The 142627-nt window shown below is 40.6% G+C and overlaps 3 protein-coding genes and 1 long non-coding RNA gene across 10 annotated transcripts; 3 read left to right on the forward strand and 1 right to left on the reverse strand.

The window, feature by feature from the left end:
• Window positions 1-357: 357 nt before the first annotated feature.
• On the forward strand, window positions 358-26772 carry sema3ab (sema domain, immunoglobulin domain (Ig), short basic domain, secreted, (semaphorin) 3Ab). 3 transcript variants are annotated; one of them, XM_038705659.1, is made up of 19 exons: window positions 358-719; window positions 830-901; window positions 1073-1194; window positions 8907-9067; window positions 9511-9573; window positions 14976-15095; window positions 16062-16152; window positions 16935-17054; window positions 17779-17921; window positions 19461-19575; window positions 19696-19765; window positions 19877-20021; window positions 20137-20356; window positions 20444-20535; window positions 20645-20686; window positions 21229-21386; window positions 22468-22535; window positions 23814-23959; window positions 24148-26772. In XM_038705659.1, the coding sequence occupies exons 3-19, from the start codon at window positions 1077-1079 to the stop codon at window positions 24676-24678; spliced, it is 2403 nt and encodes an 800-aa protein (XP_038561587.1). In that variant the 5' UTR covers window positions 358-719; window positions 830-901; window positions 1073-1076; the 3' UTR covers window positions 24679-26772. The 3 variants fall into 3 exon arrangements, with proteins under 3 accessions (XP_038561587.1, XP_038561586.1, XP_038561585.1); XM_038705658.1 differs by having other exon boundaries at window positions 358-901; XM_038705657.1 differs by having other exon boundaries at window positions 830-1194.
• Window positions 26773-36000: 9228 nt separating this feature from the next.
• On the forward strand, window positions 36001-66227 carry sema3e (sema domain, immunoglobulin domain (Ig), short basic domain, secreted, (semaphorin) 3E). Of its 4 annotated transcripts, none has more exons than XM_038705663.1 (19): window positions 36003-36453; window positions 44151-44636; window positions 44773-44994; window positions 53316-53476; window positions 53800-53859; window positions 54217-54336; window positions 55916-56009; window positions 56309-56425; window positions 57082-57224; window positions 57313-57427; window positions 58855-58924; window positions 59009-59153; window positions 59485-59710; window positions 59971-60062; window positions 60560-60601; window positions 62177-62343; window positions 62679-62749; window positions 63050-63183; window positions 63877-66227. In XM_038705663.1, exons 3-19 carry the CDS (start codon window positions 44880-44882, stop codon window positions 64375-64377), a joined length of 2373 nt encoding a protein of 790 aa, XP_038561591.1. In that variant the 5' UTR covers window positions 36003-36453; window positions 44151-44636; window positions 44773-44879; the 3' UTR covers window positions 64378-66227. The 4 variants fall into 4 exon arrangements, with proteins under 4 accessions (XP_038561592.1, XP_038561591.1, XP_038561590.1 ...); XM_038705662.1 differs by having other exon boundaries at window positions 44151-44344; window positions 44428-44994; XM_038705664.1 differs by having other exon boundaries at window positions 36001-36453; window positions 44151-44994; window positions 62682-62749.
• An 11283-nt stretch (window positions 66228-77510) lies between these two features.
• Window positions 77511-137658, forward strand: pclob (piccolo presynaptic cytomatrix protein b). The gene is made up of 37 exons (XM_038706141.1): window positions 77511-77644; window positions 79122-80280; window positions 80672-81463; window positions 83007-83798; window positions 83958-84863; window positions 85074-86036; window positions 86272-87168; window positions 87457-88311; window positions 88565-89818; window positions 90050-91471; window positions 91973-92409; window positions 92559-92955; window positions 94949-95010; window positions 103456-103861; window positions 104280-111153; window positions 112465-114032; window positions 114177-114442; window positions 114820-115648; window positions 116157-117207; window positions 121000-121088; window positions 121228-121303; window positions 121399-121524; window positions 123069-123177; window positions 123398-123465; window positions 123565-123806; window positions 124986-125033; window positions 125121-125251; window positions 126229-126255; window positions 126714-126807; window positions 127743-127814; window positions 128241-128541; window positions 128895-129089; window positions 131061-131202; window positions 131332-131390; window positions 133205-133342; window positions 133460-133605; window positions 134368-137658. Exons 2-37 carry the CDS (start codon window positions 79363-79365, stop codon window positions 134509-134511), a joined length of 22896 nt encoding a protein of 7631 aa, XP_038562069.1. The 5' UTR covers window positions 77511-77644; window positions 79122-79362; the 3' UTR covers window positions 134512-137658.
• A 1515-nt stretch (window positions 137659-139173) lies between these two features.
• LOC119893873 lies at window positions 139174-140854 on the reverse strand. Of its 2 annotated transcripts, none has more exons than XR_005442846.1 (3): window positions 140694-140854; window positions 140279-140438; window positions 139174-139949 (listed from the first exon to the last, which is right to left on the reverse strand). It is a non-coding gene; the product is annotated as an uncharacterized LOC119893873 (long non-coding RNA). The 2 variants fall into 2 exon arrangements; XR_005442847.1 differs by having other exon boundaries at window positions 140156-140438.
• Window positions 140855-142627: the final 1773 nt, after the last annotated feature.

Below are 142627 nucleotides of genomic sequence, written 5' to 3' on the forward strand. Positions count from 1 at the left end.
CTCTGTTTTGTTAATTGTTTGTAAAAGTTGCAAAATAATAAGTAGTATTTTAGGGTATCATGTATATGGTAAAACAAAATCTAACAAATTTTTGTAATAACAATGAGTTTCCCAACAATGTTCCACTTTCATGTTCCGCTGTGTTTTCCTGTTTTCATACTCTTACTAACCTTTTGCCTTACCCTAACCTTTCCTCTCCTTCTACTTTTGCTTTCACTCTTTTTCTCATGCATTCTATGCTCTCTCTCACCCTTTCTCCCTCCTACACTGCACTTTCTTTTCTCAAGCCTTCTCTCTCCTCTCTCTCTCTCTCTCTCTCCCTCTTTCTCCCTCTCTCTCTCTCACTCTGAGTATGCTGTCTGCCTCAGCTGTTCTCAGTTGCACTGTGTGCCTTGTGCTGTGGGGATAGGGCAGAGCTGTGCTGAGTGGGGCTGAACTAGTCCAGAGCAGTGTTAAGCAGAGAGCGAGTTGATAGAAAACCAGAGTGAAAGAGGGAAGAGAGAGAGAGAGAGAGGTAGTCAGTGCAGACTGTGCTTACCAAGCAGACTGGATTAACAGCTGAAACAAACTGGACCTGTTTTTCTCTCTTTAGCTGAAGGTAGAGACTCAGCGATTACGTGGATGGCTATTCAGACAGAGCTGCATGCTGGTTAGGTACCATGACAGGAAACTATGGCAGTCGTTACCAGACCCTTTCATTCTTCCTAGCATTTAGTAAGGTGAAGATCTCTTTTTTGTGCTTAGTTTGGTTATGTTTGCATTGGAATTAGCGGTGTGGCAGGCTCACTTGCAGTACCATTGACCCATAACCCACAACTCTGCTTTGCAGGTCCTGTCTCCCCTGGAGTTGGACTCTAATTTTGGCTTTTAACCTTTGGAACAGGAAAGGGCTTTTGATTTGGTAGGTGACGAGACCTGCTGAGAACCAGTCTGGACTGAATCACCAGCATTTATTCATAATCTTTGGACAGGAAAAAAAATTCCTCCGGTGTTTCTTCTACTACACCAGATCTGACACTGACCGCACTGGAGGCGTGTATTTAAAATACCTCTCTGGCCTCTATTGCCCTAGGACCATGGACTCTCTCTGGGGCAGCATTATGCTGCTGTGTGGGGTGGTTCTGCTCAGGACAGAGGGCAGCGAACCCCAACAGACCAAGAACAACGTCCCCCGGCTAAAACTCTCCTATAAAGGTGAGTTCCTCGCATTGGTATTGTCATAAATGGTAAATCTCTAAATGATTCAAGCCTGCACAATGAGGTAGACCCCATGTCCTAGAGCATTGCCTCTTGATCGTGTAGATTGAAGTGATCACTAGAAAAACAGCTTGTTGTAGTAACTGTGAGATCCTAGATGTCTCTGTAAGGCAGATAGACACTTTCACTGTGATGACTTGTAAAAATACCAGCAAAGTAAACTGCATTCAAACAAATAGATTCTTTACAAGACTTGTCAAGCATTATGGCTTTTCAGTTTTTGCCTGTGTGACAGAAAATAATACAAATCTGTTATATATGATTTTTTTTCTCTTCCATATATGGTATCTATGTTACATTATGTTCTGTTTAGCTGGAAAAAATAAATGCCATCCTCATGGAAACCTAAATAGAACTAAATTCAGTAAAACAATTAGTTTGGACTAATAAATATGAATTAATACTTGTTATATATACTATTATGCCAAGATGAGAGCAGTTTAGTGGTATTTAGAAAAGTAACTTCACTTGCCAAATCAGAAGTGCTCCTGTCTAACAGTTTATTACAGAAGTCTTTGATGCACTTTCTCATCCTGTCTCTGTCTCTGTTTTGATCAACTGCTGTTGTCAGTTTTGCAATGAAAAGTGGTGCCAGACATAGAATAGACTCACTGGCAATTGAGCGTCATTTATCCCTCTATCCCTTTTTCTTTTTATTCCCCTGGATGTCATTTTTCTGCTCCGTTCTTTCCTGCATGGTAATTATACTCAGGATGAATGGCGCAGGTCTGTTTCAGCAGATGGCTTTCCCAAAGAGAAATGTTTCTCGCTCAGCACTGGGGGATCCATAATTATACACACAAGCAGGTACATACACACACGCGTGTGCGCGCGCACACACACACACATAAGCACATGGCCATCTGTAGATAGCTAATGATACCTGTGAGCATATCAGTCATTTAAAACAACATGCTGTCAGTTTGGTGAAACACGCCCATGCAGTGATATCTCTATTAGAAGTCAGGCCTTCAGGTAGCAGCCCAGCTCGGTTATTTGGCTGCCATCTCCACATTCAATATTTCCATTAGACCTCATTCGCATTTTGGCTGGTTGGGACAATATTTGGCAGCATTAGCCAGAGGATAGTGGGCAGGTATAATTTTCATGCCTGCAACATAGTGGAAATATTATTCACATAATACTGTAGAATTTCATCAAACATTATCCACAGTAGGTCCCATTAGGCAAGTGACATGGGATTATTGCATTATGAATCATTTATATCATCATATAAATTATTTATTACCCCTGTGATAAGTGAAGCAGACTCAGATTTACTCATGGAGAGGAGGAAATCAGATTATTCTCTGTGAACAGTACCTGACTAGACAGCCTGAGACGTTGTCAAAGGAACGCTGAGCAAGAAACGTCTGATCAGTCACACGTGGGACTGTGAGGTGAAGGAACTCTGACCCCTACAGGTCACCATCATCATCGTTGTCTCCAACCTCCCCGCTGAACCCCAGGAGATTCCAACAGATCTTTGAAAGCGTGGGTCGAGGGGCAGAAGGGTAGTGGAGTAGGGGGAAAGATAACAATGGTACCCCATGGCTACCTAAACATGAGCTAAGGTCCAACTGTATCAACAACTAAGTGACTGGGTGATGATGAGGTAGTTGGAGGCCATGTATTTACAGTGCACCACAGCACCAGGAATCGAGTCATTTCACAGATGTTATACTTTGACATTTACTGATATGAGATCAATTCACACCCCCAGGGTAAATAGATCCTCTGGGGAGTAAATAGATCCATATGGTTTGCAAGTTTAAGGGCCACACTAAGTAGAGCGCATGTTGTTTAGTGTCCAGGGAAGGGAGAAGGTACTTAGTTTTATAGGATGTGGGTGTACTGCCAAAAGTACTCCTTCTCTTTGACCTGTCCACCCCTTCCCCAAGCAGAGCCAAGGGCCTGCACACAAGCACATATACACACACACACACACACACACACACACACATACAGGCAAATACATTCACAGCAGCGCAGCAAAATTCTTACTCCTGACTACCAAGCAGGAAAAGAGCAGAGAAAACTGAGGCTTCAGTAGAAACTATTTGGTTTCACTGATCATGAAATTTTTTGTCTAGTATACATTCTGCTGTTTTTCTTTCTGTGTTGTTCTTGTTTTTTATTGTGGTGTGAAATTACTTTTAACTAGAGGTGGAGAATGGAGAATTGCTCTTAAAGACTTTTAATCCAGAAGTACGTTAAGAATCTTCGGAGCGGAGTTGGGTTTCTTTTGGTGTGTACAGTATAAACCCTGATTGCCCCTGAATGGCCATGGGAAGGTGTCTAATACACTCTGGATGTTTGGAGGCTTCTCAAAAGCCGGTTCCCATCCAACTTCAGGCATGTTCACTTTTTGTTTGTTTCTCCAGGAGCTCTAAAGGGAAATATATGTAGTCATTTGACTTAGTCACCAGATACTCTGAAGAATGAATTCACTTTGTTTCAGCAGGCCTATGTCTACTTATGTAATCTCCAGTTCCCATGACTAGTGGCAAATAAACAAATAGGCATGTATGTCGGGGCAATATGGTTGAAATCATTAAGAACACTTTCTAATATTGATACAAATTGCAATAAGGGAAATGTATGAAAAATCACATTTAAAATAAAACTAAAATGCAGCTTTCTTCCACTATGATACAGTAGATCAAACAAAAATGTATTAAACAAAAAACAGAAATTTATTTAGACTACAGGATTTTGTAAAACAATGACACAGTAGGACCATGTCATCCCAGTGTGATGACACATGGCAACACTGAATGATTGTCAAACTGCTAACTAACAATAACTTTACTGTCTGAAAAATGCAACAATATGAGTATACCCTTTTATTTATAAGTGAAACAATCACCTTAAACCTCAAACCAGGCAAATATACAGGCAAGTCTGCAATATGTAAGAGCAGTTGAGGAGGTGTTTTTCTGCATTTCTACTCGACACTGAACAAATTGCTTGACTGATGAAGCTTTGTGTTATTTTCCCGCAGGCATGGATGAGTCAGTGACTGTATATAAACATAAAGTGACCCAGTCATACATTGTGTTTTGTCAATGTGCAATCATAGAACGATGAACGTCACTACTGAACTGACTACTGAACCAGGGCCAAACGTCAGTGTTCCTATATACAGGGCTGGCCACACGTGGGTTATTGTTAAGGTGTGTTTCTGCTTTTTCTTAGGAAGCACTTAGATAACACTCCCTGTGCCCTCCAGTCGAGAAAGAGAAAGACGGAGAAAATGTAGGGTAAAAGAGTTTATTTTTATCAGTCTCACATGGGACTGTTGATTCTTTGCATCCATTCCATCTGCCCCCTTATTTCTCTCTCACTCTCACTCACTTTCTCTCTCACTTTCCATTTTTCCCTCCCACTTTTCTGCTCTCTCTGTCCTTCACTCACAAACTCATTGTAAAAGAATATAGTAGTGGTGAGAGAGAGAGAGAGAGTGGGAAGAGATATTTTTTACTTAAAATAAATGGGGGGAGGAAAAGGATGTGAAAAAGAAAGAAGGCCAAAAAACAGCTGGTAAAAAGTGACATTTGCAGGATATTTGACAGGCATACTTCAACAGTCACAGGGTAAAAGGCAAAATTTGTGAAATATAGCAGGGCGACAGCTGACACCTGTTACAGGCCACACATTTGCCTATCCACCTGTCTTTCTGTCTGCCTGTCTTCTTCTGTTTGTTTGTCTGCGTGAAAGAGTCTGTATCTCTTTTAACACAGCCCAGTATGCCCAACACAATGTAGCACAGACAGGCTTAAAACATTATTACTGTAAAACCTTTGTTAAGGAGCTTGCAGTGTTTCAAAACCACTTTGCAGAAACATTGGGTTTTCGGTTTTAAGTTGCAGGAGATGGATAAACTGTTGCCATTGTCAACCCGTTGTATATTAAACCAGAAGGGACACCAGTTCAGACTTGTGTAGGCTACTACCTTGTGGCGTGGCTTGGAAACATCCTGTTTCTTTCCAAGAACACACATCACAGCATGCTCTATAAACACATATCTAAACACACAGATCCACACACAATACCCATAGAGTATCTGTCTCTGGATGAATTGCTTTTAATAACTTAGCAGTAGCCTCTGTTGAATGGTCTGTTGCCATGGACACTACTCCCATAGACAATTTCCACAAACCAGAGACTATGTGTATGTGTATGGCAGGTGGATGTGGTGATGCTGCTCTCCATTCTCTCACACAGGGATGTGGTTTGAGGAGATGTGAAGTGCAGTCATCGTGTCTGTGCAGTTTACCCACAACTGCCTGACACCTTGCTGTTTAGAAAACAAGTGTATAATTTTGTGGGCAATTACTTATTTCCTATAGAGAAACAGATTATGTACCTATTACACAGACACTCTGTATTTTTGGTGGTTTAAGGGATCGTTTCTTTTTGCTTTTAGGTGACTCATATATCTGTATTTTTGTGTATAATTTCTTTGCTGGATTTGAGGTAGTAGGCAGGGATTTGCTACAATATGCTGAGCCACATGTAATTCCTAGTTCTGTGGAGCAAAAATAAAAATATTATATGTGGAGGATGGCTTCTCTCTGTCTTCATCTTTCTCTCCCACACACAAATGTAGCCTTGGTGCAGGTGAAAAAGGGTCAGGGGCAGCAGGCGGGTGTTATTGTGCTGTCAGTGAAGGGCTTACAGTGGATCCACTAATGATTGATCACCAAGGCTACAGAGGAACATAAATCTGGGACACAGCTTTGGATTTGGTTAAGCAATACTTTTACAGCAACTTTTAATGACCTTGAGCTTCTATCCTTAAGACAGTGGCTGTATTAGCCCAAACTTGTAAATGACTAATATTCAAGTTTAATTTAGTCAATAAGATTAATATGTAATATGTAACATCGCAAATGCCCCAAATCAAGCAAAATACATGAATATCTCTCATACAAGTTTATACTGTAAATATCCATCCATCCATCCATCGTCAACTGCTTATCCTGCGTACAGGGTCGCGGGGATACTGTAAATATCTGAATCATAATTTAAATTGTGTAATGTATTCATGACTGAATTGATATAACTTTCACTGTCTTAACCAGCTTTTGGGTTTGGAACAAGTCCCATTGTATGTGGCTACAGACAAGATTTGCTGTTTACATCTTCAAAGATACTTTAAAATTCTTTAAAATGTCAACTTCTCAGTGCTGATGTACTGGTATGGGAATGAAATTAGACTCAAATGTGTTTTACATGATCTACAAATGAAAAATAAGAAATAATTTCAAATTTCTGCATGATTTGGGGTATTCACATATGCATATTCCAATTCACACCAATACCAGGTAATTTGAACACATGTAAAACACATCGCAATAAATATTCATATTTTACATTAAACAGTTTTACATGTGTTTTGGTGTATGGATTGGTATACGCATTTGTGAGTAACCAAAATTACGCACAAATCGTTGAACACATTTGTAAATTGTATTTTTCATCTTTAGCTCATCTGTGACCATTTTGAGTCTAATTTCCTTCCATACCCAGGAAACAAACTAAATCACTGAGACAGTGACAAAAAGACAGGGTGTCAACCAATTGTGTGTTACTATCCTGTGTATACAGTGGTGGGCATGTGAGTTTATGCATTCACATGTTTGTACATGTGAAAAAAAAGGTTTGTGCTTGACAGAATGCCAGAGCCAAAATGTTACATGAAGACCAGGATGTTTTTTGTAACTAGAGCCAAGAGGTTCTCTATTGTTTCCTTTCTCTCCCACAGCTGTGTTTTCGTCAGCTTTTAACATTCTTTCTTTATCAAATCCAGCTTAGTTTTTTTTTCCATTTATCTCGTCACCCATTTTTTTTTACTTCCTATTAATGGCTATTGTTTCAAGCATACTGACCCCATAAAGAGTGTACCTGTGAACTCAAATCTCCAAAGCCCCTTCATTTAACACTGAATCATATTATTATATACGTACAAAATAATAATTTTTTTTATCAGGCAATAATAATTATTTTCTTTGTGTATGTAATAAGTATTTCCGTAATAAGTATTCTTTTACTATTTTCACCCATGACGTTTTTATGATATTGGTTTTAAAATTATAAATTGTAAACAGTGAAAAGTAAAAAATGTTGAATGCCACCATAGGTGCTACAAACTACATTAGTCTTGTAATTTCTATTAGTTATTCCTATCATTTCTGTTCATTTAGCTTTTTGTCTGCTCACTCATGCAATTTTTGCACAAGAAACAAAATGCTATAATGTAGTCTATAGCTGGAAATCACATTTATAAAAACACACTTCATTTTTTTTTATATTTCTCAGATTACAGTTGCAGCTACCTTTTTGTTGGAGTACTCTGATGACCCATGTTTCAACCTGGAAATTCTTATTGAAATGAATCTATTATTGAGTTTATGAACGAGTAAAAGCAGTCAGTGTGATGCCCATTTTTCCCCCCTTATACCAGCCTTGCTCCAGCATGTGTCCTCTTGTTCTCTTGGGTTCTGACACACTTCAGAGAGGGGCCATTCTCCTTGCTAAAACATTCATAAACGTTTTTGTTATTTACTCCCCAAGAAAGCGTAAGAGAGAGAGAGAGAGAGTCAAGAGAGGGAGGGAGAAAGAGAGAAAGAGACCAAAGAAACAACTTTTCTCTGTTCCATAACTCTCCACCCTTTTGTGTGGGTGGTCAATGGGAGGGGGTCAAAGTGTGGTTAGACTTTGCGGGTGAGAATAAAATGTGAGAAGGACAGAGCATGAATGTGTGTGTGTATGCACGTTACACAGACGTGTTATAATGCCATAGCCATAATGCCACCTTTAGAGGTCGTTACGGTAATGAGATCCTCAATGTCTGTTTGTGACAAGTTCTGCTTTCCGCTGTGAAAGCAAATGTCGCTTCTTTGCCAGGCTTGGCAGACCATTGCATAACACTGCAAAACGTGAGCTGTAGCCCATAGTAATGTGTCCCAATAGCTGATGTGGTTCAGAGTAATCTCGCAGTTTGGACTATGAAATATTAGCAGAGTCATATGACATTTCATATTCCTCCTAGTTTTCCATTGTGAGCACACCAAGTTCTGCTTGGCTGCTCTGGTCAAGGTCATTTCCCCATGTTGACAGTTTGATCATTGGCTTCCAGTGCCAGCATTACCTGCCCAGTCCAATTTGGCTTGGCAGTGGTTATTCACTATCTGTCAGTTGCCTTGCTTGGCCAAGCTGTACAATGTCTAGTCCTGAGATCATCGTGTAAAGGAAGTAAAAGTTATAACATTTACACAAAAATAAAAACTCCAAAAAAAGCTATGAAGGAGGCTTTTACAAAAAAGAAAAAGACTAGACTACAGCCAAACATCCAAACCATAACATTTTTTAATGTATTCAGTATACGCATAGCAGTGATGCAATAACTGTCAGTGTATGTGGCACATTACAACTGAGCAGGCAGAATGTAGGTGATTGGAAATGCTGAAAGCTTTGTAAAACTAAGGCTGTGTCTCTCAAACAGTCCCCCGGAAATTTAAAAATAAATTGAAATAAATGTTGACCTTTTTCTTGGACTTGCATGCTGCCCGCGGTTTGTGATTTTCCCAAAGTGATTATCATATTATGCTTATCATCACTTTTCTTTCCATTTTTCTCTGCAGACATGCTGGAGTCTAACAACCTTGTGACGTTTGAAGGCCTGGCCAACAGTTCGGCTTACCACACCTTCCTGTTGGACGAGGAGAAAGGAAGACTCGTGGTGGGAGCCAAGGACCACATCTTCTCTTTTAACCTCCTCAATGTCAGCAGAGACTATACACAGGTAAAACTACTGTTTGATTTTCAGTCTGTCTGGTGGTTTCATCCATCTATCCATTCATCATGACCGTAAGTCTGTTTGCTTTACTGACCGAATTGATATCTGCCTTGAGTGTGCATCCCCACCCAGAGTGCCCATCAGGGCCTCAGGTGTCTCAGGACATTCTTTTCTGTTTCTACAGAAAAGTACCTCATGAATATTTCAGACTAGGGCTGTCGCACACGATCACACGCTGTGCCAGGCATGTTAGCTGCTCTCTGCACACCTGGATGAATAATGGAATAAACTGTAACAAAGTGGATAACAAATCGCATTGTGACCCTTCAACCCTCATATATACACATGCGTGCACACAAGCTGTAGCTGGATTGACTCACTTTGTAAAATTGATTCTGGGAGAGAGTGATTCTTTTTTAACATATACAGGAACTGTTTTTGTGTTGCAGATCCCTTGGCCAGCTTCTCCCACCAGAAGAGATGAATGCAAGTGGGCAGGAAAAGATCTCTCGGTAAGAGCCAAAACCATCCATCTTGCAAGTGGGTGTCAGCAGTTGGAGCCCCTCCACTCCCACATATGTTTTGAAAATGTCTTTCTTCTCTTGTACAATGAAATGAAAACTCTGCTACTGCTTTTAAAGTAAACCTCACACTCTCTCTCTCTCTCTCTCTCTCTCTCTCTCTCTCTCTCTCTCTCTCTCTATATATATATATATATGTGTGTGTGTGTGTGTGTGTGTGTGTGTTGACATTTCCAATCTGTCATATGAACAACACACCGCCTTGCTCACCATAGGCCTGATCATAATCTCAGAGCCAAGACTGAGTCCATCATTTGACCTTAATCACTTATCAAGCCTCTGGGCACTCCATTTAATAAAGTGATGCCTGGGAATCACTGTGCTTTCCACCAGACTTATTGGTATAATAGTATGAGTAATAACTGCTGTCATATATTCAGGGATCAAAAGCATTAGTGTTCCCATGTTATTAGACTGTCATCTTCCCATGTTTATCCCTTTGTGCTCTTAAAATTATGTGTGTTCATACATCCCCGTCTTTTATTATTTTGGTATTTTCAGACAAACCTCAGGGAGCACATCAAAACTGGCCTTTATTGGTTTGCTGTAAAACTGATCCTTTCAGATAGAATCATTTGCTGTATTTGAAATGGAAACATTAATGTATGCCATTTAAATTAGACATTGGTGTCACCCAACCAGAGCACATTATTGTGGGTGACATACCTGTAAGGACTATAGTCTTCAAACTCAGTCAGTTTAACTAATAATATTAAAGGGACAATATGTATATGGATGTCCAGTCATGTTGATGGTAAATATAATCAACTGAAGCAATAAATTGACAGAGAGAGCAGAGTTCCCATGCTGGCAGTGCCTACATGTTCCAGGATGCATTGCGCCCAAGCTTCTGATGCACAGCTCTGAGCTTCTGTATAACAACAAAGTTAACATAGCTGACATAGCACTGCAGTATTAAGTTCCACAAAAAGCAACATGAAAAAAAACAATTATCTGCATCCAACCTATTGCTCTTATTTAATTGGCTTCTCTTGACAGTCCCACAGTGTTACGACCAGTGTTGGGCAGTAATAATATTACTTTTCCCAGTAACTAAGTAGTGTAACTAACTACTAGTGTAATTACTTTTCTAAAACAGTAATATTATTACTAGTTACTAATGCAAGTAACGCTGCGTTAGTCGTTACTGAACGCACCATCCTTGACGTGAATCCACCACTGTGCGGCAGCTCAGCGGGACCGGACTTTGTTGTTAATGTCGCTGATAGCCAAAAACTAAAGGAAGAATGGAGAACAAGGGAGAGAGGCGTTCTTTCCACAGCTGTAAGTAGGTACTGCCATTATTGTGAAACAGTCTAAGATGCAAAGAACATTGTCGTCTAGTGTAAACCAGCAAAAAGTTTTCAACCGTGAACATTTCTACATCTGATTTATTGAAGCATCTGCTGAAGCAGCAAAGCAACGTGAAACTTACAGAAAGAAACTCCGGCAGCTTCTGTCACTGATGCTTGGACTCGTCGGGAGAGAGTGGCGTTAACGTAACGTTTTGTAACTGCTGAAGACTGCTCTTATACGGCATTCAGACCAACCGCGAATTTCCGTCTAGCAACGCTTTCCTCGCGTGAGTACATTCGCTGCAAGTGTTCACACACAACGCGAGAAGGCGATTTTAATACGATAACGTGAATAAACACAACTCGCCATTACTACAACTGTACATTTTGCTGTGATTATAGCAATAAACGGATTAAACTGATGCCGAAATAACTACAACATGATGCAGATTTGTTAAACATATGAATTCATGCTTTGTCAGGTCTGTCAGCAAGACAGCAGGACAACAACTTCTAAAAAGTTTTTTTTCTGAATGAAGTTTGGATCGATCAGGGCTATGCTATGCTAACTTGGTCACAGTAAAGTACAATGATAGCTGGAATAAAGTTACAGACACATGTTTTCTGAACTCACCAGGTAGTTCAACCTCCTCACTTTCTTTTCTCCAAGTCCAAGTCCAAGTCTTTCTAGTCCAATAGAGCTAACAACGCTAAGAACAACACTGGAACCGGATGTACACGGAAACTAGCGGCTGAGAAGCTCCGGTGAAGATAAATCAACGTTTGAATCCCAAAAACTAAAGTAAAAAGCTAATTTAATAAAAGCAGTTGACTCCGAGCTCCTCCCGCGAGTAAACGGCGTAGTTGTGGCCTTGGTGACGTACGGACATTCTCAACACTGATAGGCTTTCGCGACTCAGCGTCATGCGACTTCATCGCTTGAGTTGATAATATTCAACTCACGTGAATTCCTTCACGTCGTTGGCCCCGCCCCTTCGCGTCGCTTTGTGCCGCCCGACAGGAAATTGCGGCTCTATGGGCCTTTGCATTGACTTTGTATGTAAACTCACCGCCCCGAACCCTCGCTTCGCTTTTGGTCTGAAAGCACCATTATCAACAGGCTAAATCAGCTATTTAAAAGTCAGGATTTACTTGCTTTATTTTTTTTTTCAGCCGGTGGCGTTAAGAAACGTAAGGCCTATATGCTTTGTAAAAACCATACTCCTTTCTGCTGTTATGAGTATGATGTTAGTTAAAAAATCTGGAGAGACTGCTTGGGGGTGAAGGGGGTGTTAGTGAAAGCAATGTTTCCCATAATTAGCCTATAATTTGAATGATTATCAACACTGATCGCCACGTAGCCTATTTCTTTACTAGGCAAATTTAAAATCATATTTGATTGAGGAGCTGTATTGAGGAGCATATATTTGTGCAGCACCTCCTCACTCACTCCCTCTTTCTCTCTCTCTCTCTTGTGAACACGCTGCACAAACATGTCCAAGGTTAGAATACCCCCCCTGTCATTCTGTGGGAAAGTAATATAGTAACGTAAGGAGTAAAGTAACTAGTTACTTTTATCACCCAGTAATAAGTAAAGTATTATATTACTTTTTTAAGGAGTAATAAGTAACTAGAAATATATTACAATTTCTGAGTAACTTGCCCAACACTGGTTACAAACAACATGGTCTTTCCAATATATCTTTGGAATCCTGAAGAAGGCATCCAACAAAAACTGTCCATGTTGAAATTCATTGTAGCAGAATCATTCAGTTTGTGTTGGCTATGGAGGGCAATTTCAGCAAAGGCACCACCAGTCTGTTTGCTGTTGGCGGCTCAGGTTCTGGAGGTTCCCTGCCGTGGCCATATCCTCTTGCACAGCTGCAGATGCAGTGGCAGCCTCTCTCTGCTGCATTTTTTCATGGCTCAAATAAATAAGGCTGAATATCCGAATCAGCCAAAACATGTATCCTCACTCACTCAACCCTTGCATGACAAGCTAAGCATCACATCTTCCTGTATCTGTCTGAGTGCAGTTTAAGAGCAGTTTATGTGGTGTAGTGAAACTCTATGTAAACATGCTGAGAGGTTGCCTCTTCTCCCTGCAAGCTGTGTTTTAAATTCTAACTTCAATAGGGCCTAAGGCAAATGTCAATTCATGGCAATGCTGTTTGTGCCTCAGTTCACTGCATGGGCATTGGCAAGAACAGGGCAAGCTCTCCTTCCCATCCCAGGCTTCAGTATGGCTGATTTGAAGCGCCATGAAGTCCTTTGTGTGTTTTCTGTAAACATTGTGTTATGGATGAATAAGATGCCCTTGGGGGTGGTCTCTGTGTTATAGAGTTTGAGAAGAGTGAGAATTAAAGTGAGGTGGAAAGAGATGGCGTGAGTGAGTCAGCTGATGTCCCCTGATGTAATGTAAGCAAACACTTCTGGAGATGAAAAAGAGAGGAAAGAAATAGATGGGTGAGAAAAGTGTGACAGTAAACCCACAAGAGAAAAAGGAAAGCTGCAGCTATGGCATGGCCCAGCAAATGTGCCAAACCATAAAAATGATAAAATGTTGACTAAGCAGGTCGAGAGAAAAATTAATAGGTGTTTAAGTATAGTATTTTTATTTTGTGCTTCTTGCTGCACATGTAGTTCCATATGTCCGATTATACTGCTCATTTTTCTCATCAAAAGGCAAAATCTAAAATCTGATCAAATTCTAGACATGTTGATTCAATTGTAAGTGCAACCTTAACCCACCAATGTAAGGTATGACATGGCGGACCTTTGTGGTATGGCAGATCATGCTTATACTTACAGCAGTGTGTTAATGCTTGTGACCATGATGTTTATCACCCACCCAGGCCATTTAAACACAGCTGCTTAAATGACAACAAAAGCTTACGCAAACAGAGGCTGCTGATGACCTAGTAAATCCAGATTAATTTGGTCAGGCATAATTTGTGGTGTTATTCAGATTTTTTTTCCTGCTGTTTTTTTCTCTTTTTGAATATGTGATGACACATTCAGTTTTATTTGAGGTCAGATCTGCTTAGGCACGAGGAAATATGCAATATGCAGAGCAATGCATACAACACATACTGTACGGATGCTTTTTTGCCACACACACACGCAAGGAAATTATAAGATAAACTACATCTGCTACATTACAAAAATTTTAAAACTTCAATTAAAAGCCTAGTCTCATTTAGACGCCTGTCTGGTTTTTAAAGAAGTTCTTTGGATGTGTAAAACCTCTTAAAGCCCACCGGGTCACCTGCTTCAGCTAGTTCTAAGCTGTTTGGATCCGTGGTTCTCAAAGTATTATTTATTCATATTTACATATTTATTATGGTAAATATGGAATTAAAAGACTATCCCATGTTGCTACCTGTCCCAAATATAGGGAGATTGATAGGGAGATTGAGTTCAGTGATTTCAGCAAATAAAAAATTATCATAAAACAAAGTCATAAGAGCCCAATAGATTGTAGAATCAAAAACTGACAGAATGATTGTAATCCAAAGTTGGCCTGCATTACTCTGATTGGTATAGGATTATTATGGCAGACTTTTGTTAACTGCCTCTTTTGTTATCAGCCAGCAGTGAAATATGTCATTGATTTCAGAGAGAAGGTGGAAATGGGTGGGGAGCACTGTATGTAGAGGAAGAGAAAAGAGTCAAGAATGATAATGCTTAGTCTGGTCATATTATTTTATCAGATTTATTACTCAGCACAGTGCTGTGGTTGGTAGGCCATTATCTGGGGGATTACAGTAGATAACAGGTTTTGCTCTCTGTTCATCACATCATCACATATCTCTCTATTTAAATAATAGATTTTCTTCTGTGACCTGTGCTCTTAATGAGGTCTGACCTGTTTGTTTATCCAGCAGTTTTGCCACTTTTTTACTGACCCAAATGCCCTAGGTCCTATCACAACAAGCTTCTGGACAACCATGACACTAAAGACTGTTAAAATTGTGGCTTTGAAATGGTTTTGTTGATTATTCATCCTGCTCTTTTTTTCTGTCTCTGGTCCAACAGAGGGAGTGCTCAAATTTCATCAAGGTGCTGCAGCCGTTCAACCAGACCCATCTCTATGTGTGTGGCACAGGAGCCTTCCACCCTGTGTGTTCCTACCTGGAGGTGGGCAAGAAACCAGAGGTACAGGCAGATGTCACATTTCCTTTACTGCCTCCAACTGTCATACACAATAATGCAGGTTTGCGTTAAAATCTAAGAACTATTCTGAGTTTCATATCAAAGTAAAGTTTAAGTATTTACAGTTGTGAAAGACCATGTCTAGCTGGGTGTGCATTATTTTCTTTACAAATGATTTGATAAGTACATAAAAATTATTTCGTTCAGCAAAATGAGGTGGAAAATTAAACACAGGGTTTCATAGCCAGGAGGATAGGCAGGATTTCCAATTCATCACTCTAATATGGAACTGCTTCATGTGTATGTGTGGGTTCATTTGAGTTTGAGTGAAGGAAATTGCTCTCTTCTCCTCCAAATGTCACTGAGTCAGACTTATAAATGTGCGTTTCCTACTCATTAGACAGCTATTTACAGACAATTAAAGGCAGGAAATATCTCTGAGAAAAGCCATTGACTGTATATAGATCATAATCTAGAAATGTAATTCATCTGATGGGTGTCCTACATGAGAGTCACAGAAAGATTTATCGTTTTCATTCTTAAGCCTTTGCTGTTAGAGGTTTTAAGCTGCACCATTCAGACAAATTTAGTTTTTAATACATGTTTTCCACATTATATGGCAGTGTCACATATAGTATTGTTTATCTTCTTGAAATGTTGAAGCAAAATAGTATATATTTAAAATGCTGCACCTTTTTTTTTGATTCACTATGAAACTTCTGGCAACCTCATGCTTTGGACTAAAATTTAAATATAAATATGTGGGTTGTAACAATGCTCATTTTGATGAAATACTAAAGATTAATACCAATGTGGATGCTATGTTGTGCTGACAGAAAATTGGTTCCCCAGAGAAAATTCCACTTATTTTCCCCTGTGTAATTTGCATCCTCAACTCCAGAATAAAAATGTGTTCCTCTGCATGTGATAGTTCACTACAACTCATGTGACTTTCTGTCTGTTGTCCAGGACAGCGTGTTCAGACTGGAGCCTCATGTAGAAAATGGCAGAGGGAAGAGTCCCTATGATCCCAAGTTGCTCACTGCCTCCATGCTAATTGGTGAGTTTAACTTCGGATACACTGTGCTGTTCTTTGGTGTGTTAGAGCAAGGTCATATAAAAACACAAGGGTCCTGAAAACACCCTCTGCTTTGCTCTTTCATTTCAGCTGATATATAGGGTGTAAAGTAAATGTGAATAACAGAACAGACCATTCCTGCCATTCATTACAAGTGGATCTGCTCTGTAGTTTGCATTTACACCCTGGGAACCCCTCATTGGCAGGACTATAAACTCTATTTCAATCTCAATTTACCTCATTTAAGTGCTGGGCGTGAATTGCAGATGACACTTTATTGAGTTTTCTTTGCACTGAATCCCCGTTTTTGGCAAGTAAGTCAGGTCTATGTGAGCATGTCTTCCCTCTTTACCCCCAATTATTGCCAGTCACATTGTGTTATGTCACACAATTTAACCTAGCAGATGGCCATTTTCCAGTCCATCACCCCTCATCTCCTCTCCCCCCTTTCTCTCCCCTCTCACCAGCATTATTATGTACTCCCCCTGTCTCACACCTCTGTCATGTCCCTCCTCATCTGTCCCTCATCCGTTGATCCTTCCCTTGCTTCGCTTCTCAGCCCTGCCTACTGTGTTAATGTCAATTTCACACTCCTGATGTTCATCACGTCCATCACTGTCTCTGTTCTCTCAGGACTCCAAGACTACATGTACTGCTAAGCCCCTGAACAATTCCTCAGACTTATACACCTGCATCCCTGGGGGGAAATCATCTTAGACTGTTAGTGTTACTACACTAACACACTTTATTCCTCTAATTCTTAGATGGGGAACTATATGCTGGGACATCAGCTGACTTCATGGGGCGAGACTTTGCCATCTTTCGCACTCTTGGCAAGCATCACCCAATCAGGACGGAGCAACATGACTCCCGGTGGCTAAATGGTGAGAGAGAAGAGGAAAATCACTGGCCAACTCTTTGGTTATATTTATGATTAGTTGAAAAAATGCAATAAACTACTAATAAATACTTTGCTTTATTTTATTTTGCAAACAACTGTTTGTTGGTTTATGTATCTATCAAATAGAAAATTTGCTTATCAAACAGAAATATTTCAGTGGTGGCTGGTGATGTCCTGACTGCTGTTCTGACTTATGGACTGCCTCAAGGATCTGTTCTTGCCCATGTATATCTATTTGCTACCATCAGGCCTTTAGATTAGTTGTTTTAATATTGCTTTAAAGTTTCATGCGGATGACACTAAGCTGTATTGTCTGTCAACCACAATGGTCTATGCAATCTAACTAACCTAAAGAACTTACTGGCCCACAGAGTCCTCAAATGACCATACAGCAGGCTCTGGGACTAATACCAAGCTGTTTATATAGTAAGAATTTAGGTGTCACATTTTACTTCTCTCCATTTTTCTGTTAAGAAAGTGTTTGACCCCCTGACCTATTGTTTTTACCTCTTTAATCTACTAAGTCTTAATTGGGCGGCCAGTCCCTCCCGTATTTTGAATCCTATCTACTGAATGCTTTTATTCTAAAGCAAGTTGTAACTTTAAAAAAAGTGCTAAAGGAATAAACATTTTGAGATAAAACATAGTCACTTAAAAATTTGATTTATTTTATCTCAAATGTGTGTGTTTCTCTCTGTGTGTTGCAGACCCCAGGTTTGTGGGTGTTCATCCAATTCCAGAGAGTGACAACCCAGAAGATGACAAAATCTATCTGTTCTTCAAAGAGAACGCTATGGATGGGGAGCATGCTGGGAAAGCCACACATGCTCGTATTGGACAGCTCTGCAAAGTACGCATACAGACATTAACACATATCCATGCAAATACACACTCACGCAAGCTGGCTCTCACAAAGGAAAATTCAGACACACACAAAAGGCGAGAGACAAAGACACACACACAGACATTATACATGAAATAGCTTCTGCAACTGAAAAAAAAACACTTGACGGGTGTCTGAGTGGCTTTTATAATGGCAGGTTTCAGGGGCTGTTATCTGTGATTATTTTCAGCCTGGAGAAGAGTGAGCTTTGTTGTGTGTGGTACAATTGCCCCCAAAGACAGAAACCTGAGAGAAATGTTAAATGTCACCAGAACCTGAGAGGCAAAGACGCTGTCAATGGCAGCACTGTTATCCTAATGCCAGGCTTTGGCACTGATTGGGTCTGCTACACCCTCCAGCGACAGGGGGTGGTTATGTTAAATCACTGGCCTCGTATCAGATTTCCCGTTCCAAATCCTATTCTTATTCATTTAGCAGGAATCCACCAAGCTGACTGCAGAGCAGTGACTGGTGTCCAGCCTCAGCCTTCCATTTAGCGGCATAGCGTGCGTCTGTCATAACAGCCTGACTACCCATAATGTCAGGAATCTGCTATGCTCAACACAAGACAAGCCATCCATTATGCAAGATGTGGTATTAATTTTCGCCTATACATATTTGGACACACTCTAATTTATTGTCATAAATCAACACCAAGTGGGAAAAGTTTTTATGAGCCAGCACTTTGTGCATCTGTGTTTGTGCGCTATGTTCTGGAAAACAAACACTATACTGTGAGGCTCACATTCAAATATTATTAGGGTGTGTACTGGAACACACAGTACTTTTGAGGCAGACTTCATTCTTCACAACATCTAAAAATCTATTATTCATTATGGGAAATGCATTTTAAAGAGGCAAAAAATGTTTAGTTGATTGACAGGCTTGTTTAGTAATTAAGAGAAAAGACATCGCATACTGGAATTTTTATGTCACCATCAATGAAACGATTCTGTTTTATATAATCTGCCTAATGTTTTTTTTAAATAAGCTTTCTGCAGGATATTTTCTACACTGAGCTGTCAGTGTAAGTATGTGTCATGTGTAAGTTTCAAATCTAGTTAGTGGAAAGAGTCTGTCAATGTAAACACAGTTAAAGGTACTTCATAGGTTTCTACTGTAAATCTATCTCAATATGGCCAAAAAGAAAATGTATATTATCATATAGATATCACCTCACGATCTGACCTTGTAAACAGTATTAAAAATGATCAACTTTATATGAAGATGTATCTGGAGGTCTCTAAAGGTTCCTTGATCCATTTCTCTACAGAAGCTACAACTTCAGCGTTTTATAAAATACCAGTTCTCCCCAATAAATAAAGGGATAATGTCCAGACTTAGAAAGGGTTTTCACATTCATTTCCATAAATGTTTTGTAATATGAATGGCAACACTGTGTCTTTCATGATAAAAGACATACAAAAACTTAAAATTAAAGGAACTGTGGAAAATAAAACAGTATCAGTCTCAATATTCCTGCTGAACATGTGATCTGTCCAACAGAACGACCTGGGAGGTCACAGGAGTCTGGTAAATAAGTGGACCACCTTCTTAAAGGCTCGACTTATTTGCTCCGTGCCTGGCAGTAATGGCATAGACACACATTTTGATGAACTACGTGAGTGATTCCACCCACTGCTTAAAACGAGTTTCGCACATTATTTCCTGAAGATGCAATGTTATCTTTTCAGCAGAGAATACGTCTGTAACATATAGTGCCTTCTATTTGGCTTTTTAGAGGATGTTTTTCTCATGAGCACAAAGGATCCTAAGAGCCCGATCATCTATGCAGTGTTTACCACTTCCAGGTACAGTGGCTGACATTGAAATAGTTTCTTCTTTAATCACTGATTACATGACCTGTGTTTTCAACAAGAACCTGCCCTTTCCTTATCAGACCCATTCTTTCTTCCTACTAGCAACATCTTCAAAGGTTCAGCTGTGTGTATGTACAGCATGACAGACATCAGGAGAGTATTCCTGGGTCCTTATGCTCATAGAGATGGACCCAACTATCAGTGGGTGCCCTTCCAAGGACGTGTTCCCTACCCGCGGCCTGGCACAGTGAGTACAGTCTGCTCTTAACTGGGATGTCAGTATGTTATGAACTGAGCATTAAAGTTTATTCTCCTTTATGTCCTACATTGTAATTGTTATGACAATGTTTTTTTCTCTACAGTGCCCAAGCAAGACGTTTGGAGGATTTGATACAACTAAGGACCTTCCTGATGAAGTTGTAACTTTTGCCAGAAGCCACCCAGCTATGTTCAACCCTGTCTACCCCATTAACAATCGACCAATCATAGTCAAAACAGATGTGGACTACCAGTTCACCCAGATAGTGGTGGATAAAGTAGAAGCAGAAGATGGCCAGTATGACGTCATGTTCATAGGGACAGGTATACACATTGTCACAGTAAATAATTGATAGGCATATACTACAGAATAGATTTTATCTCAAGACGTGTTCTTCCACTCTGTGCTAGACATGGGGACAATACTGAAAGTGGTATCCATCCCTAGAGGCTCCTGGCATGACCTGGAGGAAGTCCTTTTGGAAGAAATGACTGTCTTCAGAGTAGGTTATTCTCTTATCAGCTTTACTTCTTCTTTTAAAAGATGCATGCAGAATCAACAAATGTTGTCTCATCAATCTGTTTTATTGTCATTTTTGTTATTTCTTACAGGAGCCAACATCCATTACAGCGATGGAACTTTCAACAAAACAGGTATTGATTGTAGTTCTTATTTTATGTAAAATGAAACTGTAGCAGCATGTGTAGCAGAACAAAGCACTGTAGCCAAAGAGGAGACCTCAAGCTTATATCAAGAAAGATACATTTTACTGTCCCCACAGGGGAAATTTGCTTCCACAGAATGCATGTTTGTAGGTGACACACCTTGCTGCAGAGCTGAAATACAGAACAAAGATATGCTTGTCTGCACATTTTAAACACTCTGAGATGAAACACTTTATCACACACAGATCTCAATTGTTGGCTTTCAACAACAGTTAACTTGTCAGCCTAAATGGCAGTGAGAGACAAAATGAGTCAGTTAATTGACAGGTAGGAGGGTGCTGAGCACCTGTAGTAAGATGGTTTGGCCACATTCCTGACTTCCTGACAAAAACTGAGCCAAACACAGGTGTATTCCTCAAAGCACACCTCCCATCTGGACATAAAAACTAAATTGTAGCTCCTAACATACACACATAAAATAACATAAAATATCTGATATTTAAAATTGTCTTTCTCTCTTATCTGCACAGCAACAACTGTACCTGGGCTCAGACATTGGTGTGTCCCAAATGCCTTTGCATCGTTGTGAGGTTTATGGGAAGGCCTGTGCTGAATGTTGCCTGGCCAGGGACCCTTACTGTGCATGGGATGGCACCGAGTGCTCCAGATACTTTCCCATGGCTAAGAGGTACTGAATACATGCTCAACATTCATACTTGTACTTGTACTTCATACTCACCATCCTGCCATTGTGTTTTACAAGCTGCTCAACACCTTGTACACAGTCAACATCAACATAAAGGCTTATTTGTGTTGTGCATAAGAGCAAACTGCTTTAGATATATACGTACATAAATATTCAATATAATACAACTCAAGTTTGAGTCGTGCTTGTTTAATTACTTTTGTTTAACACATTTTGCAGAGGTAAACCAAAATTATGTTGAAGGGTTTTCAAAAACAGATTGAGCACATATGCAGTCAGGCTGGAGTTAAGGCACACTTATAGTACAGGCTTTGTATATTTGCCAAAAACCCCTAAAGGTACAGGGTCATGTTTCTACCAGATGCCAGAAATATAACCTGCCTCATGTGTTTACTGTAAATGAGAACCAATGTCAGTGATGTCTGGAGGCAGGCTGGGTGAACCAGGGGTGAGGTAGGTGCTAGAGGTTCTGTGGTAGTGTGGTTGTAGTAGTGTACTTTGTGGGCTGCCTCCTACTCATAGGTCCATGGGGCTTATTGATTTGAATGCTAGCTGCACATTATCTTGTTCTTGCTGTTCATTGGACTCCAGAGTTCTACATTCAAAAATACAACAGCCAGAGCAAACTCTTACCTCCAATTACCAGCCCACCAATGCTGGGTTAGAACAATGGAAATGGAAGAAGTTACATGTTTGCTTTGGTGTCTCCATAGTTTCTTCAATTGCTTTTACAGAAAATATCCTTAGGGTAATGCACTGTATTTGAAACTCCATATATTTTGCATCTGCAACACAGGGAGATGACAGGCTAAAATGATTGATTAGGTATGAATTCCTCTGTTACACACACCCTATAATTAAAGCTTTGCTATGATACTATGTGCTGCCTGTTGTTAGTTTATCTATTTGTGTTGGCCTCCACTATTGCTGCACATCCAAACCACCAAATGAATACCTACACACAAGCTCCCAGTACACACAAACCTTTTCTCTCTCACACACACACATACAAAGAAGCTGATGTGTCTGATGACTCACAAAGGTGTTTATATTTGTGTTGCAGGAGGACAAGGAGACAAGATATCAGGAATGGAGACCCACTCACACAATGCTCAGATCTGCAACACCATGGTACATAAATGTAACAATGTATTTTACAAATTGTGGTATTATCAAGGCAATGTGTAATAAAACATTTGTATGATGCTTTTAGTTGATAGATAGATGGATAGATGGATGGATAGATAGATAGATAGATAGATAGATAGAAAGATAGAAAGATAAATAGATAGATAGATAGATAGATAGATAGATAGATAGATAGATACATAGATAGATAGATAGATAGATAGATAGATAGATAGATAGATAGATAGATAGATAGATAGATAAGCAGCAAATAGCTGTCCATTTTCCAACTGCACAACACAAAGAGCTTTTGTTTTCACTATTTATTTCTTCCTTAAACATAAAACTAGTCCCAAAATTGCTGCTGGTCTTTCCTTAAGTGATCAAAAAGAGTAGAGAAGCCAGTTGGATGTGTTTGGTGTGCCTTTGTGTTTTATGTGTTTCTGGTGGTGTGAAGATTAGAGTCGGCCCATGAGAAGCTTATAATTAACGTGGTCAGGATTCCTCCAAGCCTCCTCTCTGTCGCCAAGCCCTCCACTCTACTGCCCTGCTAGTAATCTTAGTCCAAAAACAGGACTCATACAGGACTCAGCTGTGTGACACACTGTCTCATTCTCTTAATTATACATTTCTTTCATCATATGAAAAAGAACGAAGGGAAAAAATTGCTTTATCAACATATCATTATCGAAAGCTGTTGATTTGAGGTGGAGAAACTCATACACACAAAACTCATTGTTACCTGTTGCTACCCACTCAGTAGGCAGCAACACTTTTGATTGCACATTTTAGGCAAACCCCCAGATGCGAGACACAGCACTCTATAATAAAGAATAGAGTAAAAAAAAAAAGAGTGTTTCGTGTTTCATAATTTAGAAGAACAATCAGAAGGACACTAGCTTTACAGTGCACACAACTCTCTGACTGAATAGATTTGCATGTACTTTACTATTTGAAACCCAGATTTTAGTAACAGCTCATTTCCTCTGTGATGGGAGCTGCCTATTCTGCACATGATTGAGTGTGATAAGAAAAGAGACAGGATAATGTGACAAAATAATGTAAAATGCAGTCAAGAAACTAAAACCAGGTCCCTAACTCGTCATCAAAATCATTCAGATCACAAAATCTGCCTTTAGGACTGTCTCCAATTTTTGGCCTGTTAAAGAAATCACAAAACTTTCAGCCATTGCCACAACTAATGATACCAGCAACAAATGAAAAAAACTTATTTACTTCAACAAACACGTGTGACTTATATATTCTGATTTTTCTATCTAGATGAATTAAGTGGGCAGACGACTCTCCTGGATAAAAATGTGTATGGTGTGGAGAACAGCAGCACTTTCCTTGAATGCAGTCCCAAGTCCCAGAGGGCCCTGACATATTGGCAGTATCAGCGCTCTACTGATGACCGCAAACAAGAGGTTGGCAGTACCTCAGCTATTTTGTTGAAATAGAATCATCATTTAGAAATGTTCAATTGCAAATTGAAATACATTTTGTGTAATCAAAAGAGCCATGAGGCATAGCTGATTCAATTTGTGGCAAGTGTTCTCAGATCTTTCCCATCTTCATCACTGTCTCTACCGCTTTCAATTTTTTCATTCTGTAGATCAAATCAGAAGAACGTTTCATCCGCACAGACCAGGGCCTACTTATTCGCACTCTTTCCAAGAAGGATTCTGGGATCTATCTGTGCCAGGCGGTGGAGCACGGCTTCATGCAGACGCTTCTGAAGGTCACCTTAGAGGTCATTGACACCGAACGCCTGGAGGATCTGCTACATCGCGATGGAGAGGTCGCAGCCAGCGTCCCCGCCCAGGACCGTTCTTCACCTCAAGAATCTCCCAATCAAAAGCTGTGGTACAGAGACTTCCTGTCTTTGGTCAATCACCCAAATTTGAACAGTGTGGACGAGTTCTGTGAGCAGGTATGGAAACGAGAGAGGAAGCACAGGAGGCAGAAAGCTCACCTGGTGCAGCAAGTACAAATACAGCAGCAGCAACAGCAGAAGGTTGTGGTGAACCCTCACACCCACATGCATGCTCAGGGGCTGGCTGTCAAGTGGAAACACCTGCAAGAGAGGCAGAAGGGACGCAACCGCAGGACCCATGAACTGGAGAGGGCCCCCCGCAGTGTCTGACCTATAAATCTTGACGTTTAACACCCTAACCTGAAACCACACCCAATTCTCATTCTGTAACCGCGATTAACTTACCCACTTATCTCCATCATACTGAGATACAGACTTCTTCCACAAAGACTGGACAGAGAAGCTAAACTGGAAAAAGGTCATACTATCCTGATCTGCCGGCTGGTGTGTTCTGTGCGTGGGCATCCATGTTTACAGTACGCCAGGACAGAGGACTGCAGGAAACAGGATATTGTATCGCGCCAGACCATTGGAGCATACTATCTCAGCTGGCCTCTGTGGCCCAAACACATTCAAAGGGATAGTGTCAACCAGCACAAGAAGTGGATACATTTACCCACCCTATAGACATGACTGACACCATGTTGAGATGGCTATGTCAATGGCATTCTCTCATTTCATGCTAGTTAGGTGTCTGTATTAGTGTGAATCTAAGTAGATACCCAAAATACCTGTTATCTTTTCTACTCCACACATATGAAAGAAGAGGAGGTGGGACTGTATTAAAAAAAGTGTGGATAGTAAATGGACTTGGAGTGGAATTACAAGAACAAAATAAGTGAAGCTCGCAGGAAGCACAGGATGGGATATTTGGTCATTTTTTGGTATTGTAGATGGTTAGATCAGTCAACATGAGAAATTAAAATGCCCATGCACTGCAAGATACAGTCACCACTTGTCGACAAATATAATTATGTAGCTGAGATGTGTAAATACTGTATACTATAACGTATCCTCATACTAAAGGGAATGGCTTGCAGTTGTCGTGTTTATTTAAGAAAGTCTTTCAAAAGCAGTTTGTACTAGTCTGCGTGTCTACACTCTAGATAAGCTTCTCAAACAAAGTCAGGTTTTAGTATTCTGTTTTGTTTACTTTTTTCTGAATCATCAGATTCCTTCCAGTGTCAACAGTCATAACAATGACTGTCACTTTTTAGGGATGTCTGCCAGCTCTATCAGCTAAATGCACAAAATGTCATGCTGAGTTCTTCCATGTTCATTTAATTTGTATACCCTTTGTTTCCACTACATGTGTATTTATTGATATACAATTATGTACATTGTGAAAATATTTTTCGATACGCTTTTTTTTAATTATTTGGTTTGATTAATTTGATCATTAATTTACATCACCAATCTCTTAAAATAACTGTATTATCACAAATACTATAGTAAGACTGGAAGTTATTTATCAGTAGTGGTCATTATTACATGCATCACATATCAAATGCACTAAGCAATAACACAGTATCCATACTGTATATTTCTTCCACATTTATTGTCTCATTTCCATATTCTTCACAGGCAGCGCAGTGTAAAAACTTCATTTCACTGCATGTACCATAAAAAACTTGATTGTTATACAATGCACACACAAACACAAACCTGGAATGTAGCTGTGAACCTTATGTAAATATAAATACTATGGTCTGTATGTTTGACGAGTATGACACTGTGTATTAGTGCGCGTGAATACTATGATAGTGTTCCTGTTTTGCTATAGCAATGATATACTAGTCTGTTGTTGTCAAAGTTATTCTGTTGTTTGCTTATACAGTACACAATATTAAGTAGTTCAAAGATGTACATAATATTTCTGTTAGGACTCTAAACTACATAATTGATCATTCCTGGTAGGTACTCAAAACATAAACAAGACCTAAACAGGAACTCCCTGTGGATTTAAATGTCCACAGACCAGTTAGCAACAATGAACAATGTGAGTTGAGTATTGCAACACATCAGTATGTCAGATGACCATGTCGAGTGAGTGTTTGCAAACCTCATCTGCTTTTGGAAGCCATGATGGACAGAGATGAGAAACAGTTGGAGACATCCTTCAGAAGATGATTTTATTCTGACAAGTTAAGTTGAACAACAGAGTTGTGGTACTTTCAGTAGAGATGGGCACATGATAAGATCATCATTATAAAGAGAGAATATAGGGTGCCCCACTGCATCTGTCTTGGACACACAATTAAAGTAAGGAAATGAAGTGCTGCTGCTGCTGCTGCTGCTACTTTTTGGCATGATGATGATAGTGGTGATGTATTGTACTGATCTAATAAATGTCTCTTCATAAAGTCCTGGTTTTATTAAATCTGTTTTTAATGTTATATGTCCTGCTGCTATCATGGCGTGTGGTTAGTGAAAAGAAAAGTTTCCTGTAGCTCTGATGATCAGATTAGATTTTGGAGTACCTTGCTGCGTACATTACCATATTAATGAGAAAACATTTATAAACTTTCATAACTTATCTTTAATATTGGGATTTATTTAATGCTTTAATGTCCTAGGACATAACAGACAAGTACCTCATAAAACACGGAAAAATGGGCCAATTAATTTTATTAATTTGATTAGCTGAAGTAATTAACATAACTGAAAATATATTAAAAATAAAGTGGATAAGGCAGAATATCAGCCAGCTCAAGTGTGTCTTATAATGTTTATTGAAAAGCGAAGCTGTGTACTACGGTGTGCCTCAGGCAGGAGAGGAATTACTGTAAGTTGTTATTAAGACCTTGATGTGTGATGTGATATGAATAATACATGAGGTTTCCTACAGTCTCCAACTGAAACCCAGTAGTTGTATTTGCATTCCGACAGGAGTTGGTGGTAAAAAATACAGTATAACTTTGGCTTTCAGTGTCTGCAACTGAAGCAGAACCTTTTAAAAAAACGAAAACCAACATCATGAAATGTATGTTCACTTGCCAGAGCAGATCCTGCAACAAAACATGAACTGTGTTTTACTACTGCCCTCTGGCGGTTATGATAGAAAAGCACATATTCATCCCCACAGCACATTTCACATTTCCCTCTGTTTATATAGCATTATAGTCATTGCTATAGGAGCTTGGTATAGATATAGTGGTCCAGAAGCTGCAGTTCAAAACTCAACAGACAGTTTTTATCTTGATAGAGCTTCTGTTAACACTGCTGATTCACTGATCCAAGGTCAAAGGTCAGTCAGCATCTGTCTTTCAACTTGACCTCTATACTCAATTCAACTGCTGCTGTGGGAGCTCATGAGTATCAGTCCGAACTGCCTCAGAGGGAACAATATTCAGAGGTGTCCGTTGGGAGAACACACACACACACACACACACACAAAATCAGTAGTGATAGAGATAGATACAGCATATAAGCATCAAGCGATAAATCATGATAATCCTAATATTGAGGCACTCTCATGAGAATATTAGAAATGAGCCACTGTTGTTGTTGCAGTAAGACACAGTGCTATATGTGAGCTGGCTGTATTTGTGGGTATGTGGGCGTGGCTTGAAAAAAAGATAAGTCTACCTGTCATACTGATGGAAAGATGCAAAATAAACCCAACTTGGTTGCTGTTAGTCATGACCTTGCTTTGTGACCATGGTTCGACATTTCTAAACATCTATATGACAAGTAGGACACAAGTGTATGTATTGTACCATATTGTACTATGACAATATTTAAATGTCACACTAACATTATATAAAATTTTGGCAGTAACATTTAGCTATTATATAAACTTGAAATGCTGAGAGTGATTGAGTAGAAACTCAGAGACAAAGAGAAATTGCAGTAAAATGTAGTAAAATTGTAAAATTGCAATATACAGTACTTACTTCATCATAGTTTCTAAGCAAAGTAGAGCATTTCAGAGTTTGCTGCCACCACCCACAAAGGTCTTTAGTGGGTTGCTCTTTGGCATCGCAGTCATAACTGCAACACAGAGCATGACTGCCCTCCAGTGGCTGAAGGGGCCTCTTTTAATACGGTTCAACTCCAACATACCACTGTGTGATGGAAAACAGCAGCTCCACTTTTGACTCCCAGCCAAGGCCATGGATGAGTGAGAAGGACCGCCCTGACACTCACACAAAGGACCACTACACCCAATGGAAAAACTGACACATAAGTGACAGAGTGGGAGAATGAGAATACAGAGATTAGGGAGGAGTTAATAACCTACTTGCTGCTGTTTTTATTGCACTGAAACTGTGCAGATACTGTGAGAGTTTTTGTTTGTAAGTCAGTAATTCAGTTTTGTATCAGGATTAGTTACATGTATCACACATCTTCACACTCAGTTCAGTTCAATTCAAAGAACTATGGTTTTCTTTTGGGAGCTCCATTTGCGGAGTTCAACATGTAACACCTAAAAATGCACATTTGCAGCATTTAAAAATATACTACAGTCAGTGGGTATGGGTAACACCATAATACATGATCTGATAAATGGAACTCTGACAAGATTGCATGCAATGTAGAAATGGATTTGGTTTCATCATAAGAAACTCATCTTGACAAGAAAGCTGTAGATTAGGAGTCATGTAGCAGGCAGCTGAGTGCATACGTAACAGCATGTGTTGCATTGCATACATACAGTGTTTTAGACTCTCCCTCAGACATTCATCATCTTTGCATCTCTACAGCTGCATCATTTACTGCAGCTGTGCGGAAGAGACATGAGTGTATCTCCTATCAGTAGGCTTGGTAAAAGTGAAATGGAGCAGAGCTTAAGTCATTTATTTTACACTAGTGACAATAAACTGGGTTGATTCTTCACTAGGCCCAGTGGGGTTCTGCATGCACACACATGCCCATATCACTGGTGCATTCCAGCTGGTCTGTTCTGGGTCACCTCGAGAGACAACACATTGGTCTATCTGCAAGATTGATGGTAAATTCCTAAAGCATAACATTCAGCCCCAAGTTTTAGCATATACAACCACACATACATTTGGTTCATAATGCAATCCACAGACACGGATAGTGCGCTTTCAATAGAGTATGGCTAAACAGTTTAGCTTCTTAAGCGAGGACATGCCACACAGTTGGGAGGCGTGGAAAGATTTGCATCACCCTCAGAGCTCCAGTGCAGCCAAACACAGCCCAGTCAGCCACAACATGTTTGACATTCACCCACTAAAGAACGAACCCTGACAGCATCCAGCCCATTAGTCAGGCGAGAAATAACATTCATGTGTCATAAGTGGATTCTGCCACCTTATAGCAGAGTATGGTATATCACAGCACTCTCTGGGTGATGTAATGATCTATTCTTTTCCTTCCAGCTGTCATTTATAAAAAGCTTGTAGATTTCTGGCACTGACCCTGTCTGAGTCATAGAGTCAATACTGGTGATGGAAGTGTGTATGTGACTATATGTGACTATGAGTGTAAGTGGGGAATATAGAGTTATTTTATGAGAGTTATTCTGGAAAACTTAATTTTGCAGGCTTGGTGGGGGTGGGGGGTTGCTAGATCATCGATGGATAATGGCTTGGAGTGCGGTCAAGTTCGTGTGTGTCTGTGTGTGCTGATCTCCATCATACTTTGTAGCGTTGTGTTAGCATGCAGGGGCAGATCCCTTGCCTGGGGTAAAACAGAGGACAGAGTGTTTAGCTGTGGCTGCTTGGCATTGGTAGTGCTGGTGGTATGCTGAACAGTTGGCAGGATCCTTGAGTTCCTCTCTGCTATGAGTGACAGAATGGCACAAGAGGTTTAGACTAGAGACTTATGAGAAGACCTGTAGCCTGTTTCCTGTGTGGAAAAAACCTGTACTAGTGTTATTTTTATGACTGTCACATACTTAGAGTTTAGTCTGCTTAGTCTTATGGAACGCAAATGTACTGGTATTATGGACTTCACATTTATTTTACAATACATGCCAATATATCATAACTTATACTACAAAACATAATCACCTATTTCTTTTATTCACATTAATGGGAAATGTACTGGGCTGCTTCTTTACAAAATATGAAAAGAGCACGCAAGCTGAGCATACACACAAATGTTTAACATTTAGACTAGATTAGATTAGATAGACATTTAGATACATATATATTTAAACCTTATATAAATTGCAGCGCTGAACAGTATTTTCCCTGAAGTACAACAAAATACACTGTAATTTGGAGGTTATCATCACAAGCATTAGTATAAGAGTTTTGACAATTCACTGTAAACAATATTTTAAACAGATGATCTATCAATTTTTTCCCACCATACATTTGATGACTTAAGACATTTTCACAACATTTGACAGATCAAGTAAACAAAAGAAAAGTCTTTTTCTTCCTTCACCTTTACTAGCTCACACTCACACGCAGTAAAGGTGCGAGCTTAGTGCACTTGTAAACATACAATTATTGTACATTGAAATGAACTTCACCATGAAAGGTCAATCTAGTCTGTTTGTAAGCTCCTTGATATATTTTATTTTATATATATACATATATACACTGTATATATGTAAGCCCAGTTAATCATTGTATGTGTACAGTACTGAGTAATGAAATTGTCTAGACAGTCCAATATTAGCATTTGCAAGAATGTGAGTCTGGGTGGATTTAAATGACAAAGTGAAGTTTGTGAGTGTTTATCATCATGGTTAACCTCATGGTTAGATTGATGGAGGAAATTGTTAGTCCGGTGTGAGTTTACAATGAAGAAACATTTTCACAGTTTCCATTTCTCGTTTACACATTGTGTTGTGTTATCGGTAAAATGGGTTATTGGACATAAAATAATGCAGAAAAAGGCAGAATCAAAGAAATGATGGCTGATTATCCTCTGAGCCTTTAAAGGAAAGGCTGTTGGCTAAAGCAGCTTTCTGACTAAAAGCGTGAGAGGGGGACAACAAAAGCATGAAAGCTGCTGAAAGGAGCGGATGAGATAGGATCAGACAACAGATGAATGAGGCCAGAGGCTTGACCTCAGATGACCCAGAGACAGGTCAAAGGTCTGTACACCAGAACTGAGGTCAATTTATCCAGAGAAATGGGTCTAGGTAGTTTGTCGTGTGTCTGACTGTTGCGTGGCCGCTCACTTCCACACTTTTAATCTATAACTGATTGAGATCTGCTTAAGCGAGGTTTGGCTGGGGCTCCTGGAACACATCAACCAGTGGACGGCTTAGCTCTCTGTCATTCTGTGTTGGCCCTGCTCCCTGAATATCAGAAGGATAAAGATCACTAACTCCTCATTTGAAAACAAGAGAGCCTAACTAAAATTTATAAAGGTCTAATTCTTATTTTTGTATGGTCATATAACCATGAGCAAAGACTTTCACCAAATTTAAAAAAAAAAAATTGTTTTTTTAAATTTCTAAAACTTTGCGAGAATTTGGAAGTATATACAAATAAATCCCCATCTCCATCTCTGCTCCCTCCCTTGTGTAACCCTTCGCTCCACCTGAAAAATGTGTTGATGTAATTTATAATACTGGACATGGAAACTTAAACATTCACCACCGAAATTCATCTCTGTCAGCATAGATTAGCCATTGCAGCCATATACTGGAGAGAAGGTGCACTGAACAGAGTCTTCACCATTCATACAAAACACTGTTTTGCTATCCCAGCACAGATGTAATTAAAACCTTCGGCAGCAAAATAAATATTTTTATATTATATACTAGTCATTGGCATCCATTTATGACTCCACTGCAGTAGAGCAGAATGCACATTCATAATTAATTTTCTTTAATGTCTGTTGCGTCTTCAATTTTGGTTCAAGCCAGTAAAAGAAAAACAACATATGGGAAGACAGTGATCAAGTCTTATTCCTTCAGTGTTGAAAAAACAAATTCCATACATTGCTAACACCCTTGTGCTCGCTCAGTTGTTACTGATACAGTACATATGCCCGTAAAATAATTGTTTTTTCTGTACAGTTACAAAGCTTTAGCATTTCTATCTTGATTCACAGGAAAAATGTGTGATATGTTTAAATGTTTTCTGCCACCTCTTTGGACATTGTTGTTGTGTCTCTGCAGTTAGCATCACAGGACCAGAACGACTTACTTTGCCAACCTAATCTCCTCCAGCGAATGCAATCCTCAAGTTCTGTTTGACACCGTCAACAGCGGGATTGCAGTAACCTTTTGTATTTCTTTGTGGATAAGATTACAAATGTCAGAGCTAGCACCACCCCCTCTTCTACTCCCTTTTATGCTTATTCAACTCGGCCATGCAAGACCTCATTGATCTGGTGGGCAGTATGAAACCTTCCTCAAGCACTGTAGACATTCAACCAACTTCCATGCTCAAAACTTTACTGAAATAAAACCTATTAGATATCTCATATCACTGTTATGCGGATGATTTACAGCTGTATGTTTCTTAAATATGCATTCTGTACTATTCCCCCAAACCACCACAAAGAAAAAAAAAAGCAATAAAAATTCTGCCTGTCAGCCATACCTTGTTTTGCACTTTTGAGTTTAGTTTATTATCTGTCTTATAGTATGTTGAGTTTTGGGTTCTGTCCTGTCTAGTGCCCGGTGTCCAGTATCTGTTACATAGTCCGTGTTTTGAGTTTCAGTTATTCCTTGTGTCCAGTTACTCTGTGTGCTTGTGCTGGTTGGTCTGTTACTGTCTGTGTGTCTGATTGTGGGGTTATTATCTGTCCGTGGGTGTTTAGTAGTGGTTTGGTTTTTTCCTGATTTCAGTTCTGTTCCAGTCTCATGTATTAGTTCTGTACCTTCATGCTTGAGTTCTGTCTGCTTGTCTATTTATGTTCTCTGCCAGCTTCATTAATTAATCTGATTTTGTTCATTCTGCTCCAGTCTCTGTGTAGCCTTTATTATTCATCCACATCTTACTTAATATCTGTCTTGTCTCGTATCTTTAGTCCTGTACCTTAGTTCATGTCTTAGTGTTCACTCCTGGTCTGTGTACTCCTGTGTTTTGCCCATGTCTATCTGAGTTCTGTTTTACTTTAGCTTCTGTCTGTTTTCCCTGTTGGTGTTAGTTTTGTGGTGATCTGTCTGCTTGTGTCTTTATTAGTTTATATTTCTTCCTCTGGTCTGTTATGTGTTCAGTAACCTGTGTTCCGTCTGTTCCCCCAGTTGTCACTTTGTCTGCCTGTCTCTCTCTGTTTTCCCTGCTGTCTCTCTGTCTGCCTCGTTAGCCTCATGCTCCTCACTTGTGTTGCTCCCGCCCTGCTCGTTAGTCCCTGTGTATATATACCTGGTGTTTCTGTCTCGTCTTTGTTGGGTCATTGTATGTGGTATACCCTGTGAACCTTGTGTTGCAGTATGTTGTGGTGTTGCCTGCTCTGTCTTGTGCTTGGATTTTGGTCTTTAGACTTTTGCCTGTTTCAGGATTTCACCTTGGATTACTTTGTTTTTGGACTTAGTTTTTCAGCCACTGAACCTCTAAGTGTGCTCGCCTTGTGTTTTGTAAATAAACCCTCTGAGCTATACCTGCTAGCCTGCGTGTCCTGCATTTGGGTCCTCCAACCTGCTTACCTGCCTGACACCACTAATCGTGACACTGTGTAGTAAGTGCCGTGGAGAAGTGGACCAGTGCAGTGGACCAGTATACTTGGTCGCTCTTGACTGACTCCCTGGTGAACAGAGGAAGCTATGGAGTACACAATATCCACACTCAACTAGTCTACAGGTTCTTGTTCCCCTCTGCCTCTCACCTCCTCTGCTACCTCAACAATCTGATGTGACTAGACAATTACATACTAAGAGAGGGAGAAATTATTACAATTAATTGGGTGGGGTATTAACACGATTATAAATTCAAATCCAGAATTTTTTCCTGACAAAGATGCAAAGTAAGGTGCCAAATTAAACCTTATTGCTGTTTATTCAATTAATACATGAAACTGTTCCACCATATTTCATTGGATCCTAACTATTCAGTTTTTACAGATTTCAAGTATCCAAATGTTGATGATGATTATTACATAAAGTGTCTAATAATACATAGGTCATCTTTTTGTTATATTCTAGGGAAGTACTAGACCTGTGTATGTGATAGGGCAATGGAATCATAGGTGAGCTTGTTTGTTTGGGGAGTGTGAACTACAGTTGACCTCTCTGCACATGAACTGGTGCTCACGTGCCTCCACGTGAACGCGCATGCTTAATGGACAGCAGCACCAAACAGTTTTAAATCTGCAGCTCTGCTGAGCTAAATGTATGCCTGCTTATTTATTAGCCTAGTACAGGGGAAATGTTTGTTTTCATTTCCAGCAACATGCAACAAAGTTGACCTGTCTATTTTAAACTACAGTATGTGGTAACTGTTATGATATACATGGTATGGATTACTGTTATTACTATCTGTGGGTACACCTACATGTGGCCAACGCCACTGAGATGTGTTAATTATACACTGCGTGCACAATTATTAGGAAAACTGCATTCCTCAGGATTCATTTAATCATTGAACAAACACAATGATCCCAGTCATGGAGAATGTATCAGTTTACAGAATTATCAGGCAACTAAATTACCAAAATAATGTATATCAAAGGACTTGTTTATTCTCACTTTAAGTGAGTAAGTGAGTTAAGTAAGCGTTTCTTTTAAATAACTGCCATGAGCCTTACATCCATGGAGTTTCTTGATCTGTTCACTATGAACTTTTTCCGAAGCAGCAACCACAGCCTCCCAAATGCGGTTCAAAGAGGTGTATTGTCTACCCTGACACGTTTGAGGAAAAACCAACAAGTTCTCAATAGCAGCCAAGTCAGGAGAGGAAAGGGGCCAGGTCCTTGTCATCACTGTCCTGCATAAAGATCATGGCCTTCAAAACGGAGGGCTTCTGCCTGTACCACTGCTTGAATAACGTATCATCCAGAAACTGGCAGTAGGTTTGGAGTTCAGTCCATCTTCAACCTGAAAACGTCCAACTATCTCATCCTTAATGACACAAGCCCTTAACAGTACCCCTCCTCCACCTTGCTGGCACCTGAGTTGAAGTGGTGCTGTGTCCATCAGTGATCCAGCCACTGGCCCATCCTTCTGGTCCATCAAGAGCCACTCTGATTTAATTTCTCCATAAATGTTTGGCACCTTGTACTTCTGGACACTCCAGGAACGTTTGCAGTTCTGGAATATAGTGGCACTGGAGGATAATGGGCTCCAGGTAGCTACATGTTTAATTCTACTCAAGTCTTTTGCTGTTACATTTTGTTCTCCATGGGCTTTTTGCACCCCAGTTGACTATTCACATCAAAATGTTTGATTGTCCAGTGGTCACGCCTCAAAGGTTTAGCTATTTCAAGAGTGTTGCATCTGCCTGAATAGCATTTACCATTTTACCTGACTTAATGAAGCTGCCTAATAATCATGCAGACCTTGACATTTGTGTTGCCCCTTCCTCCTTACATAAATACATATCACCTGAAAATGATTGATTACATTAACGTTAAGTGACCACAATTAGATGGTCAGAATGTGAAAGCTGGCTGAAAATGAAATGTGAACACCCCTGCATTATCGAAATTAAAACACAGTAGGGCGTATCAATTTAGCACTCACAAGTTTATTTGAATGAGGATATTATAACGTTGTATTGTTTCCACTTTATGCTTCAATTAGTGATTTTGAGAGAGTTTACTGGTTCAGTGAATCGGTAGAAGAGAGTGATTAAGATGCTCTCCATTAAACGGGTAAGCCTCCTGCAAATTACTTGCACAAAATCTTAGCCTTTTTGGCAGGTACGCCATCCCCCTCACCTTCATCCATCACTGAATCCTCGCGCTGCTGTTCTTCTTCAAAGGCTCTTCTCATTCTTCTTCTTCATGTTTTATAGGCGGTGACCGTCACTAGATGTTACAGATAATATTCTACATACTGCCACCTGCTTTACCGGAGGTGAATGTAGCAAACATAGCAAATACGCCCAGCTGGGTTTTTTAAAGGAAGGCTGGAAGATTTACGGGAAAATTTTTAAACGGGACAACCGCGGGAGAGAATGGTAAAATACGGGAGAGTCCCGGGAAAAACGGGAGTATTGACAGGTATGTATTCGTCGTCATTAATTTAAATAATCATCATATATGACTGTCATGATGGTATGGCACACAAACCGCCTCCCTGGGAGTCTTTTTTCCCTGCATGCTGCTCCCTGCTTACGGCTTCAACTACACTCTCCTCCTGCTCCCCTCCTCCTCTGTTCCCTGTACCTTCCTGTCACACGCCTGCTCCAGCCACCTCTCCTCTTTCCACCTGTTACTGCATAACAATTACTGCCGTCCACATAGAGGTTCTGCTCTGACCATCTGACCCAGATCCAAAGCATCTGAAAAAGAGACGCAGAGAGGGGAAGAGGGGGAGGGGTGGGCCCGGCCCAGTAAGATATGTGATTGGGCCAGCCTATTGTCATTATAGAAAAGGAACCAATGGACTGCTGCCCCTGCTTTATAATAGGGTGATCGTTAGAAATTAAAATATATCTATTGCTATGCAACCGGCCACCAAGGTGCGCAGGCCTACCAGGGTATTCCAGATTACCAGTTCTTTTAAGCCTGATGAGACTGACATAATGGATGTCCTGCACAATTGTGTCACTGTACCCTAAGGACTGGATAACAACTTTTTACAGCTCAATGCAGATAAGACTGAGGTTCTTAGTATTGCTTCAGATATCATAGCTTCCATCGTTGCCTGAGTAGTCTGAAATCTCTGTTTTATATATTTGCTCAGGCCATGCACTTAGACCATCATATCAAATCACTGACTCGTACATGTTTCTTCCACTTAAGAAAAAATGCAAAACTCAGATCTGTTGTTTCATAACCTGACCTCGAGATGATAATTCAGGCTTTTCATTATCCCATTTGGACTAGATTAAACTTTTAATTCTCTTTTCACCTGCCTCAGCAGGTCTCCTTGGACCGTCTACAAATGGTCCAAAATGCTGCTGCAAGGCAGGTCCAGCAGGTCGACTCACATCACACCCATCTTTATCTTTAAGTTGGCTTCCCATCAGGTCACCTGCATGGCCAGGCACCTGTGTGACCTGCTCCATCCTATATCACCAGTACGTCACTTAATTCTTCTGATTAAGGCTTACTCGTCATTCCTCACGTTTGACTAAAATGCAAAAGGTAATCTTGACTTTGAAGTGATCGCTCCGAAACTGTGAAACGCTCTTCCTATAGACTTGCGATTTTTAGTCTCTGGATTTCTTGTCTCATTCTTTCCAGTGTTTGTAATCTTGTGTGTTTTAAAGGTTTTTGCTTATGTTTCATTGTTTGATTTCTAATCATTTTACTAATTTGTGACCTTGCTCTGTGAAAGGTGCTATACTAATTTAACTTTACTTACTTACTTTACTTGTTCATATGTTATTGACAGGTTAATAGATAGCAGTAACCGTTACTGTACACATTGTATTTTTGGGATACCTAAGTTTATCATACTAATTTACAGTACTTTTTAAACTGTACAGTATATGTGGTGAGATATATATTGGGGAAGGAATAACTCCACAACATTAATTGGACTTGCAGAATTAAGTATACATCCAGTAACTTTAACTCTTATATTATTCATAAATTGATATGTGTAACATTTAAGTTGCTATTTCATGTACCCTTTGGGACAAAAATAAATAAATAAATAAATAAAGTAGACATGCCATCTCACACCGATTTGATTAGTTGTAAATGCAGGTGCTGTGAAGTTATCAAACATCTTACTAAACTATATGGCTTTGGTCTTGGCCATTCAGAAGCTAGGTTGTTTTGTCAGAACAGTTAGGTTTATTGATAGCTGTCAGAATACAAAGTTAATTATGCAGCAATAGTGCACTTGCAACCGCTGGCTTCAAGGTGTTTTTTCTGTCTAAATTTAACCATTAGCTAACATTTTCATGTGGTGAACACATCAAAATAGCACATCTGTTTTATGCTGTTGCAACATTATCCAATTAGTGGTCGAGGAAAGGAATTTTCTAAGCCACCGCATAATCTACTTTTCACAGTTCATGCTGGTTGTGCGAAACTATGTTGATGAGTATACACTGGTGGTTCAAAATATGTGACCCCAAACAAGTGTGTTTTATTCCAGGAAATGTGTTTGTCAGTTCACACAAAGTGTTGATTTTATTGACTTAAAAAACCCCAGTGTTTACCTTCAGTTCTCCTCAAAGCACATCTTGCCATGATTTTTGCGGAACTGTCAGTGCAGTAATTATGGACACATGAAGTGACAAACAAAGGCAGTGGAGGTTACAGAGACATGAACCAGTCAGACAGTGCAAACACCAGTCTTACTGGCATTGCTTAGCGCCTCACTGGCGTCAGTTTGAAACTATAACTTATTAATTGTTTTTTGGCTCTTTTATTTGTAAGCATTAAATGAATTGGGACTTTGGGGAACCACAAAAAACTACTGGTTTTAGGTGGAGTGTGGCACATTTTAAAGTATTTTGAAGGAATAATATGACGGTCTACACATACAGTATAGCAGATTGCTTGTGTTTGTCTGGTATAAGTCTCATGGTGATCTAAAACATAGCTTAAGGTCATTAATCAGAGTTAGGGAGAAATGTAAACATACTGACATCTTCAGATGGATTAATAGGAGACACTGACACTGTTCACTGTATCACTGCCATTTTAAGAGTGATACAGCGTAGGTTATCAGGTTAACTGATTCTGAGGAGCAACAAATCTGTAACAAGCCTTAGCACAGATACCTTACACTCAGTTATCATTTTCCCATTCGTATTATAACGTAACGTATTATATTGAATGGTCACCTCACACCTCTGTCCACTTGATAAGTAAGATGTGAGTTCAGACAAGGACAAGCTGTTGATGTGAAGCGTGTCTGGCATCTGTAGGAGGAAAAAAAATGCAGGAAAAGACACACACTAGCCTATAATTTACCAAGAGAGACATCCCAGCTTACAGATACACCCAAAGTATGACTCACACTCTTAATTCATGGATGTGGATACTGTATGAACTACTTTTTCAAGCATTTGTTTTCAATTGAACACATTTTGTTAAGTTTATGTGTACATCACACAGGGGTTTCTTTTTTATATGGTTTATTTGTCAGATTGGTTGAGCAATTAATTACAGGCTTTAAACAAGAGAGCTGGCCTTAATTGGTCACAGACAGTCGTACTATATAAGAGGACTGCTTCTGCGCCACTTTAAAGCAGACTGTGGGGAAAAAGTGCCACAACATAGCCTATCCCTTGTTGCAGTGTCGCATGGTGGTCATGCCCTGTAGCAGGATGAGAGTTAATTAAATTTACATGTCACTATTCATATTTTATGAACACAAACATACGCACGGTGTCTCATGCACAGACGTCATGCACTCACACAGCGACAGACACCACATACACACCCACAGTCACACTGAGAAAAGTTGTTTTTCCAGTTTAGTGAATTATAAGTGGAGAGGTTTTTCTTCAGCCAAACCTAAAATGTTGTCAGAATTGATGCAATGTGCAACACTGTAGTTTCCCCATGTGATTCAAACTCAGTATCTTTTCCACGTATCCACCCTTGTTTTTTGGCTTTGGTGCTAAATGAAATGTGACATTTCCGTGTGGGCATAAATCACAAACTAGTGAGCTAGAAAAAAGTTGAAGTTGAAGGCAGATGTTTAGTCAATGCTTGTCACCATTATTATTATATCTATCTCTATTTTGTCTGCTAACAGTGATCACAGCTAAGTGTGTTTAAGACAAACTGTCCAGACAGATGACAAGACTACATTAAAAGAGCTTTTCAAACGGCCTGGTTTTTCAATCTTAAACCTTTCCCCATAAATACTCTCATGTCACTGTGCCAAACATGACGGATGACAATGCACAGGAAGTGAGCTTTTTCGTCCTGTGCACACATGAAAGCACATACACACAGGAACACAATATACATAAATTCACAAGGAATCCCCCCCCCCCCACACACACACACACACCTGTAGATTATCTGAACGCTACCACGATGATGGATAACAATACACCTGAGGCCAGGTCACTTCCACATATCACTCCAGAGGCGAAACCCATTCCTCCTCTTCACCATCTGTGACTGCAGAGCACTGGCCAGGACTGGGTTTCCCATTACTAACCCTTTAACTGAGAAATATGTCCTGAGAGATGAATCACAGGAAGTATAGAAAGCCAAAATTGTGGCCACATAGCTTCATTGATAGCGGTTTTGTAACCACCTGAGCATGGATGATACATCGTGGTTTCTGGCATTATATTTGGCAAAGAGAGAATGTGTTTCCCCTATGCTTCGGTGCCATGGAAACTCATGCGAAACGTGCACTTACTTATGGCCTCACCTGAGGGTTAGCAGTTCTCAGTAGGAGAGATATTAGGAAATAATGGAGTGTAACAGCATATATGCAGACTTCTTTCCATCTTAAACTTAAGTTTGAAGTGGTTACAAGTAGGATTTCATATGCGTGAAGGTGTGCAGTGGGTTTTATACCATAATGTTCACACTCAGCAGACACAGCTAGCCAACCATAACACACCTGACTTCTCAGTCAGAGTAGTCCTGCGTCTCTTCCTTCACTGCCTGCATCTCTCCCAGTTCATTCATCTGTGGCTTAACATTGACTTGACAAATAGGATAAACATGTGTGTCTTGGTGAGGTTATGTTACCTAGCCTCTCCATGATTTAACTTTCATCTACTGTAATCACTGATGTATGGCAAGGAAACAAGTACTGCTACCTGCCTTCAAATTCTGACTGATGTCTCTGTAGTCAGTGTGTGCCACAGGGATAAACTCCACTGGCCATATGACAGCCACCTGTGTAAACGGCTGGAGTATCTAGTGGCTCTGAAACACTGGATCCTCAGAGTGCTGCTGCTGTTGCTGTGGGAGACCAGGGACCTGACCTCTCTTTCGGTGAGGGGAGCCCTGCAGGCGGTCAATGGTAGACATGCACTAACATACACACAGTTTCATGCATAAATGCATGTACATACTCACCCAATTAGGTCTATCTTGCTTTAAATCTCTTTAATTCCTTTTCCTTCTTACTCTCCTTACACTGTAACACTGCAGTTCAACGCACAAAAGTATTAGACACTTGCATGTGCATAAACAGTGTGCCTGTTGGTGGGGGGGCAGAAGGAGTGTACATGTCTGTCTCTGCGGGTCAAACAGGAGGTGAGGGAGGCTTCTGTTGAAACAGGGCGGATATTTACACAGCATTAACATGAATGAAAATATTATCTGTGTTCAGAGAGCATGAAAGGAACTCCGTCAGACGTTTGGACACGGCCTGTTCAAACAAACCTTAGACATCAGCACTCAATCAAAAAGTATTTTCACACACTCCGGCTTCCTTAAACAGCAGCTAAAGGTACGAGGCATTTAGTGATGTGACACATCAAATTTTGTGACCGTGAATGATACGATCTCTGAAATTTGACACATTCCTAGAACTTGGACATTGCAGAGCAAATATCTCTGCAGTGCAGTACTACATGCTGAATTAATATTCCAGGTATTGGTGGAATCCCAGGGACGCATGTAAGAGGACAGAATTTCAATGGAGGTGGGAAGAAAGTGGGTGTATGGCTGCTGTGTAGGCGTGCTGCATGCAAGCCACTAGCACAGTCAGAGTCAGACTAATGGAAACATCAAGGGCTGAAAGTACAACGCACAAATCAAGGAAAGGGAAGGGAAGCAGGGGACAGAGTGAGGAAGTCATAGTTAAAGTTGAGCAGTTGCTGTTTCTGGTCTGAGGCAGATTTCTGACTGATTACTGCTATTAGACTGGGTGAAGGAAGGAGAGACCCATTCAGTCACAGAGGAGCCGATGCGTATAAGTGGTTGCTTTGCCCACTGGCCTGCTACTACTGCATTAGGCTCTTTAAATGGCTATTAATCTGAGGCAGTGGCTTAAGACATCGGAAATGAAAATCTTCCGGGCACCTTTCACCAGGATGCAAGGCTAAAATATGCTTTTACATTAATGCTTTGGTTCAAAGTGATGAAATTGTGTGTCACGGTCAGTCAGATAGTGTCAGCGCCATGGGAAGCTGACATTGAACAGTTGTCTCGCTCTCAACAACAGATGAGAGTCTATAATTGCACAAGGCAATGGAATAACAGAGATAGTGTATGTTACAAGACCTCCACGCACACAAAGTCCTTCTGTTCTGGCAGGGAACAGGTGCAACGTGGGAGTTGGAGTTCCCAGATCCCAGGGTGGTACAAGAGGGTGGGGGTGCAGCTGCTAGAGCCTAATGCAATCATTTCCAAGTCCATATTACTGTATGTGTCTTAATTTATAGGCTGGCCATTTGTTGTTGGGCATACATTCACACTTGTTCATATATTTCTCTATTCTGTCTCCCGTTTTAGCTATTCATCCTATGTATGTTTTCTTTGTCTGTGTATGAGTTGCTGCAGTTTTATTTTTGCTGTTAATCAATATAGAGATTTCAATTATGAACGAGGATAAATACAGGGAAATGTTCTGTTTAAATCCCTGTTTTGCAAACTAAAACATTTATACCACAAGGTGCTCCAGACACAGACTTGAACACTTTTTTGTCAGACTGATGGAATGCTTCCATTATAGGGATCAGCATGCCTTAATGTTGGTGTCACCACACAGCCATGACACAGAGACAGAGAGAAACAGATGTATTTCAGTGAGCTTTATGAGAGACAGACAACACTCTGCTCCGGTAACTGGACGCCTGCAGGGACTTTCCCGTAGGACATGTGCAAATTCAATAATGACTCCAGTCACATCTTGTACATTTTTTCTTTTGAGAGTGTGTGCTTGCTAATCAGATTCAGAAAGCTCTGGATCTTGAGACAAAACAAAAAACAACAAAGTCACGAACAAAAAAAGACTGCATGTCAATGAGTTCAACATTTTTTGTTGTTGTTGTTGTACACAATGCAGGCAATAATGAAAACCCATACTCACACATAGGTACACATACACAAACAGTACTGGAAACAGAGACAGATACTAACTCATTTAGACAGGATGCAGTAGCAGAGAAAGAAAGACGAAACAGTGAAAAAGCCAGGCGTGGTATGAAACATTAAGGAAGGAAGACACAAGGACAAACTAATAACTAGGTTTTACAGAACGGAGGAGTGCGAGAGATGAGTAGAGAGATAAACAGAAGGAGAGATTAGATGGGAAGGGATAAAAAAAATTGCCATGAAAGAAACCTTGTTCTTAAAAATCCATGGTAACAGTGATAATGACTATCCACATGGAAACAAACACAAAGAGGGCAATAATTGGAAATGAAAGAAATGTCAGAGTTAAGAGACTGAAAACCTTGGCTCAGGTCCATGTTAATGCAGCGGAGGTAGGAACAAAAAGAAGGTGGTGAGGGGAAGCAAGGGGTGGTCTTTAGAGTGACATGAGAGGCAGTATTTCTTAGGGGAGAGTCTTACAGAGCCTGCCTGGGAGACACACACACTTAATCCAGCTGCCTGGGAGGGAGGGAGAAAGAGATCTCTAGAAGAAGGAGCAGGCGATTTTCAGCCCATCAAGCTGATACACACTCCCCACGTTACCAACCACACAAACAGGCTTTTCCTCAGACACACCACGGCAGGTGGCCTCTGCCTAGATCAGAAACCATCTTAATTAACTCACTGAGGTTTGAGCTGAGGTTTGGATCCTCCCCCCCACCCCGCTCAAGCGTGAGCAGAGTTAAGAGTTGGAGCTTCACTTTCTTCCCCAGTGCAGAGAGACCGCACGCCAGGCACGAGGCTCTCCACTCCTCCCTTCTCCCACTTTGCCTTTTCCTGGGCTCCTGTCCAGAGAATGACTGGCTCCAGTGGACCCAAGAGGAGGGACGCAGCCTGAGGATACAGTACAGCAGCTCCAGCCTTGCCTGCCTGCCTGCCTGCCTGCCTGCTGGGACAGACACTTGCAGTGAGATTTTACAAATCAGCAGCTCCAACACCTTCTGTGGGATTCCATGGACTTGATTTAATATTATTTTTTTCTGTCAACAGATCAGAAAGACTAGATTAAAGCTGGGCATAAAGACAGACAAACAGACGGACTGACATATGGACAGAGAGCAGTGGGCACTGCGGCGTGAATGTGGCAACTGGACTTCTCTTCTCTGTGGTTACTAAGACCAAACAAGGATAATAGCCAGAGCACTATCCTGTCCACCGAGGTAGTGGGTGGATGCAGCTTTCAGCAGACTGCTATAGGGGTAAGCAGAGACTGTATAGAAGCTACATACATCTAGTTGATCCATTCTGGCAATCATCAGAAAATGGACTTTTACTTCCAAGCAGATCTTTGTTGGATCGTTATGTCCGATATTATATATTGAACATTGTTTACAGAAACTTGCAGGACAAAGAACTGTGGAATTTCTTTCTTTTCATGGACTTGCTGCCCATGTTGAGTGGACTTCTGTGTAGATGAACGTGGAGTGTGTATCTCACTGAGGATGGCAGAGTGCATAAGGGCTGTGTATCTGACAGTGATGCTGCTGTATCTTGCTCTGCTGGCTACGGCTCACACAGCCCACAGCATCTACCCAAGGATACGGCTGTCCAACAAAGGTAAGAAAAACAGAGTTTTTCTGTTATAAGCTTTTAACCAACTTTGGAAACAAATAATGGTGTTGAACAAATGCAAATGCACCAATATAAAGGCAATGGCAGCCTTCAGGTGATGCAGCATGGTGTGTGTGCAACTGTCCAGAATAGTCAAGGCAGGATTCTGTGTTCACTGCATATTGACAATAAGATGGGTGTAACAGAACAGCATTTTCCACACTTTGATAGACCCCAACTCTCAGTTTATAGCAGTGGTCATTGCAGCATTTTGTTGGTACCACTAAAATTAACTAAGTCAAAGAAAGAAAAAAATGTACTGTCACCAAAGTGAAGTCAGAGACGTTTGAGTCAGGGTGAGTGAAAGAAGAAGGGTTGTCATTAACATGTTTTGAGGTGGTCACTGAAGATTTACGTTTTAGCCTTAGAGCCTGAGAGAACACCATGCATGGTTTGGATCTAAGAGAGGTGACTTCTGCTCTGCCTTTGTAATTGTGAGTGCATACTTTTTTTTTTTAGCTCACTGTTGATGTTCGAGGAGCCTCCTTGTAGTTTGTTTTGATCCTTTGGATATGGTGGCTGAGTATCCACAATGTGTCTTTCTCTCATTCCATAGCAGCAGAGCGATGGAGGAGGTTTTTGTGGACATGGGAAAGGAGGAAGCTGAGTATGAGGGAGAGAAAACTGTTTATGTGTATGCCTGTTTACGTGTGTGTGGGAGTGTGTGGTATGGATGTGCATCCGCTGGTATGCGGACTGATTGTTGTGTATCTCTTGAACAATAATGGGGGTTTTATCTTTGCAGATAAAAGTCTAAGTAAACATTGCCTTTTTTTTGCACAGTTTCTTTGAGCTCTATAGCAACAGAAGGTGATGATTCCACATAAGCCTGTTAGTCATGGTTGAATATAGGTGAGGAATTTGAATGGTCAATAACTCATAAATACGGTGCTGTGAGTCTCTTATGAGAGTTGACATGTCTGGTTCATCAGCTACATCTGTAAGGAGGGTTTGCTGTATTTTGATATATACTGCATACATTATTTCTCCCCTTTTTGCATGGTGGAATTTCTCAGCCACAAGAGAATACATATATAAATACAGTAATGAATTGAATGAATTTGAAAGATAAAGTGAGAGAAAAAGATGAGAAAAAGAGATTGGCACTTTTGACTACAGTAATGCAAAGTTATCAACAGAAGTGAGAATATTATTGCTGATATGCTTAGTCATAAATGCCACATCAATATCTGTTATGATCCTGACTTTTATATATCAGCCAATTCATTCAACCGCCTGAGGGGAAAGCTACTGCAGTGATTGACATCCCACCTCTCTCTCTCTCTCTCTCTCTGATGCATGTTCTGGCTAGCACAGAGCGCCATGAAAAGGCTGCAGTTGGATCCTATCATTATGGAATGAAAAACATATAAGCCTTAATGTATGCCTCAGGGGCTCTGCCAGTGAATTTTGCACACAAGTTCATACAAACTCACACCCACACAGAGAGAGACAGACACATGCACACATCCACAGGCGGAATAGTGCGAATTCTTCACACGCCGATGACTTGGATGCAGTTCAGGGAGATGGTGAGGGATGTGGTTTTAACTATTCACCCTTAGACTAAGAAAATATTAACATAACATCTGGTATCAAAACAGGGTGAAAAAACTAGATTCTCCTCTTTGAGTGAAAGATTGATAATGGGCAAGAAAAGTTAATAACATCAGTGCTGAAATATTTTTAATCCACTTCTGGTTAGGTGGGCAGTGGATACCAAGTGGATCAATAGAAATCCCGATGATATATCAGATCAACTTTCTCCTGGCTTCTGGGAATGAATTCCTTTGGGCACATTATCATGTGTTTCAAGGACGACCTTACTACCATGTGGTATGGATCGCTGCTTGCTTTGATGTTAGCCACACCTCACACATGGTGTAGAATTATTATTTGCTCTCTCTTTCATCTTTATAACATCTTCTTGTCTAGACTTCTGGACCAGTGAAGATTTTTCTAGATTTCCGCATTTGTTTCACTTTCATCCCAGTCATCCTTCCATAACACCCCCGATTAACTCCAGTTCCAAAAGGTTGTTACCTGAATCACATGGTGTATTCAGTTACAATCACGGACACTCTGCTGTCTTTAGAGAGAATTGACCCTAATCTTTGACAGCACAGCTTCCAAAGACCTTAAACACAGGCTAAAGATTGTGATAAACCTCAATTGCTTGGACCATTGGCCAATCAAACTCTCTAAACCCTGGTTAATTATACACAAAAATAGACACAAGGGAAATATAGAATAGAGAATAAAATGTACTATTTGTTTTGTACTCTTATATTATTGTTTTGTACCTTTGGACATCCATGAGATTTGGATCTGTATCGCCCAAGGCTATTGGCAGTAGCTTCAGATCTCCGGGCCTGTGGAGTGAAATGAGCTCTTCTTTTAGGACAACCATCAATTCTGCTGCTAATTAAGCTGTTGCACAGCTAGCATGTGTCAGAGTCCCAGCAGGCTGTAGGTAAAGGCTAAGATTTATTTAGGTGCCGCTATATAGCGCGGGCATCATGCTTGGTTTGAGCTGCTGAGCTTGATACAGCAGTTTTCATTATAGTGATGACCTTATCAGATGAATGACATTTCCAAAAACTCCTGCCTTCTGCGTAGTTTCATATGCTGGCTAATTTAGTGAGCTTTGCACTTGAAAGTGAGGTTGTGTTGGACATTCAGTCCCTGTTGAGTTCAGTCCTGTCAGTTCATTTCAATTCAGCAGTGATTTTGGACAAATCAGAATAATGCATTCCTGGTTTAGTGAAGCTTAAAATTTCTCCCGACTCACATAATAAATACTTGTCCAGAACAGCTCTGGCAATGGGCATTTAAAGAAACCAATGATCTGGGAAAGAAAATGGAAAAATCTCCAGAAGAATCTGAGAGAGTCTGTGCTATGTGATTTGAGCCAAACACACACACACAAAAAAAATCATCTTGTAAAATTCCTAAAATTGTCTTTCACATTCCTGAAAAACAACATCTGTTGTCAGGTTATTATTGTAGAGAAGCTTGTCTCTCCTAAAACATGTCTGAGCTTAGTAAAAGTGTTCATGAGGGCTGCTATGGCAAACACACAGAATAAAATGTGACCATTCCACAGTAATTAAATTGACCAGGGATTCACTCAGCATGCCTGCCAAAAATGCGTGTACTAAAAAGTTGGAATTGTTCTGTAAGATATTTAAAATATTTTCAGCAGATCTGTGAAGGTGAATAAAGTTATCTGGTGATGCTAAGCTGTTCTGACAGGTTTAACATTATACTGTATATGTTTGCTTATATAAATAAACATTGAAAAATGTTTCAACCCAACATTTATCTCATTGAAATTCTAAACAAAAGATCACTTGAAAGCTGAATTTACTCAAGTACAATGTATACATATGTGTGCACAAGACATATACTATTCTAAAACTGAATGACGTGAAGCAAATACACTGGTCAACAAATGCTTGAACTTCTTTAGACATTTCTTTTCTTCAGGACTTACTGTAAACTTGCGCGATTTAAGCAGGAGCTGAGGAACATGCATGTGTTAGCACAGGGACTCGGGTAGCAATTACTGATGTTTGAAACCCCCCTTTGAGCTGTAATTTTAAACCTTCCTCTCCAGACAAGAAAAAGCTCCCTCTATATATTTTACAACCTTGAAATGACGTGGCTGTAGGTGACTTTATTCAGAGAGTGAGATGGGGAATACCAATGGCCTGAAGTTGTGTCTGCCTGAAATGAACTGAAGAGGGGGAAAAAAATTTTCTATATAAAGCTAATGTGCAAATTGAGGAGTCCCATTAACTTTTTTCCACCTACATGTGGAGGGACCTATAATTAACATTTACCATGTTGGATCATTGCCATAGGGCAGTCATAGACTGTATATCAAACTGCTGGGAAATGGAGGGTATGGTGATGATTAGATAAATCACACCTTTTAGGTCAGCAAAAGAAAAATTATATTTTTTCAACCCCTTCCCCTCCCCTCCACGCTGACCTCTCCCTCTCTCTCTCTCTCCCTCCCTCTCTCTCTCTCTAGCGTTCTCATTCTGTCTGTGTACACCTCAGCGTCCTTTTCTCTCCCATTGTGTTATGTGTGTGCTCTCCAGTTCATTAATGAGATGTCCAGAGGGGAAGGCAGCTGGTGAAACTCTAATATCCTTTCTGACCTTTTCCCAGTGAAGGGACAGGGGAGAGGAGATGAGTTTGTGAAATGGGAAAAGGAGAGAAGGCACAAAGATTGTTTGAGTCTTCAGAGAGTATGTTGCAGTGAGATAACAGAGGGGGGCGAGAAAAAGATGAAGGATGACAAGTGAGGTGAAATTTGTGAATGAAAAGACACAGAAATGACAAGTGGATATTGCTTATTGTAGGCTGGCAGTTAAGAGCAAAGCAAAGCTTGTTTTCCTTTATTTTGCTATGACAACTTGTTGGGGCACAATGAAGGAATAACTTTAAAAGCAAAATAAACTGAATAACTAATACACTAACAAATGCAGTAAATACATCTATATGCAAGTTTAAGTTTGTTCAAAGTGTTCTGCTATACTTAAACATTTGAGCAGAGTTTTTTCAGTTGTTTTCTTTAGATATTCTGGGGAAATTACAGTTCATAAAAAAAGGTTTACACTTGATGGGGCTTTTGACATATAGCCGTACATTGACACACAGCAAGCCACATCAGTAATTTGGCCATGGTCATATACAGGTATGGTTGAAGCAACATAGTTTGGAACAGGTGGGTATACTTTGATTAAATATCAGTCTAAAACATCTGTTTGATTAAGAGGTGTGTTCGGATAATTTACAAGATTATGTCAGTTGTTAACAACACCAATCAGGAGATAGACTTACACTCTTTATTACAGAGAAACACACATTGCTCTCTTTCTCTCTCATCCGGCTCAGACACTCCATGTGGCTTTCATTTTGCTCTGTGACATCATCGCCCCCCTCACACACACACACACACACACACATACACACAAGAGGATATGGGAACACAGTCTCACTCAGGCCTTCGACGGCACGAGGAGAACAAACTCCCTCCTTATTCTTGTCCCCTTTAACTCTAGCCTTCTCCTCTTTGTTTCTGTTCCAGCACAAGTCCCATTACTCAATAAGTAAACCTCCATAGGCTTATTTCTCTGGAATTATGATACTGTCTTCCCCAAGTTTCATTTCTTACTTGAAATGTGTGCTGAGTATTATTTAATTTGTGTTTTTAAGTTTTCTGAGGAATGTTTTTTATGAACTCCTGTGTGCAGTTATCTTGGTGTCTTTGACAAAACATGCATATTTCCCCCTGCTACTAAGAGACATATAATCTAAAGTAGATTTCTTCTGCACAGACACACTTATTTTTCTCCCCTGTGTAGGAAAACAGTGTTTCCATACATGAATAAAGAGGAGATCACAAAGTTTATTTTGATTTCACTTCACCAAATCTTCTCAGGCATCTTCTTAGCGGTTTTCAGACAGCCGATGAAAGTGTCTGTCTTGAGGGAGTCCTTTTTCTCTGTGTTTTCCATTTGAAGTGGGATCACAGTAGGGCCATGTGTCTTCATGGCTCAGTTGCTGATGGAGACACCCTCCTCCTCCTCTCAGCTCTTTAGCTGATGGCTAAGGAGCCCTGACTTGTTGAAGATTGCAAGAAAATCTTGGAGAGGAGAGAGAGAGCAAGGGGAAATGTGGAAATCCCCCCTTTGCCTCCTTCAGTATGCACAGTGGCTACAACTGTTTGTAACTGGCGCACATAATGACAGAGGAGAAACCTTTTAAACAGCATTGTGCACTCTGAAGCATCTCTCAGTGTGTCAGCATAATCACATCTTCCAGTTGTGTTTTATAGTAACTCTGTAATCATGTGCAATTAAGCCGATTACTCAACACCTTTTATTATAAATGTGATTATAGTTTCTTATCACTTAGATTGGTACACTCGTGGGAAATGGATCTTTCTTGCTTGATTGTTTTCTTTCACTCATTCTTTTCAGTTTCAAGTTTCAAGCTGGTTATTTTAGAGTTTTATCCTTTAATCACATGAGCGTGGCACGGAAACATTCCTGATCATCAGTGAGCACTGTACATCTAAAATATCATTTGCACAATTCTACATATATAAACAAAATTATAGAATGAAATGTATCTGCGTTTGTGTTTATGTGTGTGTGAGAGAGAGAGAGCGAGAGAATGTGTTCAAGTCCATATCGCTGTGTGCATGTGTCTATATAAATCAGCTGCCAATCATCATTATTAACAAGGACATGTGAAAAGTAGATGGAAAAAAGGGGTTGGCTAGGCACTGTTTACCCCATCACTTTAAATAGCCATCTAAGTCTGTCATCTAAATAATTGGTAGCAGATTTGACTTCACACAAAGACTGCTGCTGATTGTTTGAGAGCCAGCCCAACACTTATAGAAAAGTTAGAGTGGAATGTCAGAGGACTATCCCTGATCCAAGTTCGGCTTAATACAGGGAGAAACTGTGAGTATATAGAGGGGAGAGACAGTGTATGTGTGTGTGTTTATGTGACCGAGACAGAGAGAGAAAGAAAAAAAGCTTCAAGTGTGTGTGGATTAGATAATTACAGGAAGCATGTCTGAGCCCTGGCAGAACACCACTGCCACATCCTTTTAGTCTCTGCCACCTAACTACCCGAGATCCTATGCTATGCTTGTTTTCTCCAACCTAAAAATCTTAATAGCAACAACCACCCCTCTGTGGATACTTAATCCCATGTTAAACAAACAAAACCTTCCACGCTTTTGCTATGAGTAATCTAAAAATTGGGGAAAACAGTCTCTCCTTCTGTCTTGGAGATCAAGTGTCACTAAAAATATACAGATGTTATAAAAACAAATCACACAATTACCCCCTGCAACCCCAGCATGTGGAGACATCTCAGCATTATTTGAGGAAGTTGAAAGGTTGCTATAATATTACAGCCATACATTCATAGCTGATGGTAGCCATGTTTTGTGTGTTCTTTTCATTTAGTTTTCTGAAGAGTAGTCTGTGGACAGCTTAAGTGTGCATTAAAGTACAGCATATGCATACAATACAGCCCGGGAAATACTAGTGCTACACATTTGATCAAAAACCCCGGGTTGTCTGCTTCAATCTGTCTGATGTTTCAAAAGTTCTGCTAACACAAACCAGATCCGCCTTTCTTCCTTTTCAAGGACACCTGGTCATGTGTTAATGAAAGGTTTTTCAGGGCAGTGCAACCCAGAGGAAATGCACACCTCTGGGGCTTCAGCACTTAGTTTAAACCCTAAACCTCTCCAGAAGCTCTCAGACAGCAGGTATAGAGAAGCAGCCTGTCAGGCTCAATCAGGTAGATATAACTGGGTGTGTTGCATGTTTAGGTGTATGTTATCACGCAAACTATCTGTGTCTTCTTGTTCTGTGGTTATTCTGATGAGTGTGTGTTTATATTTGATGACATATTTGTCATGGTCCACTCCCTCTTTTTTAAAGAAGAATTTCAAATCACCTAACGCAAGACTGACAGGGAGTGGCGGCTCAAACTAATGACTGATAAAGAGACTGGTTCAGTTTCCTGTCTGATAAAACTCCTTCCTCCTGGTAAAAGAGACCATAGGCCACACTGTGTACATCAAATGTCCATCCCATTAATCACAACATCTTTCCCAGGACTGATATCCCACTTCTTTCATCCCTGCTTCCTTTATGGTTTCCAAAGTGTCCTTGCAGTCGAGCTTTGTCAGGGTCAGCAGCATTCCTTAAAGCAGTAATTGGTATGTAGCCTGGGAACTCGGCTTTTAGCGGCATGTACTGTTTTATACTGTGTGAATTTTTACTGATGATAAAACACAAGATGCGATGTAATTTTACGACCAAGGCAATGTCACATAGATAGCATACATAACATAGCTGAATTGAGTGAGAGGAGGCATAGGTGCCACAAGAGAGTGAGCGATGAAATGGAAAGATAACCCTGTTGTTGCTCTCTGCTATTCTCTTGGGGAACCTTGAATCAGAAACACATGTTGCAAGTGCCCTTGGCCATGGGAGCAGTTGGTTACTGGAGCAGTTAGAAATCTCTTGAGGAAAGGGTTTGGTCAAATTTGATCTTGCTGGTTAGTGCAGGCAAGAAGCAAGATGAGTATCCACTTTTGAAATGAAAACTTTGTCCATCTATCTAGCTAGCTAGTCAGCTACCCCTTTCCCTACCCAGACTTCTATTGTGTTGCTGTAATTACTTTTTCTTTTCCTCTGTGTGCGTGTTGTTGTCTACAGAGCTTTGGCAGCTGAACAGAACCTGGGTGTTCCAGGGACATGGAGCGTCCCTTCAGCCCCAGACCATGCTGCTGGATGAAGGCCACGAGAGGCTTTATGTTGGGGCTAGAAATACTCTGTTCTCCCTTAGCCTGGACCAAGTTAACACACACCACAGAGAGGTATATTTCCTTTCCTCCATGCCTGTTTGGAAGTGAGACATGGTGAACTCACACACCCGTAGGTCAACAGGTTAGCTAACCCATGTGTGCATGGGGGTGTCTTCATAGTTGTGTAATTTTTAATAAGAAACTGAAAAAGCAGCACAATAACCCTGTGAGATTATTATGCTGTGGAAAATAATGCAGTGTATTTAAAATTATTTGGTAAAAATGTTTAACTATACACCTAACTATATAAATTATGTTCAAAATATTTAATAATTGTTTTTTTAATTTAGATAATTTGATGTTGTAAATATGAGTGCAACTGTGTTTTCTTTCAGATCAAGTGGGCCAGTACAGAATCTCAGATAGAGGAGTGTTTGATGAAGGGGAGGGAAAAGGTAAGGGACACCCTCCAAATGACTGCATCAAATCATTGATTAGCAAGGGCGAAGGACAAATGCCCACTTGATAATGTGCATTAACCTTTATAAATAGAGTATAATTGATTTATTAAATATGTAGATGGAGACAGTTGATGTCAACATGGATTTATATACATATATCTCTATGCTTATTAACCTTTGTTTAACATGAAATATAGATGTTATTGATGATGCAGTAAAAGCCTGCCATTTTTAAATTATACCCTTTTCTCTGCTTGGCCTTAATCCACAGTCATGACCCCTCACCCAACCACTCTCTCCCACACCCCAATTTTCCCACCCCCTGCTTCATCTCTGTATCTCCTCCAACAGCTGGAGTGTGCAAACTACATCAAGGTCTTGCAACAGTACAACCAGACCCATTTGCTGGTCTGTGGAACAGGAGCCTTTAACCCCATCTGTGCCCTGGTCAGAGTGGGACACACAGGGCAGGTGAGTCCCAGAGACAAAATTAGAGTTGAGTTTAACAACCAAATAATTAAGTGGCTTTCAAAGGGTTTAATCCTGTCAGAGATCTTTTCAAAGTCAAACAGCACTTTGACATTACTTGGCTGTTAGGGTTTGGGGGTTTTCACTGTAAATGGTGGCGGCAAAACAGATTATGTCAATGAAAATGTTGCAGATTTTGTCTTTATACAGTCAACCAGATTTCACATTGCGCTCTTTTACTATACTATACACTCTTCCCTCTTTATATGGCCATAGCTGAAACCTTCCTTACACTGTTTTAAAACCATTTTTGGTAGGATCTTCTATAACTGTTAGTACAGCTTGGACTGCTGAGCAGTTAAACTCTTAAACTCTATTAAATTAATGAGTTTATCCTCCTAGTAACAAGGAGTGATGTGAGGTGAAGATGGGAAAGACAGTGAGTAAGAGCTGGTGGAGTCTTTTGTGTGCATACTGATGTGCGTGCAAAATTGCCTGCATACATCTGTGCAACCATATTTGTCTACTAGTGTGTGTGTGTTTGTGTGTGTGTGTGTTTAGAGAGGGAGGAGCAGAGAAGGTTTCCACCCTGCATTCCAACACTGGTCCAGTTACATTGACCAGGCCAGTTACACGTTCCAAACAGGAATCACCCTCACTCATATCATTGAAATGCTCATAGAATGAGCAAAACTGGTTCAGTATAAGCAACATAATCTATGAGACTGCCTCACATAAATGTCATACTTGGTGTCTTAGATTATATTTTGTTGGTGATTACCATCAAACTTGAACTGAATAATATTTACAGAATGATTAACTATGATAATAAAAATATACTATTACCATTTATTAACACCCACTGACTATAAATAAGAAATATTTAAGAAATAAGGTATTAATGCACCACTGGCTCAGACACACAAAAAACAGCCCACATTTCAGGGTACTGCATGTAGAGTATTGATTCTCAATTAGGTTTTAATAGACCACATTATATGATGGATGAGTTTAACCCAAAAACTGACTTCTGTTATGGTTATACGTGGTAGTCCCAGCATAGTAGGGTTCCCTGGGTACTCATAAATCAATATATGACATCCCCTCTGATCTGCCAGTGACAGTCATAAACACTGTGGTGAGCCACAACATATGAGCTGGGGTTCTAGAAGAACTTCAGGGCATGGATATGTGTGTGTGAGAAGGGGTATGTGCGTGTGTGTGTGTTTCTGCCACCTGCTGTGTATGGCAACAAGATCAGAAGAGTAGAAGTGAACTGATATCCATGATAAAAGAGCATAGTCAGTTATTAACATTCACACACAACAATCTATCATTTGGTCATCCATGACTTCTTATCTTTCTTTCTTCATCCTTCTCCTTCATTACCTTCTGATCCCTCTTTTATCTAATTCACCTTTATCTCTCTCTCCACCCATCACCTCCTGGGGTTTGTCTGGATGTTGTTAAAGACTTTGCAGGGTGCAGCTTTTGACTGTGTGATTGTGGTATTTATAGTCGTGCATATTTGTGCATGAATAACAATACCTGTATCTGTCTGTATTTTGTGTGTTGCCCTTAGGACAGGCTGTTTGCTCTTGAAGAAGAAAGTATTATGAGTGGCAGAGGACGCTGTCCATACGAGCCCAGCAGTCCCTGCACGTCCACACTCTCCAGTAAGACACTGCTCACTCATCACCTCACCATCACCTGAGCTAAAAGCACAGTTACCAGACTAAAATGTATGTTTTCATTTCAGCTGGATGAATACATAGCATGCAAATTCTCAGGATTGCTCACTTTGTTGACCTTCAGTAAGACAATACTGCCATCTTGTGGTCTTTTTTCATGTCAATATTTTAAAGCAAGGTGGGGTTGCAGTTTTAATAACTAATGCATTGTTATCAATTGAGGATTTGTGTGTGTGTGTGTGTGTGTGTGTGTGTGTGTGTGTGTGTGTGTGTGTTTACATTAGGAGGAGAGCTGTATATTGGCCTGTACACTGACTACTGGGAGAATGATGGTGCTTTGTGTCGACTTAACAACCAGACCTACACACGCACTGAAAGAGACGACAGGCAGCAGCTCAATGGTTAGTGCACATTACAGGGAAACAATCACATCTCCCTTTAAATGCGGGGGAAGAACAAACATATGTAGTATGTGGTAATAAATCTGAAGTATGTTTTCAAAAATATATCAAAATAGTGTGACAGTCCAGAGATGTAATGATTCATAGTGTAAATATTTTGTATGTATATCACTTCCAAAACCTAGTAGTTTCATGATTAATAATCAAATTAATTGAGCTGCTCATTAAATGTTAAAGAAATGTGACACTGGCCAAGATGTACTGTATATACAGTAAGTATGCAGTCCACATGATGGCAAATAACTGTTCTCATATGACTGGTTCTACAGTATATGAGGATTCATGAGCTTGTGATTTTTAAATAATTCACATAACTATTTCTCTCAGACCTGGCTTGGCAAATATTAACTTATTTTTAAGAGATGAACAGCATATAAATTCAATTCAATGTAATTACATTTTATTTATTTAGCGCCGTTTCATAACAGATCTTATCTCATTGCACTTTTTATAGAAAGCAGGCCTAGACCATACTCTTTGTAATATAAGTATACAGGGCATACTGTTTTCTCCAGTACCAAATCAATACCACTCTTTCACTACATTTTAACTCTGATTCATTACAAGACTTTTGTTACAAATTCTTCTTCCTACAGAACCTAAGTTTGTGGGTTCAGCAGTTATTCCTGACAACGATGACAGGGATGATGATAAAGTTTACTTCTTCTTCACTGAGCGAGAGAAGGATGCTGGGGGAGTGAACAAGGCAGTATATACTCGTGTTGGGCGAGTTTGTGCGGTGAGAATGCTAATGCTGTAGAAAGATTTCTGGGCACCAGCCATCCAAAGTACTGCACTCACATTCTATATTTGCCTTCATCCCTCAGAATGACCAAGGAGGCCAGAGGATGCTGGTGAATAGATGGAGTTCCTTTTTGAAAACTCGTCTTATCTGCTCCGTGGTTGGACCAAATGGCATTGATACACACTTTGATGATCTTGGTAGGGTTACAAGGAGTCTGTGTGCATGGCATCATACTTATTCATTGTTAAATTGAGCTTTTAAGCTTGACAGAACACACACATCTGCATGTACATCCCTCAACATTTGGAGAGTCACCGTGGTGTTTCGTTAAGTTGTATGTATGACTTGGAGTAGAAGTAACCAATATGTCTTAGTAAAGCAACACAACTCATCACTTGGAATTGTTTCCATAAGATGCACATCCAGTAAGTGTAGCGTGACTAAAAGCCTAGTGTGTGCCTCTCATGTATTGCCATTACATTCAAGTCACAGAGCTAAGCTGTCAGTTTACAGAAAAATAGATAAAGGGAGATCTTTGAAAAACCCAGAAAGTCATTTACCAATGCTTACTGCTGTTCTGAAGGTATTTCCAAAATCCACAAAGGCTCTATCCATCTGGATGGAAGACATATTTATAGTCTGCTGCAGGATGAAAAAGATTTTAACTACCCAACCTGTAAGGAGTAATAAGTTGTGGATTTACTCAAGTGCCATTTTGTTATACTTTACTTAAGTATTTTCATTTTCTTCTACTTTAGAACTGCTACAATATAAGTACAAATTGGAGGAAAATATTGTACTTTACTCTCATACTGATACAAAAAATTTATATAATATAAATGATATATTATGATGATTTATAAGATAAGATGTTATCCAGTTAATCATTCAAATTAGACCCACCTTTACCAGCTCCAACATTGTTATGCATCAATAATTATAATCCAATAATGTAATACATATAATTCTGAAATAGGCATATTTTGCATAGTAAGTACTTTTACTTTGGCACTTATTTTTATTATTATCACTATTTGGTATTATTTTTATGCCAATAAGTTAGTACTTTTACTAAAAGTTTAAATGCAGAGCTTTTACTTAAACAGAGTATTTCTATGCTGTGGTATTGCAGCTTTTATTTAAAGCCAGAGTATGGGACATTTAAATATAAATGAGCATCTGTTGCCTAATGAGTTCACACAATGCTGATTAAGCCTATCACTGCCAAGTAAATCTCTCTGTATTTCGCAGTATAGAGAAGCAACTGTAGTGACAGCAGCAACTCAGTATGGCAGGGCACTTGTCAGCAGTGTTGTGTAATTACTATCACTGTCAGAAGGGGGAGACAAAACGTCCGCACTGACGGTTTAAGTAAAAGAACTCAGTCCTTCTTTCACCAATGCAATGATTTTCAAGACACTGATTTACAAATCTCCCAAAGCACTGTCTGTATTTAACAAACTATTTCAACCAGGGGCGTAGCACAAAATTCTGGACCCTGTAGGCTACATAGGCTTTCTCTATGGGCACCTCCTTGCGTCCACGGCTGTTCATTCTTTTATCTTTGTGTTCCATCCTCACATGAGGGCCATGTATACTCTAAATTCTACATTTGCTGTTTCAGAGGATGTCTTTGTGCTCAAAAGCAAGGATGGGAAAAACCCTGAAATCTTTGGCCTCTTTAGCACAACAAGGTGAGTGGAGGATGACATCAGCATTCCATTATACAGTCACAATTTGAGTATCCATCAAATCACACATAAAAACTTCTTTTGCAGTGCGGTCTTTAAAGGCTATGCAGTGTGTGTCTACCATATGGATGATATCAGAGCTGCCTTTAATGGTCCATTTGCCTACCGAGAGCGACCTGAGCATCACTGGACACCGTACGAGGACAGAGTCCCTTACCCTCGACCTGGATCTGTGAGTTTTAATGTGTGAATAAAATGATGTTTATGGGATTTCATTCCCTGATGCACCAACATTATGCATTCACAGCACTCTCCATTAGTCTGTGTCGGCAACAGATGTCCTCTAAGAGGGGACAGTGTTGAGAGCATGTAGGACAGCTCTTGTGAATGTCAGCACTGTTGTAGCTACCTCAGTAGGTCATACAGGGACAGCCTGATCTAGACTAAAGCTTGTCAGCTTTTTTTTCTACACTGCCTGCCGACACAATTACTGGCCCTCTTCTGTCTCTGTCCCTGCTCCTTCTATTATACTCTCTATTTCTGTCACACCATCTCTTTAACAGTGTGCAAGTAAAGTGAACGGCGGTGGCTTCTCCAGCTCTAAGGAGTTTCCTGATGAAGTTTTACGGTTTGTGCGTTCTCACCCTGTGATGTATCGTCCAGTCCTGCCCCAGCACCGTAGACCTGTCCTGCTGCAGACAGATTCAAGCAGGAGAAAGCTGACTCAGATTGCTGTGGACAGAGTCCAAGCCCAGGATGGACACTACCACGTTCTCTACATTGGAACTGGTACACACACTGTGCTGAATAAATACTTATTGTGCTTGATCTATAATGGCATGCAAGACTCTTTGCAAAATGAAACACAAACAGGAGATACTCTGAATATTTGGGGCTCATACATACTTGATGTGACGTGTTTATGGCATAAAGTCATATATTAAAAAATATTAGTGGATCACTAATATTGCATTGCATTTACTGAAGCAGTTTTGAACCTGCATCTCTTGTGTAAGCAACAGTGTAACATTTATGTCTTCTTTCACTAGATGACTCAGTTGTGTTGAAAGTTATCACCATCTACAACAAAGACACAGACACTATGGAGGAGGTGTTGCTGGAGGAGCTGCAAGTATTCAAGGTACTCTATTTTTAACTACAAAATGTGAAAGCAAAGTAGACTTTGTAAAACAAAAAATTCTGTATTTCACTGCATACTTATCGTAGTCCATTATTACTGCGGCTACACTATAAGAGGGATTTTTTGAAAACACTTGATTGCTGATTTGCATCCTTTCCATCATCAGTGGGGCACAAGTCTGATTGTGCAGCCAGCCCGCTGAGAGATCTTCAGAATTATTTGAATATATTTCTACTTAGATCTTTTACATTTTAAAATACTCTACACATACACACACACACACACACACACACACACACACACACACACACACATACATATAAAAATATTCTGCTATTTTAATTAAGACCTGATTTGGGATGGATAGAAGCATGACGGGAGGCCTCCAGTGACAAAGAACTTTATATCAGCTTTTGCTACCTTATTCTTTTAACATATAATGAACCACGGATTCAACTTAATTTTTGAATAACCGTAAAAATGTTTCCTATTCGCAGGAGCCAGCACCAATAAGAGAGATCATAATATCACCTAAAAGGGTAAGGATCCTGATGTTGTTCATTAATGCAATTCTGCTGTTTAGCCACAAGATGTTAACATTGCAACACTTCTCATCACTTTGTATAGACATACAGGTGCTGGTCATATAATTAGAATATCATCAAGTTGATTTATTTAAGTAATTCCATTCAAAAAGTGAAACCTATATAATGTATACATTCATTCCACACAGACTGATATATTCAAGTGTTCATTCCTGTTAATTTTGATGATTATAACTGACAACTAATGAAAACCCCAAAATCAGGATCTCAGAAAATTAGAATATTGTGAAAAGGTTCATTATTGAAGACACCTGGTGCCACACTCTAATCAGCTAATTAACTCAAAACACCTGCAAAGGCCTTTAAATGGTCTCTCAGTCTAGTTTTGTAGGCTACACAATCATGGGGAAGACTGCTGACTTGACAGCTGTCCAAAAGACGACCATTGACACCTTTGCACAAGGAGAGCAAGACACAAAATGTCATTGCTAAAGAGGCTGGCTGTTTACAGAGCTCTGTGTCCAAGCACGTTAATAGAGAGGCAAAGGGAAGGAAAAGATTTGGTAGAAAAAAGTGTACAAGCAATAGGGATAACCGCACCTTGGAGAGGATTGTGAAACAAAACCCATTCAAAAATGTGGGGGAGATTCACAAAGAGTGGACTGCAGCTGGAGTCAGTGCTTCAAGAACCACCACGCACAGACGTATGCAAGACATGGGTTTCAGCTGTCGCATTCCTTGTGTCAAGCCACTTTTGAACAAGACACAGCGTCAGAAGCGTCTCGCCTGGGCTAAAGACAAAAAGTGGACTGGACTGCTGCTGAGTTGTCCAAAATTATGTTCTCTGAAGAAAGTAAATTTTGCATTTCCTTTGGAAATCAAGGTCCCAGAGTCTGGAGGAAGAGAGGAGAGGCACAGAATCCACGTTGCTTGAAGTCCAGTGTAAAGTTTCCACAGTCAGTGATGGTTTGGGGTGCCATGTCATCTGCTGGTGTTGGTCCACAGTGTTTTCTGAGGTCCAAGGTCAACACAGCAGTCTACTAGCCAGCAAACTCACCTGACCTTAACCCTATAGAAAATCTATGGGGTATTGTGAAGAGAAAGATGCGATACACCAGACCCAACAATGCAGAAGAGCTGAAGGCCACTATCAGAGCAATCAGGGCTCTCATAACACCTGAGCAGTGCCACAGACTGATTGACTCCATACCACGCAGCATTGCTGCAGTAATTCAGACAAAAGGAGCCCCATACTTTTCATGTTCATACTTTTCAGTTGGCCAACATTTCTAAAAATCCTTTTTTTGTATTGGTCTTAAGTAATCGAATTTGAGATTTTCATTAGTTGTCAGTTTTAATCATCACGATTAAATGACATAAACATTTGAAATATATCAGTCTGTGTGTAATGAATGAATATAATATCCAAGTTTCACTTTTTGAATGGAATTACTGAAATAAATCAACTTTTTGATGATATTCTAATTATATGACCAGCACCTGTACATAAACTTTGATTCCATTCAAACTGTGTCTTGATATTAATGGTCTGTGCTGTTGGCTCCACAGCAACAGCTGTATGTGGGGTCAGAAGTGGGTGTGGCCCAGCTCAGGCTGCATCAGTGTGACCTCTATGGCTCAGAATGTGCTGATTGTTGTCTGGCCAGAGACCCCTACTGTGCCTGGGATGGTCTCACCTGCTCCAGATACTACCCTGCTGGAGTCTACACCAAGAGGTAACAGCACACACACTTCGAGACAGGTGTGTGTATTTGTGTGGTGTCAGCTGTTTACACCTTTACCAGCACTCTTCTGTTCCATCACGGCATCTTGCCCTGAATGTCACAATGCTCTGAGGATGGTTTACCAAGTCATTATCACAGGCTCCGAGAGACATGACAGCCAGGTTATGTTATGTAATGCTTATCAGCATGCACTTAACCTCCTCCAGTCTTTTCTCCCTCTCTTTCCCCCTCTTTGCTTTGTTTCTCTCTCCCCTTTCATCTGTCTCTTGCACTTTCATCCCATGTTAAGAATGACTCTATCTTTAATTCCCTCTCTCCCATCTCAGTAGACGATTCAGGCGGCAGGATGTTCGCCATGGCAACGCAGTCCAGCTGTGCAATGGGCTGCAAATTGATGGTTAGTGTATAAAATGACTGTGTGTGTGCACGGGCATGCTTGTGTGAACTTATATTGCAACATTTTGTCAGACAAATACTGTGTACAAGCAAGGGAATGATGATTCTTCAGAAGCACTAGACTGAATATGAAAAAATATGAACTCTTCATGTGTCATTGCAGTTGGAGGTGAGAGAGGTACGATGTGCTTCTACTGTGGCAGTAGATTGGGGTAGAACAATCCACTTCAGCTAATAAAAGGTCACGGCAATTCTTTGCCATCTCTCTTGCCTCACTATCGTTTCTGGTGTTTGTGTGTAGATGAACAATGGCACAGAGCTCAGGAGAGGCTGGTGTATGGTGTGGAGAGCAACAGCACTTTACTCGAGTGTGTCCCTCGATCACTTCAAGCCAAGGTACTCTGGTTCTTGCAGAAAGGAGGAGAGAAACATGAGGTGAGTTTCAGGGACCTGTATCTTCACTGAACACAGAAATGAAATGATGCAATACACTGGAAAAATAAAGGTAGAGTGGTGGTCAAGTATTGAAACTTTAATCATGCGTTGCCCCTTCCTCCAGTTGTGTAATACACTTTCAAAAACACATTTTTCTTCTTACCCCTTTTTGATCTGTCTAGTTGTGCAGATAGTTTGACTTGACATGACTACTTCAGTGCACTTAGGGTGAAAAGGATGTAATAAACGGTGCTCAAAGTAACAAGTACTTACAGTTACACAGTGAGGTTTGTGGACGGCCCCGAGTAACTAGGATCTTGTTCCTGGAAAGGGACATTGTTGTTGGGTATCTATATTTAATTTTTCAATGCCTAGAGCACCACAAACAAAATTACATTCTCCTTTATTGTACTGGGCTAGAGACTAAATAGTATATTACAGCAAACAGAAACTTGTAATGGTTATATACCTCACAGAACCTTAAACACAGAAGTCACTGTATTGATTGCACTATTGAAAACCTTCCATTCCTTAATCTATCCTTTACTTAGTTTAGTTCTGCTGGTTTTTTAATTCCTCTTGGGAGAAGAACAAATGCAGCAGCAGTGCTGCAAATGTCTGAATGCTAGACTTAAATAATGGCTACATCAGTGGCTGGGAAATAAATCATTTCACTTTTTTCCGTCCGTGTAGGTTCGAGGTGATGAACGGGTTATCATGACCTCTCATGGGCTGCTGTTTTTACAAGTGAGAAGCTCCGATGCTGGTGTGTACATGTGCCAGACTGTGGAACATGGATATGTGCACACATTATTACGTATCTCTTTACACGTGCTCAGAGGAGAGAGGGTGGAGTCAGCGATCCACAAGGCTAACGACGGGGAGGGAGAGAAAGCTGCAGCTCCATGCCACTCCTCCGTGGGCCCCCCACCAGGCCCCAGCATCAGTCCCAGGGCTCTGGTGCCATCCTCAGTCCCTGGCCCCCACTCCAGGCTGTGGTACAAGGAGTTTCTACAGCTGATTGGCTACGGGGATGCCCAAAGAGTAGAAGAGTACTGTGAGAGAGTATGGTGCTCTGATAAAAAGCGTAAAAAGACCAAAAGGAAGTATGTTTCTCCAGGTGGCGAGAAGAGAGGGAAAGGGAGGGGAGAGGAGAACTCCCACCGAGCGCCGAGGCACACCTTGGGAACCTGAGGAGAACAGACTGACTACACACACACATGCACAGACAGACAGACAGACAGACACACACACGCACGCACGCACGCACACACACACACACACACACACATACACATACACATACACATACACACAGACTGGCTAAAGGTCAGACTCACTCAGTGTTTGCACCATGTAAAAGGTTTTCACTTAGCTTTCAACAAGAGCAGTAACAGAAAAACAACAGTAGCAGGCTGTCCGGCTATTGTAGCTACATTTATCACAGTTAGACTGTGATGTTTCTACTTATTTTAAAAAAGAAACATTTTATGTTTTTGTGTGCTATAAACTGATTATCTGGTGCAGACCCTGAGACATTATAAGTGTCAGAGTCAGTACAGAGCAGAGGCCCTGGGAGGAGATGGAAGACTGATTAAGCGACGTTGCCTCTGATCTGAAGAGACAGAATATAATATGTCAGCTCCTGCAGACTGACCCGGCCCAACCCAGCTGTCAATCCAAACGCACACAGAGACTTCTACACTAAATCTGTGCTCCACCTCTCATTCAATGGCTCAAATGACAAACTCTTACAGTATCTATTACGAGAGAAAACAACTATGTTAAAGGTGATGGCCTTCTAGTCTTTTTTGGTACTATAATAACTTATTTTCTTGTTCTCTACTTTAAATTTTGTAGTTGTTTAGATGTCATAAACTGGAATATAGAGTGTCTTGTGTTTTTGTACAGTGAAAAATGCTTTGAGCTTTATGATACTGCTTATTTGATTATAATGTGGTCGTGGTGTGTGTGGTTAAAATGACCACAGTGCATACAGTAAGATGTTGCAATGCCACTATAATGAATATTTGAGGCATGTTTTAATTATAGTTATGCCCTCATTGGAAATAATTACTATTTAAGCACTTGTAAAAACTGTTACAGTAGATGAAAAGTTGTCCTTTAAGTGGATATTATTGTTATTGTAAGTGTCTGTATTTACATCTACAATTGTGATCAAATGTACCAACAGTATTGTATTGTATATTGTATTTATCTAAAATTCAGGGTGGTATTCGTGTGCATCTGGCCACTATAACTGTGTATTTAAAAAGTCATCCTTCTGTGCTGTCTGTTCCCTCCCTCTCTCTCTGTCTCTCTACCTCGCTCTCTCTTACTAGTTCTCCCTCTATCACACACACACCATTGTTTGTCTGTAACAATGTTACAGATGGGACTAAACAATTACCACCACAAACAGCAATGTAGAACACCACATTTCCCTCGGAAGAAAAAAGACAAATAAATGTTAGGGTAACCATCCAAGCATGTCTTTTTGCAAAACTGATGAGTCAGTCTCATGAATATTCAGTTAATTCTGAGGTGACAAACATCTTATGTTAACAGTGACATGCATTGTAGTGGTTGTTCTACTAATAGAGTCTGGAGGATAGCTTTTTTTTCCATGTCGTCCCGTATTTATCTCTAAATTTGGTCACTTTATAGTTTTGACCTTGTTGCCTTTACCGTGTTACCATAATGTGGTAAAAACAATCACTTGGTCTCTGTCTAGGCCTTATATCGTCACTCATCATTCTCCTTGAATATTGTTAAGAGAGTTTTGACTTAGGTTGAAAATGTTGTGTCTGCTATACCCCTTATAAACACTTGCCATCAAAAAAAGATGGACCATCAATCCCTAGTGTCACCTCTGTGGTTTAGCCATTAATAATGAGTTAGTATACACACACACACACACACACACACATTGAGAGACTGAGCCAATGAAGCAGAAAGTAAGAGGTAGAGAGAGGGAGCCTTGTGCAGCAGTCACTGATTCCAACTGAAATAAAATAAAATAAACTGAGATTTCTGTATCATAATTATGCAATGCTGTATTTCATCAGGTGAGTCTACATAACATTTAAAAAGTTACTTTGTTTCCTAATGTCTTGTAATGTGCCATATGCTGGTGAAATACCAGTAAGGACTGGTTCTCATAATTTTTTTCCTCACAGTAAGATGTGCACTGGGACACCATACTCATTCAAATTCTGTCAAGGTCTACCTGAGCTGGTGGGGTGCTGAAGGCATTTGAGAATGGAATTCACGCTGCTGATTTATTCCACATGGCTACCATAGCAACAGGCTCTGAACCAGTTCAACTGCCCTCATCAAAGCTCCCTCTTCTCTCTCTACCAAGTTTTAACACCCACTTCGTCCATCTAGCCAATGGACCCTCTCGCCCAGTGGGAAATAAAAATAACAGAGCTTGCTAATGCTATCACGCTGACCAATCATTTATTTTATTTCAATCAAATTCAACTTTTATTTGTTGCTCCTCAATATTGTTAAAGATTGATAAGAATTCAGTCTGTTTATGTGTGTCGGTGGTGGGGCATGAGCTTCTTTTTGGTTTCTGATGGGGGGCTGCTCTACCCACTCATGCGTCTCACTCTAATGTATGAGACTAATCCTCCTAGTTAAGCTTAAAAGTGGCATTTTTTCTTCTGGGAGTGAATCTGGAATTTGTCTGCTGGATGGAGCTTCTGAACCCACAGACAGATGCCATCTGAGCAGCTCTGGGAACAGATGCAAAAATAGAGCTTGAATGTGGAGCTGCATACATATTTTTTCTTACTGAAATACATTTCAAGGTTCAGGGGCCAATTTAATGTAGCGAAATGCTAGAAATCCATTAATAGATCTACAAAGGGATCAAAAGGTCAAAGGCCATAAAACATGGTTCTGTCACTGTGTGAAAATGACACTCCTCTCCCCTTTTTCCTGCCGCCTTTGTTTCCCCCACACAGCGCTTTTTCTATCAGACGCCAATGTACCAGAACACTTTATTACAAGTGAAAATGTCAGACAGGGAAGGAGAGATTATAAGGCAGCAGAAAATGAACATTGGAAGACAAACGGTAAATGAACCTCTACAGCTAGTAACAAATCACATGTCACTGTGGACAGAATACTCTGTGTATGTGTGCTTTATGTTTTTGCAACTCCTGTCTGTGTTTGCATGCAAGTCTTCATGGGCATGTTGGTGTAAATAAGGATGAAAGCCCAGCAGATATGATGTGTCTCTCTCTCTCTCTCTCTCCTTCCTTTGATTTAGCGTTATCAGTGACATGCAAAGCTAACCTGATACACACATCTGAAGCACATCCCCATGGCAAAATGTCTCTCGCTTCCATACCAGTCACTTCATGCACTTCATAAACTCTGTCATCATCCTGACCTGTGAGCTACAGATGAAAGCCTCTGAGAAATAAATAGTTGTTCATAATCAGGATTTAGCTTCTCGGCATTAATTAAGATCCATATTACAGCACCCTGTTGCACTGCAGTGCAATATTTCCATAAAATTCTCCTTGTTGGATTTGCTCAACTCTATGACCAATTTTGTAACATGTTGACAACATGCACACAGATACATACAGATAAGCACACAAAAAAACATAAAGGGAATCTGAAATAATAAAGACATCAACACACTGTACACACAAGCAGTGTGTCAACATGTACTATGTGTTATCTCACTGACACAGCTGTCACTGACCTACAGTTTTTCCCCTCAGTAGTCTGTACACTAAATAACCAGTGTGAAGAGGAGGTTGGACTGACCCCTGGAAAAATTAAATTTTATGCACATGCATATTTATTCTGTTATCTGTTTGGGTCCATGATCATCCTGTGATGTGTCCCACAGCTCACATACCTCACAACACACAAGAGGCTTAGAGAGGACAGCAGAGGGAGTGGGAAAGATGGGAGGCATAGATCATCTGGCTTTTTCCTACTTCCGATAGCCTAGGGGAAGCAGAGCAGTCAGAGTGAGTCAGTGAGAGAGAAAGTGTGATGTGAGTAAAGCAGCGAAAAGGAAAAGGAGTGAATGGGAAATAGAGAACAGAGGAACTTGTATCCAGGAAGGTATGTGATGTCAAGCTCTGTGCTCTCCTCAACTTGGGGACTTGCCTCTCATGGGACCAACCAGTCTTTGAATTATATTGCTGCCTTATCTGCCAACATGAACTCTGTCTGCCAAGAGAAGTGGGACAGGTACCTGATGCAAGTGAGCAACACAGATGACCCAAAATACGGTGACAGCAAACATGTCAGACAGGTCTAAATTAGTCAGCACAGAAAAAAAACCCTGTGCAACTTTGTTTGGGTCCATGTCTCTGTGTCTGCATGCAATAAAGTACATCATGTTCAGCAGAAGTAATGGCCATGCCATGAATGTGTCTGCATGTGTGTGATGCAGTGAGTGCTGTCATTAATCTGGGTGTAATCACTATATTCGTGTCCCTGTAGGGGTTGCTCTCTCCTCTAATCCATCTCTTTATCCCTGCATCTTTCTCATTACATCACACTGACCCTTGCACTGTGGCAGCCCCCAACAGCTGCCCTAGGCTGTTGCAAACAACAAACAGCACATGCAGTCAAGCAACGCACCATATTGACACCACATGAAAACAGAAAGCTACAACACAATACATGTGTTGATTCATGTGTCCGATACTGTGGTTTCACTCAAGAATCACTTACAAAAGCTCGACTATAAATACAGGGATATGAAATATGAATGCATGGAGCTCTACACTAATGCAGAGTATGAATTCCTCTATACTCATTGCTTAAGATCCCAAGAGTTTTTTTAGCTGCAGAAATGCATGTATTGAAAATGCAATAAGAAGGCATAAGCACCAGTATGTTGGCTGTTCCACTGGAGTGATTTGGATGCTGACTGAGCTGCTCTACACATCTAATCAATATGTCTACCCTGATAATCTCTCTCTCACTCTCTTTGTCTCTCTCTTGTGTATGTGTTGACCTAATGTTATTATTTGAACATGGAAAGTTGCATTTTATATTGATCATTTTCTTCGAAGTCAATAAAAAGAGAATCTCAAAAATGCTTTGGGGATGTTTATATGCTGTATCTACTGTCTGTCCTCAAAAAGGTCATTCTTTTTAAAATAATCTAGAAAATCCAAATCAATTATATAGAAAGAATTGCATGAAATTAGTTACTGTGCTACAAAAACTCCTTCATCTGCTTTTCTCTGATATAATGCCTCAGTCCTTCTTTTAAATGACAAACAGCTTAGTCATAGGAATCAAAAATAAACCCGATGACAACTGTGATATTTTGATGAAGATGAAACATATTGCTGCCCCCTCTGTAAGGAGATAAGAGATGAGCACAACGTTGAGTCAGCCAGGCCCCCCTGGACTCAACATTTAGAATCAGCTTTATTTGCTGAACATATACAGGGAATTCCGGATGTTGTAACAGCCAAGACAGAATTTCTTCCAAAGAAAAGGTTAGGATTTATATGACTGATCTAATTAAGAGTGTTAAGCAGATTTTTCAGCATTCATGACATTTTCAGAAACATTCTTCAAATCCTCTTACAGCACACTTTTACTTTGTATGTGATTAAATTAGATTTATCTCAAATGTCATAATCACTGATTATCTCCCCGCTTTACCTTTGCCCCCCAGTTCTTGCTACATGGATGACTACAGTGGACAAGACAAATCTCAAACACAATCTAATTTAGCAAATTTGCCTCGACAGTGCATAGAACGACATCATCGAGAATCCACATATGCAAATTATATCCTTGCAAATTGGTTATACTTCTATTTGCAGTACCACTCTGAGCTGACAGCATTTCATGATAACATGAAATGCTGTCAGCTAAGAAATTAATTCTCCCAATGGAATATTGCTATTACAAGGGTACTAGATAGCGTATACTTTGTCTCTTCGTCTGTGGTCTATTACAAAGTTATTTGACATTGAAAATAAAGATACTTTCAGTGGTGCTGCCTGTTTTTCCATATCTGAGGTGACTTATAAATTATGTCTCAGTATATGTAGGAAGAACATGTTTTCTAAAATAATTTTGTATGGTTGTTCATGTACAAGATTATGCAACATACAATAAGCAACATCATTGCTTTACTTACTGTTTGTTACCATGCAAAGAGAGTGTGTGATTTACCTTTCTGCTTTTCAGTGTAATATCCATTTTAGGCTACCTGTGAATCTGTCTGTCATCGCACTTTAGCACAAGTTTACATTTTTGTTATGGAGTCCTAGACTTTTATAATTTATGGGGTTCACATTTGAGTCATATCAGTTTCAAGTCATATACATTTTGTTCTCCTTTCATAGGCACTGTCATTTAATCCATGTAATAGATGGAAATGGGTCATATCACACTGGAGACTAGATACCAGCACTGTCAATAAATAAGATAGTATAGGCAATAGCAGAGTAAAAGCATACATGTGCATTGATTCTTTCTCCCCCACTTATAGGTGAATCAAACTCAAACTTATACATCTTACATCAACTGTGGTTTTATTGGATAGTGTTGTTCAAAACAGCTACATGCATATTATTATGTTGTTATACAAACTGCTGCAAGACACTGTTGTTGATGCAACCCATCCAGTTTATATTCAAGTGGGGGATTTGCCATATCCCAGTGTAGGAGTATGGCAGTTACACTTGAAGCTGAGCTGCATAAACTTGAAAAATGTTCTCAAAATGGACTGTTCAAACATTTTATGGGGCACTTTGTTTTTCCCAGTGACTACACCAGGCACCAATAACACAGCAATGTGTGTGCATTATGCTTGCAGGCAGCTGGGAGCCTGTGGTTGCTGGTGAATATTTGATGAGAGAATGGATCCTCTCCCTGGGCAGGTTGAGTACAGTGTGCATACTCAAATGCACATACAAGCACACACAGACAAGTACACACACACATATGTACACACACACACCAGGTGGCACAGTTTCTCTGCCGTTCCACAGTTACGCCAAGCAGGTGCCAGTGAAGGTGATATAAGAGCATACTGCATAACTCCTGATGAAAAGCACACCAGAATGTGATGCCTCTTAGTCTCCATGGTCTCCATCTTAGAAATCATTGGTACACACACACAAGGTCATATTCGCCTTTTCGCTAGTAGCTTCCAAGTGGCATGAAAGGAATATTAGGTGTGTCAAAGACATATTCAACTATGCATTTCACACTCAAAAGACCATACCAGTATTTTTTTTACGTTTTAGCCCTATTTATTAAAAACCTTTTAAGAGGCTTGATTGATATTTTTATGTGCGGCGCTTCAGTACAGACTTTTCAAATAAATGTGCAGTTATAACTGCATTAGCATAGTTTAGCATACAGGGCATAATGCATCTCTGACAACAAAACAATCAGGCATGTTTCTCATTTTGATGGACTAAAGCAAGTTTCAAGCACTTGCAAGTTGTTTTTCACACTAATGTACATCAACACAATAGTTAAACACATTAAAACAAAACATTTACAGTAATATAAAGTATGTTATTTTTAAAATTCTAAATTTCAAACATTCTTGTGAACAGATATGATGGAAAGCCTAACTGAATTGATTCATAAATCATACCTGCCACCGAAAGAGAAATGTGAATTTGAATATTTGAAAAGATCCTCCTGTAAACTGTTTGGGTTTCTTCAAAAGTATAATATGCAATATGGGTACAGTATCTGCCTGTTAACTGAACCACGTTTGCTTCTGACACTGTACACTGGTGAGGCAGGAGCCCTCCAGTAGTCTAAACCCCATCTTCTTTTACACCTCTTCAATTATATACAGCCTGCTGTCTAGACCTTAACACAGCACCCCCACAAAAATTCTGATGTCCATCCCCCTGCCTGATCAGCAAACAACACTGTTCACCAAACAGCAACATACCTCAGGCTGCATACCGAAAACCACTTCATCTTTTCTTTTGTAGGGTGAATAATTTTGGTCTGTTTCAAGGATTTTCTGGCACATGGTTAACATTTTCACTGTGTATGCTTCACCACTATGCCATAAAAAGGAAGAGCATTGCTGAGATCACAACGCGGATGTGTGCATTTCCCATTGCCTTTGAATATTAGAAACTACTACTGGCTACAATTATTAGATGTGTCGGAAGCTTCTAATAGTGAGAACTTCAGGCAATTGCCAGGTCCAAGAAAGGCTTAAACTAGCATTAAAGCAGCTACAGCTCTGCTACTTTCCTTTTCTATTTAGAGCATTATTGAGACTCCTTTTCCACTCCATTCCTGTTTCCACATCTGACTTATTTCTCTCATTATGGTATTTATCAGTTTAGTGTCCTCATTTCCATTATCAGACTAGAAGTATTTTTATCCTACCCACTATTTTTCCCCCTTTCTTGTCCTTCTCTCTTTACCAGTCTGACACTGATTAGCAGTGATCTGTTGCTCAATGATTTGTAGGATTTGGGGGCGTGAACTGTGTTGTCCTTAGAATTCTCCCATGACACGATGGCAGAGGGAGGGGCTAGTGGGATAAGCAAGATAAGAGCAAGGGAAGTAGTGAAAAGGGTGTACTGATGTGTTGTGGATGCTGTTTCTTTAAGGATATTTTTAGTTTGGCAGATAGCAGTGGTCACTCATCAGGAAAAAGGACTGACTGGCTTTAGCATGATGCTGAGTGAGGAAGGGAGAAGGAAAAGCACAAACCATCCTCCCTAGTGACACACAGCAGACTGCCAAGGCTTGGTAACTCTACCTGTCACTTATCATCCGTATTCTAACACAATCAAGTTATCAGTCAGTCAATTACACTGTTGAAATGTTTATTATGTGTGACAAAGTACTGGCTTAAATCTGTCCGTGAAAAACCAAGTGTTCAAGAGGAAAGAGGACCCATGATGAACCAATTTGATTTTTCCTGTCCACTTCAATTTAATTAAAGAGCAAATCACTCTGCCAGCAGAATATTACATATTGGCTAGTTAATATGATACAAACAATATGACAGATCGTGACATAAATTACACCTAGTCCTAAAGGCCATACTTCAAAACCAATTTATCAACTGTTGACTGAACTGAATTTTTCAGTTCATCTTTTTGGTGCATTCCAGCAATCTTTTGGTTCCATCTAGAATTTAGCACCGTGAGTCCATATTTTCCCCTCCTCAGGGCAGATATGTAAATTTAATGACACTGGCAAAGTGTGTGTGATCAGGTTACTGGATAAATTACATGGTGACCCTGCCAAACACACAGGCACAGAGACCTAGAGACCTAGAGAGGACAGCTATACACCTCCATGCAGGTTACTGCTCCACACTGCTTCGGCTCTGCCCCAGAGAAAACCATGCCGGGGAAAAACTGCTTTGCCTTCCTCAAGGGTCAACGTCAGAGGTGTGTGTTTTTGCAAAATACTTTCGGAAAAGTCATTTGTAAGTGACTGTCCGGCTGTTGTTGTTGTCGAAGTTGCAGTCTCATCCATGAGAATTACAGCCAAGGGACTCAGAAAACTGCGAGGCTGCATTATGCTCCAGTGTGCCGGCTTAATTAAAATGAGAGCGAGATAAGTACTGCTTCTGAGCTCTGTTTGCTTGAGTGTCTGTGTATGAGAGAGTCAGACAGAGGAAGAGAGAAGGAGAGAGAGAGAGAGAGAGAGAGACAGGGAGGCAGAGATGTGTGTGTCTGGGTGCTGGGATTGGACTCGACTGTGCAGAGAAGAATACAAATGCTGTACAAATGTGTTGTCTTTCTAATGGTGTATGCCTGAGTGAGCAGAGTGAGAGGCAATGCTGCAGAAAGGAGAACCACAGAGGCACCTGGTCAACTGTCAGATGGAATATGACCTCATGTTTATATTAATGTTTGGAAAATGGAAAGAAAGGGATAAGTACATCAATAGCTAGCATTGATGGACTCTGGGTTTGTCCCTTCGCAGCAAAGTGGCGTGATGGCATGCTCTTAGCAAGCAGGTAGTGTGTATTTCTTTCCACAGTCAAAAGACTTGCAGGTTAGGTTCTCTGGAAACTACTAAACGGCCTGTAGTGTGAATTCTTTTGTCTGTATGTGCCCTGTGATGGACTGGTGACCTGTCCAGGGATGTACCCTTCATTTCTTCCTATAGACACCCGAACCTTGAACTGGATAGGTTTCTTCTCATGGAGATCGGCTTTCAATTTCAGCTGAACAGTATGTCCATCCATTATCTATAACCGTTTAGCCTTTGCAGGGTCGCAGTGGGCTGGAGCCGATCCCAGCTAACATTGGGCAAGAGGGTACACCCTGGACAGGTCACCAGTTCATCACAGGGCTGATACATACAGCCAAACAATGAACAGTATCTACTGGAGTTAATTTGTGCATCATTTAAGTGTAAACTGGACTAACACAAGATTGTAGACCAGACTTAAATTCATCATTTCTGTATGCTTAAACCTGGGCCCTACAGGTACAAAAAGTTTTGCAATCCATGCAGTTGATGGCTTCATCCGGCAGCCACAAACCTGCTGCAACGACTGCAGAAAGAAATATTACTGCAAGCACCTGTTATATTACACCACAGAGAAAGAAGCAGAGTGACAGATGCTGTTCATCTCTTGAAATTCCTGCAGGGAATCCCTCTTTTTATCTGGGAATCTGCTCAAATGGAAAAGAAAATTAAACAAACTGATAAAAAGGCCTTTCAAAGGAATTTTATCTCTGTCCCTCATGTAAATTTATTCAATACACATGTGGGAAAGTCAGACAAATGAACCCGCATGTGAAACATGTTTTAATATTCAACTGTTCCCCATGAGCAGGTTAAATTATTTTCTCTCCTCAATACACATGAGAGAATACAATTAAATTTGGGGTCCTTGCCTAGAAATGAGTGATGTTGTTAAAGTCTGCCATGCTTCAGCTGTGTGAGTGCGGGATTTAAGGCTGGTCTGGCATTATCAGAGAATGCGTGGGGGAAAAAAGGATGGTGACAGTGACAGTGGAGATTGTAGTTATTGCATTTAAACTGACAAGCGGAGGGGGAGATCAAAAGAAAAGAACATGATGGTACAGCATCTGGTGATTGCCTGCTGTCTTACAGTCTTACATAACATTGTTGACTGACAAACACAACTCACTTGTGGAGCAGGATGGAAACAGTTTAACAACATCAAAAACATTAATGAAAAAAAGTAGGATTTTAGACAGTTTTTTTGTTTCCTCTAAAGTGCTTTAAAATAACAGGCCAAAGAACCACAGTTCTGCATTCTTAGGATAGATAGTAGTCAGTGGGTCAGACAATACATACAGTTACATATCCCACCTGATAATTAAGAGTGGTATGTTAGGACAGAAGGCCTACATTGACTCAAGATCTATTCTTATACTCCAGAAAAACAGGAAGAGGATCACCGCTTGTCCACCAAAAATATTTTCAAGTACCAGATTGTGAGGATGAGGTAGATAACAGTCTAAGATTACTTTAAGGATTTCCGGCCCATGCACGAGCCCACAGCAAAGCTACAGCCTATATCCCCAGATGGAGATTGTGCTGATAAATGTTTCCTGTGTCTGTGTTGTGTGTGTGTGTGTGTGTGTGTGTGTGTGTGTGTGTGTGTGGTGTGTGTGTGTGTGTGTGTGTGTGTGTGAAGCCAAATCTGGCGCTTCCCAAAGAGAGACCATAGCGATTCTGCCGCTCACACATCACGTGTGACGTAACTCTTCCACACACCCACACACCACTTGCTCTCCATCCTTCCCACACATCTCATTCACGCTTACCACATACTGAATAGGAATTTATCTACTGAATGTCATGTGTGAATATGCATGTGAATGTGGGGGGCATGTGTGTGTTTTAGACAAATCATTTTCTTTGATGATAAGTAACCATTGCTGGTGGATTATCTTCCTTATGGCAGAAGGGTATAGAGGTGAGATTTTTGATTCCCTGTTTTGTGAAGCATTCTTCTCTTGCTCTTAAATCTAGTCTTCTAACCCTCCAGATTGTATTCTTTTTACTGTGAATTATGGACATTGTATGAGGGTTTTTTAACAGAATCTATATTCTTCAGAGATGTGTAAATACTAATACTATACTGATACTTTTCAAGGATCATGGTCAGTTCTTAGTTGGACAGAAGTCTCAGTATGTCTATTCATCTGGCCTGAGCTGGAAGGAGAAGAGCCAGCAAGTTTATTCTTTTTATCACTCTGACAGCAGCACAGGATAAGATTCCCCAGATTGTCTCTTCACATCACATCTGCTCTGTAGAAAAACTCTTGTGGGAGAAATGCCCGAATAAGAAGGCCAGCAAAGGAAGACGAGAGGTTACACAGACTGAAGGGGTGCTTTGTGCCTGTGGGAGTTCACCTCCCATTGCATGATATTAAGTATTCTATAAACTATAATGCAACCAACAGCAACAACCTTTAATGCAGGCCCTGAAGGAAATGTCTAGATGGTGTCTGCACAGGGAAAGAATTGCTCCACACTGAAGAAAGGCATCTAGTCCAAAATGCATTTGTTTATGCAAAAATAAAATAACATCATATCCCCAGACTTTTTACTTAAATGCACTGACTGATGTCCACAACTGGAAGCTCTGTGGATTACATCCTGCATATTGTGCATGATGTAGCAAAACTGGAGGCAGTTCATTTTGAAGCAATAAGGTTTGCTAAACTGACAAAGAGAAAGTAATATGAAAAGGCAACTGTAACAGTACTTCTGAGATCAGCTGAAATGAGTTACTCTCTGTGCTTAGACAGGTTTGAAGGATTGGTGATATTTAAGATATGTACGATGTAGATAGTTGATCAATCAGTGTTTGGATGACAATAGGCTATTTCTTGTTTCATCATTTTCTTTGAGTGATGACTTGGCATGCAGCTGTACACACAAGCATCTGAATCCACAGATGAAATATACAATGCCTCACATACTTGTGTCCAAGGCCTACCTTATAAAACAGAAAAAAAGTGAATGTCATAAAACATTGTGTTGTTTTGGAACGATTATTTGCATAGAAGATCCAAATAACCATATAGAATGGAATTCAAAGTGAACTGGATGTGATATCGCTCTGAGATGGCTCAGCACACTTGGAGCTAAAATCACATTATCCCTCCACACTACTCTATGATCACCACAGTGACATTTCAGATATGTCAACGATGGCTGAGAAAATGTGTACCTTATCACGCAGGAGGGTAGATCTTCGCCGCTGATCACACGTGACTCCGGGGGAAATAAATCGCCTTGTCCCCTTTAATTTCAATTTCCGTGCGAGATATATATTGTGATCACCTGTCAGATGCGGCGCCTGCGCACTGGAGTGGGAGGCGGAGTGGATGCTGATCGCTCTCTATCTGCTGCCCTGTGCCCTCCATCCCTCTGCGATCAGACAGACACGGACAGGGGATATCCGAGGAGGTTTTTTGGCGAGGATAGAGACACAGACCTGCTGCTGATGAAGGTACAATTTCCATCGGTTTCACTGCAATACCGCGCTTCAGTGTTTGACATTGTGACCGTGGAGGGTGACGGATGCTGGGCTGCAGGATGGGAGGAGATGAGTGGGGGGGGGGGGGGGGGGGGGGGGACACGGAGCGGATAACAGATGGTATTAGGGGAAATGCCACCGATGACAGGGCTTTTGCTGGGTTTCCACGTTGATTTAGACTGCTTTCAAATCATTTAGGTGTATACAACATTTAGACTTTCCCGAAATCTGAACAGGCTCCCGGTCAAGGGCACACAAATAGGTGAGAATGCGTTTTGTTTTGTTTTTAAATCACCTCCTGCCCTCTGCGGACTAACATGTTATCGGGTTTAGTGTAAAGTGGTGGAGCGAAATGCATACTGCTTTTTCATTACGATAAAAACGCAATGGATAGGCTACCTACATCAGACCCACTTAACCGCCTCTGGGTGAACCATTTCTGCCAATAGGCTGAGCATAGTAGACGTAAAATTCTTATTATGATAGGCCTACTACTCACAATTGCTCACCAGAGACCTGTACTACATTTGATGTTGTTTTATAAAGGTAATTATTAGTATTAACTTCCCATGCATTATTTGATGGGGCAGATTTCCAAAGAGAGAGGGCTAGATTTCCCGTGTTTAGCCTACTCGTCTTGCTGCTGTAAAACATGTCTTGCTTGAGATTACTTATTTGGGTGATGGGTGAGGGAAACCCCGAGGACGGTGGTAGAAAAATCATCATTTGAATTGGGTTTGTAGGCTAGTAGCCGGGTCTCTTCAGAGCGGTACTCGCCTCCTGTGTTGCACATTGGTCTGTTATGTATTTCTGCCTGAGAGGGATCTCTGAGGTTTGAGCACGATGTGATCAACAGAGCGGCTCTGACTCTGTCCGTGGTCCTGAAAGCAACAGTCAGAGGGGAGTAAATCAAAGTGAGGCTGAATCCTTAATGGTTTCTCTGTACAGAGGCGACGGTTGCTAAGCAAATGATAATCGTTTCAGCCGGGATGAGAGAAGGCTACATTTTATTTGTCAAGCACTGTGGTGTTTCACAGACGCAATTTGCAATGTATTCGATTGTAAAATAAGTAGTTAATGGATTTTGATAAAGATGCACCTTTTTAAACCGAATCATATTATTGTGTAACACACTGACACACTGTCCTACATAAAGGAGTAGGCTAATTAGAGGTAACTTAGCTACAATTCTTTCTCAATATGTATAAAGAGGATCAAAAACCCACCTTAGACAGTAATGAATCAGTGGATGAATGATGTGTTTCCTCTGTATTCATTGTACTTTAGTGTGCTGTCGCAGAAGGGTCTTATTTTGTTTACCAGACAGCATATTGGCTCAGGCAGTAATGTAAATGTGGTTCACAAATTCTCACGCTCTCTTTAGTAATCCCTCCTTGTCTCATTCCCTGTCATCTTACACGTCCTCTCTGTCGGTTTTTCGTGCATTTAGGAAGTCTGATGTAGATGCTGAGCCAGAGGAGAGCCCAGCGAGTAGCAGCAGCAGTAGCAGCAGCAGTGGGGCTGTAGATGCTCTCTCCACAGCTCCGGCCCCAGCCCCCCCTAAGGCCTCTGCAGGAGAGCCAGGACAGACAGGAGACAGCTCCTGCTCTGGCTCTGACAGTCCTGTAGATTCCAGCAGCTGCGGGGAGGAGGAGGAGGAAGAGGAGGAGGAGGAGGAGGAAGACCCCAATATGTTCTCTTCCAAATTTCTTAGCGGGGCCAACCCCCTCAATGCTGTGTCTTCTGCTGTGAATAAGTTTGGTTTATTTGGAGATGATGGGGAGGGGAATAAAAATCAAAAAAACCCTTCCCAGCAGGGGGTGAAGCAATCTGGAGAACAGCAGCCAGGAGCAGGCCCTGGCAAAGGCCCTCAACAGCAACAGGGCCCGCCTATGCAAAAGAGCCAGCCTCTCCCTAAACAAGGATCACCACAGCTGCATGGGAATGGACAGGCTGGAGCCCCAAACAAGCCTGGTGGGCAACAAGCTGCTTCAAAGGCAGGGTCACTGCCTGGAGGACACCAAGGTACACCTAAGCCTGGAGCTCAACCAGAATCTCCAAAGCCATCAGCACAGCAACAGGTCCCAGCTAAGACAGGGATGCAACAACAAGGGCCTACTAAGACTGGTGCACAGCAACAACAACCTACAAAGACTGGGGTGCAAGAGTCCACAAAGGTTGGGTCACCTAAAGTAGGACAGCAGCACCAGGGATCCCCAAGAACTGGACAGCAAGGACAGGGCTCACCTAAACTTTCACAGCAACAAGGTTCCCCTAAAGTTGTACAGCAACAACAGGGCTCACCTAATTTGGGACAACAACAGCAAGTCTTCAGGACTACACCCCAGCAGCAATACACTGAAAAGCCTGGGACTCAGCAACAAGACCCTAAGGGACCTGGTACACCTGGCCTATCCCGAGCAGTGTCTTCATCACCGGGAGCGACCAAAGCTGGATCTCAGTCAAAAGCAGTAGCTAAGTCCCTTTGCCCAGTGTGTAAAACCACAGAACTTAATATGCACACCAAGGAACCACCTAACCATAAAACTTGTACACAGTGTAAAACTGAAGTGTGCAGCTTGTGTGGCTTCAGCCCTCCAGACTCTGATGTAAGTAGTGGTTTTGTGGCTAGTTTGCCTTTGTATCATGTCTTTTATATTTTATTTGACATACCTTTTGCTATTGATTTTATATGGTTCTCTTTGATTGCTGAAAGATCATCCAACACAAAGCTTTACTGCATATATGATACAGATTTACTATTACACACTGCACCATATCGCTACTATAATACTAATCATAATGCAACATTTTGAACACCGTTCTCAGAATGACTTGAATCCAGATAAAATAAACAATGAATTAATCTTCACTGGCATAGCTTAACTGGTGTTGAATAACTGTTAGTTATTCACTGTTAAACGTTATAAAAGTAATTTGTGGTGCCTTAATGATTCATCACTGTCAAAATGTATGTATCTTTTTTATTTTTCTGTATAGGGGCGTGAGTGGCTTTGTCTTACCTGCCAGGTACAGCGAGCTCAAGGAACTTCTGAAAGACCAGGACCTTCCATGAAAAAGCCCACAACCAACAAAGAGATGTCAGCTCCAGGTTCACCTCAGAAAATGCAGTCTACATTGGCAAAAGTACCAACCAAGGATGAAGGTGCTAAAGGGCCAGAAACTCAAGGACAGTCCAGCCCAGCTTCTGTTCAGAAAATGACACCTGAGACCCACAGAACATCATGGTCTCAAAAACCTGATCAGACTAGTCAAACAGGACGCAAGCAAAGCGTTGCCACCCCAGCTCCCCAGCAGGAGTCAGGAGGCTTATTTGGCTTTGGTGGGGCCAAAACTGAAGCTGCAAAGGTTGAAGAGTCAGTGACTGGGAAGATGTTTGGCTTTGGTTCCTCCATTTTTAGTTCTGCGTCTACTTTGATAGCCTCAGCTGTTCAGGATGAGCCCAAAACGACACCACCAGTTTCTCCCAAAATGCAGTCTACAAAGGAGACCAAACCACCTACTGTCCAAAAGTCAGCGCAAGACAAGAAACAAGAGCAACCCCAGCAGGCAAAAGCTCATCCTGCAGGGCAAGCCAAAGTTCCATCAGAGATTCCAAAGGCAACAACAGCCTCCCACAATGATCCTAAAGAAGGCAAATCCACTTGTCCTCTCTGTAAGATGTTGCTCAACATGGACCCAAAGGATCCTCCCAATTACAACACCTGCACTGAATGCAAAAGCACTGTGTGCAACCAATGTGGATTTAACCCCATGCCAAATGTTAAAGAGGTAAGACAGGTGTCATATTGATTAAATGAAGAAATTAATGAAGAATTGAAGAAAGGGAGGAAGAACATTTTTAAATAGTGATGTTACAAACTTTACTCTATAATTTTATATTTTTGGAGGCAAATTGTTTTTGTTTCCTGAGTGATCAGAATCTGCCAGCAGGGTTAGTCTGGGTAGTTGCATTATAGCCTAAATGTGTACAAGTGTTCATTACTTAGATGCCGTACTGTTGCATAATCAGATACTTTTGAATTAAGCTCTTTGAAGCTGTTAAGTTCCTTTTTAATGTGTAGAGTAGTTGCTGAACTAGATTTCATTTCATTGTTTGGAGTACTATTCCCAAATTGTATTACACATTTACATGAATAGATGACATGCCAGCAATAATTTTGAAGTTACAGAGTTAAAGTTAAAGATTATGACAGAGGCTTTTTTTTAGAAATTACTTTTTTGCATGAACAGATAAGTTTCACCAAACAGATATAAACTGAACCAAATTCAGAGTGGTATTGTCTTAGTTTTTTCTGTGCAGCCCTGTTACGATGTCCAGTCCTTCAACTAAAGCTACAGTGTTGTGAGGCAATATCCTACTTACAGTGCCCAAACAGTGTGGCTATGAATCAGTACCTTTAGCAAAGCAACTCCACACACATCTGGCATCACTGTATTTCCCTTCAGTCTTAGTTCTATGAATAACAGTTTTACTTACTGCATGGCTACATATAGAATTGAAAAAGAAAAGATCCACAATTGTTGGGAAAATGCTTTGTTCACACCTATTAAATACTGCTGCTGGAGTTCAGTCAAGTAGACTTTATTTAAAAGCTGTAGGCAAAAAACACATATACCACACACAGACACACACACACATACACACCCCAGGTGGATTGTCTTGTAGGGAATACCAGGGTAAATGGACCTTCCATCTGGAGCACAAAGGACTTGACACTTGACTCTGTAATTCAATGCACAGTTAGTAGGCTACCCTGCCAAGGACAATCCAAGGCTACTCGGTCTTGTGATACTGCTTTAACAAATGCCTAAAACAGTGTTGTACCAAGATCCAGATGGAGAGATCATTCTGTGCATTTGCATGCACTCTGAGAAAGTGGATGTTTTTACATGTCTAAACTTAAGAAAATATTGTCAGCACTGTCACTTGGCTTACTTTTTCAGAAGCTTTGCATTTTTGTGATGATAACTGATATTTGTGAATTAGTTGATTTAGTAAAACTTACATTTAATTAAATACAATAATCTGGTTTACAATTTTCTCAAATGCTGTGGTAAATAGTGGATGTTACCTAACGCCCAAGGACTAAGCTGGGTGGTGTGTTTCTCACATCATACATCTCATCAAGATTACATAAACCTCATCTAGCCTAATATTTGACAACCCAGTCCATCTTCATCTAAACTGCTGTAGCCACTACAGACTCTACTCCTCAACTCCTAGCTTCTCTCTTTTGTCCTTTTTAGTTTAAAATCTCCATTGTAATTTGTCATCATTGAAACGTGTTGTTTATTTCTTGTGTTTTTTAAGGTAAAGGAGTGGCTTTGTCTAAACTGCCAGGTGAAACGAGCTGCTGGCGGAATTGAACCTCAGAAAGACACATCTTTCGCTAATTCATCATTTAAAAAAAGTACTCCAGCACAGCCTACACTACAAAAGACATCTGCACCAGGCTCTCCTCAGAGGAAAGTATCTACACCCACAGCTCAACCATCCAAAGCTGAAGTTGCTAAAGGACCAGACAGTCATAAACAGGCCAGTCTACCTCCTGGTCAGAAAACACCTCAGGAGAGCCGGAAGATAGGTCCTCAGAAGCAACCAGACCAGACAAGCCAAACTGCACAAACTACACAGCAAGAGTCAGGAGGGTTCTTTGGTTTTGGTGGTCAGCCTGTTGCTGCAAAGGCTGCAGAGTCAGTGAGTGGGAAGATGTTTGGTTTTGGTTCCTCCATCTTCAGTTCTGCATCCACTTTGATGACCTCAGCTGTTCAGGATGAGATCAAAACTACTCCACCAGTTTCTCCCAAAATGACAATGGCTACAAAGGACTCCAAATCCCCCACTGCCAAGAAACCAGAACAACCCCAGCAGAACAAGGGTTCTCCATCAGTACCATCGAAAGTGGACAACCCTCCATTAGAGCAGCCAAAGAGAGCACCAGCTTCCCCAGTTGTTTCCAAAGCAGGCCAGTCTAGCTGTCCTCTCTGTAAACTGGAACTCAATGTAGGCTCTAAAGATCCTCCCAACTACAATACTTGTACAGAGTGCAAAAACACTGTCTGTATCCAGTGCGGATTTAATCCCATGCCAAATGTGAATGAGGTAAGATAATAAGAGTACTGTAGATTATAGAAATGTTACTGGAAAAGTAATTGTTGCATTTTGTTTTTATTAATGTAATTAATATGTTTTTAGAAGTAAAATACACTGTACAACAACAGTAATCTAAATTGTACTCATTTATTGTTTGCTCTAATACAGGTGAAGGAGTGGTTATGTCTCAACTGCCAGATGCAGAGAGCTCTAGGAGCATCGGAGCCTCCAGGAACTCCAACGATGAAACTACAGGCCTCACCAACTAAAGTCACTACACCTGCCAAATCCTTAAATAAGGAAACATCCCCACTAGATAAACCACAAAAGAAAGAAATTCCAAAACCTGTTGAATCTAAAATAAAGGAGGCCTCTGCACCAGGCTCCCCTCAGACGAAACCACTAACACCAGTAGAGCAGCCAGCAAAGGATGAAGCCATGAAAGGACAAGAAAGACAGAGACAGGTCAGCCCAGCACCTGGTCAGAAAACTCCACAGGACGGTTGGAAAATAGGTCCTCAGAAACCACCAGACCAGACAAGACAAACTGGACGTAAGCAGAGTAATACTACCTTAACACAAGAGGAATCCGGAGGATTATTTGGATTTGGTGGTCCTAAACCTCAACCTGAGGCTGCAAAGTCTGCTGCATCACTGGGTGGAAAAATGTTTGGCTTTGGTTCCTCCATCTTCAGTTCTGCATCCACTTTAATAAACTCAGCTGTCCAAGATGATTCGAAAATGACACCGCCAGTTTCTCCCAAGATGCCTGTCGCAAAGGCACCCAAATCACCTCTTCCTCAGAAAAAAGAGCAGGAGAAGAAACTAGAGCAAGACCAACAGCCCGGTACCTCTCAATTGATACAAGCCAAAGTCGTGAAAGCTCCATCAGAGTCTCCAACGGATGCAGCTGCTTCCCCAGCTGTTGCCAAGGCAGGACAATCTACCTGTCCACTCTGTAAGGTGGAACTCAACTTTGGCTCTAAGGAACCTCCCAACTACAACACCTGCAGTGAATGCAAAACCACTGTCTGTAACCAATGTGGATTTAATCCAATGCCAAATGTGTCAGAGGTAATAAAAGCAAAGACTATAAAAATGCACATTTACATTGAAAGTACTGTAGGATATATCATAATGAATGGTAAAACTGACATATGTCAACGCTTAATTGAACAGGAATGAATACTTAAACACTCTAAAGTACATATTGTGACATAGGGAAGTGATTGCATACAAGTGTTGTAAAATGTTCATATTTTAATTTCACCTATTTTTTTGCAGGTGAAAGAATGGCTGTGTCTGAACTGTCAGATGCAGAGAGCTCTTATTGCATCTGAACACACAGGACCTCCTATGAAACCTCACAGTGCAGCTAACAAAATTTCTCCATCCGCTGTACATCAGAAAATAACAGATCAGAATCAATTGGAAACTCTAAAGAAAGAATTATCAAAATCTGATGCACTGGCAATGACTGAAACTCCAGTGTCAGATATACTTCAAAAGAAGGGGAGTTCTACACCAGGGCCTCCACAGAAGACACAGTCTACAGCAGTAACACAGGCAATTAAGGTTGCTAAAGGACCAGAAAGTGACACACAGGTTAGCCCAACTCCTGGTCAGAAAACTCCTCTAGACATTCCTCAGGTATCAGGTTCTCAGAAACCAACTGACGAGGCAGGTCAACTGGAACTAAAACAGAGTAAGGTGACCCCAGATATACAGTCAGGAAACCTATTTGGTTTGAGTGGTCCTAAAACAGGTCCTGATGCTGCAAAAACAACAGAGTCTGTGACTGGGAAGATGTTTGGCTTTGGTTCCTCCATTTTCAGCTCAGCATCTACATTGATATCATCCGCTGTTCAGGATGAATCACAAACTACACCACCAGGCTCTCGGAAGATGTCTGCACCAGCACAAGTCTCTCCCAAGGTGTCTACTATGCCCAAACGTTCTCCAAAAAGTACACCGGCTGTTTCTCCCAAAATGTCGCCAGCTAGAGAGCCCAAAACTCTTGTTCAGAAACAAGAGCAGGAGAACAAACAGGAAAACAAAGCTCAGTCACAGCCACCAAAGGCAGCAACAATCTCCCAAACTCCTCCTAATGTAGGCCAGGCCACCTGTCCACTGTGTAAGGCCGAGCTTAACATCAGCTCCAAAGACCCTCCAAACTACAACACCTGCACTGAGTGTGAGACCACTGTCTGTACCCAATGTGGATTTAACCCAATGCCTATAGGACAGGTAAGTGACAAAAGTAATTATTTCTTCATATACTGTATGCATTTACACTATATTTCCAGTCAGTATATTTAAAATTACATTTGTTCATTGATCTATGACCTTTTTTTTTACAATGACTTCATGGATCTGTAGTGCAGTTTTAAGGAGTCTGTTCCTCTAAATATTTGGTTTGTTGTGAATGACTGCAATTCCTAATTCCAAAGCAACACATGACCAGGTGTCAACTGTATTTTAGGTAAAAGAGTGGCTATGTCTTAACTGTCAGATGAAAAGAGCAGTTGGGGCAACTGAGCCACCAGGGCCTCCCACAATGAAGTCCCAAACATCACCCAGTAAATTTCCTACACATGCTGCAGTCCAGTTGAAGGATTCTTCCAAACCAACTGTACCTCAAAAGGACAGTCCAGGCCCTGCTGTACAAAAGAAGGAGACCCCAGAGACAGTCTCACCACAGAGAAAGCAGTCTATAACATCAGTGCAGTTAGGCAAATCCGAAGCTACTGCTGCACTATTGATGCAGGCCAGCCCACCACCTGATCATAAAACACCACAGGAAAGACAGAAGACAGGTCCAAAGAAGCCACCAGATCAGGCAAGCCAACCTGGACGTAAGCAGAGTAATGCCACCACAGCTACGCAGCAAGAGTCAGGAGGCTTTTTTGGCTTTGGTGGTCCTAAATCTCAACCTGATGCTTCAAAGTCTGCAGAGTCAGGGACCGGAAAAATGTTTGGCTTTGGTTCCTCCATCTTCAGCTCTGCATCTACTTTCATTACCTCAGCTGTTCAGGACCAGCCCAAGACTACTCCACCAGTTTCTCCCAAGATGTCCCCAGCAAAAGAGATCAAATCCCCTGCTGCCCAAAATAAAGAACAACAGAAGAAAGCAGAGCCATCCAAGAAGACCGAGACACCTCCATCAGGGCAGGGCAAATTGGACAAAGCCCAAGCAGAGCCACTAAAGGCTGCAGCACCTTCCCAAGTAGCTTTCAAACCAGGCCAGTCTACCTGTCCACTCTGTAAGGTCGAACTCAACGTTGGTTCCAAGGATGTACCCAACTACAATACCTGCACTGAATGCGAGAACACTGTATGTAACCAGTGTGGATTTAACCCTATGCCAAATGAAACAGCGGTAAGACAACAGAAAACAAATATACTTTTTATTACAATTTCATTTTACATTTGACAGCTGAGACTTTTTTGAAAGTGTCTCTTGTTGGCTCTGCATAATGTTCAAATTATGTATACCTTCGTGCATTACTTTCGGGGAATATAAAACATTGAAATCCCAAATTAGTCTCTGTTACTACATTTATAACAACTGCTGAAATATAACATTGCTCAATTCCTTACATAAATATAAAACATGGAGTAAATATACACAGATTACCAACAGTTTATAATGGAACCTTTTTTTCAGATGAAGGAGTGGTTGTGTCTCACCTGCCAGATGCAGCGGGCTCTAAGAGTGGCGCAGCCCCAAGAAGTCGCTTCTGTCAACTCTCAGATACCTGCAAACCCCCAAAAGAAAGACACAATCAGCATAGCTGAACCTGAAAAGAAAGAGTCATCTTCACCACACTCACCTCAGAGGAAACTGTCTGTAACAGCACAGCCAGTTATAGCTGAGGCTGCTAACAAGGCAGAGGGTCAGAAACAGTCCAGTCCAGTTCCTTCTCAGAAAAGGCCACATGAGCTCCAGAAAACATCAGGTCCTAATAAAACACCAGACCAGACAAGGAAAACTGAACATAAGCAGAGTAATGCCACCACAGCTACACAGCAAGAGTCAGGAGGCTTCTTTGGCTTTGGTGGTCCTAAATCTCAACCTGATGCTTCAAAGCCTGCCGAGTCAGGGACTGGGAAAATGTTTGGCTTTGGTTCCTCCATCTTCAGCTCTGCATCTACTTTCATTACCTCAGCTGTGCAGGACCAGCCCAAGACCACTCCACCAGTTTCTCCCAAGATGTCCCCAGCAAAAGAGGTCAGGTCCCCAGCTGCCCAGAAGAAAGAACAGCAGAAGAGGCCAGAACAACCCCAGCAGACCAAGACACCTCCAGTGGTACAGGCAAAAGTGGAAAAAGCTCCATTAGTGCCTCCAAAGGCTGCAGCAGCCTCCCAAGCCACTGTCAAACAAGGCCAGCTCACCTGTCCACTCTGTAAGGTTGAGCTCAATTTGGGATCCAAGGATCCACCTAACTACAATACTTGCACTGAATGCAAGAACACTGTCTGTAACCAGTGTGGATTTAACCCCATGCCTAATGTGTCAGAGGTAAGTGAGATTCACACAAGATATGTGTAGTAAAATGTGTATTCCATATCATATCTACATTTTTGTATAGGTCTTAAATGACAGTTTAAATATACAGTGGTAATGCTAGTATAAGCAGTGATGATGTGGTGTACATAAATTAAAATTTAGAAATAGCTATGTACTGCATTTTGTTGTACTGCACTAAAATGTCATTGTGCAAACCCTTTAATGTGTTAGTGAGGCACTCAAAATAATATGGTTTTTCCCACAGATAAAGGAGTGGCTGTGTCTGACTTGTCAGATGCAGAGAGCTCTCACAGCAACCAGATCAGTAGAGCCTCCAATGATGAAACCCCAGACATCACCCAACAAAGTGTCCACGCCTGCTGCTGCCCAAAAAGACACCACTGCCAATCAAAAGAAAGACATTATTTCCACACAAAAATCAGAAGAGCCAGACAAAAATCATAAGGACAAGCCAACACCAGGTGCACCACAAAATAAATCAGAAACTAAACCCCAATTTCTAATGGATACTACCCAAACCAAATCAACCTCTGCCTCCCTGCCTGCAAAGGAGACTCCAGGAACTGTTTCAACTGCGACAAAAGAGGAGATAACTGGTAAACCACCTTCCAAGAAGGTTCCAACCTCCACTGCACCTTCTACCAAAGAGACCACAGCTGTTGTTTCAGACCTCAATAAACTACTGCCTGCTCCTCCTGATGTACAGGGTATTCTCCAGAAGAAAAAAGACATCACTCCACCAAGTTCCCCTGCAACTAAAGAAGTATCTGAAAAGAAAGAGGACAAAGCTGAAATACTTCAGAAATCAGCTGATCATCCAGTGACATCCTCTGATGTAGTACAGCCCCAACAAGCCTTAAACAAAGAATCAAACCCCGCTGAAACATCCCTTGCCAAATCTGCTCCTCCAGCAGTGGAGCCAACAAATCAAGAATCAGGAGGTTTCTCCAGCTTAAGTAGTCCTAAATCTCAGCGCACTGCCTCAAAAACAACTGAAGCGGTGACTGGGAAGATGTTAGGATTTGGTTCATCCCTCTTCAACTCAGCATCCACCTTGATAACATCTACAGTTCGGGAGGAATCCCGCACAACACCACCAAGTTCACGCAAAATGTCTGCTCCAGGACAAGTCTCTGACAAGATTTCAGGATCGCAGATTTCTCCAAAGTCCAGCCCTCCAGTTTCTCCAAGGATGGATTCAGCAAAGGAGGTAAAACCGTCTACTGCTCAGAAACCACACCTGGAAAAGATACTGGACCAGCCTCAGCAGGTCAGGGCTCCTCCACCAGGACAGGCCAAAGTGGACAAGGGTCCATCAGAGACTCCAAAACCAGAATCCTCCCAGGTCTCTCCCCAAGTGGGCCAGTCTGTTTGTCTACTCTGTAAGGCGGAACTTAACATGGGCTCCAAAGATACTCCCAACTACAACACCTGCACTGAATGCAAAACCACTGTCTGCAACAAATGTGGATTTAATCCTATGCCGAATGTAACAGAGGTAATTAAATGACACACATTCGGCATGTTTGCTCAGCAGACATTGGCTATTTAACCACAGGTTTTATATTTGGTTAGAACATTAAAATAGAAAGGACTGTAAAGTAGACTACGTCATTTTAATTAATCTCTGTTATCACACATTTATTAGGACCAATACATCAAAGTACTGTTTTGAGAGTTCATTATTAAAAATTACATGTGTTGCTCACGTTTTGTGTTTGTTTTTAAGGTGAAGGAATGGCTTTGTCTCAACTGCCAGATGCAGAGAGCACTTGGAGCTTCTGAACCTCCAGGCCTTCCCATGATAAAACCCCAACCCTCACCAAGCAGAGAGATCCCCGCCACCACACCGAAGAAAGAGACCCTAATGTCAGCTTCTCAGGAAGACATTCCGAAACCAGTCACAACCAAAAATGAGCTTATTACTGTTGCCACACCCAAAGAAACTGAATCAGCCCTTGGCCCACCAACAAAAAAAGTTAGCTCTACAGCTGCCTTGCCTGACAAAACTGTTCCATCCACTGTCACAAACACTGATGTTTCCCCTTCTGGAGAGACACCAAAAGAACAACCTGGACCGACACAGCAACAGCCTCCAACAGCTGTGACTTCTATTACTAAGTCTGCTCCTCCACCAGATCCAGAGGCAGGAAAGCCACACCCAGAACAGCCTCCAAAAGCTGAGACTTCTATTTCTAAGTCTGCTCCTCCACCAGGTCCAGAGGCAGGAAAGCCACCCCCAGAACAGCCTCCAAAAGCTGAGATTTCTATTTCTAAGTCTGCTCTTCCACCAGGTCCAGAGGCAGGAAAGCCAACCCCAGAACAGCCTCCAAAAGCTGAGACTTCTATTTCTAAGTCTGCTCCTCCACCAGGTCCAGAGGCAGGAAAGCCACCCCCAGAACAGCCTCCAAAAGCTGAGACTTCTATTTCTAAGTCTGCTCTTTCACCAGGTCCAGAGGCAGGAAAGCCACCCCCACAACAGCCTCCAAAAGCTGTGACTTCTATTGCAAAGTCTGCTCCACCACCAGACAGAGAAGCGGGAAAGGCACCCCCACAACAGCCTCCAAAAGCTGATACCTCTCCAGCCAAATCTGTACCACCGTCAGCTCAGACTGCAAAACAGGAGTCAGGAGGCTTCTTTAGTTTTGGTGGTCCTAAAACACAGCCTTCTGCAGCAAAGTCTGCAGAGTCAGTGACTGGAAAGATGTTTGGCTTTGGGTCATCTTTCTTAAGCTCTGCATCCACTTTGATAACCTCAGCTGTCCAGGATGAACCTAAAATGACACCTCCGACTTCCCGTAAGATGTCCACTACTGCCCATGTCTCTCCTAAAACTACACCACCAGCCTCTCCTAAAACGTTACCTGCAAAGGACACCAAGCCACCTGCTGTCCAGAAATACGAGAAGAACCCACAGCAAGAAAAGACTCCTTCAACAGTACAAGCCAAAGTGGACAAAGTTCCATCTGAGCCCCCCAAGGCACCAGCAGACACCCAAGGTGCTCTGAAAGCAGATCAGTCTATTTGTCCCCTGTGTAAGGTCGACCTGAACATGGGCTCCAAAGATCCTCCCAACTACAACACTTGCACCAAATGCAAGACTGCTGTCTGCAACCAATGTGGATTTAATCCAATTCCAAATGTGGCAGAGGTAAATCACTGGCCTCACAAGTGTTGCCCTTGCTTTTATTTGACTTACAATTATTTTAATAAGAATATCAAGAAAGCATTTATTTAATGATTGATTTACGATGTCCCTTTACAAATTTGTTAAATATTGTTTATGGGCCTGGTAGTGACAATTTGATTTGATATTTTAATATTGTTTAATGATCAATAGGCTTCAAGGTTTAAAAAGCACAACATTGATTTTGAAGTGCATTTTAACTGCTAAAACAATGACTTTTAATTTAATACCACACAAAGTCTTTGCCACTAAAAACATCTCCCTGACAAACATTGGTTTACTAACTTAGAGGTTTACACAGCAGGTTTATTATGCCCATAATATGAGTAATTATAAATGCCAGACCCACATGAATAAAGAATTAACAGATTTCATCTTACAATATTTATTATAGTTTATATGTAAATTAATGTTCTGTGAATAAATGCATGTGTTGATTTATACATTCCATTGCATTTTTTTCAGGTAAAGGAATGGCTTTGTCTGAACTGCCAGATGCAGAGAGCCTTAGGAGCTTCTGAGACCACTGGACGCCCTGTAGTGAAACCTCAGTCCTCCCCAAGCAAGGTTTTTACACCTCCGGGCTCTGAACAGACGGATATGCCAACATTAGTCCAGAAGGAGAAGTCTACAGAATCTACAGCAGTTAAAAAAGAGGTCACTCAAGCAACTCCGGACAAAAAAGAAACCCCCAAAGTTGAGGCTCCAGTGCTAACTGCAGTCCAAAGGACAGACACACCACAACAAATTTTATGCAAAAGACAACAGGTCAGGATGTGGCTAGCCAGCAGAAGCCTGTTGAAAAAACTCCACACGTACATGTTTCTCAAACTACAAAACCAGAAGTCAAGGCAGGTCTTGCAAAACAAGAAGCTGGAAAATCACAACCTCCCTCCAAATCTGTGACCCCTCCTGCCAAATCTGCACCACCACCAGCTCAGGAGTCAGGAGGCTTCTTTGGCTTTGGTGGTCCTAAATTACAACCTGCTTCTGCAAAGGCTACTGAGTCAGTGACTGGGAAGATGCGTGGTTTTGGTTCCTCTATCTTCAGCTCTGCATCTACATTGATAACCACAGCTGTTCAGGAGGGACCTAAAACTACACCACCTACTCCACGTAAGATGTCCACTACAGCCAATGTCTCTCCTAAAACTACACCTCCAGTTTCTCCTAAGATGACCAAACCACCTGCTGTGCAGAAAGAGACATCTCAACTGGCCAAGCCAGTTCCATCAGCACAGGCCAAAGCAGAGAAAGCTCCATCAGAGCCAACAAAAACCACAGAAGTGATCCACGTTGCTCCTAAAGCAAGTGTGTCCACCTGTCCTCTCTGTAAGGTCGAACTCAACATGGGCTCTAAGGATCCTCCCAATTATAACACCTGCACCGAATGCAAGAACACTGTCTGCAGTCTTTGTGGATTTAACCCCATGCCTCATACAGCAGTGGTAAGTTCAGTGCAATCCATTTTACATGTCATTTCACACGCAAGTTTTCTTTTTTGGTTTAAAATATTTTCTCTTATGATTTCCAACTCAAACCCTACTATTTTATTAATTGAGTTGCCTGATGTTCAACTGACAGAAGTAATTATTAGGACTTGGTGTTTCATTGGACTGTAATGAGGGCACTAGTTTTTAGTATTCATGTCTGATACTGAGTAACAAAGCATTATAGACTACTAGAGCAATTCAGAATGACAGAGAAGAAGCATAGTTTAATCCCTAACTGTTTCACCACCATTCACGACAAGTTCAGTAAAATGCACACAGTACTATACCGAAAGCATACTGTACTAATTATTTTGATGCAAAAGTTTGTAGATTGGAAATGTAATAAATATAGGGTAAAGAGCAATAAATTGGCAATTTTATAAAAATGCAACTGAAGAAAAAATCGTCATTAAGATCTTATCATTTGTGTCTTATGTCTAATATGCTATATTTGATAGTTCTTACTTATTGAAGAGCACTTTTTCTTGCATTATCAAGTTATTATAGTTGTTATTGTACATACTGTTTATTGTTAATTCATGTTTAGTCAAGCACACCATCCTTTGGGTTGGAGTGTACAAGAAATACAATTGATTTTAGTTTTACTTTGTTGAATATTCTTCTGCAGTGTAAACAGTAAAAACTGGGAGACTGGCTGTCATACTGCCTTTTATTTCTACTAAAATGTTGTTCAAAATAGCTGAATATTTTTCTGTTGTTGATTGGATTTTCTTGACAAAGACCACGACTTGCAGTGCGGTGGAATAATAGATGAAGGTGCCACAGCTGTGAAAATATATGGAGAGCTTGCTTGAATCAGTTTTTAGACTGTGACTTTGAACAGAGGTCAGTTTGCAGTTAATTAATGTAACCTATTTTAATTATTGACCTACTCGTCAATCGTCTCAAAAAAAATTTAAAGCATACTAACATGCAGGGTACATAGTAGTGGCTAACCTAGAGGAGCCAGAGTTATTACATAACGACTCATGAGAAGAGTGCTTCAGAAGACCGGCAGCACTGGAAATGTATTAAAGTGATTGAGGGTTGTGCAACAGCATTAGTGAGATGGGATCTACTGCCATAACAGACCAGTGACCAGGGAATCTCCAGCCCCCGTGAGAGATCTGAGATGGCAAAGCCCTGTGATATGCCAATAAGCAGAGGTGAAACGGATTAAGTCCAACACAACACGGTGCAGTACATTAGGGCAGCAGACATTTCCTTTCAGGCCATCTGCTCTCTCACAGATCAGTGGCTCCTTGTAATTCAACAATTTCCCCTTCAATTTATGTAGGTGGCAATAGATTTTGTGTATCTGCTTTGTGACATACCCACACATGCAGGTCATTGTTGAATGCAAGGCTGTGTACCCTTGCCTTTTCATATCCTATATGTTAGGTGCAGTAATACTTTCCTCTCCGAACAGCTCACATTTCCTTATGGGGTTGGTGTGTTTTTCTGGCAATTAACAGTTAATGCCTTAATTTGTAGATGTGTTTGTCAGACCTATCTAGAGTGATTTGAAGAAAATGTTATTCTTCTCTCATAGTTACTTCAGTGTTAAATGACCATTTCAGTTGAAATGTTTAAGTGTTTATGTTGGCACAACTCAATAATGTTATATGTGAGTCATGTAAGTCATTTAACTGGAGGAATAAGATCACATTTGATGCTAGTTCTTTCAAGTAAAAAGTTGGTTATTTTAATGTAAAAAACAAAATGTATCGGATGCATATTTTGAAATAATGTGACCAATAGTATAGCACCAGTGAATTTCTAATTTCTATGACAGAAGTATTTCTGGCTGACAGTTGTTTGCGTGAGAATGGGGACAATGGTCTTGCATTCTGTTGACTCTCAGTAAACAACAAAACTCATCTCTGTAGTTAGTGAGTGACTTTTTCCCCCTCTTTTCTCTATTTCTGCCTTGAATGTTGTTTCTTAGAGACAGTTTACCACAGGATCAGCCCAAATGGCACATTTTTATGGAAATAACACAAAAGTGATGTAAGTAATGTAATGTTATGTAATGTTACGTGATGTTGACACTCACGTTTTTTGTGAACACCAGAGAGGGGGAAAAGCCTAAGGGTAGGGAGGTTGGATGGGGGAAGGGACAAGCATGGATAATTGCTTCTGTGTGTACAACATAGATTAATTCCTCTTAATAGCTGTGGAAAATAAAAATAGCTTGGACTTAACACAACTGGATAGGATGAGCTGCCATACTTGCTGTCCTACGACCTGCTTTATCCAAAGGGACTGTACCTTCCAGTTCTGTTCTGAGATCATGAATGTATGTGGCTTTTTAGTGGCAGAGAAGAAATGCCGCCTTTTAAAATATGAAAAAGACTTACAAGTTCGAAAGGAGAGGATGCCACTTTAGGCAAAGTGAGTGCTAGCAGCAAGTCTATCCATTTTTCTTTTTTCCTTTTCTGCTTCAGCTGATGCATTCAAAAGGCTGGGAGTGACTGTTGTCTGATAAGTAGGACACACGTGTGCCGTGCTTTGCCAGCTAAAGCTTTGTGTGACAGATGAGACAGTCTGAAAGATAGTTCCTCTTTTTATAAATGTCATCATGTGGCTATATATTTTATCTTCAAAGGTAAACACAACTGACAAACATTTGCCATTAGAGGCTGATTCATGACAAGATGTAGATCTCTGATGCACAAGCCCAGCAGAGTACCCTTAAAATGTTTTTTAAGAAATCACTAGCCCCAACGTTTTTGTGTTCTTCACACATATCAGGTCTATGTGCTAGATATTTTCTGCTTTAGGCCAAACAATAGTTTTAAACAAATGTTTAAATAGTGACTTTGATAAGCACAGCCAACGTGCTGCAACCCTACCCTTTTTTTCCACAACCTTTTTACAAGGTACAATGAGACTAGCAGTGCTAAAATTCCGTTAGCTAACGTTAGAACATTTATGAAATAGTCTTATATTTGGTGGTTCAATATGTGACTTTCTGTTAGAATGAACAGGACCCCCCCCCCCCCCCCCCCCCCCCAAGAGGTTTGGCCTTCTTTATATACCTCCTAGTGTCTTTGCTTTTTATTTTTGCCACTCCCTCTCAGTCATTTTTCTAGCCCAATTTTTGCCCTATTGCACCCTGCCATCAAAGGGAAGTTTGCTGATGCACCATTTGTCAGATTGAAAAATCAGAGGGTGTATTTCCTTGCCTTTAGAATGAAGCACTCTGATTATTATAGATTACTGGGTCAACATTCTCTATTATCAGAGAGCTCGATTTATGAGGAGCTCTGCTCTGTGGGGGCTGCTGAAAGCCAAGTATATTAGCCAGCTACAGCTTGTGCCAAAGGCTTCTGCCAGAAAATCAGTTAGAAACTTACCAGCTCTGATATCAAAGGCAAGAAAGCACTGAAGAAAGGTTGAGAAATAGTTGTTTAGACAAAGACCATGCCTTCAGTCAAAATGTAAATTTCAGGACCACTAGAATACCAAGTGACTTGTGTCTTAAGAAGGTGTTGGTTTGTACAAATAATACTAATTCAAATTACTGGATTGATTAATTAGTGTGAAAATGCAAGTGTGACAGGTAATTTCTGTTTAGAGGAGTTTGGTAGATATTTGTGCATTTAAATTTTACATTTATTTTACAATGGCTTTATTGAACCCCACACCTGTCATACCAACTGTTGAAAGTAAACACAATGCATTCCCCTTTTCAGTTATCTATATAATGCAAGGTGGAATGTGCCATGTGTTATGAATTCCAGTAAACTTTAATTTAGGTTATTTGAACAAATGTTTAAAATATTTAGGTTTCTTAAAAAACTTTGAAGGTAATCTGTGCCCGGTATGAATTGGTTCTTTTCCTAAGGTGTTAAATGTAAAATGTCTTTTGCTGTGAATAAAATGAACTGGGCAATTTTTTATGAAGCTCCACAGATCCAGCCTAATGCAGCACGCCTGTGTGTCAAGAGGATAATTTCCTGATTGCTGTCATTGTGAAGGTCTGGTAATCCAGCTCACAGGCTAATCGTGGGGAGCAGCCTCTCCCACAGCTCTCTGCTTGGGGCTCCTGCTCTTTACTCATAAAACAGATTTAATTAGACAAAAGGATGATGGTGACTTTTCAAACCCTGTGGCTCTGATGCATGGCTCTGAGACTGTGTGGCTGTGAGGCTGTGACTGGCGCTGGAGGGGATGGGATTAGGTCATTTTGTTCACAGGGATGTTGTTGGGGGGGCAGTTTTCAGTCTGATTTAAAACTAGCAGGCTAAATGAGTTATCCAATGCAAGGTTTGGTGCAGTGGCAGAGTGTAAATGTTTATCTTTACTAATTTGTAAATAATACACAATTCAAAAGTACAATCCTTCATTTGCATATTTCTGTAATTGCTCTCTCCGTTTGTTTTTCATTTGGGTTAAAAAAGGTCAGTTATCATGCTGAGACTTGGACCTATGTGCCTGGAGAGGTGTGAGGGTCAGGGCCATATTTAGATTGCAGGAGATCGAGGATACAGTAGATCAGCAGAAAGACTCAGGAATGCTGGAATGGCCGTTGCTCAGCCATCTGTGAACAGTGCTATTTGACCCTTCTCAGTATTTTCTGATAGCTCTTTTCAAGTTTGTCCTGTTAGAGGGAAGCAGAAGAAGATTTAGACAGAGGTGAGACAGAGGTGAATAGGCCACCATGTCAGATTTTAAGGAGTTATGCAAATGTCGCTGCAACATGTCAGAATACCTTAATGACAAAATTGCTCATTTGTCAGTGCCTCTCAAAATGACACATATGAGCATACTGGACCTTAACTACGTTACGTACGTCATGCGACATAAGTCACATGAAGTTAAACGTGGTTGCACATTGTGAAACGGTTGCAGTTAGGTTAGATTTAGGCAAAACACTACTTGGTTAGGTTAAAAAAAACATTGTGGTTTGAGTTAGTAATGATATTTAAATTAAAACTAACTAATAACTCAACATTTACTTGGTTTCACATGGGACTTGACTGGTGGCCTCCTGTGTGGAAGTCCTGGGTTTGACTCATCCATCAACCCTGTCCACCACAAGACAGGGAAAATCTAAAATAAAATGAGTTATTAATTTTTGCTTTGTCATTGTCATATTGACAAATTGCCAGCTCAGGATTTCATATAAACAAAAAATATATTTTTGTCCAAAATGGCATTACTACATATACATTAATTTTCATATTTATAAAGATAGCATCAGTAAGCTGCCTCTTATAAGGCGATTGTGCTCGGCTTATAAGATCTATAAGAGCTGGAGTTTGTGATTACTGATTTATCATCTGAATGGCCTCGGTGGTGATCGTTTTCCTTATTAGCATATCTATGTGACATGAGAAGGTTCCTTCTTAGTTGTGATTACATCCTGAAAATGTGAGAAAGGAGGAGGAGATGGAGAAGTAGAGGGATATGTGGGCATTTTGTAGCCCAGTTGACAAATGTTTAAGGCAAACTAATGGAATTTACAGGTTGGTCATTAAAAAAAAAATACATTTACAATAAACTCTATTTATTTCAGAAGCACAGCTTTTATGTATTTATGAGGTATAGACATAGATACAGTACAATGCATGGCAAAAATGAATTACCCTCAGCAAGATTTAGCTTTTATGTGAACCCATATAACTTTTAATAAGTGAGCTTGTGTCAGATCACTTGAAATTGATGTTTAAATGATTCATTAGTTTACACGATTATCATGCACAATGCTGATGAGGCTTTGTTTGTTACTGTTGTGAACTAATAGGATTATGATATTCCTGACTGAACCACAACTGACTCCACAAAAGTATCAATGATTGGATGCATCAGTAGTTTTCTCCTAAGTCAAGCAATATTTTGCATAAATTCTGACATTATTTATCAAGACGGCATATGTTCTCATTAGCTGCAATTCTGTTTTCAGTGAAAGAATTTTACTGTTATGAAGCTTATCATGCTCTTCTTGCACTGTTGCCCACAATCTCAGGGTAGAATATGAGAGTTTATATTTTCATGCTCTATATGCAGTAGATTTATGCTAGTATGATTTTATTGTAATCTCTGTAAAGAAATTGGACAATTGTATGTTTAAAACGATAATAATAAGCCTTATTAAGACAATAAAATACAAATTACGTAATGATAAGTAATAATAAATTATAATAATAATGAGTAATAATATTTTCCAAGTTTTGACCAATCCTATTTAAATGTTCCCTCTAGCCTTGTCTTTCTGTTTAAAAGTGTGATTACAACAGGTCTTAGCAGTGTGGCATTCTAAGCTTATTTATAGGAACCGAGATGAAATGTCCAGTACAGCTGCATTGTAAGAGCAGGGCTAAGCCAGTGTATGACAGAGGTTATATTACGTCACAAAAGCTCAAGTCAGCACATGAGCCCATGAACTGTGTTTTTCATTTACGTCATTGCAATCTGTATCAGTGCGAAGACAAAATGTGTTTTTAGAGACACATACAGATACTTCTTCTGTTTATAAAGTACATGGTCATAATATATATATATAATTTAGATTATACAAACACCCCCCAGGACAAAAGATGCAAGATTGCAAAGTTGCCAGTCAAGAAATTAGATAAATACATTAAGAAATTAAAAGTATAAAAGTAGAAGTAAAAACATATGTTTTTTATGAATATTATTGCTATTTGTTCATTAATCAACAGCCACATCAAGAAATTAAGTGCTACAGGATGTCTCATACTCCTGTAATACAGTATTTTACAACTTGGGAGGGTTGGCTCATCTGGACTAACCAAAGAAAATGCTACATCTAAATAAAACTCAGGGTGGCTTTGAGTCTCTTTATTGTAGGCTGCAACATACACAAAGATGGGTACATCGTATCCAGCACACCGTCTTTTCAACCTCATGTGTTACAGCTATGTACCACTATGTTGCAGCTGTGCCAAACATTACTCATTAGCAGGTATACTCCCTCTTGTAGTAAAAGTTGGAACCAACACCCACTTTTTAACAATGCCCTGCTTGTGTACACAGAGCACAATATGTAACCAAACAATGCCAAGAAGCAAGAGTACTACAGAACAATACATGGATAAACAACAAAATAAACCCCACTGCAGTAAAAGTTTAGTAGGCTGATTGCTTCCATGCTGTAAGCTAACGTTAGTTTTATTGCCAATTACGCTAAAGTCCGACAAACTTAAGTTAATTACCTGACAACAAAACAGACAACTTCAGCTCCACTTTGAAAACATCTGTCCTAGATCAAAGCCTTCCATCTGGGAAAATCCACACAGATTATTCAATTCCATTCAATTCAATTTTATTTATATAGCGCCAAATCACAACAACAGTTATATCACAGCGCTTTTCATAAAAGAGCAGGTCTAGACCGTACTCTATGATGTTATTTACAGAAGCCCAACAGTTCCCACCAAGAGCAAGCACTAGGCGACAGAGGCAAGGAAAAATTTCCTTTTAAGAGGCAGAAACCTCGAGCAGAACCATGTCTCAGGGCCATCTGCCTCGACTGGTTGGGGGTGAAGGAGAGAGAGAGAGAGAGGGCAAGAGAGAGAGAGAGAGAGAGGGCAAAAGAGGAACAGAGAGAAAGAGGGCAGGAGAGGAACAGAGAGAAAAAGAGAGGGATGGAAGAAGAGAGAGGGAAGGGAGGAAGCCTACACAATATACACACAGAGGTACAGACAGTAAAGGTGATGTTGCTATAGACTAAATGACTAAATGAAAAATGGTATAGATATGTATAGTAGTGTAATCGTAATGTTAATGATTATAATAACAATAATAACAATAGGACTAGTAACAATAGTTGTAGCAGAGGGTGTCGAGCAGGAACACGGGGGCAGAAGGTGACCCACAGCCACAGATCCAGACTCCACAGCTCCATATACGTGATTTCTGCCGTCGGCTGTTTGTATCTAGAGGAGAGGACTACTCAGAGACTGTATATTATTATTATTATTATTATTATTATCATTATTATCATTTCCTCTAATTCTTCTACAGAAGAAGAAGTCACTACATTTAATGTAGTGACAGTGTCTACACTGCCGGAATTATACAAGGAGAAGAAGATCGCCGTGATGACGAAACGCGCTCTGTAGCGCTGTTTGTCCGTTGTCGGCGATTGTAGAAACATGACGACAAAATACAGCGACATCCATAGAAGGGGGTGCCCGCGGTTATGTAGATATAAATGGCTCATTCTAAGGTAGTAAAAACATAATGGTTCATTATGTAAGGTCTTTATACACCACTGAAAACATAGTTAGAGATATTGTATTGCATTTCTGTCAATGAATCCTTAGAAATATTACACACTGAACCTTTAATGGTGTTTCACAAACAGAATACTGTATGTGTGCAATGTAATCTCCTACTCTGTCCTGTATATCAGAACTGCTCTCCCTTGCACTGCAGAGGCAGGCGCATTGCTGTGATTTGGTCTACTAGGTTGCTACAGACACACTGCTTTATCAATTGACAGTTCACGCCTTCTTCTCCTCCTTAACCCTTCATTTATGGCGCTTAGATGTTATAAGAAATGTGTCTTCAGAGGATTACATTTTTAAAGTAACAGAATTGCTTATAAGATGTGATTAGCTCTTTTGCAAGGTAAGCATTTTTATTGCTGTTTTACAAGTGTCGTAAGTTCTAGTGTAATAGCAGTGAGCATGTGAATATTAAAGAACGCAATTCTATGCTTCTGTCATATTGAATATTTAATATTTCTATGTAAATGCTTTGGTTGTTTAAAATTGTCCAGCATCGATAGGGCTGGGTGAGGACTGAATTATATCACATTTATTACTATGGTATTACTCAGCATAAGAGACTTTGTTGTATTGTACAATGTTCTTGTCTGTAACATTTCAAAGAAGAATTTGATAGTTGAAAATGTGAAAACTATTAGTTATTATCCACTGCAAGACACAGCAATGCATCATTGATTTTTGAAGTGTGAGTTTTGTTTTTAAACTAACCTCCATAGAATTTCAACTTTAAAGTTACTGTGTAAGCCCACAAACACACAATTGGAACCTGCTATCATTTGCAAATTTAATACGTTTGTATTTATCTGTAGTCTTTATAAAAACTGAATTAAAATTTAAAGACGTTAAACAAAGTAGAGTTAAGGCAGTCTAAATTACATTTCTTTTCAGCACCATCTCCTCCACAAAGTTGTGAAAAACTGGAGCTATAGTACAATACTACTACTACTACTAATAATAATAATAATAATAATAATAATAACAATAATAATAATTTCGGTAGTGCAAACAGTTTTTAGAAAAAGCTAATTCAGAGCTTAGATCAAGGATATTACAATTTATGGAAAATGCATTTTGCTGTTGGATTTGGATTTGGAGGAAAGAGCTCTGCTTTTGTGAGGGAATTCTCAAAGAATGATTAGGAGGTTGTAGTGGTGGATAGAGCTGCAGCAGCAAACAGCACTGCCATGAGTGTCATCATGTGGCATCAGCTTAGTAACAGTGAAATGTCACATGTTACAAAAGCCAGAACAGTGCTGTTTATCCTCATGAACATTATTGTATGTTATTAGTCAGCTGGTAATGAAGCAACTGATGAATGAAACACTGATGGTAAAGCATGAATGAAGCAGCTGATGCTAATCTGCTAATGCAGGTGTGGCTTTAGTACTGACCACATTCGCTGAGTTTAATCTTCAGTTATGTAAGTTAGGTTCACTCAAGTCAGGCATTCCAGAATAAACCGTGCTTTTCTTAGCCTCTTTTATGAAATACCCCTGTAGGCCTGTACTTAGAATTGTATCCAGTTGAATGCATGAACTGAATATATAAATGAAAGTCTTCAATTGTAAATGTGATATACCACAGGTAAAAAATAACAATTTGGACTTTTAACAAGTTTTTATATCAGTCTATATAGTGTGTTTCCTCTTCATATGTTGTTTGTTTGTTTGTTTGATACAGAAGGAATGGCTGTGTCTGAACTGCCAAACTCAAAGGGCTTTGTTGGGACAGCTGGGAGACTCAGGAAAAATGCCCCAGCTTTCACCTGTATCAACCAAGCCAGAGACCCAGGCTACACCTGCAACCAAAAAGGCAGAGCACCAAACTGCCCCTTCAAAGGCAGAGCCCACACCTGTGGCCACAAAATCACAGCCCACACCAGACCCTATCAAGGCAGTACCAACAGTTCCAACCCCAAAAGCAAAGATGGAACCTACATCTATCAAGATGGAAATTACAGCCAGAGCAGCTTCTGCACAAATCAAGGCCGACACCACACTCATACCCACAGCAAGGGTTTCACCTATTGCAGCAGAAAAACAGCCTTTAGCAGCATCTATAGCAGAATCCATTATACCAACTATGGCCCCAGTAGCAACACCAAAGGTTGAAGTGCCAAATGCAGATGTTCCCAAGACTATAACAGTGGGAAACAAAGAAGAGGCAGTGAAAAAAGACCTCAGTGAGACAGAATTTTCCAAACTGACTATTCAAAAATCAAAGATGAAGCAGGTGTAGCTGCAGCTTTATCTTTCCCAGTGAATGAGGTTACACTTGTCCCGACCTCACCTATTGCTGCAGAAGTTGTTATGGCTGGAGTTGTTCCAGAGACTGAAACAAAGCCAGAACTCTCTGCTCCAGAGATTATTGTTAAGGAAGAACAGCCTTATGATCATATCAAACTGACAGGCACAGCAAAGTCTTTACAGCAAGTTGTGGTGCAACCAAAGTCACAAGAACGACAGCTGGTACTGGAAGTAGAACCAATCATAGCAGCTGACAGAAAGGAAGAGCCTGATAAGTTGGTTGAAAAGATTTTTGATGTCACCTCAACTCCAGACACACAACCAGTATCTACAAAGAACATCATCATAAAAGTAAGAATGCTCCCTTTTGATTAAAAATAATTAGTCTTTCAAACATGTAGGCACCTTCCTATTATTATTATTATTCCTAGCAGTGTTGACATTAATGTTTGGACACAAAACTGACAAACTACTGTATGTGCAGTCTGTGTTTCCTCTAATAGTAAAGAACACTGCTATTGAAAAAAATTGTTCACCAAGCATTATTCCAATATGAATGTTGTATTTTTACCATTGCTTACTTTATTTTAACAAAACTTGGGTGAATAATGCACCTTCCCACTGCATTAGACAATTTTCAGAATTACTCTTAATAGCATGCTGCAGCTACATGTAAAAACAAGGTCAAATACTTGTGTTTGTCCCAGAAAGTCTGGTTCTTTTATCAATGATATATACTTACTGTTAAATTATTTTCTGCACGTTTTAGGAGCAAGATGAAACCAAAAAAGAGTCAATGAAAGAAAGAAAGGTCTCCCTAACTACTGGGCAGGTTAAACTGGAAAACATAGTTGCCTCTGTGACAACTGCTAAGCCTAAATCCAAAGCAGAGGAGCTTGAAGATATACCCCAGATTTTACCCATATCGCAAGAAGCAAAGAACGGGAAAGAAGTTAGTGATACAAGTAAAAATGATGTAATTGCAGACCCATCCATGCCAGTAAAGGAGGATGTTAAAGCTGAGAGAAGGCAACTAAGTTTCCAGGAAATGGGTCAGAGCAGTGGAAGTGAACTCACACCTTCACCTGAAGTTCAGAGGAGGCGGAAGGTGAGCAATGCTTCATCCAGCAGTGAGGACATCAAAACTGAAAGCGCTGACTCCTCTATGGAAGATGAAGAGTTCATACGCAAGCAGATAATGGGTATGGGTGATGAAGAAGTAATGTCTCTTTCAGAAGATGAGAAAGATAACAATTTGGCAAATGAGGAAGCTATCAAGGAGTCTGAGCTTGATAATGTTTCAGTCACAGCCAAATCACTTTCTAGAAAAGGTAGCACAGATCATGAAGACAGCCCAGCCAAGATAAAAGCCCTTCCGAAAACAGACACTGCAACTATCCAAGATGTCCCTGAAACGTTGCCCAGCACTACTTTCAAGAAAGCTATTCCAGTCATAAGACAGAGACAAAGCACAGATGAAGAAGTAGAGAGCATCACAGAATCCTTGTCAAAGGGATCATCTAGTGTTCAGGCATCTAGCATTACACCAGGATCTTCACCTACATCAGCCTCATCTTTGGAGGAGGATAGTGATAGCAGCCCCATTCACAAGAAAGTCAGTGGGGACAAACAGTATCGCAAAGGTAAGCACAGACAGCCAACCAAGCCTCTCCCCACAATTGAAGACTCCTCTGAGGAAGAAAAAATGCGGGAGGAAGAGAAGTCTAGGAAAAACAAAGATGAACTTAGGGCCCAAGGCCAACCACTGTCTCCAGCTGAAGATGTTTCCTCCACAGAGAATCTGAGACAGGTCACCATAATGGATGAAACCAATAAAACATCTGGCTCGGAGTACTCTGCCAGTATAGAATCAGAACCAGAGGCTTGGCGAACTGTACAAACAGGATCTAAGCCTTCACCAACAGTGATGCCATATACTTCTTCTGATCCATTTAAAGAGATGGACACTGTGACAAAATCTTTAAAGAGTGCTGAAGAAGCATATGAGGAAATTATTCAGAAGACAAAATCTATTCCAGGGGAAAGTCCTCCTGATATTGAACCGCTCTATGGAGGAATGGCAATAGAGGACTATCTTTACGAATCCTTAGTTGAGGAACCTGAAATTATGATGAGTCCATCTCAACGGGAAGAACCCAAACAGGATACTGGCTCTGAATCTCTCAAAAAACTCAGGTCTCCAGAGGAAGTTTATGAGGAGATGATGCAGAAAAAGAGAGAACTGATGATGATAGAACAAGAGTTTCAACAGGCCCGGACTGCCATCGAATCTTCCTCATCAGAGACTTATGTCACTGGGCCGCCCAAGGTTGCTGAGACTTGTGTGGTGACCATACTCATGGAAGAGACATCCCTCATTGGACAAATTGATGTGCCTCTTGCATGCACTGAAACTTTGAGTGAAATGCCAATGAAGAAAAAGAAACGGCCAGCTCCACCACGCCCCTCTGAACCCCCTAAGCGCTCTGAGGTGACTGTTGTTCCCAGTACTCCTAGTGGATCTATAGGTTTTGTTAGGCCTATGGTACCTCAAGATCCTGCACTCAGAAAGGCATTGTTCCCCATACCAGACCTCAAGATTACCCAATGTTCATCTGGGGAGGAAGAGGATGACAGTCTTGCAGACGAGTACGGTGTTGGTGTTTCCTCTGACATTACACCGAGTGATGAGTCTGAGACTAAAGATGATCCATCCATAAGCTCACTTTTATCTGACACTGCTGAAATGGAGCCTATATGTGTGGTCTGTGAAATTCCAGTGCCAAAACCTATTCCAACTCCGATATCAGCCCCAGAACTAACTACTACACCTTCCCCTGTGTCACCAGTGTCACCTCCAACTTCACCAGCCACTCCAGATTCCAGTTTGGCTTCTAATGCTACATCTTCATCCTCATTTCAGGCTCAAACACCTATTTCATCAGATTCAACTCCACTGTCTACACCAACACCTCCAACTTCATTTGTATCCCAGTCACCTCCAGAGATCTCTCCACTATTGCCTGCTTCAATTCCAGCAGCACTGTCTAGTGTGGACCCAGTCTCTTGTCCCACTCCAACCACAGTTATAGTTACAATACCAGATGTGGTGTCTGATCCATCCAAAGCTCAAACAACTGCAGTAGTTCAAGTTAAGGCTTCTACAGTTGAAACACCAAATCAAGTCTTAGTGGAGTCTACTCCTGTACCTGTACCCCCGGTTGAAATGTCAGATTTAGTTTCATCTCTATCTCAGGTGCCAATTGAAGCTCCATCTGTTATTGTCTCAGCTCAACCTACAGCCCTAGTTGCATCCAAACCTGTTGTGGTCTCCATTTCAGCTTCAGCCCATGTTGTTTCTGCTTCTGTCACTCTGGCCTCATGCCCTGGTTCAGTCATAGTCCAGATGCCTGACCTGGTTTCAACTACATCTCCAATCTCAGCACAATCTCCACTACCAGTCTCAGCACTTGTAACTACCCCAGCTCTAGCCCTAGCAAAAGTGGTCTCTGTACAACCAGCCATCCCGTCTAAGAGCCCAGTGATAGTCCCAGCTTTGGCTCAAACAGGCCAGGTGCCAGCTCCAGCTCCAGTATCAACTACTATAGTCAAAAAGAAGGTTCCACCTCCTCCTCCCCCTCGGTCTACTTCAGTGTCATTACCTGAGCCCAACACAGAGCTGCCACTAGTAAGGACTGTTCAGCATATCACCCCTACTATGACCACCACCATAGCTATGGGAACAGTGGCCTGCCAGCCAATGCATTCTATAGTTGTGGATATGCAGCCAAGAATAGAAGACATACAACCAGACATTGTATCTGTACCCAAAGTACTATCCCCAACCAGACAAGAGCATGTAGTCACCATAGTGCCCAGTGTGGAAAACATATCTCTGCTTGGACAAACCCAACAAGACATATCTAGCACAGGGTCAATACCTTCTACCCCTTATCTGAAACAAAGTAGTCAAATAGCCAAACACCGTGCTTCAGATATACCCAGCACAGATACAGCTTCACTATCCCAGGTGTCAGCAACGCCAATAGCTTCAGCTCCACCACTTGTGCCTAAATCTATGGCAGGGGCAAAAGTTATAGACACAGTAGAAATACCTGTGGCAGATACACCTCCACCACCTCCTACCACTTTACCCAAGCCAACGGTTTATCCAAAGGCACAAGTTCCCCCTGCAGGTATAATTGCTACAACCATAGCAGCACAAGTTCCAGTTACAACAACTGGCCCTAGTCAAACCACCAGACCTCCTCCTCCCATACCACCTAAGCCTATATCAATTCCAGCTGGATTGGTTTTCAGCCACAAGCCAGGAGAGAGTGTAAAGCCACCACCACCTCCTGTGGCCCCCAAGGCTGCAACACTGCCCAGGACCAAAGAACCTCCAAATGCTCTGTCACTTAGCCTGACAAGACCTGTGGACTCTAAGTTAAGTGCAACTTCTCCTAAATCACCTTTGTCTCCTAGACATGCGAAATGCTTGCAAACCTATGTTGTGATAACCCTTCCATCTGAGCCTGGCTCACCGTCAGAAGGCATAACAGTCCAGGCACCTGTAAGACGAGGCTCCATCCCATCTGCAAATGTGTCGGAGGTACGGACTACACCTTCAGAGCAGAAACCCCCCACTGAAGCATTCTCAGCTCAGGCTACAGTTAGGAGAGCCTCTGTCCCCACTGTAAGTCATCCACCTCCAATACCAGTAGCTCCAACTGCACTAGTGCAAGTGACACCCTCTGACATTGTGGCTGCTAATGTGCAAGAAAAGAGAGACACTGTGTCTTCTGTGCAACCACCACCATCTGTGGCTGACGTCATCACAGTGTCATCAGGTCAAGACAAATCTATTCAGGCACAAAGTGTACCTCTTCTAATTAAGAAACCATATCTGCAACAACAAGAATCAGTTCCTCAGCCACTGCCACCACCTTCAACAATGTCTGAGGTCATCACAATGCCCCCAGATCCAAAGTTTCTTATTCAACCATCAACAGTCCAAGCCATAGCAAGAGGAAAGACTATACCATTTGTTGCTCAGCATCCAAACATAGCCACAGAGGTCATAACAGTTCCACCAGAGGTTTCAGCTGAAGCATTAGTTCTTCAGGCCCCTATACCAACTGTACCTGTGCAGCCACTGTCTCTGTCAGAAGTTGTTGCTGTACCATTGCAGCCTGATGTTCCTTTAGATACACTAGTTCCTGAAGATGGACCAGCTGCAGTCCCCTCAACTGTTCTTTATCCAAACGTTGAAACTCAAATAGAAATACTACAACAAGAACATGATATGCCCACTGATGTCACTGTCACTGAGGCACTTGTCATAAGATCACCAATACCAGCAGTGAGCCAGCAAATTCCTGTTCAACAGCGACTTACGGTAGTTGAAGCAGTGACTCACTCTACAGAGCAAGAATTGTCAACAGGTTTTAGCAATACTCACCCATCCGTACCACAAACTAGTCAGCCTTCACAAGTTCTGCCTTTAGTAACAGAGCAGCTGTCTACGCAGCAAAACCTTCCTGAATCTGAAGTGGTGACCCTCCCTACAAAGTTTGAATTACCTACAGAGGTAATTACAACTGGCACTGCTATTAGAATACTAGGAGCATCAGTAATGCCAGTACCTCATCCTCTACCCGTACTAGCTGAAGTAACCCCAACACCTGAAGCTGCTAAGGTATTGCCACTAACTACAGTTGCACAGATGATAACTCATACAACTGGTGAAGTAACAGCACCACCTCTTATGATGGAAGTCCAACAAATGGGAGTACAGGCAGATGTACCTTGTGTTACTTACATTCCACAGGTCCATGGAACAATTACATCCTCAGTCATGTCACATTCAACACCACCACTGGAGGTCATAGCATCACAGCCTGAACGTGAGACACCCACAGAAATTATTACAAAGGATGTTGATGAAAGAAGAGGTTCAGTACCATCAACAGTGATGCAGCCTTGGGCAGTGCCTGCCATGCCAGTTGGAGTTATTGCAACTCAGGAAACCGCCAGTAGGAGGACATCAATATCATCCATAGTACAGCCACCATACACCACAAGTGAGATATTTACCTATCCAGAGTATGAAACGCCCACGCAGGTGGTCACAACTGAGGCCTTTGCTGCCACAAGGAGAGAATCCATAACCATGCAGCAACCATTACCACTGGCACAGGTAATAAACGTGGCAGCTGAAAAAGATGTTCCTATTGCCTATGCAGTTCAGGTCCCCCATAGTAGAGGATCTATTCCTTCAACAGAACAAAGACCACACATGACTTATTCATTGGAATATGATCAACCTCTGGAGATAATAACCACTGATGTGTACAGTAGGAGATCTTCAATGCCCACTGTACATGACATTCCACAGGGTGTATCCCTGGCTCCAGTCACCATCACTAAAATTCAGCAAGAGTCTATTGAGAGCCAAGAAATTCGAGGACCAGAAAAGGTGGTCTCCAGTATGAGTCACATGTATTCTTCTTCAATTTCCACTTCAGGCCAGCCTCCTGAAAGCCTGCCTAACCTAGTCACTCAGGTTGTCACCACTGAGGTCCAGAGGACCACTGTTTCTGTTGTCCATGAAAGACTTCCACAGGTCTCTTCCCCCACTGTAGCAATTACTATAAAACCAGACATGGCTAAAGTCCAAACTCTGCCGAAACAGAATGGAAAGATAATCTACCCTGGTGATGTTATCGATTTACGTACCATGAAGGTTGGCATAAAGATGACTGAACAAGGAATGGACCTGACACCACCTGAGTCATGTCGACAGTCATTTTCAAGTGACTCTAGTGGGCGTCAAATAACTGCGGTGCAGCCTGAGATAGTAAATCTTAGTGCAGGGATCACCCCTGCAACCACATTGTCTGTTGTCACTGACAGCATCACAATAGTCACATGCACAGCCACCATTGCCTCCTATAACAACACTCCAGCAGAGAAACCACTCGATTTGCAGGGCCCTGTTACGTCATTGCCTCTGTCTCTTACCACATACAAACCATTCGAACCATTAGCACAAATTGTATACAGACCTGTGAATTCCCATGCCACAGCCAGTGCTGTAGCATCCACAGCTCAAGACATACCCATTAATCTTTCTTTTGGAGCTCTTATCTCCTCAGGAGACAAACAGCCAATTACTTCGGCCCCAGCAGCTATCAGCAATGGAGGTCCTGTCCTTTCACTAGAAGCCACAGGAGCCATGGATCTGTCAAACTACAGACCAGTGAAAGCCATGGTAGCGTTGTCTGGTCCAGGAGTGGTGACCACTGTTGTAGAGGATGATGGGACTCCAGTTGACCTTACAGCTGGTAGGAGGAGTGTATGCTGTGATGTCATTTACAAGCTACCATTTACAGGAAGCTGCAGAACACAGCCGCCGGTTACAACCCAGCCCGACAACCGTTTTGGCTATAGAGATGACCACTACCAATACGAAAATGCTGGACTGTATGGTATCAAAGGCATGTATGGTATAAAAGCTTCAATGTCTGAGACCAACTTGACAGAGGCAGGACTGTTCTCCTATGATCTCAAGAATGACTATGACTATCTCAGTGGATCTTCAGATGGCGCTATAGACCTCACTGCTGCCAAACTTTCCCCTGGTGAGTATGGAGGTATTTCTGTATGTTTGCAGGTTTTCATAACCATGCTCTGTGCTTGCTTTATGGGCTTGCATTTGATTGATTTAATAATAAAGTTCCTTTACTCCATAATTTGTATTGTTACAGTTCAGTACTTTACTTACTAAAGACATACAGTAGCTCACAAAAGTGAGTACACCCCTCACTTATTTGTAAATATTTGATTATATCTTTTCATGTGACAACACTGAAGAAATGACACCTTGCTATAATGTAAAGTAGTGAGTGTACAGCTTGTATTACAGTGTCAATTTGCTGTCCCCTCAAAATAACTCATCACACAGCCATTAATGTCTAAACCACTGGCAACAAAAGTGGGTACACCCCTTAGTGAAAATGTCCAAATAGGTCCCAAAGTGTCAGTATTTTGTGTGGCCACCATTATTTGATATGACGCTGAGCACATGCACTCAACTTCTTTTGTTGCCCATGGCGAGGCCTGTTCTGAGTGGAGCGTGTCCTGTTGAACCGCTGAATGGTCTTGGCCATCTTTATGTAGATCAATAATTTTTTTTTTTAGATCCTCAGAGAGTTCTTTGCCATGAAGTACCATGTTGAACTTTCAGTGACCAGTATGAGGGAGTTTGAGATCGATAACACCAAATTTAACACACCTGCTCCCTATTGAAACCTGAGACCTTGTAACACTAACGAGTCACATGACACCGGGGAGGGAAAAAAGATAATTGGGCCTAATTTGGACATTTTCACTTAGGGATGTACTCACTTTTGTTGCCAGCGGTTTGGACATTAATGGCAGCGAGATGTGTTATTTTGAGGGGACAGCAGATTTACACTGTTATACAAGCTGTACACTCACTACTTTACATTGTAGCGTAGTGTCATTTCTTCAGTGTTGTCACATGAAAAGATATAATCAAATATTTACAAAAAAGTGAGGGGTGTACTCACTTTTGTGAGAGACTGTATGTGGTTGTTTTCCCTTTAAGTTTATTAATCATCATCCTTTAATTGTTTAATTTGCTTAGCTGTTTGATATGCATGTTTTCATTATATAATATTAATTCTTGCTTGTTTTTTCTTTTTTTCCCCTTCTTTATACAGATGCATGTGTGTGCCTGCGTGTGCTCCCTCAATACTTTGGTTTTGCATCTTGCTAGCCTAAATAACTACAGATATGCATGTGCTCTGAGAGTCGTTTCAAATCCAAATTGCATGACCTTTAGCTCATAGACAGTACCTCATGTTTGTTTCTAAAATTCTTATGTATTTGATGAAGTAAAAACTATATTTTTGGACTTATTGTGGCAGGTAAAGCTCTAGACTACACTAGCAAAGCTACTGGAGGCTACCCTGGGATGACTACTGTTCCATACTCCCAGGTCCCTGCAGCTGGGTTTGGTGTAAATAGTGTTCTAAGAACTTCAGATGGAGTAGTTTACTCCTCTGTTGTTGCCCCGGTTCCATCCACATATGCAATTACCACTCAACCAGGCTCTGTCTTTAGCACTACCTTAGCACCTACATCAACAATCCAGAACCAGTCATTGCCACATCCGTATGGCTTCATTCCCAGCGGAGACCCGGGACAGATCATCCCTTATGACACAGGGCTACCTAAGGAGCTTTTACCCACAGCTTTGGCTGACATCATAACGGGCTATCCGGATATGTACTCAGACACCACCCTGGAAGCAATTGCTGCCTCTCTGGATGCCTTAGCCTCTTCCCCAATATTCCCTGGATTAGACAATGCCAAGATGGCCCAGTATCAGATGGAGAGGGAGTTTCTAGAGCTAGAGAAACTGAAGCAGTTATGTCTTGCTGAAGAGCTGGAGTGGGAGAGGCAGGAGATCCAGCGTTACCGTGAACAGGAGCAGCTAATGGTCCAAAGGGAGCTTGAAGAGCTTCAGGCTCTGAAACAGCAGCTTCTCCTGCAGCAAGAGGAAGAGCACCATGCCCACATGGTGGCCCAACAGGAGACCTATGCCCAGCAGAAGGAGCAGTTGCAACAAATCCAACAACTTCAACTGCACCTCCAGCGCCAGCTAGATGAGCACTATGGTAGCACTGGTACCACAGGTAACCTCCTTGATGCTAAATATGCAGGTGTAGGGGATAGTGGCCAGTACTGGCCTGTCAAAGATGAGTCTACAACTCCATCTATTGGTACACAGTTAGGGGAAAGTCAGGACCAGCTTAATCTAGTAAAAAAGCTTCAAGCTGATCAGGACACAGGGAAAAGAATTATTGATAGTGGGGTGCAGACAGATGATGAAGACTCTGCAGAGAAGCAGTTGGTAGGAAGGAGAAAGAAGAGTAAGAGAAATGTTGATAGCTCAGCTCAGACTGATGATGAGGACCAAGATGAATGGGATGCTCCCACAAAAGCTCGACGACGCTCACGAAAGCATAGTAGTGATGGGAAACATGGCTCAAAGGTCTCTAGCATTGCTATCCAGACAGTGGCAGAGATCTCTGTCCAGACTGACCACTCTGGAACTATCAAACAACCCAATGTACAGATGGACACTAAGGTGGAAATCATCAAGCATATCTCTGCTCCAGAGAACTCTCAGAGAGGTGGCAGTCTGAGCTGTCAGACTGACTCAGACAGAAGGTACACACCCGTTGAGGTGAGCTACAGCACACACCTAACAGCAGATGTCCCCTCTAAGTCTAAAATCTTCTACACCCAAGTCTCCCCCCTGTCTCCGGAAAAGTCACTTGGAGGGCAAAGAATGCTGACTGCTGATCCAACCAGATTTTCCTCTGGCCCTCGGATATTAAAGGCTGGTCAGAAGTCTCTATCTGATCCTAAATCCCTTAGTCCTACCACAGAAGACAGGATGGGTGGATACTATGCAGACAGCTATTCTGTAAGTCATGACAGAATATGAATAATTACAAAAATTGATAATGATAATTACAGTGCTTATGTTATGCTATATAATGCAGAAAATTGTGTTTTTAGTCATCATTTAATGATTTACTTATTTATAATTTTTGTTTTGATGTTCTAGGGCAGAGGCTCTCCCTCTGGTACAGGTAAGAAGGTGAAGCGAACACTGCCAGATCCCCCTCCTGAGGATGACTCTCTGACAGGACGGTCAGGCTACAGCACCAACTCTGCTCGTCGCCGTCTTGCCCGCAGTACAACAATGGCCCGGGCAAAGATCCTACAGGACATTGACAAGGAGCTTGATTTGGTGGAGAGAGAATCTTCTAAACTTCGCAAGAAACAGGCTGAGCTCGATGAAGAGGAAAAGGAGATTGACGCCAAACTACGGTGAGATGCCACAGATCAATACATTTAAGGATATAGGCTTACGCTTTTGTTCAGACCTTATGACATTAATTCACTAACAAATAATGTTTGTAACCAATTAATATGTCTTAAATTGATTACAACCAATATCACTGCATTTGTCCCTCTCATGCAATCATTATTCCTAATTCATCTGCATGATTCCCATCTTACCTTGATAGTTTATGGGCTAAAAGGCTGCCTTGACATCACTCAGTGAGACTTCTCCACTCTCACACATAGTAAAAGGTACTAATGTGTGAGAACCCAGAACATTATTTGCCTCTTTGGTTGTAATGTTAATAAAAAATAGTGCTTACATCGTAAAACAATATGTACCATTTTTCTTATTAATGTAGATACCTGGAGATGGGTATCAACCGGCGTAAGGAAGTCTTGCTGAAGGAGAGAGAGAAAAGAGAGAGAGCCTATCTCCAGGGGGTAGCAGAGGAAAGAGACTACATGTCAGATAGTGAGGTTAGCAACATCAGAGAGGCCAGGGGGGATGGCCTGGAGAGACCACGGACAGCTCCCCAGTCGGAATTTGACCAATTTATCCCCCCACAGACAGAAGCTGATTCCCAGTACAACACACTTACTAGTCCCTACTCTCACTATGCCCAGTATGTTCCCCAAACCCAAACTACCAGCCACTACACCCAACAGAACCTATATCAGCAGCAGTCCCTTTACCACCAACAGGTGTCTCCTTACCCAACCCTATCCCTCTCCCATGCACAGACTCAACCTAGCAGCTACCAACATGCTCTGCTCTTGCAGCAGGGAAAGCAGCGTCAAACCACCCTGACTGATTTAGAGCCTAAGATCACCACCAACTATGAAGTGATACGCAACCAGCCTCTGCTCATTGTGCCAACCTCCACAGAAAGTGGCTATGGGGTGGCTCATCTGGGGGGCAAGTATGGCAACTTGGACTTGAGGCTAGGGCTAGAGGAGAGGAGCATGGCCTCTAGTCCGATGTCTAGCATTTCTGCTGATTCCTTCTATGCCGATATTGACCACCACAATGCAAGGAACTATGTGCTGATAGAGGACATAGGGGAGCTCACCAAGGCCTCAACGGGGCTAAGCAACACCAGCTTGGGTTCTGGATTCAACCTGCCTGATAAGGAGTTGTCCAAGGCAGACAGACTTCTCAGGGCAGCAGAAGTCAGGCGCACAGCAGAGGTAAAAACTATTTTGTTACATTATACTCTATTTTACCTTCCTCAACTCCTCGTGTATATACCTTTTAGGGTGCTGTTTCACTAATCCGTCACTGACCATACAAAATTTCAAAATTGGCGTACTATACTTTTGTTGCTGTGATGCAATTTTTGAAGCTAGTTCAGAATACAGCAAAACAAAGCATGTCTATAAAAGTATTCATTTGTTCCTAAAGGTTCAGCCTTTTCACACTTTGCATATACAGTATGTCAGTATAGACACATTTGGAAGAGAAGAACTAGCTCAATAGCCCTGTGCAACAAGCATCATCAACACTATTCACACTGAAAAACAATTACAAACAAATGTAGACATAACAGATCAGTCTGGCCCCTTCTGTATAGGTGTCATTGACAACTTATTCTTGAGGTATATGTAACATAAAAAATGGATTTGTTATTGTGTGAGTTTAATTTACACTACTGTTGAGAAAACACTCAATGTGTCACATATTGTTTTTCCCTTTTAGGTGGCAGATTTTTTAGGCTCATCTCGGCTTCAGGGTTATGGCAAAGGAGAAGATGACACTATGGAGGAGCCCTATGAGCTGAAGCTACTGAAGCAGCAAATCAAGCAGGAGTTCAGGCGAGGAGCTGAGGGACTAGAACACTTAACAGGCTTGGGTCTGCCTCAGTATCTCCCCAGCGATAGCAGTTTTCGACACTTCCCTAAAGGAGAGAAATATAGCATTGGCAGGCTCACCCTTGAAAAACAGGCTGCAAAGCAACTTCCAGCAGCTGTGCTCTACCAGAAACAGATGAAGAACAAAAAGGCCCTAATAGACCCTAAGGCCATTACAAAATTTTCCCCAATTCAAGAGAGTAGGGACCTGGAGCCTGACTTTGGTAGCTACATGGGATCTGGGGCCTCCTCTGTGACCAATCTGGCGGCTACAGCAAGGTTGCTTCAGGATGAGATTACATTTGGGCTAAGAAAGAACTTGTCTGAGCAGCAAAAATATTTGGGTTCTTCCCTGGGGGCCAATCTAGCTGGTTCTCTTAATCTTGGACAGTCCCTTGGCCTGGGATCCACTATCAGGGCTACTACCCATGATGATGGCACCTACCCAAGTGGCACCCGCTCCCGACCCTCATCACGCCCCTCCTCCCGCCCCTCTTCTGTCTATGGCTTGGATCTATCCATCAAACGGGACCTATCCAGCTCCTCACTTAGACTTAAAACAGAGGGAGAGGTCCTAGATGCAGCATTTGCCCCTGGGGTGGCCAGAGCAAAGCCCACCAGTTTACCTATCAGCCAGAGCCGGGGCCGTATCCCCATTGTGGCTCAGAACTCTGAGGAGGAGAGCCCTCTGAGCCCAGTGGGGCAGCCAATGGGTATGGCTAGAGCCTCAGCTGGACCTCTCCCTCCCATCTCTGCTGACTCCAGGGATCAATTTGGGTCTAGCCATTCCCTGCCAGAGGTACAGCAACATATGAGAGAGGAATCTCGAACGCGGGGCTATGATCGAGACATCGCATTCATCATGGATGACTTGCAAGGTGCCATGTCGGACAGCGAAGGTAAATAGGAGTCTGACACTGTTCCATCACCTCAGCTGTGTGGACCTGCTTGTAACGCATGCTAATACTGAGTAGTCTTACTGACTTTGTGCATTAACTGGCTCTTTCTCAATTATCGGTTCTCCAGATAATTGTTGTTGGTTACTGTATTTCCCTCTGTGATGGTGAATTTCACATTAGATGTTTGCATGCTATGTCCTTTCTTTTGAATATCTTACTCACCGATACATAAAACTCTCGGCCTGAATTTATGTATGTCACTGATTAGTTCTATTCACATTTGTTTTGTGTTATTTCATTAGCATACTTTATCTTTTCATTTTGCAATAGCTTTACTTCTTTACAGTTGTATGATCATCCTTACTCTTAAAACAATTAGCACGCACAAAATCTATGGGCTTGAACTTATTCATACCTGTTGTGCACGTTACAGTTGCCTTATTCTTAGTGAGAGCCCAAACTTTATTACATTTAATAACACATTTTTTACAGTCAATGTAAACAAAGTATCTACACTGTGCACATAGAGTGAATTCACTCTTGCATAAGTATTCATGTTAAGATAGGTCGTGGCACATAATTCAGACATGAGTGGGCTAGAACATCAGAGTGCTTTTCAATTTTTAAAAGTGAAATACAAAGGAAACTTTTTAATACAAGATTAAGTTTTGTGTTTAAAAAAAAGCCCTAAAAGCCATAAAATGTGTAAGTTATTGAAGTGCCTCATAAACATTAAATCATGCAAATTTTACATGAAAAATGTTTGTTAAATGGCATTTAGATTGTTTGAGATGCTGTATATACCTGAAATTGGTTTTGTTGCAGACACCTGTAGTAAAGGACTTTCACATGAAGTAATTATAAGAAGTGTCTAGGGATTCTCTCTTTCTTTTTTCCATCCCTCCCCCACCAATCCGCAAAGCAAAATAGTGTCATTGACCCTTTTAGCAACTTTGGAGAACAACTAGCAGCAGAAATTTTAAAGGGATACTGCTGAATCATGGTGTTTGGATATACTTAAGTGTTCTGCAGGTGCAGTCAAGGCATTTATTTTGTGTAGTTAGTCACTCCTGCCAAGTAAGTTAACACACCTACCAATTTAATAGTAATCCAATTTGCAGAAGTTATTGTCAACCCAATCTCTCAAGGACTACCGTGTAGTTATGTGTACTGTTGAAAATTACATTTAGCATCATATTATTGTGTCTCATTTGTGTTGTGTGTGACTGTATGTCCATGTGTTTCTATATATATTTTATTTTCTATCTGTATCTGATTTTGCATCCATGCATGTTTTGCTATACATATGTTTTTCCATGTTAATAAAGTGAATGTTTTCTCCTTGTTGTTTGTTGCTGTGGATGTCTCATTGCTATGTGAGACGTCCATGTCCCCTTGTGATTGACAGTAAATATTGACCATCCTCATCTCCCTAAGTGTGGGATTGGTAGTGTTCCATTAGGTTAGGTAAATCAATTTGTGTAGCTATCAATATGCCATATGAAAAGTTAGTCAATTATTATTAAGATTTAATATACAGTATGTTAAGCATTTAGTAGAAACAAATAAACTTTCACACAGCACAAAAAACAATATGAAAGGTCAGTGGCTTCTGCAACACACTTGCATGATTAGGACTAAGTTTAAGGGGGTTTAATGTCAGGTTGTACAGGTTGATTATCAATCATTATTTAATCATTAATCATTGTTTAATGATACATAACTAACAAATATGTTTAGCAACTTTAGCTTTGTTTCTGGATCATTTACGAAGGATTAGTATAGTTAAATTCTTGAAGAAAGTGATATTTGTCCTGACCCCATTTGAAAGTGTCCATCTGCCTTGATTACAGCGCTAAGTGAGTCCATGCTGACTTTGAACAGAGATGATGCCAGAATCTTTCATGAAAGTATCAGACACGGTAGAGTATCTACTACTACTACTAGTACTAGTTAAAACCCCTTACTTACATGGTACTAATGTGGCTCAATCTTACATTAATTAATAGATGACTTTGTTCCCAAAACATGTATTTTATGTTTTTCATAGTGCTTTTGCTTAAATGTGTAAACTGTCAGACTGACAACTGCCAGGCTAATATTTCAGACTTGTAGTAATTTCAAGCATGCATCTTACATTGACTACTGCTTTCAGTGCATGTGCTGAAGTACGTGTCTCACAATACAGATCTAGTCTGTTCCTATAGTTTGTTAGAGTAATAAACAAATGTTGAACACATATCTGAAAAAAACATATTACTTTGTACCCCAGCTGGAGGCCCAAACTGGAATATAGAAGGTGAGACAGCATCCCAATTTCCATGTAGTTACATAGAGACTGTATGCTGCATATCATGGTTCTGAATGATCCACTTCTCTGGTTGATTTTTTAAATGTACCAGACTCATTCTGGAATGACCCACATCTCAATAGTATACAATACATGTCATTTAGCAGTTTTTTAGTAGTTGACATGTCAGATCCATTCCGGAATGAACCCCATCTTAATGACACTAGATATATTTTGTGTCATATACTTTAGTGACTTCAGTTATACATCATTTTGGAATGCCTGCACATCACAGTGGTTCTGTAAGCATATCAGACCCATTTCCAGTATTCATGTTCATGCACTTAAAAAATAAAAATCACATGTACATTGTTTGACCACGCATAAGTGTTGCCACAAAAATATGTTTGAGTGCATATATGTTAAGGCTTTTTTTCAAAATGTTTGTACAATTCTGAAGGTTGATGCCACTGAAATCTCTAATACTAAAACTGTGCTTTCTAATTCAAGATATGTAGCTAACAGGCCACTTTTATCATTTACCTTCAGCATAAATGGTCATTAGGCCATTTCGCTTCATCATTATTGGTTCATCTCCCTGTTGGAATTAGATCAGTGGTATTACAAAGAGACATTTGGCAGACCAATGCACATTATTTCCAAGTGACAATGTATTGCATTGAACACCAAATTGATGACTCACATTTCTAATGTAGAACATTCCCCACCAACCTGCCTTGTTACCATGGTTTTAGATTCCTTATACTTTATAGATATTTGAAGTTTTCTGAGCTTTTCTATGATAATGCTAAAATTGACACAAGACGTCCAATACCTTTCAGATGTTACAGATCATGCTTAAAAGGTATTGATTATTGGTCCTATATCATAAGCTACAATGTATGGACTTCATACTGTGTGGATATTTCTCCCTTCTCAACCCTCAAATAAATTTATTCAGAAAAAATATAGTTGTTTGGACAAATGGCTATATAAATGAAATGTATTATGATTATTAAATTAATAAAAGTGCACAATGGGACAACTCCAACCCACAGTGTTTTGACTTAAATTATTAAATTGCATAATACATACTTTTCTAGCGTTTCTTTCAAAAGCAATGTTTCATAAACAGCAGCTATGAAAAAGTGGACGAAAACGAGCCATCACATTGCATGGTGTCCAAAGCATGCCAAACTTAAAAAGCTCTTGAAATGTATTCATCCTTCATTCACTGTTTGCATTGATTATTTGATCTCACTGATGGTATAGATAGAGTGAAACAGAGTTTATATTTCTTTGCTTTCACCTATCCAGTCAGGACAGATCAGAGATCTTCATACATTTCAGCAAACGGGGATGGATGTGTGACAAACTTTGTGATGCATACTAGAAAAGGTCTGCAAAGCTTGATTGCAAGATGGAGCTCAGCCCAAGTTGTTATTAGTAGGTGCGTGTGTTTGTGTGTGCATGGCTTTTAACCACTACCTCCCCCTGCCTAGCTTACCACCTGAGGAGAGAGGACACAGATTGGTTTGATAAGCCAAGAGAAGGGCATCCACAGAGTGGAAACATGTCAGACAGGAGACAGGTGAGATCCAAGCTAATACATTCCAACTTCACACTATTTTGTTTCCTTACTTAAATGATTTTCAGCATGAAAACCTGATTTGTCTTCTGTAAGGGAATCTATTTTCTGCATGCTATAAATTTTTCAAAATCTCTCTCAGATGAAACTGGTCCCTTATGCCTTCCCTCACACTCGCATCAAGCTCAAGAGAGACCTGAATGACACCAGTGTGTCAGGTATAACACACACACAGACATTTTACATAATGGTTATGCACACAGTCATTCTCTAGTTTTGCTAATTAGAATTTGTATGTTTATTTTTCCCTCAGGAAATGGACTAGGGATCCGTGTGGTAGGTGGGAAGGAGATTCCGGGGAGCCGGGGTGAGATTGGAGCATACATTGCCACGGTTATCCCTGGTGGTGTGGCAGAGCAAACAGGAAACGTTGTAGAGGGTAAGAGGAGAATTACAAAAGGAGGTGGTATAGATGAGAGTTTATCTGCCCTAAGAAATACAACATTCACATTTGGAATGAAAACATGAAAAATAAAATGTTAATTTTGGAATAGTAGGGAAAAAGAAACGTATTTCCTTCATTCCTTGGTAAGATACTGTACATAGTATGAAACATAATTCAGAGAGATTAGTGGTGCAAACGCAAATCTTTAAACTATTAGTTTAGTGTAAGCCTTCAACAAAAATCCCAGCCTAAATCACTGAATTCTAGATGGAAATGTGAGAGGCTGCAGTAGCCTTCTGTGTTGTGGTCTGTCATGTCTCATTCCCAGACACATCACATCCAAACACAGAAAAGCCTGTCAACTCACCCTCCACAGCACTGGGCTGTGTTAGTCATTAGGCTATATTTAGCATCATTAAAGACACACAAATGCATAAAGGCAGGCATATACAAACACACATACACAATAATTATGTCTTTATGAATGTTCAAAAATCTCTTCTCAATTTGTTGTTGTACTCAAGTTGTTTGAATTTTCTAAAAGCTGATCTTCTAATGTTTGTTGTTTGGATAAAGAAGAGCCCAATTCCCACAGCTTAAAGATATTTTTAGGACAGATTTAGTTCTAGTTTCACCCCTTCAATGGGAACTCCACCATAGAAACTGCCCTGACTTTGCTATTGCACAAGGGAGGGAGTGAAGGACAGATCAGCTAATGTATTTCATCTTGGTCTGATGTATTTCTTTCATTTTTTTGTTTCGAAATAATAAGATTTGTTGCTATAAAGAAATAGGAATAGTGGTCAAGCTGGCAGTGTTTACGTTCTAGTCTATGCTAAATAGTAACTATGCAAATGTGATGTTTATGTTCCACTGAAAGAAAATGGCAGCAGAACATGCCTTCAGGTGCAAACAGAAATAAAGTGGGGGAGGAGGCAGCAAATTATATAGACGGAGCAGAGAGAATAATCTAATCTAATCTCATAATCTATGAGCACTGGCCTATGAAAAAGGATATAGCAATATTAATTTAAGCATTTATTGTCTCAGCAGCTGGTGAGTTGCTTTGTAAGCAGAAGTCTAATTTGAAGACCAGATTTCAGTTGTGTAAGTGAGCTCTGCACTTGGGTTGGACGTTTGAGTTTGCTGTGCAGTGACTTTTGTATATTATATCATTGATATACCATTTGACATTTGCTGTTTTGACACACTCTTCTTTTTGTGAGAAGAAAAACATTTTGTGCAAAACTCTACTTTAATGTTTCTGTGCTGTGTGTAATGCTATTATTATGCAATAGGCATTATGTAAAATACAACACAAAAACCAAATAAAAAATCAACTGATCAGAGTTTTCCACTGGGTGTACTACCAATTGAATTCTTACTTCTGCTGTGTGAGCATGTGGGCTGCACTATCCAGACTGAACCATGTGTCATGTGTAGAGATGGGGTGAAATTAATTTGCCACAAGTTATAAGATATTGCCTCAGAACTGAAATCACCCTTTTGTCTTTGAATCTGCATTTATCACATTGCAGGAATGCAGGTGTTAGAGTGGAATGGAGTCCCTCTGACGGGAAAGACTTATGAAGAAGTGCAGTGCTTCATTGGCCAGCCATGTGCAGAGGCGGAGCTCTGTGTGAGACTGTGAGTTACATCTGTCATCATTTAGCCCTCTATCCCACTGAAACTCCAACATGTTTAGTCGCAATATGGTAACTGCACACATATACACCTTTTCTCCTCCCTCCTTTCCCTTCCCCTCATTCCACACCACTTCATCTGACAAATATCACTACATGACTGATTACTGCTAAGATACACTGGTTGATATTCTATTATAAATGTCCTGTATGGATCCAAACAGCGACCTTAATATGCTGTCTGACCCTGAGCACCCACAAGCCCTGGAGCACCATGTACAGCTTAAGGCTGGTATGTACAAAGATTTGTTGATATGTCTGCATGTCTGCATGTATCTGTGTACCTATTTCACATAAATACAATGTGCATTATTAAACACATTTGTCTCAGTAGGTGGTCAGCGTTCCCCTGGTGTGGATCCTAAGCAGTTAGCTGCAGAACTGCAGAAGGTGTCTCAGCAGCAGGCTCCCGGTGTGGCTGGAACAGGGGTTGGGCCTGGGGGTTTGGGGGTCCTCTCTGCATTGGAGCGCTCTGCACTCCTCCACTCAGGTACTGGATCGGCTGCCTCCAGTGGTGTGCCAAGCCCCGGCCAGCCTGCATCCCCTGCCATAAACAAGAAACAACGACACAAGGTAGTGACTTGTTAGCCTGCTTGTACTTGCTCATCTACGACACACTCTTCAGTTGTGAAGAGTTCAGTTTAACATGGGATGACAGTAAACAACTGGTTCATGTGTCAGAGGTTGATACGTTAATATAATTCTAGTCTGAATTAATAATAGCATGGATCTGTTTTACAGTCTGTGGAACACTGTCTGATTTATCATGCATGTCCAGTAGTTTTACATCACACAACACACGAAGGGCATGTTGTGAAGGTCAAATTGTGTGACGTGACTGTGTTTATCCATGAGTGACAGGATAATTATAATGGAACAAGAAAATAGCGTGCTACAGTACATGACTCTGGGTGTGGGTGTCCTTTACACAAAAGAAATGGGAAGTATATGCGGAAGCGCTTCATTATAAACAAAGTATAAATGATTGATTCTTGAAAGGCATGTGATAGAAAAAAAGAGGATGCATTATGTAACACAAATGGTGATGAATACCTAGCATAAAATATGAAACAGACAATATAAATATATTTTACTTTACTTGGATAGTCCACCTACAGATAGTTTATAGAGCATGTGTAACATTTCAACAGCCTAGCAGTTGAGATTCAACAATGCAGCTTCTTCACAAATTGAATCTTTTTCTAGGTTTGGTTAGGTTTAGGCACAAGGAACATCTTCGTTAGAGTATGTTCATGAATTTTCACATATACTGTATTAATAATCTGTTAATCATCTGCAGACAAACAGTTGAAATGTTACAAATACTCTATAAACTATCTGTAGGTAGACGATCTAAATCAAGTGTTACATATGTTTGATATTGTCTGAAAGGAAAAGGGCAATTCTTATTAATGTCTTAGTACCTCAAATAATTGATTAACCTTCTCAAACAAGTGGAGGACTTTTCCAGTCAATTGCACGGCTCAGATAGTTAAATCTCTCCTGAGGCTCATAGATTCAGTGAGAAATCTTTGTTCGGCACATCTCCTACAAGGACAACCCATTCATCTGTCAGCTGACGATACATATTTCAAGAGTGAAGTCAGAGAACCATTTACTGCAACCTAATCCCAGGGTAATGACTGAAGTCTTGTTTTCTGTCTTGTTTTCTGACTGTTTTCTGTGTCTGTTTGATGAAACATGAAACAATAAATTTACAACCATTGAATGCTTTTCCCCACTTTTTTGTAGCCAACAGAGGTAATGAAGATGCCTCATCCCATCACTGGAGAAATTCAGGTATAAAAACACTAAGAACTAGATAATTTTTTTCCAGCTAGAGTTTGGTCTTTCTCACGAAGCCTCCACTTCACTCTGTTTCCTCAGCTCCAGATCAACTATGACAGGAATCTAGGAAACCTGATCGTCCACGTCCTGCAGGCTAGAAACCTGGCCCAGAGGGACAATGACGGCTACTCTGACCCTTTTGTCAAGGTCTACCTCTTACCTGGGAGAGGGTGAGCTCTCTGAGTGTGTTTGAGTGTTCACGTATGTCTGGTCTGTGTCTCCCTTTCTGCTTCTGTGTCTGTCTTGTTTTCTCTCCCCCTATTTCTTTCTGACTTTGTATTGACTGTGCTGTATGGAACTGACTAACCACTTCAGTTTGTATGAGAGAATGAGACTGGACATGATGATATGAGGCAGTCATTTGTAGTGTAATTTGATTCAATGTGATTCAATCTCTATGAATCAATGCATGGGTGTTTTAGGCTTCATACTTAGCTGGGAGAGGAGATCCTTTACCCTACTGCAGCATTATAATGCGCCAAATTGCCTAGTCATACCAAAAAACATGGTCATAGAGCCTATCTGTGTAAAAACATACTCTCGCTGAATTCACAAGCTCTTTCTTACTCTACCTACTTTTCGCTGGGTTGAGTAGTTTAGTCCCTAAGTATTGTGTACCAGGCTTCCTCCTCTTATCCCTGTCTGCTCCACTGCCTCCCAAAGAGCCTGTGAATAGCAAAAGAAAGGATCGATACAACCTTTATCTGCTCTGTAACAGTATCTGCTCTTAGATAATGACCCCATTAGACCTGTTTATGAGATTATAAGCCCCCTCTGCCTACACAATATATAGGTTAGAAATGGAATCTTCGTAGGAGAGCACTTTCATTCTCCTGCTGTTTCATTTGAGGGACATTATTAAATGTATTTGTCTGACATTAGCAGTGGAGTGCACGGCCACGGTATCTTAACAAAAGCTCAGAATAGGGAATTAGTCATTCAATTCAGTAATTTTTTTATCTTGCGTCACATACATTGCTTTGGCACAAAAACAGTGATACACCCTGCAGAAAATATTGATTGCCTCAGCTCTCTATCCTTTACAGCCTTTTCTTTGAGCTCTCTGGGCTTTTCTGACTGTTTTTTGTGTTTTTGCTTTTCTTGTTTGTGATATCTGCCCTCCTCTTCCTCTTCTGGACTCCCTCAGACAAGTCATGGTTGTCCAGAATGCAAGGTAGTGTGGTGCTGATCTTTGCTTTTAGTTGGTGATATGTTTTATGTTATGTTTCTTTCTGTAAATTATGTCTACAAAGTGGTTTTCCATCCTTTTGTTGTGGCCTTTGTTGTTCGTCAAATTATCTGCTCTATTTCATGGTGTTTCAGAACACTCCTGTCATCGCTTTTTCTCTCCATGCCTCTCACTTTTAACTCCCCTCAGCTTCTATCTCTGGAGCAATTTGTGATTTTGTAGAAGCATCTTACTCAAAACAGACAATTAAAATAAACATTTACATTTAAATTTCTTTCTTTCTTCTGTTTCCACAACAGGAGATTGCCTATTTTACAAGCATCTATTCGGTCCAAATTTATTGAATATGTCATAGTTTGAATGTTTGCCATGGGGTCAGGCAGGGAAGAGACATTTTAATGTATTACTGACAACCAATCATTCTGAATATCATGACTTATTAGTGCTGATAACAAGAGAAGGACCAGGTATGCCCAGAAGACCATGAACCCAGAATGGAACCAGACTGTCATCTACAAGAACATTCATTTGGAGCAGGTACCATGCAGAGCGACATTAACACACACACACACACACACACACACAAACTTTCACTCTGCCTTGCTTGTGCAGTTATTGTATGTGCTGTGGGCCACTTTGGGTGAAGTAGATGTCTTATACTCTTACTAGGATTCTGTCCTTGTGTCTTGTCCCCGAGGGCTGTTCTCAGCATCCCTGTGCAACCTCTTATCAGCACTCCCAAGACTAAAGTTAACAACAATCATTTCTCCTCTCACAGTTTGAACACAGATAACTAACGTGTCATTTTAACAAAACCAGTGACAGAAACGTGGTAATGTGCTTGTGTGCTTGTCTGTCACTGTGCAAGTATTACTGTGTATATGAGTGCGTTCGTCTATTCATGAATGTCTGTGTTTGCTAAGAGCATGTGTTGTTTGCGACAGAGACAGCACCCAGACAGTAATTACAACTGTGAGGGATGAGGGCAGATGTGATAGCTTTAGTGGTCAGAGAAGACAGGCCTTCTGTGAAGGCAGGGGGATTCATTGGATCCTCTGGGTCTTCCTTCTGTTAATCACGCCTCATCCTAAAAATGCTGCTGCATCGCTTATTCACCCGCTCGCTCCTGAGATATGTTTCCATCTCCTCCCACACATTCCTATGCACACATACACATCAAAAGGTACACGCACACATACAAGTACATATATTGGAACAAACTAAATCTAATATAACTCCTGTCTTTCTTGCTGATTGCATTAAATGGCACTTCTATGGTAGGTCTGCATTATGTCATGCAATGTACATGAAGTACACACCGCTTTTTTCTTTCATGCTTCCTTCACCCACATGCACACAAACACACTCACACAGAAGGTACACATTTCTCTCCCTCACACATACATATGCACACGAGATTCCTCATCATGATTCTATGCCCTTCTTTCCCTTTCTTCACTTTTTATATCCAGTTAAAGAAAAAAACACTGGAGGTGACAGTGTGGGACTATGACAGATCCTCCTCCAATGACTTCCTTGGAGAAGTGAGTGCTTTTTGAATCTGAATCCCATGTCTGAAAATGTCAAATGCATTTAGTATTTACCTCACACAAAAGGTTTCTGCTGCTTTATTTTTGTCAATAGACCAGCTTTTCTTAAAACAACCTAATAATGTCAGCCTGATCTCTCTCCTCCCACAAACTCTGAAGTCAAGCTTTGCTTGTAAAGCTGTATAGTGAGCAGTCCTATTCGTCTTGTGCTAAATGCACTATACATTACAATTCTTTAGCAAATAGAATGTTTGCACACACTATGCTGTGAAGCTTCTTATCTACCTTCGTATAAGTTCCTTTCCTTGTTCCCTTGTATCAGTGAGTATTTTTCTACATGTTGTGCCTGAGTGTTGGACTTGGCTAATTTTTTTTTTTTTGTCAATGTCACTCTTTATGTGTATGTTCATTGTGTCCCAGGTGTTGATTGACTTGTCAAACACAACCCAGCTAGACAACACTCCTCGCTGGCTGCCTCTGAAGGAGCAGAGTGAGAGCATTGAGCACAGCAGAGCCCACCATGCTGCTCAAGGCCCACCAGGGTCTGGGCCAGGTCAAGGACACAGCCAAGGCCAGGGCCATATGTCAGGATCTGGTATGGGGCCTGGGCATGGTATGGGACAGAGTCAAGCACCAGGACAGGGAGATGGGACTCATGATTCACCTAAAAACTCTGTGATAAAGAGCAGAAGTCATGGAATCTTCCCCGATCCAGCCAAAGGTAAAAGAATCCCCTATATGTACCTGTTTTTAGCCTGGGAAGTACTCAGATACACTATTTACATAATTTACATAGAACTGGTAAGACATGACATTGATATCATTATTCTTAGGCAGGTCTGCGACAAAAAAATTAATTTATAAGTTTAGGGATAAAGACTGTTACCATATAAACAAATGCTAATCATTTCTTGACAGCTGTAATTACACTACATGTGCTTGTCAACTGTTACATGGCACAAACAGGAGCAGGAGCTGTGGAGCAGATACTGTTAACAGTGTGGATTAATTTTTATCTACATCTCTTCTCTTGTCTTATTAGCAGTCATAACCCTGTATTTCATCTTCCTCCAGACATGCAGATGATGCCCTTGGAAAAGTCACACAGCAGCCCAGGCAGCTCCAAGTCTTCCTCTGATGGCCAACTCCGCTCCCATGGCCCCTCCCGAAGCCAAAGCAAGAGCAGCGTCACTCAGGCCCACCTTGAGGATGCTGGGATAGCCATTGCTGCCGCAGAGGCTGCTGTGCAACAGTCCCGCCTGCAACCAAGTAAATCCTGCCCCTACCCATGATACACTTCCTGTGACATGCTTCCTTTTTCCTGCGCATGAAAGATTTATTGAGATCATTTGATGAAAACCTGGACCGCTGTACGTTCACCTCCTTAACATTTTACCTTTGCCTTCTGCTCTCCTCATCTTACTTTTTTTTTCTGGTCCATAATCTTAGTTTAGTAGTCATGTAAGTTCAATTTATGTGTCTTCCAAGTTAGATCTGTCTCATACAGTCACTAAACAAAATCCAAGGCTGATAAAAAGGAAATATATCAAAACTTAAACTTGGCGTAAAAATCTTATTTCATTCAGTATTTTAATTTAAAATAAAATATTTATAAATCTGGCTATTTCAGTGCACTAAATATTCCAAATATTGTATTTGATATTTTCAATGTGTTTAACATTTCTGCTGCCTATTTGGGTATCTTAAGTAGGACATAGAGTTAAATATTACAGTTGTTAAGTTATTAACACAGAAGAAAAATTAGTTCCTAAATAAAAGCCCCAGACCCCTCTGTTTTTACATGATATGTGCATGTGCCAATCCCAAGCATATGGTTTCTACAGAACCCCAGTGAGGCGATCTCCAACCCCAGTATAGAAACCAAACTGGGATGGCAATCCCTTACATGCCTTGTACCATATTAACATGATTTAAACAATATCCATTGATGTTTATGCATAATCCTTAGTGTGATGTCCTTTAAAATGAAAACGTATGCTGCAGATAAGTTAACCCAGTGACAGAGCTATTTAAGCATGCAGTTGCAGCTTCCCTGGCTACTGTTCCCTGGCCACTGAGGACTTTGTGATGCTGTAGTCTCTCTCTGTGTGTGCATGCGTGTGCCATATGAATGACAAACACAGATACACACAGGTATGGCACACAGGCTCCCCTTCCTTCCCAATCCTCTCCCAAACCCACCGCCTAAAACAAAGGAGACACAAATGTGAAACTGAAGCAGTCAAACCAGGAAAAAAAAGACCAAGAGGTTCAAAAGTCAACAGGAGGCTCACTCTGCACTCACCGGCCAATGAGAGTAATGCGGTCAGCTAACCATAGGAGGAACAGAAGTGTCAAGGGAAGGTGAGGCAACATAGGAAAAATATATTGATAAATATTAATATCCCTACCATATTACTGTAACCATAATAATGCAATAAAACTAAAAACAAAACATAATTAAGTCTACATAACCAAATGTGTAAATAACTGAAGTAACAAATTAATTCTCATTTAATGATTTTCATATATGTAAGTCTGTGAATGTCTGATAGTGTGCATGGGTGTGTGTCCGTACGTCTTTTTCATATGCTTTTGTTATTGATATAATCATGTTTTCATGGAGATAGAAATGGAATTCCCAGCTATTTCCATTAAGTCACAGATTGCGTTTCAAACATAACCTAATAATTACTCATCATTTTACTGTAAAGCAAGGCAGTGGACACTGTGACCATGAAGGCAAAGAATGTATCCACCCTCAGACAAAAACACTTCACATATTCCCTATCACGCTCTTTCATACTGTATGAGCACAGCAGCCAGGAGCCAAGAACTAATAATTAAGTCTATGAAAGAACTCACACTAAATTAATTTTCATTTGTGAATTAAACTTAGTGACCTTCATTTATTTATAGTGAAGGGATTTCAGGAATTAACCAAGGTTACACACTGCTGTCATCTATGTTGATCTGTTCCTCCCCTGATATGCTGTTATGTGATGCTAAGTCAAAGTTATGGGTGACAGACAGCATCACTGTCAGTGAGCAATAGCTGGGGGTGTGAAGTGTTTCAAAAGATTTGCTGGACAAGCATGCATGTGTGGTAAAAGCTGAGTCAGTGAAAACACTCTGTGTTTGTTGCTGTGTACAAATATTTTCCTGTAATTAACATAGATAGATAGATCAATAGATCGATAGATATTTCCTTACCATCACACTCTCTCTTGCCACCCTCAGGACCAGGACACCGACTGGGTGATGTCTCAGGGTCAGTGGTGCTGTCTGCCCCAAGTCTTGTGGGAGACGCCTATGGAGGTCTGGATGGGGAAGAGGCGACAGGCACTGGAGTGGACAGTGCCATTTTTCAAGTGCCACGCATGTAAGACCATGTGTGACGCATTTATAGCAGACAGTAATGCCTAGTATTGCGTTGTCATTCAATATGTCTGATGCTGGCACATTTTCTTGTGAATAAAGCAGTGCTCATATGTTTTTTTTTCTCTCACAGTGGTAAGACTATTCCTAATGGCACTGACAAAAACCAACTAGGGACCCCAGAAAATGAAGGCAAGTTCCATAAATGTCCTGTAAATGTAAAAAAAAAATCTTGATAGCTGTGAAACTAAAACACATGATTTCTGGTGTTTTCTTACTTGGTAATACATCTCCACCTGCTGGGGATTTTGTATAACACTTTTTTTTGTTTATTTTATTAACCCAGCAACTCACTTAAATGGACTATATGTAGTTTTTTAATTAAATCTCTAATTAATAAATCATTTTTTACTTCCTTTTGGTCAATGGGCTGTAACCTTAATTAGAAATGAAGCACACGAAGTGAAGCCTGTTTTCTCTGTTGCTTGCAACAGCCACTATTCTAAATTCACTAAACTCAGAGGTATCGGAGCGGTGCTCGCTCTGGCACAAATTAAGCACTGGATGTAATGTTACAAAGCAAATGTGGAGCGATTTGTTTATACTGGCCTACAGTGATGCAGACAGGGGCAGCCAGCTAACGTTACATTAGCACGTATCTAAGTTACGGTGTTTGCTTTGTAACTTTTAATTTTGATTTATTGTCATTTTACCGATACTCAGGTAAACAGCTTCTCCACCTTCTCATAGAATACTGCAACATAATGGCACAGGACAACAACACAGTGGAAGACCCATTCACTACAGTAACATTACTTACTGTGGTCTGTTATAAAGTGTGGCAACTATCTCATTATAATATTCAGTATAGTTCAATAACCATTTCGTTATCATTCAATACATTTAGTTGTGCTGACATTGCTGAGCCTCTGGTGAAAGATACACAAATAACGTTGGTTACTGAAAAGCGGCAGGCAAGCTGACGCTGATGTTACACCTTGGCTATATGCATTCAATGTAATGTTATCAAGAAATGAGCATGGATTGAAAAATATTACTGTAATGCTGCAATGGGAGTTTACCTGAGTTTCCAGCATGTTGTTTGGAACTGTCTCCTTTGTGAGTCTGTCTATAGCCGCTTTCACACTGCCTTTTTTCCAGGAATATTGTGCCAAAATGCCAGCTCACTACCTTGTCTGAAAGGTAACATTACGAAGCTGGAAATGGGGTTTGATTTGATCTGCCTGTGAGCCGGGAACTGGTAGTAACACAGCCTGTGTCTGTATGAAAAGCCACAGCCAGCATTACGGTGTTTCTGTGTTTTTTGCAGGTTCTCTTATGAAAGCGCTTGTGTTTCAGATTTTGCTTGCTAAGTTTGAGCTGAGCACGCGTGCAAGCACACACCTGATTAAAACCACACCGCTGGTGGCCGCTGAAAACTACATATTGCCCCTTTAACCACATCATAATCTATTGTGGAGTCACATGTTCAGCAAAGTGCTTATTGTCAAATAACAGTGACTTAAATATGAATAAAAAAGTGAATAAAAGTGAATAAAAAATGACTTAATGCATGGCTCAGGATGGTGGAAGATAAGTGGATGTCACATTATCTGCAGGTGAAGGTGTCATGATGCCTCCCTTCCATCTGTTGTTTAAACAAAAAACAAGAACTGTAGAACTGTAGCTTGGCAGTTGTTACACAATTGAGGATCGGGAGGTAATTTACATGGTGTGTGTAATGATTCATACACATTTAACTCAGCCTCGCTTAGTAAAATCCTTACATTTTAATATCAAAGAGACACATGACAGTTGATAAGACCCGTGTGAAGCAGCAAAAATGCTCCCTGGATGAGCCCCGGTTTAGGAATGCATAGCTATTAAATTATTTAAATAATCTTTGGTGACCCTAGGAGAACATGCATCTAAAAAAATAAATATAGGCTAGACATTTTTATTCTAATAGTTGATCACCCACATCTTTCTTTTATTCTTGTTTTTAGGTGGTAAAACACAGGTAATGGGGGAGATCAAGGTTGCACTCAAGAAGGAGGTGAAAACAGAAGGGGACCAACTAGTCTTGGAGATCCTTCAATGCAGAAACATCACTTACAAGTTCAAAAGCCCAGACCACCTACCAGGTCTGGATGTAGTGTGCATGTGTGCATATGCAGGAGTGAGAATATATATGTGTGTGTGTTTCTATTAATTTGCAGTTTCACAAATCCATAGTCATCATTTATCTAATTTGCCCTCAGACCTGTATGTGAAGTTGTATGTGGTGAATGTAGCCACTCAGAAGAGAATCATCAAGAAGAAGACCAGAATTTGTCGACATGACAGAGAGCCATCTTTCAATGAAACCTTCAGATTCCCCCTCAACCCAACTGGACACTCCATACAGGTACAGAAAGCAAAATGAGACCGACAGATGGATCTGGCTCTGTCCACCTGTCAAGCATGACGTGTAAATACATTATTTGCATATCTGATTGGCCTAACAATCATAGAAAATATATATTCCAGGTATAGATTTGCAGCAATTTGTGGTGTTTTCATCCAATTGTTCCAGTGCATCCAGCTGTCTTCTGTTGACAGAAATCCAATACATCTCCAAAATGTCTCATTACAGCTAATTAAAACTGGAGGCTTGTAACATCTGACAAAAAAAGTCTTAAACCTCATTATGGGAAGTTTTATAAACTGGTCTGCATGCTTCAATTAGCAGCTGGGAGATTGAACCACCTCCTGGTCGGCTGCTGGATATGAACATCTAAAAGTAGCTGGTAGCGTGTATAAAAGGTTAATTCTACACAGACAGTTGACTATTAGCAAATCTTACAATATTATGCTCACTGACTGCTTTTTCAGCCAATGCTAAGGGGGAAAAATGAATGGAAATGTATAATAAATACAAATACATTTATTTATAGTCTTATTCGTAATTAAGGACTTATATAACCACATTTCATCCTGATTGAAAAAGGTATATTTTGATCCGATTTTGTGGTCTTGTAACCACTTCGTGCAATGGTGCTTGCATTATTCATGCTGGATAATGTGCTTTTTCCTGTGTACGTTTCAAGATAGAATGAGTTCATGAGCTAAACATTTACAATCAGATAACAACAGAATAAGCCATGACTCTCTCTCCAATGTATTCCAGCTTTTCTTGGTGTCCAATGGAGGCAAGTTCATGAAGAAGACCCTGATAGGGGAAGCCTACATCTGGCTGGACAAGGTGGACATGAGGAAGCGGGTGGTCAGCTGGCACAAGTTGTTCGTCAGCTCCACTCAGACCAACCCCTGAACACCACGGCAAAAGGATGGGGATGCGATAAATCAATGAAAGGTGAAGTCAGAATGTACAAGTTCAGAGATCCAATTTTACAAAAAGGTGAATAGGAGAAACAAAAAAAGTTCAAGAAGAGGAGCTAAAAAGATCAATTTAATTCCTTCATTCTTCCTTTACTTCTTCAGTTCCTACGTTAAAAAAGGAGGGAATTATGTGCTAATATCATTTATCAGTAACAACTGTATCAGTCTAACACTGCCAGCACACATGTCCACCTCTTCCCATGTTGAGTCTCTGCTGGCTGTGGACTTTGCTTGTAGGATGCAAACATGCAAATACCACAGCAGGCACTGAAACTGACACTGCAGCAATATGGCATTGAGAGCAGTGATGTCTTTCTTACCATAATTCCAATTCCATAATCCACAAGAGATTTTGTTGTTTTGGTGCTGTGCAATCGAGCTAACATATCTATCAGAGTGAAAGATAAAAAAAACAAAAAAAACAAAGGTGCATTTGACCACAGAATCATCTACTGAATTAGCATTGTGTTTTATCCATGCAAGAGTCACAGTTGTAATGCCCAAATGATGGTTGTGATGTGTGTGATCAGTGGTCTTGAAATATTTAATGATGAAGGAATGCATAATGTTTTTTGTATGACAGCCTGTCAGGTTCATGTAAAAAGAAAAAAAAAGCCTATGTGGAAGAGTCAGACAGTTGACTTTTGCTATGGGATGAAGATAACATGTACAGCACTTCAGATTGTACATATCACACATGCAGATAATAGAGCATATCAGTGAATCACATTGTACAGTGTGATGTTTATATAATATACAAATATAGATGCAGAATATATCTAAATAGAATATACAGTATAAGAGTTGTTCTCTTGTCATTAGATTATATATAATAAAATATAGACATATGATATCTGTTAGACTGAGGCTGCGGGTGGCGCACTGACAATCCAGTAGGCTTCTTTAGTCTGTGGTGTAGGCTGTCTTAATCACTGTTATGTGAATGTGGACCTATATGAGCTCAAGGATGTTCATGAAAAATAGCTCCTTCTGTCTTCTGATCACACTGACACACCAATAGATACGCAACAGGGCTTTGAGAGATTAAAATTTTATGGGTAAAGGACAACATCCAGTGACTTATTGCCATTTCACTGGCATGCTTTTGTGTATAGCAGGTTAGAATTACAATAACATGAACGGCATTTTCTGTTTCAAAGTCCAAAACAAATGCTGTGTTTGAATGTTACAAGCCAACTGTAGATGACAAGAGTTTATCACATCTGTGTCATGTGTATAACATTTTTCTTTAAGGCTGTTGTTGTGTCAAACCCATATGTAGATCTCCAACTGTCTTTACTTCAGTGTGACAGCTCTGCTTTCTGTGTATTAGTAAAGCCCCCTCGTCTGAGTTTTACCTAAAGATAATTTCAAAATTAAGAAAAAAATGTTCTTAGCAGTCAAATGTCAAGGTTCCTCTGTGTTTATGGCTGTGCTGTAAAACTCACCATGCTGTTTTGTGTCAGTGACTTGCATTGCAACACAGTGAACCAGCCTCTTTCACTGCCTGTGACCAAAACACTCACTCAGGCCCACTCGAGATCAGTAATATTTAAGTCAAAAGAAGGCATAGGGCCACGTCTCAGCACTAACGTGGAGCAGGTGACCCATGTATTCATCCTGTAATCTTTTGCCACCCTATCTATTAAATAAAATAAAAAAACACTATCAGTGACCCTCTGAACTACTGTCAGTGTATTTAGGTATATCACAGGGCTGATGCAATTTTTTAAGAATCAAATATAACAGAGGAGATAACACACTTAGAACCAGATGTCACTTAAATTTTACAGCAAAGGATAACAAAAAAAGAGAATTTAATGAGGAAGGGAAGAACGTGGTGGATTTTTCAGATAATTCTTTTGCAGTGCCAACCTTATTTTTTTTATTCCAAAACCATTGGTTCTTAATTCTATGCAACATAGATGTGTTTGGATGCATTTGTTTGTTTTTTTGGAACAAAATGTTATATCTGTGAATATATGGTCTAAAGATATGTCTTATAGAAAAATACATTTAATTTGTACATCATTGAAAGAAAATATTAAATATATTGTTTGTTTTTTACTGATTTTAATATAAATTGATGTTAACAGTTGTCGACATCAATTGCTCGTGCACTTTATGATTACATTGTTTATTTTCTTGTCTCATCTTAATTGTCATAACATGCAGGATCATGTGTTTTGTGTTTCTGCACTGATATGAACTGAATCATGGTGTATGTGATGGCAGAAAATATTGTGGTGTGCATTTTGTATCTATGTGGCAAAAGAAAAACATGTAGACACGTTGGGGTTCCTAAACAAAATGCACAATCTGGGGAGAAATCACCCTTACTACATCCTGCTCCTAGTCTACTTAACAGTCTGTGTACAAAGTACAGTAAATAAGACATATTCCCTCTATGCTCAGCCATGACTGTTTAACCCCTCGTGTTTCATTAGATTTCCCTCAAGCTAAATACTGTTTGTTCAGATCAGCTGTTGCCTGTAATTGTGAAACCATCTATTTGTTGTTGTTCTGAGGGGTGTGAATGTGACCTTTGTCCTTTGACATGTGTACATAAAGTGTTTATTTTCTACAAAGACTGAATGTTTATATGTCTGGAGTTTGAGCATGTGAGTGTCGAAAAAAATCACAAAAGACTTAATCATTGTACAGCAATGCAAGTCTATCGTTGTATAAGGGGAGTTGACTGTGTGATCAAAACATGTGCTGTCAACCAATGGCTATCTGTGCAAACAACACAAAGGGAGGGGGGGAAAAAATCAACTTCAATAGTTGTCTGAGACTTTCTGTTTTGGATGTTGCATGTTTTGTTGATGGTTTGTCAGTATATTTTGCCTACAGATTATGTTAAAGAGACTGAATATGTATAGATTTATCTGTATGCTGACTGTAAAGAAATATGCTTGTAAAATTGTCTTGTTTTTCACTCAGTGTAAAAACAAAGAATCTAATGTTATGGTTTTGTGATTGTACACAGGATGTGTTGAGATATTATGCAAATTGTGCTGTAAAAATCAGCTGTTTACCCTGAGTCTAAAGAATAAATATTAAAAAGAGCTATATTACACACACACAGTGTTGAGCTTGTTTTGTTTGGTTTTGGATATTCAAAATAACTAATGGCTTTTTCAATGAAAAGAGATGTGAAGACGTTTTGATTTGTCATGGGAAAAACAACAACAGTGTCACTCTTGACACTACCACCAGATGGTGCCATGCGTATTGTGGCTTTAAAGGACGTATTTACAGGAATAAAGTACCTGCTCGGCAACACTTTATTGCTTATTGTTTGAGTAGTTTAGTTTCATTTTTGTTATTCTGCTCCATGTGAGCACCGCCTCTTGCTCTGTAAATAGGTATGCTCAAGTTGACAATTATGTAGACTACACTATAAAATGCACTCTAGACCTTGAAAGTATGGATATGTTAACAGAACTGCATACAGAGTGATGGATCTAGCCTTGCAGCCAGTTTGTGGTGCTCTCTATAAGGTGCCGGTTCCCCGAAATAGTAAAACAACTTTCTCTTTTTAAATATCTTCTTTGGCTTTATCCTCCATATCGATGTCTTTATCAGCTTTAACTAAAAAAACTAAAATAACTGTGCCTAGCCTTCCTTTTTGTTGAGTTTAAAGTATCATTGCTCCTGTACTTCAGAAGTAGAATCTGTCAGATTTCTAATGTAATGTAATGTGAAGACATGGCCACTCAGAGGCAGAGTTGACTCAAGCTCATGTGAGACTGAGCTGCTTGTCTGTTCTAGAGAAGAGCTTCCTAGTAATAAAAAAGGATGGTATTACCAGAATAATCCTCATAATAAGAATACATTTAAGGGCTTGTCATAGGGAAATACCAAAAAAACTCTGAAATTATTTGTATGCACTTCTGTGTTATCCACTTAAGGACTTACTGTAAATGTTTTTTTCAGCAACATGTCAAGCAAGCAGGAGTTCAAGGGTCAAGCAAAGCAAGCAAAGAACTGATCCTTGTTGAACATTTTTATTTATTTTATCCTGATATGTCAAATGAAGAATGGATGCATCTAAAATAAGGATGAGCCAAATGCCAAGTATAAGTTGGAGATTTCACTCTAACATTAGTGTTTCTCTAGACTTGGAATCATCATAAAGACTTTTAAAAGAACGAATGAATGAAATCTGTCAGTCAGGCTATAGGCCCATGGCTCTTGGGCACATAGCAGCAAGCTAGCGGTGCAGCAATTAAAACAAACAAATAAACCTGAGGCACTTCTACTCCTTGCTTTTAAAAGGGAAGCTCCTCCTTAAGAAAATCCTGTTTGGCAGTTTGGACTCATGGCCAACAGGTAATATGGAGCTGGAATTATGCAAGAATTCAGAAACTTGCTTGAATACGTTTGCAAAACTTGTCTCATTGTGTCAAAACTCTACACACAAGCAAATAAGACACAACACTGGGAAATAAACCATTCACATCTATGTCAAATTGAAACTCTGCTATCAAAAGCTAACAATCCTTTGTGAAAATGTCACTCGGATGACATATGAATACACTTTCAGATTAACAGCAACACAATAGTCTAATTTATTTAAAACACTGCAGTCTTTCGTTTTCACTGCTTTTATTCAGTTCCACAGAGGGCATTTTCACAACCAAAAAATGAAATACTCAATTCAAAATCATTACATTAGTATATTTTACAGTACAGTAAATTCAGTTAAAGCAAAAATAAAAAACAAACAATACACTACAGTAAAAACAGAAAAACACAATTCTGCGAAAGTGGGCTTAACATCACAAGTAATGTCTTCTCTCGCTAAGCATGGGGAAAAAATCCCCTTATGCGCCGAACCCATCCCTGGATTGACCTTAATTCAATGTCTCTGCAGGCCTGTTCCATTGCCTGCAGAAGAGGCATACGGTGCATGTGGTTGGGTCATATACCTGCTATCTCCAAGTGGAGATAAATTCCTCTATAGGATTTAGAAATGGCGAGTAAGGGGGCAAGTATACAACTTCAAACTGATCATGGTTGGTGAACCAGTTCTGGACCAGAGCAGCCCGATGGAAACTAACATTATCCCAGACAACAACAAACCTGGGCTGCTCTGGTCCATCCTGTACAATCCTGTGCGTCATGAAATGCATCTAGAAATGTGATTATGTGTTGCGCATTATAGGGACCCAGTTTGGCATGATGGTGCAGTAGCCCTCGAAGACTTAGGGCAGCACACAATGTGATATTTCCCCCGCGCTGCCCCGGGACGTGCACAATTGCCCTTTGGCATCCCTATCGTCTGTTTTTGCTAAGGTTGAATCCAGCCTCGTCAATATAAATACATTCATGCGGCTGGCCAGCTCCATCCATGTCCAAGATTCTCTGTAACAAAAAAATACATATTGTGGATGGCTTTACACAAACACACACCTACACTACTACACACACAGAACTGACCTACCCCACCACACAGGTACCTGTGTAGCTTTCTGAATTAATCTATGTGGTACTGATCCAGTGGTACATATTCATCTGTTACTGAACTGCCCCCATTCTGTATTGTAAATGTAAAGGACTATAACACTTACCTGTACATATTCATGTTGAAGTTCTTTGACCCCAACACTGTTCCTCTCAAATGGGACCCTTTACAATTGCTTCACAGTCATGTTATGCTTTACCAAGATGCGTCTGATAGTGGTAATGCTTACTCGATTTATGTTGTTGAATACTTGCCTATCTGCAAGTATTTGTGGCTGTAGCTGGTGGAGACGGATTGCAGTGTTTGCTCTGACTAGGTTCACTATGGCAAGATACTGCTGTTGGGTGAACAGGCACCGCCGTCCACCCCCAGTAGGTCTTCTAGCCATTCTGTATAAAAATGCAACCACAAATTGTTCTTGTTTGCTTCTTTTTTACAGAACTGTACATTACTGTTTTTACCATACACAGTACTGAAACATCTCAACACGTTATCACGGTAGGTTTCACAAAACTACCACTTTTGTTGAAAAAGGAGCATTAGCCACCCTGCAATACAATACATGTGATACAGTAACGTGATATGGTACAGTACTTTAAATACTCTGGATACAGTCTGAGTAGAGTAGAGAGTTGAAGACAAACCTGTTTTCCTGTCGGAATGTCATTATGGATGAAACTATGAAAGTCCTTACATTAGTGTGGACTCTCTTCCCATCTTCCCTCATAGTCAGGCCATGGTTTATGACATGGTGCACCAAAGTTGCTCTTATGTCAAACCCGAAATAATGGCCCTTGCATGGCCTCTTCGATCACGTCCTCCTCTCTTTCTCTGTCTTCCTCTTCCTCCTTTTTGTAGCTTGCTGATTGGTGTTCAATTTTGTAAGTAAGTGTTTTCAGGTGTGTGTCTACGTTTTTTCAATTAACCAATGTGTGTTGTATTTTGAATAGATGTGTTTTTCCAATGGTACCCTGAGATTTAATTTTTGAACTAAGTGTGTGTAGTGTCTAGGAGCAAGTATGATGCAGAAAGGAGCAAGTGTGTTACAGAATTGCTAAACTAAAGTGCAAAGAAGCGCTTGGTATGGTATGGTTTCACTTTGTTTAAGGTATAGTAACAACAACTTCAAGTTATGTTACTTTGGTTTAAGCATGTGTCTATAGTGTTCAAGCAATGGGTAAAAACTGTAAACATATGAATTCATGCTTTGTCAGGTCTGTCAGCAAGACAGCAGGACAACAACTTCTAAAATGTTTGTTTTCTGAATGGAGTTTGGATCGATCAGGGCTATTCTATGCCAACTTGGTCACAGTAAAGTACAATGATAGCTGGAATAAAGATATAGACACATTTTCTGAACTCACCAGGTAGTTCAACCTCCTCGCTTTCTTTTCTCCAAGTAATGTCCAGTTTTGTCCGTTTTTTATATAAATATGAAGTTGTAGTCCGACAGAGCTAACGACGCTAACAACAACTGGAACCGGATGTGCACGGAAGCTAGCTCCTGAGAAGATAAATAAACGTTGTAATCCCAAAAACTAAAGTAAAAAGCTAATTTACAGTTTTTTCTGAATGCTTAAGCGTTAATAATGATTCTTGTAGCACTATTTCTAAAACTATTAATACGTATAGCAAAACCACTCACTGAGTTTGCAAAACTAAAAGCACAAACACTGCTTTGCACTCAGTTTGCAATTTTGTAACACACACTTTGCAAAACTGTAGGCACAATTCACTGCACAACACTCTTTTTGCAGAACTTTAAACACAACTCACTGCTTACACTCAATTACCAAATTTCCAACACACTCCTAGCAAAATTATACACATGTATGGCTATCATTTACACTATTTTGCCAACTGTCTGGCACACTTTCACATGTTAAAACTGTTTTAGATAATTAGTTCACTTTGCAATCAGCCTAAGCACTATAAATAAGCCACAGGTAAGCTGTCTGTGTGGAGTACAATGGAAGGAGCAGTAAGAGTGAGAAGAGTGAGAATCAGAGGAGGCCGAGGAGGCCGAGAAGGCCGAGGGAGAGGACGTGGAGGTGAAGAAGTTGGAGGAAGAGGACGTGGAGGTGAAGAAGTTGGAGGAAGAGGACGTGGAGGTGATGGGACAATGTTAGTTTCCATAGGGCTGCTTTGGTCCGCAACTGGTTTACAGACCACCCATTCTTCATGGCACTCAACCTCCCTCCATACTCTCCATTCTTAAATCCCATCAAGGAGTTCTTCTCTGCCTGGCGCTGGAAAGTGTTACTATTTTGTGTTCTGACTTTGTCTTGGTTTTGATGAGTGTGAATAAACACCAATACTTGAAGTTTGGATCCTTGTATGTTTACATGACACTATGACAAAAGTATGACCTCAAATTGACATCTGTACACAGAGAAAGCAAAAGCCAGATGTTTTTTGTATTCATAACATCAGTGTGTAGTTGGCACATTGTGTGCTTAGTAGATGATGGCTTGTGTTTACTGTTTGATACGAAAACACCATTTTTAAGAAGGTGTGAAGAGTTAATCTAGCTGTGTTCCCTTCTGCAAGAGAGCTACAATGTTTTGATAATTGGGTG

This window comes from Micropterus salmoides, unplaced genomic scaffold (genome assembly GCF_014851395.1).
Source record: "Micropterus salmoides isolate LMB-PRFRI ecotype aquatic unplaced genomic scaffold, ASM1485139v1 Ms_hic_scaffold_8, whole genome shotgun sequence".
NCBI lineage: Eukaryota > Metazoa > Chordata > Actinopteri > Centrarchiformes > Centrarchidae > Micropterus > Micropterus salmoides.

Coding starts and splice junctions, on each gene's coding strand:
- sema3ab (XM_038705658.1), top strand. CDS start 1,077: ATGGACTCTCTCTGGGGCAGCATTATGCTGCTGTGTGGGGTGGTTCTG. Junction 1,195..8,906: donor GCTAAAACTCTCCTATAAAG/GTGAGTTCCTCG, acceptor TTTTCTCTGCAG/ACATGCTGGAGTCTAACAAC. Junction 19,766..19,876: donor GCAGTGTTTACCACTTCCAG/GTACAGTGGCTG, acceptor TCTTCCTACTAG/CAACATCTTCAAAGGTTCAG.
- sema3e (XM_038705660.1), top strand. CDS start 44,880: ATGGCAGAGTGCATAAGGGCTGTGTATCTGACAGTGATGCTGCTGTAT. Junction 56,426..57,081: donor CGACAGGCAGCAGCTCAATG/GTTAGTGCACAT, acceptor TTCTTCCTACAG/AACCTAAGTTTGTGGGTTCA. Junction 60,602..62,176: donor TCATAATATCACCTAAAAGG/GTAAGGATCCTG, acceptor TTGGCTCCACAG/CAACAGCTGTATGTGGGGTC.
- pclob (XM_038706141.1), top strand. CDS start 79,363: ATGTTCTCTTCCAAATTTCTTAGCGGGGCCAACCCCCTCAATGCTGTG. Junction 81,464..83,006: donor CCATGCCAAATGTTAAAGAG/GTAAGACAGGTG, acceptor GTGTTTTTTAAG/GTAAAGGAGTGGCTTTGTCT. Junction 121,089..121,227: donor ACATGTCAGACAGGAGACAG/GTGAGATCCAAG, acceptor AATCTCTCTCAG/ATGAAACTGGTCCCTTATGC.